Source organism: Schistocerca americana, chromosome 1 (assembly GCF_021461395.2).
Source record: "Schistocerca americana isolate TAMUIC-IGC-003095 chromosome 1, iqSchAmer2.1, whole genome shotgun sequence".
NCBI lineage: Eukaryota > Metazoa > Arthropoda > Insecta > Orthoptera > Acrididae > Schistocerca > Schistocerca americana.
The window spans coordinates 229,981,449-230,125,627 of NC_060119.1; the positions used below are offsets into that span (position 1 = coordinate 229,981,449).

The 144,179-nt window shown below is 42.4% G+C and overlaps 1 protein-coding gene across 1 annotated transcript; it reads right to left on the bottom strand.

Moving 5' to 3' along the window:
• Nucleotides 1–12,164: 12,164 nt before the first annotated feature.
• LOC124621943 (formin-like protein 7) lies at nt 12,165–66,972 on the bottom strand. Its single transcript, XM_047147498.1, has 3 exons — nt 66,884–66,972; nt 66,629–66,829; nt 12,165–12,678 (listed from the first exon to the last, which is right to left on the bottom strand). Exons 1-3 carry the CDS (start codon nt 66,970–66,972, stop codon nt 12,165–12,167), a joined length of 804 nt encoding a protein of 267 aa, XP_047003454.1.
• Between the last annotated feature and the right edge of the window lie 77,207 nt (nt 66,973–144,179).

Sequence of the window (144,179 nt, forward strand, 5' to 3'; positions counted from 1 at the left end):
TTGCCTCCGGGTTATTGTCTCCTCGTGTAATTGTGTATACATACAGAGTGGAGACGCAACTGATGAGAAGCTTTCACATCATAAGACGTCCCACTTCCAGCAAGTAACGCGGGGAAACACTGCAGCCATGCTTGCACACCCGCTATTTCCGAACAAAACTTTCCGGCGCGTAATAACAATAAGTGAATTACTTCGCCAAGGTCGCAAAGCACTATTTACCCCACTCTCTGCGGAACCGGAGCGCATGAATGCAGATGTAAGATCGAGTTCGAGAAAAATCCGAACAAAAATTCCACGCTGGAGCAGCATCCCTAGACCTCCCCGCTTCCCGGAATAGTTTGCCCAGCGAGCGCTTCGCGGAAATAAAACGTAGGAACCTGCGGGTGTTTTATGAGTTGCCGATAACGCCAAGTTATGCATAACTTGCATTCCGCGCCACGAGCCCGCGCGGCTACTTCTTATGCATGGGAGCTTAGCGCACAGCATAAACAAACCCTGCCCTCGGCCGGCCCCGAGTTTACGGCGCAGATAAAGCCGGCCTACCGCCTCCCCGGCAGCCGCGCTAGGACCCCAAGTGAAACTTGACAACAAAACCTGGAACAAAGCCTGAAAAGTGCCTCGTTGTGCAGCCTCCTGAAGTGCTGAGCACTGCTGAAGAGGAGGATCTTTCAAGTCTGCGTCTCTCTTGCCCATCATCTTAAGTGGTTTGACCAGGCAAGCACACCGTGTGGTTTAATTAAGTCTGAGTCTTATTCAGAATTCTTCGATACCTTCGGGTATCGGTAATTTGATTTTACACATTTATATGTAGTATTGTCTGATGTGATAGAATACAGACACTGTAGTTAGAATTTATAGCTCATGGAAGTGGATAAATGTTGCATTTTGTTATTCCGATGTTTGAAGAGACAAAATGCAACTAATCAAATTCAAAATAATTTTTATTTCGTATACAGTGATTCAGCAGACTTTCAGAATCGTAGCATCAAAGGATGTTCTTCGCACAAAGCAGACCTGCAGCACTACCACACCTTTATAAGAAGCCAATAAAGACACCTTCAAGACTATAAGCTAAGTAAAAATTACATTTCAGGAAAGTGAAAGTACCCTTCAATGCAACTCCGTTCCATAGACAAGTCATTGTGTAACAAGCACTTAAATCGGTATATTACAACGGAACAGAAAAACAGCCACACATTGTAGATTTCACACAGGCGCAATGCAACATTGCCTCGATAATACTATAAGTTTTATGAGGAAGAAAATACACAAGATTCTTCAGGAATGCCGCATAGAGCTGAAGCCACTGCTTCATCCTCGCAATACCAAGGGAGGGGTTGGTCGTTGTACTTTACAACCAACTTTTGAAAATATTTTAAGCTTATCATGTCCCTCATATTTTAAGATGGTGAAAAATTTTTTATTATGCCAGATTCCGTAACTGTGTTCAATTTTTCAATAATACTTGACTCAAAACTTAGCACTGAATGTGACGTTTCGCAACGTATATCGTATTCGTATTTTTAGGTTCAGGACTCTTCTTACATATGTACGTAGTGCATAACAGTCAATGGCCGTTAACATAATATGTATTTTTTAAAACTTTTTGTAGTGATCTTAAATTAAACTTCCCTCCGTGTATACATTACGGAAAATACGTTCGCATTTCTCAGACTTTGCTAAAAGGTATTTTCAGTTTCTGGACCTCAATTATGCATCGGAACCTTTTTAATAAGTATGTATGTATGTAGTAAAGGTTCACAACAATTGACTATTTTTTTGTATTTTATATTTTTGTGATTGGCATAAAGTACCCCCATCCCCCGCCCATTGGCAGTCCATATTATGGAAAATGCGTTGGTATTGCTAGGGTTAATGATTAGATCGGGTATTGCGTCGAAGTATCGAACTTAGAGCTTAGTGACTGTCATGTTTCACCTGCTATCGCAAACAGACTCCGACACTTACGACAGAAATGGAACCCTGTTATTTAGTACGATAGTAGAGATGAAACGGGACGACTCACTTTTTGCCAAATCTAGAACGTACGTGTGGATCCCTGTGATCAAGGCTACTGTTATTTTGCGAGACGCAAATGTCCATAGCATGCTCGTTACGAAGAAGTTAAAGAGAAGGCAAATGTAGGTTACTGAGAAAGTTGAATCAAACATCCCATTTCAAGTTTACAAGTACCTGAAATTGGGTCCAAAATATCGTACTAATAACACTCCAAAAAGATCACAGAGCGACCTCCAATCATTGCCGGTTAAACGTCTGTTGGGTCGTCGGTACACTCGACACCTTGCACCATTTGCAATATGGCAAACCCGGACCAGAGTTTGTGCGGTTCTGGTCAGCGAAGACGTACATGTTTGAGTGCTGCCGTAAGCAATGGCCTTTTGCTATGTACCCGACTACAACTGTCCATTTCATGCTGAACCCTTTTCAATAACTGCTCGGTTGCTGAGATGGATCTGCGTTTATTTACAACAGTAAAACAATCAGATTTCAAACGGATTTTCGTTGAGAAGCGTAGCATCCGCCTCTGGTCCCTGTCGCTTAGGATCTTTCAACAATCACTGCTCCTACGTCATACTGCATGCGTGCGAGTGGTACACCATTCCTTTTACATACATTGGCCTTTCCTCACTGACACAGTAATTTCATTTACGGGCTGCTCATGTACACCTACAAACACTACAGCTCCTATCGTTCTTTAACGAGGCACTGTCGATCTAGAAGATTCCACATAACCAATTGGCACTAACACACCAATCACTCTTACTGTCGTGGAGGGTCATGTGATCCCCTGGGTACTAGTTGCACACCACCTACAGCTCTGCGAAGCCACCAGTGTGTTCTTTTACAGAGGTGTCTAATATCTAGTTCGTTCAGTTTATATTGGAAGTGTGTAAATTACTGGGAAGTCCACATCCTGACGTAGTTCATGATGGACGTTGTGCATTGGTGATGATAGTGGCTTTCCTTTTTCTCCCTTCCGGAATCCATAGTCATAGAAGAAACTATAAAACATATAACGACTCTACAGTTTGCAAAGTTCCTGATCCTCCAAAGCCTGACTTAAGTTGTAGAGTCATGAGAGGTTGTTCACGCACGAGGAGCTGAGCTCCTAGCCAAGAAGTCACGATTTATCTCCCATATGGCAATCCATGTAGAGTGAAGTGCAAAGTCAGGAGGTAGAACTCTTGTGGTTGAGGTCTCACTGTAGAAGTACTGAAATTAAGAAGCTGATCTCGTTGCAGACCCCTCATCGTGATACTTCTCATGTTCAGTTGCATCATTTGAACGTTGTCCAAAGATGGGAAGAATACCAAAATATGTCAAATTAAATTAGGAGCAGGCGGAACATCCCAATTCAACCTGTTATCTTATGTAACATGTCAGTCAATTTAGGAAAGGACATAGCATAAAGACAAAAGCAAGACGGCAAAAAATGCGGAATGACAAAAAGGGAGAACTAAACAGGGAACAAGAAAATTGAAAAGAAAAATGGAAGACTGAAACTGAAAACGGAAAGGAAGTAAGGGAAAATGGAAAATTTAAATAGAGAAGAGGGAAATGCGAAAGAGGTGCAGGAAAGAGAAATGGAAATGGGAAACTGAAGGAAAAGGGACACAAAAGAAAGTAAACGAAAGAAAATTTAAAAAATGGCTCTGAGCACTATGGGACTTAACATCTACGGTCATCAGTCCCCTAGAACTTAGAACTACTTAAACCTAACTAAGCTAAGGACAGCACACAACACCCAGCCATCACGAGGCAGAGAAAATCCCTGACCCCGCCGGGAATCGAACCCGGGAAAGAAAATAACTTCCACTTCGGCACACGTGGAGGCCAGGCTGAAATTTGACACTGAGACGGGAAGATGTCGGCTGTGTCCTCTTGAAAGGTACCGCTCCGACATTTGCCTTAAGTTGCTTCGGGAAACCAAGAATATCTAAATATGTATGAGAGGATCTGAAACTATGCTGCTCTACAATTCGCCTTAAGAACTGCGTCGTCTCACTCGATCAACGAACTTGTACTTTCACTGAATGTGTGTCAATATATTTACCTTCAATTGGCTAGAAGAGCCTTTGGTAGAAACTTCATTTTTATACTTTCCTTAGTTTTTCCTTCTTTTGCTGGGACAGTGATCTCTTGTCAAACTTCTATTATCTCCTCAGCTGAACGTTTCTTGTTGTAATACTGGGGTAGTTTGACGAACGAGGCAATATGAGTAATCAACTAAAGAGAAGTAGCGCTACAATATGGAGACTCCTCACGTATCATACAGAGAGACACTAAAAATTCTCACAGTGAAGCACCTACTGCCAGTTCAGTGAACGTTAATTAATTGGCGAATACATCGATTGACGCGTTATGATTTTCAAGACATTTACCGTAAGCTCTAGTGGAATATTAGTTAAAATATTTCGTTATTTTATTTATTTATCTCTAATTCTTGATAATCTCACTAATAGGCCATGGATTCTTAACATAGCCAACCTCTTGTGGAATATCGGGTAAACTATTTGGTTATTCTATGTATTTATCTCTAATTCTTATTAATCCCACTAAAAAGTCATTGACTCTTGACATAGCTAACTGGCACAAGTTGACCCGGCTCGCCGTACATTAAACACTACTTACTCCAAAGTAGGTACTTCATTTTTCTGCGGCGATAGCCATTGAATATATCCTTGTCAACGACACTGCCGGGACTGAAAATTCTTCTGTTGCAGCACCTAACGCTCAGCCGATGAGAACTTCTAATGAATCTCCTCATGACAATCGCATAGAGCAAAATGAAGAACCAGAACCTTCAAAAAATGCTATCCCATTAATCCAAACGCCGTCTAGGAAGTTTTGGTTCAGTGGTCCGTATGATTTACGCATTACTGCTCAGCGTGGAGGTTTGAGCTTCTATTATGACGAGCACACCGCAGATTCTCTAACACTGTAATATAAAACTCGGTAGTGTGTGTTCATCTCCGGATGAAACTTAAGCAGAGAAAATGAAAAATCGGGACCATCAACAAATGGTTTCCATTAGCCATAACAGTGCCGTGATATTTTTGGTTCAACTGTCGGTGTCACAAATGCAGTTCTCTGCAGGCTGAACACTTCGAGCTTCGCCACGGATACGTTCGCAGCAGGTTCTCTAATGCTATTACATCAAGTTCAGTGACATGATTATAGGCGCATTTTGTCGGATACGGAATCATTCCCAATTCATTCTTTATACAAATATTTAAATACACCCAACATTACTCGGCAATAAAAATAATTCCAGGGTTGTAGGGGCTACCTCGCTGGAAGGATGGATGGGATGCCTCATGACTCATCAGTTTCATCGTCTGCAAAAAAAACTTGCTGAAATGTTGCCGAGGAATGACACATTGACTCTGCTGTCAAACCGATATTTTAGCACAGAGATTCACTGAGAAAGGCTGCATTCTCATATAATATTAAGAGCAGTTTACAACTCTCAAAAGAGAGAAAAAGCAGACAGAAACAAACAGAAAACATGATAAATGTGATGTTTTGGAATTTTCAAGACAGTTATTCCAGTAGAAGGAAAGACAAATAAGAAATAACTAGCAAAGAAAAGAATACACCATAGACAAAGTGGCTATGGAAGCATTCTAAAATAATCGACGTTTCGACTCCTCTGCTCTAAGGATGTTTCGGTGTCCACTATTTACAGAACACTGTCAGAAATTAGTTTGGCGTTCTCTTATAAAGGAGAGTTAAGCGTTTGTGATGGAGCAGTGGGAACATCGGTTAAAATTCTGGCGGCTATCATTGGTGGGCCATCGTCATAGGCCAATATTCCCACTCTGATGCAGAAGCAGGGGCGTTATTTGCTAAACTCTTATGGATACTATTGGTGACCCATCGTCATTGGATGGGAAGGTAATTTAGAACTCATTTTATTGTGCAGAAGGAGACGTGAACATTTCTCCTGTCATAATCAGGGCCTAGCTGATTTCTAACTTCCACTGACAACAGAATATATCTCATCTTTACTTGGCAGTGAAATCTTGTTAAAATTACTGCAATGATACTTTCATTTAAACCGTTTCACATTATTGATTGACATAAATAGGAACCTTGCTGTTAGAGAGATATCGCGTTTCGTACACAATAATCTTATACAAAAATTTATTCACGTTTGCATGAATAATTTGTCTGGATCATAGCGGCATTTAATAATACGCTTCCTTTTACAAAAAACAATGTTGGTTCCAATGATTTTGAAGCGCATTTTGTCGGATACGAAATCATTCCCAATTCATTCTTTATACAAATATTAAAATACACCCAACATTACTCGGCAATAAAAATAGTTCCAGGGTTGTAGGGGCTACCTCGCTGGAAGGATGGTTGGGATGCCTCATGACTCATCAGTGTCATCGTCCTCAAAAAGAAAGAAAAAAAAAAAACAGTAATACAACGATGCGCTACGGAGGATCGCTAAACATCACCATCAGAACTCTTCTGGGACGTTGACATATGTGTGACTGATATTGCCCGGACACCCCAAGCCATAAGAAAATGCTTGGATCCAAGATTGGTGGGAACAAAGTAAAAAACTAGTTCTGTTTAGCGCACGCACTCTGAGGCTCCCTCTGTATAAATGACTCTTTCTTTCTGTAGACTCTCTTTACTTCTTTTCTCTTCTTATTCTAATTAATAATAAATAAGCAGCATTTCAAATCCTATATTCTACTTTAGAATTTCCTGCCTACAGTTTCCATTGTTATCATCCCATATGCTTCAAAATGTCGTTTTAAGAATTTGGGGGCAGGTTCCTTACACCAAAACAAGAAAAAGTGTCTTGTAAAAATGGACTCCAAACTGCGTACCTGAAGAGGTATGAGCACCTGTCACCCACGATACTGTGAACCACATCTCTTCTACTGAAAGCTCTGACTTCGATGTGTTGGGAGGAGGTAGCACGGAGCAAAACAAAGGCTCTAAAATGCATACCTTCAGAGCTAGGAAGTTTTTTCCAGTAGAAGAAATGTGTTTCAATGTAATGAACAAGCAACTTAAGGTATGCGTTTTAGAGCCCATATCGATTGCACTTTCTTCTTTGTTTCGGTGAAAGGAACTTGTCCCCAAATTTTTAAAATATCGTTCTGAAAAACTTTGAAGCCGAAGACTGATTTTATCCACCTTTCCACTCCAGTCTATTCTATGCAAGCCCCATCCTTGCATAACTACTGTAACTTATAGCCAATAGCACCTGCTTTCTGTAGTCAAGTTGTAGTATCTGTCCACAATTTTTCCCGCCCTGACAAATTTACGATTAATTAATACCTCCTTATTTTAGATAAGTTGTGTCATATATCTTTTAGCTCCTAAATCCGATTCAGCATTATCCTGTAACACTATATTTCAAAAGCCTGCGTTATCTTCTTATTTGAACTGTATATCACCTACATTTCGTTTCTGTAAGGCTAAAATCAAGGCAAATACTTTATGAAACGTATTCCTAACACTTTAATTTATCTGGAAGCTTTATCAATAAAGCTTTTCTTGACATTATCAGTTTGAAATTACATTCTCCATAAGTCCGACACTCTTTGGTGCCCATAACCATTCTTCCACCACATTTGAGGTTTCTTTTCCTAATCTAATTCCGTGAATACTACCTGATTCATTGTTACTTAATTTCACTCTTTCCTCATTTTAAACAACATTTAAGTAATTTGTAGTCTGACATAAAATTTTGTGACATTGAAAATACAACAAATATTGAATTCTTGGCGATGAATCTAAATAGATACAGCAATATACATGTCAGTGAATGTTTTGGAACACGGCATTAGTAACCACTTTGGTTCAGATCACGATTCCGATCTGGCCTTATAGAAGCTTGTACGATTTTTATCTCGAAGTCGCACATTCTCCACGTGTTCTGCTAGTACAACCAACGCAATGATGAAATTTTACTTATGAAACCAACTCCTCTCTCTCTCTCTCTCTCTCTCTCTCTCTCTCTTCTCTCTCTCTCTCTCTATTTCTCTCTCTCCCCCACACCCTCTTTAATGCATCGGTGATTTTACTGGTTTGATGATGTTCTCCATTTTTTCTGTCTTGTGTGCCAGCCATGTCATTTCTACATAGCTATTACATCTAACACGCTCTATAATCTGTTCTGGAAACAATACTTGATGAAAAACATTCGGATATGCCTATGTGATGCGGGCTTGACCACAGGATGTCACTAGGGGCGTATCCGCCAGTATAAAAGGAGGAGGGCGGGGGGGGGGGGGGGTATTGAGCTGTCTGTAAAGAAAATAGTCATTGGATGTCACATGAATGACAGATCCACCAGGGACATTTCAATCCTCCTAAAACTGCCAAAGCCCACTGTTGGTTGTTTAATTGTGAAGCAGACAGGGCAAGAAACAAGCACATTTGAACCAAGACCAAGTAGACGTCATCTACTGACAGATAGAGACAATCGAGCACTGCGGAGAGTGGTTGTAAAAATAAGCTGAAGGATCTACTCTTGAGTTACAGTCCTGCCATCAGTCCGGCTAGCATAATCACTGTGCAATAGAATTAAAAAGAATAGTCTACCTGTTATGCCGCAGCCAAGAAGCCCCTGAGGGCCGGCAACCCATATTACACCCCAGAGGTTCAAATGGTTCAAATGGCTCTGAGCACTATGGGACTTAACTGCTGCGGTCATCAGTCCATCAGTCCCCTAGAACTTAGAACCACTTAAACCTAACTAACCTAAGGACATCACATACATCCATGCCCGAGGGAGGATTCGAACCTGCGACTGTAGCGGTCACGCGGTTTCAGACTGTAGCGCCTAGAACCTCACGGCCACTCCGGCCGGCTACACCCCAGAGTATGGGGTTGTATAGGTCCAAGGTGTACCAAAAGAACCATGGTAAACACCAGCTATTTACCTACAAGATAATGCAAACAGACATCCCGATCACTACATCCCGAGTACTACGCAAGGGGAGCTCGAGCCATGGCCTGCAGGAAGTATCACTACGCCAAAACCTGATTGGCTGGAGACAGCTATTTAGCGGCTAGAACCAGCCACGAAGTTCAGTTCAGATGCCGACCTTGTGTACTTCGACCGCTGAAGATTACGTCGTTTCTGAATTGGACTTTTACTAGTGTGTGTGTGGGTTACCACGAACCTTTGTGGAAAATTAGAAGTGAACTTTTTGTTTGCCTCAATTAGGAGACTTTTACTGGCATGTTATTGTTACCTTTCTTGTGTTGTTCAGTCAACAACCCTGTAACGTACATAAATAAAAGTGGTGTTTGTTAAAAATTGCGAATTATCAATCACTACACTGCTCATAAACCACACATTTCTGTAGCCAGTGAAAAGCGGCGCTGTAGGTCGTCTGTATGAGCAACGCCACTGGATAGTTTACGACTAGAAACGAGTGATTAGGAAAGATGTATCAAGCTATGCCCTCTGGTAATCCGATAGAAGGGTTTTGGGTTTGGCAAACGCCTGTAGAACTTTACCTGCAGTAATGTGTGGTGCCACTAGTGAAGCACGGAAGAGATGGTGTAACAGTTTTGGAGTGTTTTTCGAGGTCAGAGCTTAAGAAAACGCTAAATGCGACAGGATATGATCGCGATTTACAGCAATTAGTTCTGCATATAGGAGCGGAGCAGTTTTCTGACGATATGAATTTTGTCACAAGGCAGCATCTGTGAGGCAATGATACATTGAAAATAACATTTCTGAAATATGGCCAGATCCCCAATCTGAGTCCAAAAGAATACACGTGGGATAGTCAAGAAGTCAACTACGTACCATACCCCAGCATCATTACCTCTTCTGGTTTGGTTGCCATTCCTCCAAATTCATTGAAGCACATCATTGAAAGTATCCACAGCGGTGTTCAAGCCGTCATAAAGACGGAGGGTAGGCACACCTTATATTTCCGTCCAGTAGTACGAGGGCTAGTCGTAAAGTAAAAAATGATTGGTAGCGGAATGGAGACCACAGTGAAAATCCGATGACGCTTTTCACAGACGTGTCGGGAATTGTCTCTAGTGCGCCCGTCGAATGGGACACGTCGCTTTTACTAGTTCTGAGCGCAGGGTGTGCATGTACAGATGTCAAGTATGAATGCCTGTGAGAGATTTCGCCTGGTTTCATGCAACACAGCATAACGTAACTGTCACGCATTTCCTTCATCATGACTATTCTCAGCCGCACGCTAGAGAGGCAGTGAGGACGCCCTTGCAGCGTTTTAGATGAGAAGAATTTATCACCCACCATACAGCCCGGACTTAGCTCGCTCGATTTTCATGTCTGGCAAGACAAAATTTTGGCGCAGACAACAAGCTGCAGAACAGCCTAGAGAATTGGGAGACGCACAGGTGGCTGCTTCCTATGAAGAGACTATTAGAAAGTTGGTAGAAGGCTACAACGAATGTCCCAGCCCGAAATTTGGTAATGTTCAAATGGTCAAATTTGTGTGAATTCGTAAGGGACCAAACTGCATAGCTCATCGGTCCCTAAACTTACACACTACTTAAACTAAGTTAAACTAATTTTTGCTAAGAACAACACACACAACTATGCTCGTGAGAGGACTCGAACCTCCAACGGGTGAGCCGCGCGAACCATGGCAAGGCTCCGAAGAGCACGCGGCTACCCCGCGCGCCAACTGCTGCAAGTGAAACATTTTTGATTTTCACAGTGGTTTCTGTTCCGCGACTGATCGGAACTTACTTTCCGAATAGCCTTTGTAGATATCCGGGTACTATTCCTGGTTAACGCAGTAGATGTCTCACTAACCTTTACATTCTTCTGGTATCTTCCATAGACTTCTTTCCTCACTTAGTCTTTCTAGCACTATTCCTTTTCGCGCTGCATCTTACCAATTAATTTTTAACATTCTTAGAGACCAGCATGTGTGAAGTACTTCCCATTTCCGGCGGTAGACCTTTCTTCGTTCGAAACGGAAACTTCCAGGAATTCCTAGCTCACTCCCAGATCAACATCATGAATTTGTAGAGTTCTTTCGTTGAATTAACGTTTCTTCGTCAAATAGTTCAAATGGCTCTGAGCACTATGGGACTTAACATCTGAGGTCGTCAGTACCTAGCCGGCCGGTGTGGCCGTGCGGTTCTAGGCGCTTCAGTCTGGAACCGCGTGACCGCTACAGTCGCAGGTTCGAATCCTGCCTCGGGCATGGATGTGTGTGATGTCCTTAGGTTAGTTAGGTTTAAGTAGTTCTAAGTTCTAGGGGACTGATGACCACAGATGTTAAGTCCCATAGTGCTCAGAGCCATTTCAACCATTTTTCATCAGTAGCCTAGAATTTAGGACTAATTAAACCTAACTAACCTAAGGACATCACACACATCCCTGCCAGAGGCAGGATTCAAACCTGCGACCGTAACAGTAACGCGGTTCCGGACTGAATCGCCTAGAACCACTCGGCCACAACTACCGGCGTTTCTTCGTCCCTGCTGGTCTATTTCTGTTATCATCTTTGCTTCGACAGTCGTTCAGGTTGGAGAAGTCTATCATACACTCCACAACTGTCAGTTCCCATTTTTGGATAATTAATGCTTTATTTGGCTTTCCACTGTACTTCGTCGCTTTCATCTTTGTTTTGGTCATCCTGAAGACAGATTTTGAAAGAAGGAGGTGCACAAACTCTTAAACAGGTAACGTAAGTCTTGCTGCCTCGCAGAATTTTAGAACGAGTGCTGAAGAGCCTGTTGTCGTGCCGTCGGACCAATACATTACCGTGATCGTCATCTTCACCACATTCTTCATGAGAAACAACCTCTGTTCTCCGCGAACGACAGAGTTCGCCTGTAGCCATCACACAAGGCAGATAGGGCTCCCCCAAAAAAAGGCAAAAGGAAGCAATCGGCCCGTTCGTAGGGCGGACGCGTCCAGCGCTACTGCCGGATAAATTCGACAGCGGCCTCTGCGAGATTTATTTCGCCCTCCTGAGCGAGCGCCCTCGCCGCTTATCTGAACGGCGGGCGCGTTCGGACGAGATAAAGCCGGCAGCGGCGGTAGAAGCAGCAGCAGCGGCTGAGGGGCGGGAAGGAGCGAGCGGGGCAAAGCCGAGCCGAGGAGCGCCCCGCATCACGTTTGGTTAGAGCCCGGAGAATAATTGCAGCAATTATAGTTACCGCCGAGTTGGATTGGAAGGCAGCGGCGGCGCCGCTCCAGGGCCGAAGGCGCATCCGGTTCCAGGGCTGAGGGGGAGAGCGCTGTAGAACGGAGGGGTCGCTCCGCCCCGGCAGGGCGTGGGTGGCGGGGGAGGAAGCTGTATCGGGCGCGAGGCGCGCTCTTCATCACCGAGGGACGAGTAATTATTTGCGGGCGCGAGCGGCGGCGCCGGCTGCGACAAAGGAACAGCCGGCCAGGCCTTTGTCCGGCCTCTCCGCCGCACCGCACGGTCACCTTTACGCCGGAGTAATTGTGGGCGCGCCGCGCCGGGCGCTATCTCGGTCTGGCGCCCCGGCACAAAGACGCCGGTGCGATTCCATTCCCGCGGCTCGATCGCTGTTTTCCGGCGCAGCTGTCGGGGTGGGGCTCGTCTCTCGTGCCCAGTACCTGCCACGCTGAATTGTCGCCGAGCAGAATTGCCTCCTCGTGGCGCCCTAACGATTGCTCGTATTGTACTAGCCGAGCTTTCCCTACACAGTGTTAGATAAGACAACACGTAAGTCTGCGTGGACCAATGTCAAAATCACTGCGAAATATGGAGAAGTGAGTGCGTGTTATTGCACCTCAGTGTCCAAGTAGTCACGCCGTCTGACGTCATCTCTCCAAAAAACTAAAGAACGTCCCACCCCGTGCTCCACTTCTACATCTACATCTACCATAGATACTCAGAAAGCCACCTAACGGTGCATGGCGGAGGGTACCCTGAGCCACTACTTGTCATTTTATTTCCTGTTCCACTCGCAAATACATCGAGGGAGAAACGAGTATCTATAAGCCTCCATATGAGCCCTAATTTCTCGTATCTTATGTTCGAGATCCTTTCGCGCAATGTGTGTTGGTGGCAGTAGAATCGTTAGCGATTCAGGTTCAAATCCTGGTTCTCTAAATTTTCTCAACAGCGTTTCTCGAAAAGAACGTCACCAACTCTCCAGGGATTCCCATTTATGTTCCCGAAGCATTTCCGTAACACTTACGTATTGTTAGAACCTACCGATAACAAATCTAGGAGCCCGCCTCTGAATTTCTTCGATATCTTTCTTCAGTCCGACCTGGTACGGATCCCAAACGCTCGAGCAGTACTCACGAATAGATCGCACCAGCGTCCTATATGCGATCTCCTTTACAGGTGAACCACTCTTTCCTAAAATTCTCCCAAGATACCACACTTCCCACATACTCATTCCATCTCATATCATTTTGCAGCGCTACGCCCACGTATTTAAACTGTGTACAGCAGGACACTACTAATACTGTATTCCGAACAAAACAGGTTTGGTCTTCCTTCTCATACGCATCAACTTACATTTCTCCACATTTAGGGCTAGCTGCTATTCGTCACACCAACTGGAATTTTTTTCAAACTCGTCTTGTATCTTCCCACAGTCACTCAACTTCGACAACTTACCGTGCACCATGGCAAACAACCACAGATTGCTGCCCACCCTGTCTACCAAATCATTTATCTGTATACAGAACAACAGAGGTTCTATCATACGTCCCTGGGGCACACCTGCCGATATCCTTGTCACTGCTAAATACTTGCCGCCGAGAACAACATATTGGCTTCTATCATTTAAGAAGTCTTCAAGCCACTCACATATCTGTGAACTTATTCAATATGCTCGTACCTTTTTAACAGCCTGCAATGGGGCAACGTGTCTCATGCTATCCGCAAACCTAGAAATATGGAAATATGGAATCTGCCTGTTGCCATTCATCCATTTTTCGCCGTCTGTAGAGTGCACATGTGCCAGAAACAAAATCAGCGAAATTTGGTTACACCGATGAATGGTTGCTTACAATGAGGCGAAGGTCAATGAAACAGCCAGAAGAAATTCTAACTGAGGTCTAGGGGCAGTGTGAAAGTACTCTTGCGTATGGAGGCTACAACCAAAACACTCCAAAAATGGGGTCTCTGGTTTCCACCTACACAAAAAGTCCACCAGAATAAAATTCAACATAAAGTTTGCAAACACTACACTCACAATAACATACCAAAGTATCTGACGGTCACCTCGATAGAATTCTATCTTTCATAGAGAATCCTACAAAAACAGCCAAGAACTGGAAAACAACGAGTTATGAGGTACAACAGTTGGGAGCATCAGCACCCAGTCGCCGCTCTTCTGCTCTTAGATCTTATCTTCTCAACCGATAAATAGCGTTCCCCAGTCTAATTAAAAACCCAGGTGTACAAAAAAGTTTCCGAGCTATTTAGCATTGAACGTAGCCAATCAGGTCACCATCCGCGCAAATTCAAGCTCTTGCACTCGCTGAAATGCGGTAATGAAATGGCGTCTGTGGGTCCGTAAGTTACCACTTATTGAAATTCTCATTACGAGATAAAATGTGACATTTTCGGACATGTTAAATTTAAGCTAGGTGAGCAATAGCTACGTTCGTTCGGTTTGAGGAAACCAAATGAAGAACACATTTGGCAACACTGCCTCTGGTAAGTTGCTTGAATTTGCGCGCACGTCGACCTGATCGGTCACCTTAAATGTTAAATAACTTGCAAACGGTGGAATGTATCGATTTTTCTTAACAGTTATCTTTCAGCACAATCTCGTCTGCAACAACTTTACAAGTTTCAGACTGTATTTGACCACTCTGAATAGCCACTGTTCTCTTTACACTCTTGCCCTCCGCTTGCTGCTGTGATGTAGATGTGCCGATTCTGCATATAGGCATTTTTCTTACGGTACTGAATTTGGCATATTCGACACAACAAGTTCCGTATTATGGTGAGATGGTTGAAGGCTTGCATGCTTGTGCTGCATCTGTGTTATCGTACTTTACATGGGTTTCGCATTATACAGTAATGGATTTCTATCCCCGACATTTTGCAGCGGAGTTTAATACTGTAAATATAAGGTCTTTTATCATCTTTTCTGCTTTACAGAACATGTGGAATCAATATCTAAGTCTATGTCACTCATCAAATATTACAAGTTGCTCAGCTCATTGCTCCTTCTCTCATAAAATAATATTCGGCAGTTAACGCAAACATACGGTGACTTTTTGTCTGTGGTACATGGGCGGTTGTGTAGAGAGGCATGGTCCCTTAAATTTTGTTAATGTGGTTGAAATATCTAATATTGTAATCAACTGTCGAACATTGTGCTAAGTGCGAACATAATTTGGGAATCTTATGAGCGTATGTTCATTTCCCTCAGTCCGTGTTCATGTTAACCATCCACGTGTTCCGTAACTCCGCATGTGACCACTTAGAATTACGTTCTAGAACGTATTCTATTCACAATGGCGAGAGGGAATAAGCTGCTTAAGCAGTGACGATAATTTTATTAAATAGGAGTTCCAACCATGCAGTTAAATTTGCGAATCAGCTGAACTTGGTGACACGAGCAACTGAAGACGGATATTTCGAGACAAATTCTACAACCACACTAGCTCAGACATTTTCAGTTTCAATATTAAGCTTTCTCAGGACACGGAACGAAAGACATTTGCAACGCACGAACTGCATTGGGAAGACGCAGATGACACACACATAAAGCTAGTATCTGCATGACGTCTATTAAGGATTATAGCTTCACAACGATTAAAATTCTTCTGGGTGTTGTACAGCGTCATTGTATAAGATACTTTAAATATAAATCTCCAGAAGAATTTTAATCTTAATGACATTGTCTACGGAAGTATACGTAGTTATTGCAGTTTCGGTTTTTTCTTTGGTAAATTCTTGTTAAAATCTACCTTCAGCTATTCCGTTCTGCTTTCCTAAATTTTTTCCACTGTGAAACTTAGTCAGATTGTGTTTGTTGAAGGTCATTATTCCCTAAGCTTACACACTGCTTAACCTAAATTATCCTAAGGGCAAACACACAAACCCATGCCCGAGGGAGGACTCGAACCTCCGCCGGGACCAGCCACACAGTCCACGACTGCAGCGCCCAAGACCGCTCGGCTAATCCCGCGTGGCAAAAATGCAGTGGAAGGCTTTCAATGGGTCTGTCTTTCTGCGGCCCTTCTGAATGTTTGTGGTTGTTACCAACTATACAGGCTTAAAGGATAGAGATTTTCCTTTGATGGTATATGTTTTCCAGAACATGTTGACAATAAACGTTTGAAAAGCTACAGCAGGATCAGCGCTTTGCAAACGAGTATTGTTATTATAGGCCGTAATAAAATTACGTTCGTTCTGCTCCTAAGTTTCGTAGCATGTCACGTCTAAATGCAAAACATTTGCATCGATTGTGTAGCCATTAGCTAACTCTGGATGATTGATTTGGCGATGCCTAATTGGAGGCATGAACGTCATTTATTCCCGTGGAAACGTCAAAAGCTGTGTTTCCGTGAGCCCCTGTCTTCTTTACTTGAATGTCGTAAGTTTGGCTCTGGCTCTGAGCACTATGGGACTCAACTCCTGAGGTCATAAGTCCCCTAGAACTTAGAACTATTTAAACCTAACTAACCTAAGGACAACACGCACATCCACGCCCGAGGCAGGACTCGAACCTGCAACCGTGTCAGCGCCAGAACCGCTCGGTCACCAGCGGCCGGCCAGTAAGTTTGGTATAGAGCTTTTCGGTACATGAGTATATAAGGGAAAAATGGGAATGACAATTAAACTCCGATGAAGCTTTGCACAGATGTGTTGGACAGTGTCTCCCGTATGCCTGTTGATCGCGTCACGTCGCTCTTTTCAGTTCTGAGGACACAGTGAGAATGTAAAGATGCCTAGATAAAGAGTGTCTCCCACAAAGTGTGGGATCTGAAGAGAGGTTTCGCCTGACTTCATTCAAACCCACACAACGTAACTCTCATGACAATTGTCGCTCTCCCCTGCAAGGACAATGACGACGACCCTGCAGCGTTTTCGGTGGGAAGTGTTTAATCACCCATCATACAGCTCGGAATTGGCTCTATCTGATGTTCGTCTCTGCTTACATGAACTACTGGCTACGAAGACAACATTTTGGGACAGACATCGAACTGCAAACCATCGTAGCCAAGTGGCGGAAACCACAGGGAGCTGCCTTCTATTGGAAAGTTTACACAACGTTACGACCTAAGTCTAAGACGGAACGATGACTATGTAGAGAAGAAGCTGGAAGGTGTCGCTAACAGTTGCAAATGAAACTTTTTCTATTTTCAGTGTGGTTTCCATTTCGCAATCCATGGGATCATAGCCCCCCGTAACTTGGACTGTTGTGTTTTGTTTGCCGGTAAGTAACAACGCATAGTATTGCATCTTCATGTACAGCTGACAACATTCTCTACATTGTAGGCTGAGACGACATGTAGATCAAGTAATAACAATGGGAATGTTCACTACCACAGTTGTACATTTGGGTTGTACTGGACAAAGCAACTGAGGGATGCACCGCACAAAGCAGATAGCATAAAAAGTTTTCACCGGTTTTGTTTCTGTGACGAGTATATATGTAGAAGTAATGACATAAATTGGATGAAAATTCCACGAAGAAAACCGTGGAAAAATTCTGACTTCTTGAAACGACAATCAGCGAAGTGAGTGAAAAGTATGCGATTACAAGGAATACATTGTGTGATAGATCTTTACGAGACAACGAAGAGGTGTCAATGAAATTACTTCCAGAAAATAGCAACGTGTTTTTTTTTTCTCGAAAACACACACTGAGGAGTAGGAAACAACTACATACAATGTACAAAATTTTCGAAGAAGACCGTGTGCAATGCCAGACTTTTAAGCTTGGGTGCGTGAGAATTGTGTCCGTATATAGTTGAACAGTCTTTGTTACAAATATGATAAATTTTTCAGTAAAAGTTATCCGAATGTGTTGATTTAGTCTCGTTCTGTTCAAAGCTTTAGCTTAATGACTTTATTACAAAGTTTTGTTTACTTCAGTCAAGTTTCTAGTGATATCGAAACTTAGTGCCAATAAAAAATAAAAGTTAACACTTGCTATACTTTAACGTTTATAACCATTTACCGACCAACCGAAATTTTTCTGTAGCAGGAATGATGTTTTACACTTTACAGTTTAATGTTCGATCACCCTCAAAAAATTTAAGCGATTACAATGTAAATGGTGGAAAAATTATGTACAAAAAACTACGAACGTATATTCTCATATCACTGAATCTTGTAATTTTAATGACAAACGTACTATAGCGCAAGTTGAACATATCGACTTTCCATTATTAGAAAAATTTCTTCCTAACTAACTGTGCTGGACAACTATGCGGTTTACTGCAAACTATGCTTTAACTCGAAGTTTTTTGTGAATGCGTTTTCCCACGTCTGTTCGATTTTTGCAAATGGGAGCTTAACTCGTGAAGTTTTTATGGCTACACTTCAGTTTTACAACTGCACCTCAGTAATAGTAATTCCAACTGTGGGTAGCGTTTCAATAAGACGTTGCACCACGACAATGGAGATCATTTATTCACCACCTCTTGGATAATATGTTACCGGAGAGATAGATCGGGAGAGGTAGTCCAATGTCACAACCACCACGTTCTCCAGATACAACACCTCTTGACATTCTTCAGTGGTATAACGTTCCGAATGAAGTGTACAGTTCATCATTTCCTCGTGTGCAAACAGAGTAGGAATACGAACTGTTGAGGAGTTGACGGAAGAGACGTTGGCAAAGAGATAGTGAATAGGCAACCTATGCTCTACAAACGGAGAACATGCGGATGGGTATCCATAAAAAACCATGAATTAAGCCACTCTATGTAACGTACGGCATAGCAGTGTCTAGCGTATTTCCTTATAATTAAATATTTGTAATCGTAGAAAAGAGTTTATGCTCCCCTTGTATTTTAGTGTGAAGTATGTTACAATGAAATTACACTGAAATGAATACCCCCTAGCTGCATACAGAGGTTGCTATGAGTCAACGGAGACCGTTGAAACTGTGTGCCCCGCCCGGGACTCAAGCCCGGGATCTCCTGCTTATATGACAGACGCTCTATCCATCTTTTTTTTTTTTTTTTTTTGCATTTTGTTCGGTATTGTATAGTTCGTTGCGTTTGGTCTGGGCGGACGTCACAAGACATCCGATCAAGTTGATGGTTGATTCCTTTACACAGTTTTTTATTTTTTATTACCGAACACGCAGAGCTACCGTGCCGGCTTTCTTTATTTTTAGATATCAGCCTATTACACATTACGACACTCCTCAACTTTTAATGGTTCAAATAGTTCGAAGCACCACGGTACTTAAGATCTGAGGTCATCAGTACCCTAGACTACGTAAACCTAACTAACCTAAGAACATCACACACATCCATGCCCGAGGCAGGATTCGAACCTGCGACCGTAGCAGCTGCGTGGTTCCGGACTGAAGCGCCTAGAACCGCTTGGCATATATATATATATATATATATATTGGGTGATCAAAAAGTCAGTATAAATTTGAAAACTGAATAAATCACGGAATAATGTAGATAGAGAGGTACAAATTGAATCACATGCTTGGAATGACATGGGGTTTTATTAGAACAAAAAACAAAAAAAAAAGATATAAAAGTTCAAAAAATGTCCGACAGATGGCGCTTCATCTGATCAGAATAGCAATAATTAGCATAACAAAGTAAGACAAAGCTAATATGATGTTCTTTACAGGAAATGCTTAATATGTCCACTATCATTCCTCAACAACAGCTGTAGTCGAGGAATAATGTTGTGAACAGCACTGTAAATCAGGTCCGGAGTTATGGTGAGACATTGGCGTCGGATGTTGTCTTTCAGCATCCCTAGAGATGTCGATCGATCACGATACACTTGCGACTTCAGGTAACCCCAAAGCCAATAATCACACGGACTGAGGTCTGGGGACCTGGGAGGCCAAGCATGACCAAAGTGGCGGGCGAGCACACGATGATCACCAAATGACGCGCGCAAGAGATCTTTCACGCGTCTAGCAATATGGGGTGGAGCGCCATCCTGCATAAACATCGTACGTTCCAGCAGGTGTTTAGCAGCCAGGCTGGGAATGATGGTATTCTGTAAAATATCGGCGTACCTCTCACCCGTCACGGTAGCAGTTTTGCTGTGTGTGTCGATTTTTACCTCTCTATCTACATTTATATGAATTTTTTCCTACCGGGTCTAGCTCGTTGATGATTCTGATAGAGGTACAAGGCACCAAGCAGCGGTTTGAACCGTGTACGCCTGTACACCAAGCTTCTAGGACATACACGTCGTGTCGCTATTTGCGGAGTAGCGGGACGGGGAAGCAGCGCGCGTGCGAATCTGGCCTGGAGGCTCGAGACAGGAAGGCCGACATCCGCTCATCCGTTACGGCTCTCTCGTCGCCACAGCTGCGGCACGCAGGTCGACGGCGCTGCCATCCTGGAAACGGTACACAAGCCCCTCTCTCTCTCTCTCTCTCTCTCTCTCTCTCTCTCTCTCTCTCTCTCTCCTCTGTGACCCACAAGATGTTGCCGAACCTCCACACGAGACACTTTAAGTATTCTGCGTACGAAACTGTCATGGGAACTACCAAATACACCAGTTTTTACCGGCCATTTAATACAGAGCAGCGTGCAATGACACAATCTTTAATGCTCGGTTATGTGATGGCACTATGCTCAATAGCAGACAGATCGAATGCTAATGTAGAATACATTTACGTCGCCAGTATCTGGTCAGCAGTGGGTGGAGACGCGGTGACGAGACTGGATTAAATTCCAAGCCTTTTAGCTGTGTCTCTCATATCGCTGCCTCCATGGTGTTATTCGAGAATAGTAACCTATGTGTTGGCAACGGATATCACCATCAACATCTATATCCATATTTCACAAGCCCCCTCACATTTGTGGTGGAGGATACCTTTCATACAAGGAGATATCAAATAGTATGTTACACACTGTTTATGGAGAGTGGGCCATTGTCAGAATAGAGTGCGAGATGGTGCCGGAAAGTAATGGCTCTGAATCTTTTTATGTGAAAACTCTTTAAACTTTTTCATTAAAACAAACCTTATTAACATCATATATCTCTATTCTTGTCTGCATATTATTTCTCAACACAGTCATCCTGATGATGACATTTGTCGGTTTGTTGATACCGTCACTGTTGTATGTTTTACTTTGTTGGTGGAGCCCAAACCTCACCTCTGAATGCACCGCTTAGTCACTATCAAAGTGAAGTATCCGAAGGTGTTCTGTAAGTTTTAGAAACAGTTGAAAATCGAATGGGGCAAGCTGGGACAGTATGGAAGATGATTGATGACAATGACTCCTAGGCGCTAGGTCGTTGCAGATGTCTTAGCGCTCGTTTGTGGTCTGGAATTGTCATACTGAATGCCTCCATGCGGTGACGAACTCTTAAGACTTTCAGTTTCCTGAGCGTCTCGCAGTACATTTACGAGCTTATGGTGGTGATTCTAAGCATGAATTTCAAATTTACCACACGTTAAACATTACAAAACCCTTGTATCATGACTTTTCCTGCTGATGGAGTGGTCTTTAACATTTTTGGCGTCGGTGATCCTTTGTAGCGGAAATCTTTTCATGCTTTCTTGTTTTCGTTGTCAGAGTGGTGAAACTAGCTTCCATCACCCGTCAGAATGTTGTTACAGGACCCATCACCTTCACGTTCATAACGCAAAAGAATTTGTTCATAGATGCTCCGCTCTGTTTCTTGTCAGGAGTGAGCATTCGAAGTCCCACTGGGCATGTATAGTTGTGCAATGATGGCCTGTACATGCTGTCGTGATATGACAAATCTGCCTGAAAGCTGTGTCTGTGTTATTCGACGATTTTCTGTGATGAGTTCATGAAACTGATTCCAATGAGTATCGTCGGTTTTCCTACACGGCCGTACACTCCAACTACGTCACATACAGGGTGTTTCAAAAATGACCGGTATATTTGAAACGGCAATAAAAACTAAACGAGCAGCGATAGAAATACACCGTTTGTTGCAATATGCTTAGGACAACAGTACATTTTCAGGCGGACGAACTTTCGAAATTACAGTAGTTACAATTTTCAACAACAGATGGCGCTGCAAGTGGTGTGAAAGATATAGAAGACAACGCAGTCTGTGGGTGCGCCATTCTGTACGTCGTCTTTCTGCTGTAAGCGTGTGCTGTTCACAACGTGCAAGTGTGCTGTAGACAACATGGTTTATTCCTTAGAACAGAGGATTTTTCTGGTGTTGGAATTCCACCGCCTAGAACACAGTGTTGTTGCAACAAGACGAAGTTTTCAACGGAGGTTTAATGTAACCAAAGGACCGAAAAGCGATACAATAAAGGATCTGTTTGAAAAATTTCAACGGACTGGGAACGTGACGGATGAACGTGCTGGAAAGGTAGGGCGAACGCGTACGGCAACCACAGAGGGCAACGAGCAGCTAGTGCAGCAGGTGATCCAACAGCGGCCTCGGGTTTCCGTTCGCCGTGTTGCAGCTGCGGTCCAAATGACGCCAACGGCCACGTATCGTCTCATGAGCCAGAGTTTACACCTCTATCCATACAAAATTCAAACGCGGCAACCCCTCAGCGCCGCTACCATTGCTGCACGAGAGACATTCGCTAACGATATAGTGCACAGGATTGATGACGGCGATATGGATGTGGGCAGCATTTGGTTTACTGACGAAGCTTATTTTTACCTGGACAGCTTCGTCAATAAACAGAACTGGCGCATATGGGGAACCGAAAAGCCCCATGCTGCAGTCCCATCGTCCCTGCATCCTCAAAAAGTACTGGTCCGGGCCGCCATTTCTTCCAAAGGAATCATTGGCCCATTTTTCAGATCCGAAACGATTACTGCATCACGCTATCTGGACATTCTTCGTGAATTTGTGGCGGTACAAACTGCCTTAGACGACACTGCGAACACCTCGTGGTTTATGCAAGATGGTGCCCGGCCACATCGCACGGCCGACGTCTTTAATTTCCTGCATGAATATTTCGATTATCGTGTTATTGCTTTGGGCTATCCGAAACATACAGGAGGCGGCGTGGATTGGCCTCCCTATTCGCCAGACATGAACCCCTGTGACTTCTTTCTGTGGGGACACTTGAAAGGCCAGGTGTACCGCCAGAATCCAGAAACAATTGAACAGCTGAAGCAGTACATCTCATCTGCATGTGAAGCCATTCCGCCAGACACGTTGTCGAAGGTTTCGGGTAATTTCATTCAGAGACTACGCCATATTATTGCTACGCATGGTGGATATGTGGAAAATATCGTACTATAGAGTTTCCCAGACCGCAGCGCCATCTGTTGTTGAAAATTGTAACTACTGTAATTTCGAAAGTTTGTCTGCCTGAAAATGTACTGTTGTCCCAAGCATATTGCAACAAACGGTGTCTTTCTATCGCTGCTCGTTTAGTTTTTATTGCCGTTTCAAATATACCGGTCATTTTTGAAACACCCTGTACGTTGGGCATAGCACAACCGTGTGCTTCATTACGAACACGAGCACCCAACGTGGGACATTACTAATGTTGATACAATCATCACTGTCCACAGGTTTCATTGTTTTAAGCGGTTAGAAACTCGATTACAGCAAGCTGTTTCTCACGCACCGACATAGTTACGTTACATACCGGCATTTTACACGCTACAATTCGGAACCCGCTAGCGGCGGGTCGGAGTCGACCGAGTAATATACACGCCACGTAATACCGCAATGGATATTGAGAACAGCAGCTCTCGTATATTCCACAAGCCACCTTAGGCTGTTTGTTGAATGGTACCCCTCTTACAACAAGAATTCCGAAAATAATTAACACCTGTCGTTCCAGACCGGGAACAACCAAACAACAAAAAAGTGATGCATTGTCAAAAGAGTGTGTAAGTTTTTGTTGTCCCGAAGTCGTACTTCTGCTGAGGTGCGATTAACACGTGTCACAAACTGTGGGACTGGATTGGCGTACTGCTCGGAACTTCAAATTTGATATACGCAGGACACTGCGGTTCTTGTGGTCAAAACGTCTAAATTGCACATAGATTAACTGTGAAATTCTAGTGGTATATGGACGAAGAAGGACTTCGACATCAACCACAGCAGACTGCAATGTCCAGGCAATCGAAGATCTGATTCGCAGTAATTGCAGGTTTTCCGATGAAGAGGACGTCCACACATTTGTTCCCGATTAGTTGGGTGACTAAGGAGCAGATTTCTGTTCTGGAGGAATTAAACGTCTGGTAGAAAGTTCCGACCTTCGTTTATAGTGACTTGGTGAGAATTTTGAAAAACATTGTCAAGTATTACTGTTACTTAGAAGTGTAGTGCAGAGCCAGCATGCTGGCTGAGTTACAGGACACCAACTTGGGTTAACCTGTTCGATACAGAAACAGTTTAAGTTCAAAAATACACTTTTTATCTAATTGGTGACTAGTTTCTGGTTAACTGAATCTATTTTGAGGTCATCCTACGGGACAGGAAGTGAAGTTGTAATTTATTCAATAACCTGTTACAAAAATTTTTTCACTGTATAACAAGATGCAGAACATATCGTACCAGGATATACGTACATTAAAGACAAAACAATATTTTCAGAAACAGCGTACAAGCCATCACATTGTTTAGATACGTACAAGAAAGTCAGGTTTAGTAGTGAACAATGGCAGTATAAATGTTTCTATTGCAGCTTCCAGTCATCAAGGGCAAAAAAATTAATACAATAAACGCAGAAGTCAGTTACCACACTTAAGCTCTTCAAAATTTATCCAGAAACACCAGGCCATTTGAAAAGCAATTGTATTAATTGTCTTATCCTTGATCATTGGAAATTTTAATGGAGACTTTCCCCACATCCTGATAGGGCACCCACTACCTGCGTTTCCTCGTGGCAGCAGAAGAAGTAGACTATCAGCTATTCTGTCACTGTACATGATTAAACTTAAATTCTTTATACGCATACGCTTAATTTTCACATGACTTATGTGCTATTTCGGAGAATTCTGTTTCGTCTGTCTGGTACGTATGTCCCACTGCGGTACGTTCTCTACCTTGTTCTCGCATGCACTAAACAAATTTTGCAAAATTTTATTGGATAAATTGAAAGCCATAGATCTAATGTTCGCTTATGAAACGTCTTTATGCATAGTATGCATAGTGGTGGCTAGGGCCAATATCCGACCAGCGGGTGGAATGGAGATGGTGGTGGGACGCGAGACACTACCCTCATCTAAAATTACATTTTGAAACATACGCACTCAACCTGCTTTAAGTGACTTATATCTCTGATGGCATCCATGGCCTCCATGGAGGAACACGCGTACCCTGCGCATCATAGAGGAACTGTAGGACCCCTATTTTGATGTCCTGCAATACGACGCTGCACATAGCTTAGTAGTTACTAAACTATGCACAGCATCGTATTGCAGGACATCAAAATAGGGGTCCTACAGTTCCTCTATGATGCGCATATGTTTTCGAAACAATTCTTATTATTAAATGTAAAAACTCAGCCGGTGTGTGTTTGTACTCGGGAAACTCATAAAGTTGCCGGTCGATTGACTTGATACTTCGACACAGTGTTGCATTCGAATGCGCACGTGTTTGTATAAGTCTATTTTTGATATATATATATATATATATATAACACATAAAGTGGAAAAGTTGTTACGAAAGACTTTCAAAAAATTTCTTGACCGATTTACTTAAAATTTTTACTTGATACTCTAATGGACATTCACACAGACACAGGCTATATTTTTTAACATATATCATATAGAAACATATATGTAATATACCATCTGGTGAGCAAGATGTATGAAACAGGTGAAATACCCTCAGACTTCAAGAAGAATATAATAATTCCAATCCCAAAGAAAGCAGGTGTTGACAGATGTGAAAATTACCGAACTATCAGCTTAATAAGTCACAGCTGCAAAATACTAACACGAATTCTTTACAGACGAATGGAAAAACTAGTAGAAGCCAACCTCGGGGAAGATCAGTTTGGATTCCGTAGAAACACTGGAACACGTGAGGCAATACTGACCTTACGACTTACCTTAGAAGAAAGATTAAGGAATGGCAAACCTACGTTTCTAGCATTTGTAGACTTAGAGAAAGCTTTTGACAATGTTGACTGGAATACTCTCTTTCAAATTCTAAAGGTGGCAGGGGTAAAATACAGGGAGCGAAAGGCTATTTACAATTTGTACAGAAACCAGATGGCAGTTATAAGAGTCGAGGGACATGAAAGGGAAGCAGTGGTTGGGAAGGGAGTAAGACAGGGTTGTAGCCTCTCCCCGATGTTATTCAATCTGTATATTGAGCAAGCAGTAAAGGAAACAAAAGAAAAATTCGGAGTAGGTATTAAAATTCATGGAGAAGAAATAAAAACTTTGAGGTTCGCCGATGACATTGTAATTCTGTCAGAGACAGCAAAGGACTTGGAAGAGCAGTTGAATGGAATGGACAGTGTCTTGAAAGGAGGATATAAGATGAACATCAACAAAAGCAAAACAAGGATAATGGAATGTAGTCTAATTAAGTCGGGTGATGCTGGGGGAATTAGATTAGGAAATGAGGCACTTAAAGTAGTAAAGGAGTTTTGCTATTTGGGAAGCAAAATAACTGATGATGGTCGAAGTAGAGAGGATATAAAATGTAGGCTGGCAATGGCAAGGAAAGCGTTTCTGAAGAAGAGAAATTTGTTAACATCCAGTATAGATTTAAGTGTCAGGAAGTCATTTCTGAAAGTATTCGTATGGAGTGTAGCCATGTATGGAAGTGAAACATGGACGATAAATAGTTTGGACAAGAAGAGAATAGAAGCTTTCGAAATGTGGTGCTACAGAAGAATGCTGAAGATTAGATGGGTAAATCACATAACTAATGAGGAAGTATTGATTAGGATTGGGGAGAAGAGAAGTTTGTGGCACAACTTGACTAGAAGAAGGGATCGGTTGGTAGGACATGTTCTGAGGCATCAAGGGATCACCAATTTAGTATTGGAGGGCAGCGTGGAGGGTAAAAATCGTAGAGGGAGACCAAGAGATGAATACACTAAGCAGATTCAGAAGGATGTAGGTTGCAGTAGGTATTGGGAGATGAAAAAGCTTGCACAGGATAGAGTAGCATGGAGAGCTGCATCAAACCAGTCTCAGGACTGAAGACCACAACAACAACAACATGTAAGGGAAACGTTGTTAACAAAAATCTCAAAGTAATTGACCGATACAAATGAAATTTTCACAACGCGGTCTTGCAAACGTTTGGATGGATGTAGAATGTATACTTTGTGATAGTATTCCGACACCTCCAAAAACTTACGTTTCTCATATTAGGTGCACTGTGGTGCCACCTACTGCCAGGTACTCCATCTCAGCTACCTCTGTATTCATTAGACAGCGTGAGAAAGCAGAATGAGGTGCTCCGCGGAACTCACAGACTCCGAACGTGGCCAGGTGATTGTGTGTCACTTGCGTCATACGTCTGCACACGAGATTTCCTAAACATCCATAGGGCCACTGTTTCTGATGTCACAGTGCAGTGAAACGTGAAGGGACAAGTACAGAACAAAAGAGTACAGGCTGTCGTCGTCTGTTGACTAACAGAAACTGGCGACAGTTGAAGAGGGTCGTAACGTGTAATAAGCAGAAATCTATCCAGACCAAACTACATCAGTATCCACTGTTAGTACTATACATTTAGCCGGGAGGTGAGAAAACTTGGATTTCACGGTCGAACAGCTGCTCATAAGTCACAAACACATCGGTAAATGCGAAACGACGCCTCGCTTGGTGTAAGGAGCGTAAACATTGGACGATTGAACAATGTAAAAGCATTTTGTGGAGTGACGAATCACGGTACACAATGTGGCCATCCGATGGCAGAGTGTGGGTATGGCGAATGACCGGTGAACGTCATCTGCCAGCGTGTGTAGTGGCAACAGTAAAATTCGGAAGTTGTGGTGTTATGGTGTGGTCGTATTTTTCATGGAAGGGGCTTGCACCCCTTGTTGTTTAGCGTGGCACTATCACAGCACAGGCCTACATTAGTGTTTTAAGCGCCTTCTTGCTTCCCACTGTTGAAGAGCAATTCGGGGATGGCGATTGCATCTTTTAACACGATCGAACACCTGTTCGTGATGCACGGCCTGTGGCGGAGTGGTTACAAGACAATAACATCCCTGTAATGGACTGGACTGCACAGAGTCGTGATCTGAATCCTATAGAATACCTTTCGGATGTTTTGGAACGCCGACTTCGTGAAATGCCTCACCGACCAACATCGATACCTCTCCCCAGTGCAGCGTTCCGTGAAGAATGGGATGCCGTTCCCCAAGAAACCTTCCAGCACTCGACTGATCGTATGCCTGCGAGAGTGGAAGCCGTCATCAAGGCTAAGGGTGGACCAACACCATACTGAATTCCAGCATTACCGATGGAGGGCGCACAGATCTTATTTTCAGCCAGGTTTCCGGATACTTTTGATCACATAGTGTATATTTTTTTCAATACGCACAGTACAGAAATATACCTTACAGCGAAACGTTCTTTTTAAAAATCTAGAAAATTCTTAAACGATTTTCTTCAATTTTCAACTACACTGTATTAAACGTTCAGACAGACCTACACTATATTTTTGGAACGACAATGCATGTGTTCTCTGTTGAATCTGACAGCGAGAAAGAACATGCTGTGCTGTAAAAATGTGCGGTCATTTTTTCCTTTGTCACAGACAGTTTTAACTGCGTTAGCTGGGCGTTTAAACCAGCGAATAAACTGTTTCTCCCATGTATGTTCTTTCTCATTATGTAGATACGTGAACTCAATACAGAACGATGTGCTACTTTGTTTTCACAGAAAACAGGAATTTGTATTTCTGGCTTATGGGGTTATGATTGGAATCCATTGCAGAACCTGAGTTTGGAACAACTATAAATAAGGCACAAGGTCATGGGTGGGGGCGTAGGAGATGCACCGAGAGCTGGGAGGCAATGGAGAGAGACCGAGGGGGCAGCAGGAGATGGAGGGAGGGGGGGAGAGAGAGAGAGAGAGAGAGAGAGAGAGAGAGAGAGAGAGAGAGAGAGAGAGGATAGAAGCTTGCAGAAAGAGTGGAGTGGAGATGATAGAGAAGGGGGAGGAGGGAGGCAAAGCGAAGGGAAGGAGGAGATGGATGGGCACGGGGATGTGGAGGAGATTAGGACGTTTATCAGATTCCTAAACACACATTTTCTCTCCCGTTTAATAGGTCTGAACCACAGCAGCCTGTAGCCAGGTACAGCAAGTCTCATTTCGAAATGAAGAAGAAAGAAACTACAGTCTGAAATCTGATGTAAGACTACCATCAGTCAAAAGTAAGGAAAAAACGACTCAAAGAAACTCATCTCAAAGTACCGAGATTTTTCCACAACACGGTTTCTTTTTACAATATTTTTCGTACTTTTGCTGGAACGGGCTGTTCGAGCGTATTATAGGATGAGAGACTTTTCAGCCAAATATCAGGCGAGCTGATATTGCGGCGTAGGGACCACATTACGGTTTATTTTGGAAGTGATTTCCGGTTACAGTTACTATTTTTCTTATAATCAAGGGAAATCTGATGAATCCGAACCGGGGGACGGAAACTATCTTTAATTCGAATCTATATAAAGAGTGACTTGCACCATATGTGCGATGCATCTATGCCGGTGTCGAAGCGACATTTTAGTATCGACAGTTGTATTAATGGTTGCGAGAAATTCATAGAAAATAACGTTGATCAGTTGTTCCGTGAAGCTAACATCTGGTTATTGTGATCTTCAGTGCGAAGACTGGATGATATAGCTCTCCACGATTGGTTTCCCTCTACAACTCTTAACCTGCACAGGTCTCTCCATCACAAAATAGTCGATAGCTTGGTGCTCCAGGAAGTGTCCAATCGATCTCTCTCTTCTTTTAGTCAACTTATAATTTTATTTTCTGCCCAATTCGATACAACCCATCTTCGTCAGTTATCTGATCCAACCACGTAATCTTCGACATACTTCTGCGACATCTCATTTTACGAGCTTCTATTCTCTTCGTGTCTACACCTCTCCATATATCAACGAACCACATAAATACTATCAGAAACATTTTTAAAATATAATTTTTAATTCGATATTAACGTACACTGAAGCGCCGAAGAAATGGTTCAAATGGCTCTCAGCACTATGGGACTTAACATCTGTGGTCGTCAGTCCCCTAGAACTTAGAACTACTTAAACCTAACTAACCTTAGGACATCACACACATCCATGCCCGAGGCAGGATTCGAACCTGCGACCGTAGCAGTCGCGCGGTTCCGGACTGAGCGCCTAGAACCGCTAGACCACCGCGGCCGGCTGAAGCGCCAAAGAAATTGGTATAAGCATGCGTATCCAAATACAGAGATATGTATACAGGCAGAATACGGCGCTGTGATCGGCAACGCCCATATAAAACAAGTCTTTGACGCAGCTGTTAGATCATTTACTGCCACTACAATGGCAGGTCATTAAGATTTCAGTGAGTTATAGTAGTGTTACAATCGCTGCACGAGCGATGGAACACAGCATCTTGAAAAACATCAAATCTCCGACATCGATGCGGCCGGAAAAAGACCATGCAAGAATGGGACCAACGACGAATGAAGAGAATCGTTCAACGTGGCAGAAGTCCAACGTTTTGAAAATTACTGCAGATTCCAGTGCTGGGCCATCAACAAGTGTCTGCGTGAGAACCATTCAACGAAACATCATCGCCGGCCGCGGTGGCGAAGCGGTTCTAGGCGCTTTAGTCCGGAACCGCGCGACTGCTACGGTCGCAGGTTCGAATCCTGCCTCGGGCATGGATGTGTGTGATGTTCTTAGGTTATTTAGGTTTAAGTAGTTCTAAGTTCTAGGGGACTGATGACCTAAGATGTTAAGTCCCATAGTGCTCAGAGGCATTTGACCCATTTGAAACATCATCGATATGGGCTTTCGGATCCCAATCATGTACCCTTGATGACTGCACTACGCAAAGCTTCACGCCTCACCTAGGCGCATAAACACCGACATTGGACTGTTGATGACTGGAAACATGTCGCCTGGTCGGACGAGTCCCGTTTCAAATTGTATCGAGCGGATGGACGTGTACGGGCATGGTGACACCCTCATGAATCCATGGATCCTGCATGCCAGCTGTTCAAGCTTGTGGAGGCTCTGTGATTGTGTGGGGCGTGTACATTTGGAGTGATATGAGACCCCTGGTACGCCTAGATACGTGACACGTGCATAAGCATCCTGTCTGTTCACCTGCATCCATTCATGTCTATTGTGCATTCCGACGAACATAGGCAATTCCAGCAGAACAATGGGACAGCACACACGTACATAATTGCTGCAGCGTGGCTTCAGAAACACTTTTCTTACTTTAGAAGCTTCCGATGGCCAGCAAACTCCCCAGAAATAAACATTATCGAGCGCACCTAGGATGTCTTGCAACGTGCTGTTCAGAAGAGATCTCCACCCCTTCGTACTCTTACGAGTTTGTGGACAGCCCTGCAGGATTCATGGTGTCAGTTCCCTTCAGCACTACTTCAGACATTATTCGAGTCCATGACACGTCGTGTTGCGGCTTTTCTGCGTGCTCGTGGGAGCCCAACACGATATTAGGCAGTTGTATCAGTTTCTTTGGCTCTTCAGTGTATTTCTCTTCTTCATAGAAGCCTGCCTTTCTGTTCCCAGTTTGCTTTTTACACTTTCTCCGTCTTCACTTATTTTGATGCCCAGACAGCAAATTAGTCTATGGCTTCTATTTTCCATTTTACAGTAAAGTCATCGAAGCATCTCCTGATTTGATGCCACTGAACTCCATTACTCTCCCTTTATATTTATTAATCTGCCTATTAGAACCACTTTTCAAGATGTTATCTGTTCCATTAAACTCCTCTCCCAATTCCTCTGCGATCTCTGTCAGAACTCCCATTTCATCATATAACTTTTTAATTCTTCTTCTTTTTACAAATATTTTCATTGTTTCCTTAATTTGCTAGAAATTCTGCGAGCTTCCTGTTCAAATAATAGAGAACAGAAACGTTAAGACGAAAGAAAGATGTTTTTGCTGCCGCCATATGCAAGTTTCTTATTTTTGAAATACTACGAGCAAGAATTTTATATGATTTTCTTCGTAACATGTAAAGCAATCTGATGGCATGAATGGGAAATTACTTGTCTTTTATTTCTGTAATGCTTTTCTTTTTACTGTCGTTCAGCATCTTACGTCCTCTTGACTTCGGCCATTATTAGGTATTTCACTGCCCAAACAGCAGCATTCATAAACTACGTCATGTTTCTCATTTTCTGCTCTAATTTCGCGGCATCACATGCCTTCATTCGACTACGTTTCTTTGTCTCTGCTTTTCTCTTTGTTGACATTCACCTTGTAACGTTCGGGAGGACGACGGTTCAATCCCGCGTCCGGCCATCCTGATTTAGGTTTTCCGTGATTTCCCTAAATCGCTCCAGGCAAATGCCGGGATGGTTCCTTTCAAAGGGCACGGCCGATTTCCTTCCCCGTCCTTCCTTAATCCGATGAGACCGATGACCTCGCTGTCTGGTCTCCTTCCTCGAAACAACCAACCAACCAACCAACCTTGTAACGTGTCTTTAAGACACTATCCATCCCGTCGTTATTTCAAGAATTCTGACACCTTCGATGGAATTACGATGTCATAGAATAACCTTAAAACTTTTATTTTGAAAATATATATGAAATCACATGAAAGGAGTCTACAAAATCTGCTTAAGATGAAGAGAATACTCCGAAAGTCGTAGACACCAATAAAAGTATCAAATATACTGATATCCTGCGCATTTTACTTCATACAAGGGGCAGCCAAATTGAAACCTGTCACCCGCCACAACGTGACAATGGGATGGTTCCATCCAAACGTAATCACCACACGCTTTAGGACATTTACCTCACTCGGAGACGAGACGATCAATCCCTGCTTCGCACAACGCAGTCAGCCTCTGACGGATTCACAACCGCTCTCACTCTTGCTCTTTCTCGTCCAACTTAAACCGACATCCATGCATGTCTTCCTACAGATCGCCGAAGATCTACAGATCAAAGGGTGAAAGGTCTGGGCTGTACGGAGGATGTTGTAATGTTTCCCAACCAAGTCGCTGAACCACAATTTCGTCCGACTGGAGGTGCAGGGGCAGCCGTTATTGTGCAACACAATGATTGCAACCGACAGCATTCCTGGACGTTTTGACTTTACGGTGCGTCGCAGTTTCTGCGAAGGTTTTCATAGCGTTGCGCATTGATCGTGGATACACGCTCGAGGAACTCGACAATTAGAAGGCCCTTGCAATCGAAGTAGAAGGTCGTCTTGACCTTACCGGAACTGGTGTGAACAGCTTTAGATTTCTTTGGTGTGGGAGATGTGGGATGTTTCCAAGGATGGCTTGGCGTATGCCCTCGGGCTGTCAGAATGCTGTCACATGGAATAATCCCGCTACACGATAACCCCCGTCCTCACAGTGTCAATCGCACAACGACTACGCTTCAGCGATTTGGTTAGGAAACACTGAAACATCCTCCGTACAGCTCAGTTCTTACCCCGTGCGATTTTCACATCACTGACCACCTGAAGGTCGGACGAAGATAGGCAAGAGTGGGTGCGGTTGTGGATCCGTCAGTGGCCGACCGCTATCTACGAAGCAGAATTGTTCGTCGTGTCTCTCAGTGGGATAACTATCTTAACGCGTGTGGCAACTACGAGTACTTTTGAATGGCTCGATCCAAAGGTTCCGTTGTGGAATGTGTTCGGTTTTTGTTTACCTTCCCATCATTTATTTTAATTGATTGAAGTGCTAGTTCTTGATTAAACATTGTATACGAGGTGTGGCTAGAAAAAAACCGGACTAGTACTGGTGAAACAATAAAACGAATGCAATAAGGCTGAAAGTCGCGTGGCCTGTCACGTGACTCTCGCCCCGCCTACTGCTCGAGTTTCATCTGCCTCCTGCATTCAGTCTGCCCGTGGCGTCTGTTTTAAGTAGTTGACGTTTTGTCTGTGCGTCGGAAAATGTTGAGTGTACAGAAAGAACAGCGTGTTAATATCAAATTTTGTTTCAAACTAGGAAAATCTGCAAGTGAAACGTTTGTAATGTTACAACAAGTGTACGGCGATGATTGTTTATCGCGAACACAAGTGTATGAGTGGTTTAAACGATTTAAAGATGGCCGCGAAGACACCAGTGATGACATTCGCACTGGCAGACCATTGTCAGCAAAAACTGATGCAAACATTGAAAAAATCGGTAAACTTGTTCGACAAGATCGCCGTTTAACAATCAGAGCAGTGTCTGAGTTAACAGGAGTTGACAAGGAAAGTGTTAGGCAGATTCTTCATGAAAGTTTCAACATGAACAAAGTGTGTTCAAAAATGGTTCCAAAGTGTCTCACAATTAAACAGAAGGAACGCCGAAGAATGATTTGTTCTGACATCCTGGAAAACATTGAAAGTGATCCCACCTTCTTACAAAATGTTATTACTTGCGATGAATCGTGGTTTTTTACTTACGATCCCGAAACTAAACGCCAATCGATGCATTGGAAAACTCCTGATTCAACACGACAAAAAAAAGCACGAATGGCAAAATCGAAATTCAAGGCAATGGTGATTGTTTTTTTTTTTTTTTTTTTTTTTTTTTTGACATCAATGGGATTGTGCACATTGATTGGATACCAGAGGGACAAACAGTGAATCAGCATTACTAAATTAGCGTCCTGGCTACCCTACGTGAGCGACTACGGAGAAAACGGAACGATTTGTGGAGAAAAAAGTCATGGATCCTTCACCAAGACAATGCCCCAGCTCACAGTGCGTTGTCAGTGAAGACGTTTTTGGCAAAACACAACATTCCCATCTTAGATCATCCACCCTACTCACCTGATTTGGCCCCCTGTGACTTTTTCTTTTCCCTAAAGTCAAGTCAGCTTTGAAAGGAACTAGATTTGAGACTGTTGAAGCAGTAAAAGAAAAAGCGACGGAAGTAATGTATGGACTTACCGAAAATGATCTGCAGCATTGCTATGAACAGTGGAAAATTCTTATGGAGCGGTGTAGAGACCGAGGAGGAGAGTACATTGAAGGAGATAACATGAAATTGTAAATAATTGTAAATAAATGTTTTTTCCAGCATCAGTCCGGTTTTTTTCTATCCGCACCTCGTATTATATTAATTAAATGAAAGGTTTGTTTCTCAAACTTCTTTATTATTGTACTACCTAGGTTTCGGTCTATAAATCGATTTTGTGGCACACATGTGATTCTAAAAATGGAAATGAAGCAAAGAAAAATAATGTCAATGTCTTAATCTATTGATACTTGAGTTAAACTATGGAGTTATCTCAGTTGAAAATTTGACACAGTTGCGTTAGCTTTCCACAAGTTTGAGCAGGAGAGTATTTACAGAAACTATGAATAACGTCCACTGGAGTAGAGCTTTATGCCCAGCAATTTGTTTGATTACCTACACATGAATGAAGGCACCGGGTCCTCCCCCCCCCCCCCTCCCCCTTCAGTGTGCAGGACTTCCACATCTAGTACGTATTTGTGGTTTTGGCTTAAGCAATGTTCGGCAAAGGACGAATCTGGCTTCGTTAACCTCCAGTTCCTGTGGTGTTCTTTGAGCTAACTACAGATTGACCTACCAGGCTGACGATTATAGCAGGACTTACAATCTTTGCAGATGATCTTACATACCTAATTTTTCATGACGGTTAGCTGTTTATATTTGAACTAAAGCAACGTATACCTAATGTCTCTGGGACAGAGAAAGAAAGGAGTACCCTTTTGCATTTAAAATGTTGCTTATCCTATTAGGTATACTAAAATATTGCATGATATCCTTTTCGGTCTGTCTACGATTTTCACTGTGTACTGTACGGATCTGTCTCGATTTTTCAGTTTTTTTCTTCAGTATGTTTTAAGTAATTTTGATTTCATTATTTGTAGCAATTGTTTTTATTGTATTAAGTTCTGCGCCATTGTCTTCTTGGGACTAGGAGGCAGAAGGTGGATCTTGTGGTGCAACGCCGTACATTTGTAAACTGCTGAATCTTGAGAGGAAGTCAGGATAAACGTGTCAGTAAAGAATTGCTTCCGGTAGATCCTAAATTTGTGGTTGCAATTTTCTATCTGTAAGCTGTGACCTAGGAAGCAAATGGTGGAACCTCCTAACTCTGTATTGCCCATTACTGTATTATGTCACTGATTTATATTTCCAAAGAACTGGTTAGTGGAACATTTCCACATAAAAAGAATATCATCGACGTATCTCTATCAATACAGAACATCGTTAATTATTTTATTGAATGTTGAAAGTGATTGAAGTTTCTTGTTATGTATCACTTGAACCCTGAAAGCAGTGATATATAAAATGTAGAATGAAAAAGGGGGAGGTTGTGTTCTCTTTTTAGAAAAAAATCCCAAACTCTCATTTATATTAATTTCTGCATTTTTGTTACGCCACAGCAGAATTTCTGGTTCATTCTTAATAAAATTAGTCTTCCACTTGTACATGACCATCTGTGCTAGCCAAGGAGATAATGGTGAGCCCACTGAGAGAGCATCTCCTTGCTTGTAACTGCTCCTTTGAAAGCATTTGTACCCAAAGTGAATCACCTAATACTTGCACCACAAATATTGCGGCAATGGAAAGTGCTATCGATTAACGGTTTTAACAGAATGGATTGGTCGTCAGGGGATCGTATTTTTAGCCAATCAACAGATTAAAATAATATTTAGAAAATTTAATTTTTGTCCACACGTACACTTTTTTAAATTGAATAATGCCTGTTGACAGTAGCAAATTAAAAGTAGGGTAAATTAGAATGTCAGTGGTGTCTATTGCACGTTCCTAGTGCAAGTCGTTTACGAGATATCGTATTTTGAAAAAGTTCGCACACCCACACTTGCACAACACCTGAGGCAGCACACTCTAAAGAACAACACAAGTGCATATGCTAGTTACGTGGATTCTGACCAACACTTACTATTAGAGGAGTGTTCAAAATGACCACCGACAAAGTCAATGCACGCTTCCAGTACGGTATGGAAAGACTGCTGCTAGCGTTTCAGCAGAGATGTCCGCGCAGGCTGCAGTAATATAGTTCCATATCATCTGGCGTAATTAGTGTCCTTGTACACAGAATCTTTCAGCTTTCCCCACAGAAAAAATGTGCAGACGTCAAATCCAGGGAATGGGCCGGCGAAGATACAGGTCGTCTGCGTCAAATCCAACAATTTGGAAACAGTTCATGAAGGCATGCTGCAGTACTTCATGCATTGTGGGTGGACAGCCGTCATGTTGGTACTACAGGCTCCTCCTAGTCTGCAGCAGAACATCCTTTAGCACCCTTGGAATATTGTCTGTTGGGAGGCTGTGATACTTGTGCGCATTCAGTGTTCCATCTATGAGAACAGGGCCTATGGGCTGATAGTTTAGTATTCCACAACACACATTTAGACTCCATGGACAGCCGGCCGAAGTGGCCGTGCGGTTAAAGGCGCTGCAGTCTGGAACCGCGAGACCGCTACGGTCGCAGGTTCGAATCCTGCCTCGGGCATGGATGTTTGTGATGTCCTTAGGTTAGTTAGGTTTAACTAGTTCTAAGTTCTAGGGGACTAATGACCTCAGCAGTTGAGTCCCATAGTGCTCAGAGCCATTTGAACCATTTGAACTCCATGGACACTGACGGTACACCTTGTAATGAATCAGCAGTTTTTGGACCTCGCATTAGCTTCCTAGTTATGGTACAGAATAAAATCCCTAAAAAACAACTCTAAGTTGTTAACAGGAAGAAATTGTAATAATCTTATGTACCGAATAACAAACCAAAATGTACCCTTATAGCGTCATGGGCATGAGTAAACCATGCATAAATGAGATAAAGTGAATGAAGTTTGGAGGCAGGCTGTGCGTGTGGCTAATGGCATTGGGAAACCCCAAATAACATTAACAAAAGAAGGCCCAGCTGCAGCGCAGAAAGAAATAAGGTGAGAAAAACATAATACGTTTTAAATAAACACAGCCGAGACTGTGGGTAAGTGGCTAGACAGCATTAACAAAGCTAGCGGCGACCCGGCAAGGAAAATAAAAATTCACCTATAACGAGGAAGCCGTTGGCTGAAGCCATACTGCGTGATGTAGAAGAGACACGGTGGGGAGAGTCAAGTTATATAAAAGCATTTTTGAGAACTAAATTAACAGAGCTGTCTCGTCACGCAGCGGGCCACACCTATGTGTAGAAAAATAGCGAAGATGTTGAGACTTTTACGTCTGCGAAGTGAGGGTGGTACGCTTCACAGATCGTGGTTACAGACGGAAAGCAGTAGTTCATATTCCTGCAGGAATTTTTGTGGGCAGAGCATTGTGCACGCCACTCCATCCCTTGGCGAGTGTGCAATAGCCATTATTTCGACTAGAAAAAATTTAACATTCTACGGAACGCAGGAAAGTTGAGACTGAGTGATTCAGTAAAGGACAGAGTTGCGAATTAGCGTTTCAGATCCAGCATGGAGACAACGCCGCCGCAGTTCCCGATTGGTAATGTACCAATGCGCATTAGGCGACATTAAATGTTGAGTCGAGAATTTGCTCACTCCAACCTGCGTACACTTTGAATACAGAATTTCAAGAGTTGAATACTAACATACCCTCGACTGAGTACATGAGAGTTTGATTACTTTAAAAGAAAAAATTTCATTCTCCACCTACCTAGTCCATTGAACAGCTATGACAACGTAGATGTAAATTTCACTGATGAAGATTTAATTGTTTTGCTAGTTATAACATTCTCATATCTAGATATAAAGATTTAAGAAACACATATTCGATGTCTAAATGTTAATTATTTTGTTGAGTGTTGAAAGTGATTGATGTTTCTTGTTATGTATCACTTGAACCCTGAAAGCAGTGATATATAAAATGTATAATGAAAAAGGGAGAGGTTGTGTTCTCATTTCAGAAAAAAATCCCATACTCTCATTTATATCAATTTCTGCATTCTTGTTACGCCACAGCAGAATTTATGATTAATTTGAGATGATTTGCATCTAACATTAGCGGTATTACAGGGCCAAAATTAATAGCTATGTAAAATGTCCGTTTACCAACCTGGGCTCGAGAAGACAGTACGGTACGTAATCCACTTGCGCGCGATCACAAAACAGCTTTACTCACCAGCACTATACACAAAATGACACACGTTACAAACTGACAAAGCCAACGTGGATTGTCCATACGCCAATAAAGAATGTTCCGGCCATTTACCTGGCCATGATTGGTAAATGTTTCTTCATCAGTACATAGTGCATCTGGAGTATCGTGCCTTAATACGTCGATACAGAAGTTAATATGATTCTGATAAACGTTTCCATTCAGCTCTTACTGGAGAGAGATGGGGCAGGGATGAATCCAGCCACTTCCTCGTGCGATTGCACGGGAGCTTACGTGTGGATCAATTGCAACAACAGCAAGGACATTAATTTTCCCCTCTCCTGTCGTCACTTGTTTCTTCCTGCTCGTTGTCTAGGTGTTACACTACTAGTTTCACGCATCTGGTTGAAGAAGCTGATAAATAACTACCGAAATGGTTGACGTCTATTGGGCTATGTTGCCGCGTACACCATAGCAGAACGAATTGCATTCTCCCTACCGTCTCCATACAGCCATGGGCATGTCGGCTTTTTCTGCGTTAGTGAATCCCATCGTCCACTCAATACTTACTGCTTGGGCTGTCACACACAGACCAGCAAGTCGCAGTGCACTCAAGAAACACACGAGTACACTGTAAGCAAACACGACAACATCATAAATAGCAAATACGCAGGTTGAATGTAACCAAAGACTGTCGGTGTGGAAACTTTTCAGAAGACGATGTTCCATAAACGACTCGCACTAGAATCCTGCAAGAAACACCACTGACATTCTGATTTACCATACTTTTATTTGATTAATGTCAAGAGGCAGTGTTCTACTCAAAGGAGTTCACATTTTCAGAAAAAGTACGCTTTGTAAGTGTTGTTACCATCTGTTTATGGGTTAACAATAGGAGCCCCTGACTACCACTCCATTCAGTGAAAACCACACATCAATAGCACTTTACATTCCCGCAATATTTGCGATACAATTTTTAGGTGATTCACCCTGTATGGGAAACTATACGCTGTAAGTATTTAATAATTGTTTTCCTTGAGAGTTGTCCAACAAGCTCTCTGGAAACGGGACGTCGCTCTGGCGAGATGCTTCACGCTTTTTGTAGACAACTTTCTACGCTGTCCAAGTTTCCACGAAAAGCCAAGCTTTGCTTTTAGTGACAAAACTGCCGAAGCTTATTCTTTCCGCGTTCCGCGGCAACGGCTCTAGCTGGAATAATTACGACTAGTCTGCCCTCGGCGCTGCCTCGTAGCAAAACCCATGTATCCTCCGCGCAGAGCTGTAGCAAAAACTCACTCCTAGGGGCCTTCCGGCGCGGCCGTGGCAGCGGAACTCTATCACTGTCGTTGATGGATCATTCCGCATTTAGAGGCCCTCTCCTGGAAGCGGCCACAGCGCAAACACTCTAAGCATTTGTTGCCGTCGCCGCAAAAACCGGGAGCGACCATTAATCGACGGCAGGCTCCGGGCTGGCGTCAGTCCTGCTGACTGCCTTATTGCTGCGAGGTTGGTACCACTGAGTCCCTCGTGCACTGACACTCTCCAGAAGCACTGCTTTAGTTTTGTTGCAAAAACATTGAAATATCATACTAGATGTAAAACTGTCCTAATCCAGCCCATTGTTGCGACTGTTGTTATTGAACTATTTACGCGAAAAAGAAAAATAAAGCGTTCGGGGGGGGGGGGGGGGGGGGGGGGGGGAAGCGGTGGAGGAATCTTCGGATGAACTTAGTACAATCATGACGTTCTTGCAAAAATAAAAATTAATAATAAAATAGGTCTTGTGGTAACGCTATGAATGGAAAGGTAATAACAGCATAATGTAATTGCCGCCACATCGTGTCAACCAGATATATGCGAAAAAGCTGCATAGTAACTGATAGTACTCAGAGGAAACGTAATTCGACTGTACAAAGAGGACAGGGACAAAAAAGTAGACACCATCAAGTAAACTGCACAGGCTAATTGCTTCTTTAGTTCAATGGTAGACCAAATGCAGAAACAAATAGCGAAATAGAAAGAAATTCTTGGAAATTTAGAATGAACTAATGGTAGAAACAAATGTATGTGCAGCATACGTTATGTGGATAACATTTCTCAAAAAACAGCAAAACTACATACATCACATATAGTAGATTTCTCAATAAACAACAAACTGCAACGAAAACTAGTGCACAGGCTTAGCGAACAGAAAAAATGTTAATTATCAGACTCAGGATTACACAAAAACAAATTGAGCCATGATCATTCCAAACTAAGCGTTTCCGTGAACTTGGCTCTCTATCTGCGTTTGATTCCCACCGTTGTTGCGGTTATGCCGTGGTTCTGCCTCCTTATATGTGTGGCAGCAGCGATGTGTATCGATATTTGCATCGTGTACCATCTTCGGTCTTGTGTGTATAGTTTCTGGCTAGGGTGTGGGCGGGCAGTCACTCGGTTGGTGCGGACCAGGGAGAATATCTCCGTGCGGCGCGGTCGGCTGGGTCCGCTGGTGGTCCCTGCGCAGTGTCGGACCTTGTGTGGAGCTGTCCGATCGCTACGAGCTTTGTGGCTCTCCGACCCAGGACCTCAAAGTTGAGTGGTGTCTTAAGTACCCAAGCCACGTCCGTTCATGTTGTGTCGTTCGTTTCGGTGGTTCGCTGTTGAGGAGCTTTTCCTGTGAGCAACACCGAGCGTTTTTAGTGGTGAGATCGAGGACGCCGTGTAGTGTTCTGCCCAGCGAGTTTAGCGGGTGATTCACAAATGTAAAACTTCTTAAAGCTACTACATAGACTGACTGTTTTGTAAACATAACCAACTTAAAGAATCAGCAACAGAAACACATGTAAAAAACCTGTACCCCCATTTAAAAAGCAAAGAACACTATGTTAAATACGCCTCTGTGGTATCATACCCCACGGGCATTGTTACATTTGTACCGGAATTGCAAGTTCCGTCTGACGCCGATATCGGTCGCGCGGCACCCGGTGGGCCCAATGGATGACGTCAAATATGTCACGCCTCCAGAAGCTCTGTACTTGGAGCACCCTCTACCGCTGCGATATAGGACGGCTGGCAGCAGCCATACAGCCCAATCGCACTTGGAACCGCTTCACTACGAAACGCCACCTTGTCGCGGCTCCAACACCATAGTTGTTTCTATTGTATGAGCTGGACTCTGTTCCCTGTTGCATAATTTGTAATGAGTTTTCAAAAATTCGGAGAAATACAAGCTAAGTAGTAAATCTTTTGTTTGCTGTGTTATTGTTGTCTAATCATTTCTGCTCCTATCCAGCTTTCCTACGACGATAGTTCACATCACACTGTAGCCCAGATCCCCCTACCACTGTGTACGAAGTCGTACACAACATCCACCACTTCCAGTAACCACATACAATGGATTTGTTTCCTGTACACCTCAAAAGCAAGGGTAAAAATTCTCTATGACAAATTTAATACTGATTTCAGTTAATTTTTTTCAAGTACTTCTCCTGTATATAACTGCAGTCTTCCATAAATATGCTCTTTTTTCATAGCTTCTATCAACTTCCACAACGAAATGGAATATATAGCGTAATCGATAAGTTTAAAATTCAGTAACAGTAATAGTAAAAAGAATATATTTTATAATTGGGAGCAGTACGTAAATAATGTAATCCACAGAAAATGTAACATCTCTGATTGTGTACAAGCCATACCATCAATATATATATATATATATATATATATATATATATATATATATATATATATATATCTGAAAAACATGTTTTCATTACAGGAACAAACAGTGATAGTCTGCATGTGCACGATATCCGGCGTAGTAGAGTACGCACAGTATCTGTAAGTAGACAGAAAAAAAACTCTATCTGTAACATTAGCATATAAAAAAATTCTCAAGATTTATTTTGTCGTTTTTCGGATTGCTGTGTAAACCCGCTCCCTCCCCACCAAGAAATAAAAAATAAATAATAAATAAAAAAAACTGCAGTACAAGAGAGGCGTCTTGTTAAACAAGGAAATACGTAACTTGTGCAATTTTCATTATTTAAATCCCCTTCCTCTGTCTACCTCCCCTAGTATGTCGACGACACTGGCCTCGTACCCCTACACCCCACACTTCAGAAATCCCAGTGATCACTACAAGCCCTTTTCAACCCTGTTACCACCTGCCAGAATGAGTGGATATTCAAGACAAACCATTCCAAGAAAAAGGTGATAATTTCAGAGCTAATGACACGACGCTCCCACCCCCAACACTTCATACTCACCTTTACAAACAAACCACACATCTCACTAACATACGAAAGGACCTTGGACTACTTCTCGACTTCAAACTGACATGGAAACCACTTTCATCAGCCATACCAAAGACAACACACAACAGATGTAAACTAATAATCAGACAAATACGCAAACTGCATTTTCGCGTCACTATAAAGTCTGCTGACTTTTATGACTAGGCCATCTGAATTATCGATTCAACAAACTTTATCACGCCCTTCTAACACTCGAGGGCCTTCCACTCCGTCTCGCTTTGCACATCATGGTACAATACTTCACTGGAATTCTGCATCAGTTTTTTAAATACTTTCCTCTCCTCTCTCTTCGCACCTTCGGAAATCTCAAATTTAACGCATACCAATCAATGAATTCGTCCCTGATTGGCGTGCACTATAGTAACTCGTACTTGCACCTATGCATCTTTACGCTCTTACCCTCTAATCATAATACCTAAAGAAACCTTTGTTCACATCTTCCTACCTCATAATTCAGCTGCCCCCACAATTTATATGGTTCAAAGTCTCTGAACACTATGGGACTTAACATCTGAGGTCATCAGACCCCTAGAACTTAGAACTACTTAAACCTAACTAACCTAAGGACATCACACATATACATGCCCGAGGCAGGATTCGAACCTACGACCGTCGCGGTCGCGTGGTTCGAGACTACAATTTATAAGCTACTTTTCCTCTTCACAACAGGGCTCCTCTCCTTTTCTTACTTACAGATGGATGTTTGGTGTTCCTCCTCATCATTTTATTCCACATCAGTCGAAACTTCTCTCCCCAAAAACCGACATCATCTACTGCTCGTTCCATTCTGGAAAGCAAAAGGTCTTTACTCCATGTTCTCCAGAATTTCGTTGATCACTAAAAAAAAGGCAGTCCTTCATGAAAGCCATCAGTTGGTATCACCGTAATCATAAAGAATACCGGACCTCATCTTAAAGCAAGCATTAAGCTATTGTTGCATTTTTTGTGATCAGATAAAAGTACTACAGATTTCTGCCACAGGACTGCGTGATAATTTACAGCTGTTACTGGCTTTGAAAGCATCACTTGATGCTCAGATTATCAATCTGTTCTCTTTCAGCACAAAATACAACTTTTACACAAATATATTTCAATCGAAACTCTAACGGTCACTGTCCTACACTATGATGCTGACTGCTCCAGCTGAGGTTTCGAAGCGGACAGAGCCCATTCGCGCTCTGCTCTACACTTTCCTCAGTGCGAGGGCGCTGCAGTGCTGGAGAGGGATGTGGTCCTCTGGAGCGCCTACCATTCATCGTTGGGGATTGCCGCGAGTCTTAGTTTACATCTATGACATCGATAAACGTTGCCGATTTCTGTGTGGCACTGCGATTGCTAGATGGTACTCCAGCTTGTACTTATAAGCCAAATGAAATCCGACGCTGTTTTAACATTGTTAAGTCACTTTCATATTTTTAAGTATCTCTGGCTCAAGGATAGTTGTGAAGCTGACAGCTCTCTCCATGCTTTTTTTGGACAAGGAGAATGAAATAACAACAGAGGGCGAAATAATTATAAGAAGTGATACATCACAGCGCACGTCGCAATATTCTGATGCCCGAACATTCAGAAGAAGGTATGTGGGCAATGCGTGGGCCTGGTGTAACTATTCACTTGTATTATTTTACTTGATTTGTGCTCCAGTAATCTGATTTCGTCGGTCGCCAAATGATCGTAGATGTTGATGATAATATTTTAGTTGGCAACATATTCTCAACAGAACGGAACAAGTTCTTACAATGAACTTTTCTGCACTATTATTGTGTACATTTTGCTTCAACGACAACAATGACAAAGCTGTTGCACGTGGTTTACGAGGTAAACAAACCGGCGAAATACTCTTTGATGCCAGCCGGGGTGGCCGAGCGGTTCTAGGCGCTACACTCTGGAACCACGAGACCACTATGGTCGCAGGTTCGAATCCTGCCTCGAGCATGGATGTGTGTGATGTCCTTAGGTTAGTTAGGTTTAAGTAGTTCTAAGTTATAGGGGACTGATGACCTCAGAAGTTAAGTCCCATAGGGCTCAGAGCCATTTGAACTATTTACTCTCAGACGTTTAGCAGAGCCTCAGGGTTCTAATTCGAAAGAAGGCAATTACTGAGAGGCCTCTGTATAATCGAACTATGATTTTACTGAGTCATGATTTCAAAATAGTGATATGAATTTTTTTTTACAGAAGAATGGAAAAACTGGTAGATGTTTAACTCAGGGACAATCACCTTGTGTTCCGGAGAAATATACAGTTGCAACACTGAGGCTACGAGTTAGAATATTCTTCTATGTTGAAGACAGGTAAACATACGCTGACCATATTTTCAGATTTGGGGAAAGATTATGACAATGTTAACTTCAATACAGTCTTTTGAATTCTGAGGGCAGAAAGGACAAACTACTGGAAACGAAAGATCATCTATAACTTGTGCAGAAACCAGACTGCCATTATAAGAGTCGAAGAAAATGAAGGGGAAGAACGAATTTTGGAAAGGTAATTAAATAATAGGGAGAAGAAATAAAAGCTTTGAAGTTTGTCAGCAACAACTTAATTCTGTCAGAGATGGCAAAGGACTTCGAAAACTATATGAACTACGTGGATACTGCTTTGAAAAAAGGTTATAAGGTACAACACAGGTAAAACAACGGTAAAGGAATGTAGTCGAATTAAATTCACATGGAAACAGATTAGGAAATCATACACTCAAAGTAGTGGATTAGTACTGTTATTCTGACATTAAAACAATTGTTGGCGACAGATGTTCAAAATGGTTCAAATGGCTTTGAGCACTATGGGGTTTAATATCTGAGGTCATCAGCTCCCTAGAAATTAGCACTACTTAAGCCTAACTAACCTAAGGACATCACACATATCCATGCCCGAGGCAGGATTCACACCTGCGACCGTAGCGGTCCCGCGGTTCCAGACTGAAGCGCCTAGAACCGCTCGGCCACATCGGCCGGCGCGACAGAAGTAAAAGGGATATAAAAGGAGAAGCTAGAAACTGCACACTGTAGTAGAATGAAATGTGTTTACGAAAAGAGAAATCTGTTAACATCACATACAAAATTAAATATTAGGAAGTTTTTAATAATGGTATTTGTCTAACTATAACCCTGTACAGACGTGGGACGTTAAGGACAAACAGTTGAGAGAAAGGAACAGATGATTTTGAAGTGTTGTACTCCAGAAAAGGGCTGAAGGTTAGATGGGTAGATCTAGTAACTAATGGGTAGGTACTGAATGGAATTTGAGAAAAATGAAATTAATGGCACAACTTGAACAAAAGGAACGCCCAGTTCATGGGAGATTTGAATTTGGTAATGGAGGGAGGAGTAGTGGGTAACAATTCTAGATGAAGACTAAGATTTGGGTATAGTGGGCAGGTTCAAAAGGATATGGGTTCCAGTAATTCTTCGGAGATGAAGAGGATGGCACTGGATAACCTAGCATGAAGAGCTGAGGAACGCAACAATAACGTTCGTGAACGTTACTCACCTTGAAGACTAGACGTGATGAGGTGATGTCAGTCAAGAACGCCTTCAAGGCGATAATGAAACCATTAGCAGCACCTAACTATGTTTAAATGAGGTCGTGTAATAGGAGTATGAGAAATTGGATGTTTCTTCTGCGATACGGCGGAAATATCTGGCAGGAATGTGGCCACTGTACATGATTTACAGCAGCTGTGGTCACGAGATTAAACACTTGTAAGAAGACCAGCCCACGGACGGTCACTTGGTACTACCGAGCGAGAAGGCCATCGTGTTCGGCGTATGGCTCTGTCGCATCGTACTGCCTCCGCAGCAGCAATTAAAACAGCGGTTGGCACCACAATGACACAACGAACTGTTAGACATCGGTTACGTGAAAGACAGCTCCGAGCCAGATGCCTTGTAGTGTGCATTCCACTGACCCCAAACAACCCCCCCCCCCCCCCCCGCCCACCCCCACCCCACCCCCACCGACCATTTGCGACTTCAATGGTGTCAAGCGAGAGCTTATTGGAGAGCAGGGTTGAGGTCTAAAGTGTTTTCTGATGAAAGCTGATTCAGTCTAGGTGCCTTTGATGGCCGTGTATTGGTTAGAAGGAGGCCAGTTAAGGGCCTGCATCCAACAGGTCTGCATGCTAGACACAATGGACCTGCACCTAGAGTTATGGTTTGGGGTGCGATTTCGTACGGCAGCTGGAGCACTCTCGTTGTTATCCCACACACCTTGGCTGCAAATTTCTAAGTCAGTCTGGTTATTCGCCCTGTTCATGAACAGTATTCCAGGAGTGTTTCCCAAAAGGTAACGCTCGCACACATACAGCTGCTGTAACGTAACATGCTCTAAAGAGTTTCAACGTGTTGCCTTAGCCCGCTAGACCACCGGATCTGTGTCCAGTCCAACATATATGCGTCATCACCAGACGGCAACAGCAAAAAAATGGTTCAAATGGCTATGAGCACTATGGGACTTAACACCTATGGTCATCAGTCCCCTAGAACTTAGAACTACTTAAACCTAACTAACCTAAGGACATCACACAACACCCCGTAATCACGAGGCAGAGAAAATCCCTGACCCCGCCGGGAATCGAACCCGGGAAACCGTGCGCGGGAAGCGAGAACGCTAGCGCACGACCACGAGCTGCGGACGCGGCAACAGCAGCATATCCACAAACTGCATTAACGGACCCTCCATTGACCGACCAAGTGCAACAGCCATGGAACTCTATGCCCCAAGCTGACATCCGGCACCTGTAAAACACATTGCATGTACGTTTCTATGCTTGTATTCAGCAATCTGGTGATTACATCGGTTATTAATTTACCAGCTTTGTACATTTCCAAGGGCTATCTCACGCTTACATTAACAGGTACTCTTTCAATGCTAATTACTTATATAATGTACCTTAACAAATGCATGCCCGAAATGTCGTTACTATATGTTAATTACTTTTGGTGTTGCGATTTTTTCTCCGTCAGCGAATGTTTTCCTTCGTTTTTGCATTTTCTGGAAAAACTTACTCCCAAAGCTATGCAATGTGTAATACCAGCATTATATTCTCGTTCTGAGCTAAACATATCACTCATTCTAGAGAGATGCTGACTTAGTTTCTCAGACTAGGAACTGGGTTTGGCGATACACAAAATGATCCTGGGATCAGCAATTCTGTGTGTAGTGTAATGAAAAAAGCGAACGCAGTGTGTGTTAATTCTTAGTGATTGGCAGTGAGAAATGAATAAAAAGTGTAACATTAGTCTTTTATCATAATTAAATAACTTTTTTTTAATACAGAATTATACACTAGAGGTAATCCGACTGTTTTGTGCAGAATGGTCTTATATTCTGGAGGATGGAGGCTCCAGCCTTCATCCAGCTTTAGGTTTTCCGTTATTTCCCTAAATTATGTCAGGCAAATGCCGAGATGATTCCTACTACAACTTTACAGCTGACTACCTGTCCCATCCTTGTCATCCTGCACCTACCAGTGCGTGAATGTTCTATATGCGAATTACTTTCTTTCGGTTGTTTTTAATGTTCAGTGTCCTTGTAAAAGAGAAAAAAAAAATTGCAACTTTGTGGTAAGATCTTATGGGACCAAACTGCTTAGCTCACCGGTCCCTAAGCTTACACGCTACTTAATCTAACCTAACCTAATTTACGCTATGGACAACAGACACACCCATGCCCGAGGGAGGACTCGAACCTCCGATGGGGGGAGCCGCGCGGACCGTAACAAGACGCCCTTGACCACGCGGCTACCCCGCGCGGTCGCGAAAGAGATCTACAAATGGTTCAAATGGCTCTGATCACTGTGGGACTTAACTTCTGAGGTCTTTAGTCCCCTAGAACTTAGAACTACTTAAACCTAACTAACCTAAGGACATCACACACATCCATGCCTGAGGCAGGATTCGAAACTGCGACAGTAGCGGTCACGCGGTTCCAGACTGTAGCGCCTAGAACCGCTCGGCCACCCCGGCGGGCAAAGAGATATACAGATAAATAAAACTACTATTTCTACCACAACTACAGCACTGCGTTGAAGTGAGTACAAACAGACAGAGGGAATGAACAAGTTGACAGGTATCCAGTTACACTGAGAAACAAATTAGAAGAGACGGTGAGTATGACGTAATACAGAATTCCTAAGAGTTAACAAATCCCCAAAGGCGTGAGACCTAGGGAACAGTATACAGGATGGTTCGAAAGGGATTCATCAGATTTCACGAGACTGCACATTTTACGAGAATGAAGATAGACACTTAGGGTAAATTTGTACTTAAGCTGCTAACTGAAAATTCACTTTGGCGCCTGTTGTAAGTTTTCAGCTCATATGGTTTCTGTAAGGGGCTCTATGGAACAGCTCTATTTCATTACCCAATTTATGGCGAGACGTGACTGCGATAATATAATTATAAACATAAACGAGTGACGTTTTGGGTTCTCTGTTTCAACAAGTGCAATTCGTCTGCAATTTAGTGGTGTGATTTCGTCGAAGGTGCGACGATGGGACGCTGTGTATATCACAAATGGCCCCCAAGGGCTCCTTATATTTTTCGATGCCTCCCCATCAAAATGGGCGAACTGCTACATTACACAAACACAGCAAGGATTGTAGTAACTCTAGACATGCTCGCAAAACTGTGAGTCAAGTTTGACTGTCGCGTAGATGAGAGCCAGCTATGTCGTGTCGAAATCTCCGCCTCTCTCAGCTATCCTCGGTCTTTCTCGGAAGTCTTCGGTTCGGCCCAGCATTTCATTTAGTATTGCGATATGGCAATTTTTAGTCGGCATAACCCTCTTCAGTTGGGCAGAACTGTGTTGTCAGCGCCGTTTACCCTTAGCAATTTGTCCGTGATAGGAAGGTCAGTTTATAGGTGTAGTGGTTGTTTGCACAAAAAGGGGCAGCCTAGTGATCTATCGTCACAATCTTTTAAAATGAGTGGGGATCACTGAAGAGAAGGATGATAGCTATCGAAATCTATCATACAGTCGCATATGCGACGGGTACTACAAATTTAGTAAGAAATGATATTACAGTGCCACACAGAAATAATTTAAACATGTACTTGAAACCAAAGAGCAAAAAATTACAACGAGCGACAGAAGGATTCATCGTTCAGTACATCAGGAAATTATTAGTTCTAATTTTTTGGCATGCAGCATGTGAAGAAATCAGTGGTATGAAATACTAGTGCAAAGTACGTTGGTTAAGTCAAGATGTATGCTAAAAACGATTTTTCGAGTTAGAACTCGCTATGGTTCAAATAGCTCTGAGCACTATGGGACTTAAATTCTGAGGTCATCAGTCCCCTAGAACTTTGAACTACTTAAACCTAACTAACCTAAGGACATCACACACATTCATGCCCGACGCAGGATTCGAACCTGTGACCGTAGCGGCTGCGAGGTTCCAGACTGTAGCGCCTAGAACCACTCGGCCACTTAGCCGGCCGGTGTGGCCTTGCGGTTAAAGGCGCTTCAGTCTGGAACCGCGTGACCGCTACGGTCGCAGGTTCGAATCCTGCCTCGGGCATGGATGTGTGTGATGTCTTTAGGTTAGTTAGGTTTAATTAGTTCTAAGTTCTAGGCGACTAATGACCTCAGAAGTTAAGTCGCATAGTGCTCAGAGCCATTTGAACCATTTTGAACTCGGCCACTTCGGCCGGCGACCTCGCTATTTTCTAATTTATGTTGAAGGGAAAAGGAGTGCAGGAACGAAAATCACGACATCCGAAATGGACTGCAGACCTCACATTTCAAAGGGACTTGACTGCGTACTGCCCACAGTAAGACATTGAAAGGTGAGAAACAACTTTATTATAGAATGGACTGACTCTGATACACAAATTGCAGTTCCCTAAGCTCACTGCCGTTAAAGAGAAGCGAAATTTGAAGAAATAACTGTCACAATGACAATTTTCTAAAGGTTTTGAGGACACTGTGAAACACACATCTGTTTTCCAGATTTTTGCCTTTTTAGTTGAAAGCGCCCCTGTGGTTGTGCAGATGTACCTGACTGAACTGGAAGGTAATTGCAGTTTTAATCACAAATCATTTTACCTTAAAACCGTCCAGGGCGTCTGCATTGTATTCCTCGGATAGAATCTCTACGCCTGTGTAACGAAGATGCAAAAGTGCTACATTATTTTGATCGACATATTTACGTGAAAGATATTTTTTTCAATTATGAAACTAAATAAGTCATAATTAACCAGCAACTTAGATGTGTAAATACGTGAAACTGTCTGCATATGTCAGTATGCTGATAGTTTGTACCATCTAGAAACTGCATTATAGCTTTACTATGTCAAAAATAATTCAGTAATACTGAAAATTTGGTTTGTGTTTGAACTATATTGTTGATGAAGATAAAATATAGATCGCCGGGTCAGCAGGGCGGTCTAACGCGCGGCTTTCCGCAGTGGGAAGGAGCTCCTGGTCCCTGGCACGAATCCAACAGGCGGACTTGTGACGAGGTCCGGTGAGTCGGCTAGTCTGTGGATGCTGTGGATGGTTTTTAGGCGGATTTCCACCTGCCTCGGTGAATGCGGACTGATTCCCCTTATTACGCCTCAGCTAAACTATGTCGGCGATTGCTGCGCAAACAAGTTCTCCACATACACGTACACCACCATTACTCTACAACGCAAACATAGGGTTACACTCGTCTGGTGTGCGACGTTCCCTGGGGGTGGGGGAGATGGGGGGTCTACCGAGGGCTGAACCGCACAATAACCCTGGGTTCGGTGTGGGGCGGCGAAGAGGTGAAGTGGACTGCGGTAGCCGTCATGGGGTTGTGGACCACTTCGGCTGCGGCAGGGATGGACCCTAGGTCCCCGGTTAACATAATACAGTACAAAGATAAAATATAAAACCAAGTTTTATTCAGTGCGACCCCGCTTCCATTTAACCCTAGGACGCCTAAGGGAGGGATTCGTTGAACCCACAATTTTTTTATGTCCCTTGCTTTTGCCCAAGTAACTTTCATACTACATATTCCCTTTGAGTTATTGTTTGCCGGCTATTTTATGACACATTGGAGTCAATATATTTTATAGAAAATTCCTGCTTTGAAAGAAAAAATAAATAAACTTACTACGGGTCCAACAAACCGCCCCCCCCCCCCCCTTATGCTTCCATGCTACAGAAAATTTCCCTTAGTAAGATTTCGTATTTATCATCTCTACAACAATGCAAGTTAGTTTCTTGTTGGTTGGTATTTTTGATATTCACAACAATCGGTTTACTTTCAGAGGAAGTGATTGTTGATGTCACTCAGCTGTTATTTATCTCGTACACTTGCAGTGAGTTAGTGCACTTCCCAACACGTAGGCCTCCATTAACTTTGGTGTCCTACACAGCAAAAACGAAACCAAGTAAAAACTTATTGATGTTGTCAACAATGCATCAAGATAACGGCACTGTTGGAGGTGAGAAGAATAAAACCGAGATAAATGCATATTATAGCTCCAATAAGGGGGAATTGATACCATTGATCAAATGGCGCGTATGCACACCTGCAAGAGGGGAACAAAGAGATATCCTCTATCTGTATTTTACTCTCTCATCGACATTTGTGCTATCAATACAACCACCACAGTCGTCCAGCAACATCCAAGACGGAATGAAAAGAAACACAACAAACGGAAACTTTACCTTCTGCAAACTGAGATGGGACTAATGAAATTGCATGTAGAAGAAAGAAGTGCCAATGCAAGAGTGTTATCTAACCAAATTGTTCAATCAATGGAGACTATTCTACAAAAGAAAATCAAAGAAGTGACAACAGAAGCACGTCAGCGTCCTGCAGAGAAAGGTCGGTGCCATATTTGTGTAAGAAAAGCAAAACAAAGTAGCAGAAGTACAACAGTCTACGTAAACCAAAACAGTATTGTGGACAGTGCCATAAACATGTGTGTAACACACATTCAGAAAAAACTGTGAAGTGTGTCTCTTGCCTTGAAGTTGAGGACTCAGAGTAGTCTACTGTATATGAACACATATGTATTTTGTATTGTAATATGTCAATTTTTCATTCACTCAATCCAATATTTATAACAATTAACAACATTTATAAACCGATGCCTTATTTAAAATACATAAACCATTTTGAAAGTTGTAATTTTTCGTCAGTAAACTTGTTTAATACCTGTGGGCTCTCCGGACCCCCCCCCCCCCCTCAAGCAACCAAGTTAGAAAAAAATGCTTGGGCGTCCTAGGGTCAAAAGAGGAAAATTCGGCGTTTTTCTCTCTTCCCCCGCCTAGTGCCAGACAGCGTGGCGAAGCGGTGGGAGAAATGTGCAGCGAGGTTGAGCACTTTGGCACTCGGGTTGGGGGACAGGCCGTGAATCGAAATCTTGATCATCCCTGGCCTAGATATTTGTTGGCTATCCAATGGAGAGTTCACTGAAGAAATGTGAAACGTTGTCTAAATATAAACATTGATCCTAATAATAATGGCAAAATGTACACCAAAGTTGTATGGCCGTATAATCGGATAGTTAATTTGAAAATAAAAACGTGTTTAGTCATATACATTAGATAAAATTTGCCAAAACGTTCATCTGAAACACTCTATACAAGCACACAAACAAACATGGCATCAGTTAACGACGCGAGGTTCGAACGCGAACAAGATAATTTCCATGCTGCGCTTCACCTTTTAAAAGCTTGCTTCGGTCGTGTAGACACCCACGCCTGGAAACTGCATTATCGCAGCTCTAATTCATGGTATGGTAACACCTTTTACCACCACATTCTTTGTTTCAGCACGATAATATTTTTGCACACAAAGAAAGGGGTATCGCATTGACATTCAAAGAATATCAAATGACTTGCCACATAGTGCTGGTAAAAGGTCAAACGAATTCCACGGAACTTGTGAAATAATAAATGATTTGCATACAACTTGTGAAATAATAAATTTTCAAACGTCCCTGACAAATTCAATAGGCTTCGGCGTGGTATGAAAGAAATTCTGCCACCAGTGTTTCAAAACGTAGCAGTAATTTTAACATTCTGACAGTTGCAATTAGGCCCTACACTCTATGCATTACATGACTGGCGCTTTTGGAACGAGCGGCAGCTAGAGTTCTGATATATTTAGCCAGATTTTTTCATGCAAGAACACCCACTTGTGGAGTTTTGAGAATTAGAACCAACTAGTAACGCCCACCTCTGGTTTTTTAAACAACCGAACTCCCATTCATAAAACAGCCTAAAATGACTGATTACGTTACAAATAAGTTAATGCCTTAAATATTTGAGGCTAACCCTGTAAAACCTTTATGACTGAACACGCAAATCGATACAGAGAACCACATTTTCCTGAAAAGCTTATTTTTCACCCACACTACCCTTCGTAAAACGATATAATTTTGTCGGTATCTTCAGTCTTTTACGTCGATACTGTCTGCAAAATGAATGGCGAACAGTTACTAGTAGAGAAATAATAAATTCAAACAATGCTGAAATTTTACCTCACGAACAGTGTGCATTATCAGTAAGCGGTAAACTGTTGTTCCTTTCATTATGAGCCGGCCCCGGTCCGAGCGGTTCCAGGCGCTTCAGTCTGGAACCGCGCGACTGCTACGGTCGCAGGTTCGAATCCTGCCTCGGGCATGGATCTGTGTGATGCCCTTAGGTTGGTCAGGTTTAAGTAGTTCTAAGTTCTAGGGGACTGATGACCTCAGAAGTTAAGTCCCATGGTGCTCAGAGCCATTTGAACCATTTTTGAACGACCCTTAATGAGTAGATTGTGGGAGAATTTTAAATTTTTAAATTCGGTTAATAATTATATTGTGAAAATCACATTATTGTTGCCCCTAGAAGCCGATAGATGGGCAGTTAGCAAATGAAATGTTGCTACGTTTTGTAAAATACGTAAGGAAAATAGACGTGTACTGTCTGGCTTCAGAAACTTTGGTACTTGCATTTGAGCACTGCCTGTCGTAAACTGAATACAACAGGCGATTTGAAATTATTCCTCTGGGCAGCAAACGCTCACTTTTCCAAAGACACGAGATCTCCTGAGAGCAATGGAAATACTATCGACGACAGTGCTGCCAAAGCAGATTTAGTAAACACAGCCTTCCGAAATTCCTTCACTAAAGAAGACGAAATAAATGTTCCAGAATTCGAAACAAGAACAACTACCAACACGAGTAACGTAGAAGTGGGTATCCTCGAAGTAGCGAAGCAACTTAAATCACTTAACAAAAGCGAGATTTTCTGTTCACATTGTATACCAGTTAGTATCCTTTCGGAGTATGCTGATACAACAGCTGCACACCGAACAATCATTTACAACCGCTCACTCGACGAAAGATCCGTACTCAAAGATTGGAAAGTTGCACAGGTCACACGAATATTCGAGAAAGGCAGTAAGAGTAATCCACTAAATTATAGGCCCATATCATCAAAGTCAATATGTAGCAAGATTCTGGAACACATATTGTGTTCGAATATGATGAATTACTTCGAAGTAAACGGTCTATTGACACACACACAGTCAACACGGGTTTCGAAAGCATCGTTTGTGTGAAACACAACTAGCTCTTTATTCAAACGAAGTGCTGACTGCAATTGACGGGGGTGTCAAATTGATTCTCTATTTCTAGAAGGCTTTTGACACTGTACGACACAAACGGCTTGCAGTGAAATTGCGTGCTTATTGAATATGGTCTGAGTTACGTAACTATATTCGTGATTTCCCGTCAGAGAGGTCACAGTCCTTAGTCATTGGCGGAAAGTCATAGAGTAAAACAGAAGTGACCTCTGGTGTTCCTCATGGTTGTGTTATAGGCCCTTTGCTGTTGTACTTCTACATAAACGATTTAGGAGACAATCTGAGCAACCGCCTTAGGTTTTTTGCAGATGACGCTGTCGTTTATCGACTAGTAAAGTCATCATAAGATCAAAATAAATTGCAAAGCGATTTAGATGAGACATCTGTATGGCAGGAAAACTATCCGTTGACCCAAAATAACGGAGAGTGTGAGTTAATCCATGTGAATGCTAAGAGAAATCCGTTAAATTTCGGTTACACGATAAATGAAACAAATCTAAGGGCAGTACATTTAACTAAGTACCAAGGAATTAAATTCACGAACAACTTAAATTGGAAGGAATTCACAGAAAATGTTATGAGGAACGCTAACCAAAGACTGCGTTTTATTGGTAGGACACTTGGAGAATGTAGCCGATCTACTAAAGAGACCGCCCACACTACGCTTGTCTGTCCTCTTTTAGAATACTGCTGCGTGGTGTCGGAGCCCTACCAGATAAGATTGACGGAGTACACGGGAAAAGCCCAAAGAAGGGCAGTACATTTTGTATTATCGCGAAACAGAGGGAGAGTGTCACTGAAATGATACAGGATTTGGGGTGGACATCTGCAAAACATAGGCGATTTTCGTTGCTGCAGAGTCTTCTCACGCAATTTCAATCACCAACTTTCTCCTCCAAATGCGAAAATATTTTCTCGACGCCTACCTACGTAGGGAGAATGGATCATCGCAGTAAGATAACGGAAATCAGAGCTCGCACGGAAAGATATAGGTGTTCGTTTATTCCGCGCGCTGAACTAAATGGTTCAAATGGCTCTGAGCACTGTGCGACTGAACTTCTGAGGTCATCAGTCCCCTAGAACTTAGAACTAATTAAACCTAACTAACCTAAGGACATCACATACATCCATGGCCGAGGCAGGATTCGAACCTGCGACCGTAGCGGTCGCTCGGTTCCACACTGTAGCGCCTAGAACCGCACGGCCACTCGGACCGGCGCGCGCTGAACTAGATTGGAGGGGGGATGAGGAGAAGGAGGAGCAGGAGATTAGCGTTTAACGTCCCGTCGACAATGACCTCACTAGAGACGGAGCTAAAGTCGGATTAAGGAAGCAAGGGGAAGGAAATCGACCGTGCCCTTTCGAAGGAACCCTACCGGCATTTGCCTGAAGCGATTTATGGAAATCACGGAAAACCTAAATCAGGATGGCCTGAGGCGGGTTTGAACCGTCGTCCTTCCGAATGCGAGTCCAGTGTGCTAACCACTGCGCCACCTCGCTCGGTAACAAGACTGGAATAATAGAGACTCATTGTGAAGGTGGTTCGATGAATTCCCTGCCAGGCACCTAAATGTGATTTGCAGAGTATCGATGAAGATGTAGATGTAGAGCAGCGGCAGCCGAAATTTGGAATTCCAGCGTGGCTTGCGCGCGGGTTGGGCCCGCGTGTTTACTCGCTCCGACACGGCTTCCGTCCAGCGGCCGCGTTCCGGCGCGCCGGCACGGAAAAAGACACAGCTGTTTGAGGGAATTACGAGCCAAATATTTACGGGTGGCAGTAAAAGCTTTGATTCGGGAACTTCTCGGCCATTCGTCTGCCAACACAGAGCGCAGACTTAACATCCGACTGGAATATCTGCTTTCACTTGCATCTCCCTTCCGTCTGTCCGTTGTTAAAGCAGCCGTAAGCTCGCTACGAGCAAAATGACGTCGTATTTACAATCTAAAAATCCGCACTAGAAATCCACACACGTCAGTGTCAATGAATCAAACTGTAACACGATAGCCCAAGATAAAACGTACGGCATGAGCCACATTGTGTTATTCTATTAACGGAGCGGAATGCCGCACGGAACTCGTATTCGGTTACCGTAGAGAACAAATCTTGGGCCAAGATTCAAGGTTTCGGGATTCTGGAGTCTTCCTAAATTACTTCAGACGAATCTCAGGATTTTTTTTCTTTGAACAGGCTATGATCGATTTTCTCCCTCCTGATTATTTCATCCGAGTTTCAAATGGTTCAAATGGCTCTGAGCACTATGGGACTTAACATCTATGGTCATCAGTCCCCTAGAACGTAGAACTACTTAAACCTAACTAACCTAAGGACATCACACACATGCGTGCCCGAGGCAGGATTCGAAACTGCGACCGTAGCGGTCGCGCGGTTCCATAGTGAAGGGCCTAGAACCGCTCGGCCACAGCGGCCGGCTCATCCGAATTTGCGCTCCAGCTCCAACGGCTATGATGAAGACCAAACTTCCGGGAAGTAACAACGACCAAATGATTTGCGCTGTTACTAATGTCACAAGAAAGCGTGCAGTTAGTTACACGGAGGCTTTCTTTTGTCCAAAGTTTGCATTTTACAGCTGCGTATAAACGGTGTCACTCAACACCACTGTAAGTTATTCTATACTGTATATTAAACAACCAGCTGTTTTGCGGTCGACTTCTCATGCGAGTGATGTTGTGAACAACGACTGCAGAAGCAGTCAGTCGTAGCATCTGTGCAAGATCTGTGCAAACTTGTGCAATGTTTCTGTTTGATATCGTGGTTAACACTTATTATTTTTCTACAATATCAAGTTAAAGGATATCCCGCTAAGTTTTCCATCAAATCATGTTGAGGGCACAAGCATTCGCTGCCTCTTCGTGAGTTTCACCACGATTTTCCATCTTTGGTTGGACGAAGCCCTCTCTGACTTCTCCATGCATTAAGATTTTCAGCCATACGCACGTGTGTAGCTTATACACGTTCCGTCTGTCCGTTGTTAAAGCAGCCGTAAGCTCCCTACGAGAAGAATGATGTGGTATTTACGATCTAGAAACCCGCACTAGAAATCCACACACGTCAGCGTCAACGTATGGCTGAAAGCTGAGAAACTGTAACACGATAGCCCAAGATAAAACGTTCCGCATGAGTCATACTGTGTCATTCTATTAAGGCAGTGGAATGCCTATTCACCTTCAAGTAGGCCGTCGTCTCGTTATCATCGGAATTCAGGGACGAGGAGTATATGAACGTACTTGACATAAATCGATGTTATTTTGCACATTAACATACAATTTTGTTTAAATATTTATGTTTTACTTATTTGTGGCTTTGTTACCAAAGCCGTTTGTCAAAAGTCGTCTCATGTTTCATATTCGTACACATTCCTTACACATGACACTTTAGTCATAGCAATAATGATCGGTCTAGATCGTTTGGTATCAAAATTCGCGGAATGATACCAGTCTGCTATCTAGTTCGGCAGAAGTCACAAACGAAAAAGTTCTGCTATGACCCACACTTCATATCTCCTTGACATGTAAGAGACATATTTAGATAACCAAAGCAAAAAATGAACATGGAAAGGCATGCTAAAGAAACTAACATCTGGGAAGTCGTCGCCGAGAATGGTTTTCCAGTATATGATACTGACACGGTCATTAATGACACCAGTCCAAAGGTAACGGGCTGCCTGGAACCAATTGCAGTGTATCAGTAGTATTCATTATCCGGTACCGCTCCAACACTTATTAGTAGAACGTTCCTGAGTCCAAAATAACGGAAAAAGTTAAAGAACAAGCATCACCCAGCACACAACCATCAACTAGTGCCTAGATGAGTTAAATATAGGGGAAGATTTATAAATTCAGTGCTCCCAACTGACTTATTCATATTATCACTCGAGCAGTAAGAATGTCCAAATGTCGTTAACAAAGTGGAAGTTTTACTCTCGGATTCTCATCTGGACTGATGGCACTGGAGACGATATACGAGTTATGAGCAAATAGGACAAACTTAGACACTGACAAGCGTGAGTGTGACGAAATTCTGATAGTGGAACAACTTCTGAAATGCCCATCTGTGTATTCAGAGGTGCAGTCAGGAAGACCTCATGGAATACTGAGACACAGCTGCAATATGCACTGCAAGTGAAGTGTGATATCTTTTTAGTGTTTTATGTATCTTATGTGTACTGCCAGAAGTAAAGTTAGTGCACCTGGAAAGACGACATCGATTTTGATTCGGAGACGATGACAGAATATGCCACTTAGTGGATACTAGATGTACTGATAATCGCACCAACGTCGTGAGCGAACAGAGAGCGTAGTGGTATAGCGGCCAGACCGCCATCTGTATTAATAGTGAATGCTTACAGCCAGAAGGCTCAGTGCGGTGAAAACGTGTGAAGTAAGCAGGCAAAAATGCCACGGCAACGCACTCGTGTTCCTAAAGCCAACTGAGCGAGTCTGAAAGGGATCAAATTGTGGTCTTCCTAGTGGCGTACGTCCTTTCGGAGAACTGCCACACAAGATGGCCGTGCTGCGTCAGTTGTGCAACGATATCAGTGGCCACGTGAACATTCCCACACCCATAGTCAAGGTTCTGGACATCCATGCCGGCCGGAGTGGCAGTGCGGTTCTAGGCGCTACAGTGTGAAACCGAGCGACCGCTACGGTCGCAGGTTCGAATCCTGTCTCGGGCATGGATGTGTGTGATGTCCTTAGCTTAGTTAGGTTTAGGTAGTTCTAAGGCGACTGATACGCTCAGAAGTCAAATCGCATAGTGCTCAGAGCCATTTGAACCAGTTTTGGACATCCATGCATCACGGACGCTCAACAGGATCGTCGTATTGTAAGGACAGCAGTGGCAGATCGTACAGGTACCACATCACAGATAATAAGCCCAGATGTGTCAACACGAACGGTTGCGAACCCGTTAATAGCAGGCAGTGCACGGCTCAACTGGTGTCGTCAGAGGATCACTTGGAGGATTAAATGGCACGCCCTGGTCTTCAGCAACGAAAGCAGATTCTCTCTGCACGCAAGATATGGCCTCTGCGCATACGACGTAGACCTAGTGAGCGCTCTCTTGTGGAGCGCATTCGTGCAAGACACACTAACCCCGCCCCTGGCCTTATGGTCTGGGGTGCGATCAGCTGCAACTCTCGTTCACCTTTGGTGTTCTGGATGGGACGATAACCAGTGCCACGTACGTGCATAATGGTGTTGGACCCGTTCTTTCGCCGTTTTTGCAACAGGAAGGTGATATGTTGTTCCAGCAGGATAATGTTCGTTCGCACACTGCCTATGAAACTCAGCGTGCGCTGCAGGACGTGCTGCAACTTTCCTGGCCAGCACGATGTCCAAAATGGTCTCCATTCGAGCACGCGTGGGAAATGATGCGACGAGAAGTGACTCCTGCGACTCGTCAACTAACAACCCTACAGAACTACGTGAACAGGTCCAGCAGTCGTGGCATAACGTATCCGAGGACAGGATTTTGCCATTTATACGGTTGAATGGATCCCAGAGTCAGCACCTGAATTCCCATCCATGGAAGCTACTAATATGGGTGTGTCACCATAGGTATATATCTGGTACTTCAGAATCGCTTGTGCTATTGATCTGTAAATGCAATCATTTCATGTACTCCATATGCACTGGCGCAGCAATAAATCTTGAGTGAACTGGAAACCACCGAAAGGATGTACCATTTTTTTGCGGTACAAGATTTTACATCCGATTATTTTTCCTACATCACGCGTAATTTTTACATACACATACAAACATTTCCTTTACATAACACGTAAGTAAATTATAGTGCATTTCCAAATACTGTGAGTTTCCTGGTTCATACAGACCAATCGGAACCGACCGACCGTCGTGTCGTCCTCCTGACAATGGCGTCATTCGGTTGCGGCGAGGATGAACATGGGATCAGCACACCGCTCTCCCGGCCGTTATTGGCTTTCTGGACCTTAAAGCCGCTACTTCTCATTCGAGTAGCTCGTCAGTAAGCATCACGAAGCTGACTGCACCCCGTTCAATTCATCCATGGTAAAATCCCTGGCAGCACCGAGAATCGAACCAGAGTCTCCCACATAGCTGCCGGGCACGTTGACCACTGAGAAAAGGAGGCTGATTTAGCCCTGTATGACAAGCACGCTACCCTCAGGTTCTCATCTGGAATGGTAGCAGTTTCATGTTTTGTAGTACACGTTTCTTTGGTTCTGTTGATGTGTTTTAGGAGGCAGTTCGTACACAACCAGGAGAAAACGCTCCTATTGGAACGGAAAAAAGGCCAATATGCTCCTGTGTATTGAAAGGCTCTGACCAGAAATTGGTTTACCAGCTGACGAGTTCTGCCTTTCTCAGCACTTCTAAATATTTTCCCAAAAAGTTAGGCATGTAAACAATTTCGCGCTCTTACTACTACGTAACGAGCCTCTCACTTCCACAAGCTCCCCTAACTCTAACTCGATTACATCTACTACTCCACAGTTTAAGTCGCTTACGTCAACCTACTCCCAGTTGCTCATTTTCACTCACTCATTCAGCCCAACTCATTATTATCTATTGTGTCTTTCTAACAGGCACTGTCTCCTGAGTCATAGCCACAGTCTCCTTCCTTCTGACCTACTACTACTACAATTGTATCCTCTCACTATCTCTATCTTGCTCTTGCTCTCTCTCTCTCTCTCTCTCTCTCTCTCTCTCTCTCTATGCTACTTTCTCATTCATTCCTTCCTACTGCTGCTGTCTTTTCTCACTGTCACTACCTCTCTCTTCATCGTTGTCATTGTCAAAGACTCGTTCTCACATTGTCACTAACTCTCAATCACTTCCACATTCTAATTCTGTTTATTCCTATTATACTGGCACTGACCCCTCCATTCTTTTCCTAGCACCGTTGTGTCACTGTCACCTATGTACAACTGCCACTGCGTCCTTCTTCTCTCACACTGCAATTTTCTCGTTTGTTCTTTCTATACCCCAACCAATGTCTACTATCTTCCAGTATTTATTACTTTTCCGTCACTTTGCAACTGCCACTGACTTCTTCTCTCCTATCGGTAAAGAGGGCGAGTATATTCGCATGCAAAAAATTTTAAAGATGCTGAGGAAGGTAAAATAAGGCAGCTGATACACACTTTTCAGTCACTGTCTTTCAATAAACGGGAGAATATTCGCCTTGTTAGTGCTCCAGTCGGAGCATTTATAAAGCTGATTTCTTCCTTTTCCCTCCAAGAACAGGGTATGTCAGTCATATGAAGAGAACTTTATGGGTCAGTGAAATTTAGTTTAGTTGTAAGAAATTGAAATAACGTAAAACCACATAACTTTGCAATATTCCGGATTTTATGTGCAGAAATTATTTTACATGTACATCAGTACTACAAAAGTTCGTGTCTCATGGAGCCCCCCCCCCCCCCTGATGATAACGGAGACGCTTTACAGCATATTTCTCCGTGCTGAGTCCGCCTCTCCCCGGAGTTCACATGCGTAAGTTACGTGCACAAGTAGAGTAACTTTTAACCGCTATACCTCGGAAACAGGTAAAGATATCAAGAAAATTTTCAAGACTGTTTGAGATCGGTATCTTAGGAAAGTAATTGTTGTGGTCTTCAGTCCAGAGACTGGTTTGATGCAGCTCTCCATGCTACCCTATCCTCTAGCAGCTTCTTCATCTCGAAATACCTACTGCAACCTACATCTTTCTATATGTGCTTAGTATTTTCATTCCTTGGTTTCCCTCTAAGATTTTTACCCTCCGCGCTGCCCAACAGTACTAAATTGGTGATATCTTGATGCCTCGGAACTTGTCCTACCTACCGATCCCTTCTTCCAGTCAAGTTGAGCCACAAATTCCTTTTCTCCCCAACTTCATTCAGTACCTCCCCATTAGTTTCGTGACCTATCCATCTAATCTTCAGCATTCTTCTGTAGCACCACATGTCAAAAGCCTCTATTCTCTTCAGATTTAAATTATTTATCGTCCATGTTTCACCTCCATACATGCCACACACCATACAAATTTCTCTAAGTCTACACACGCTAGACACGTAGGTTTGCCTCTCCTCAATCTATCTTCTAAGGTAAGTCGTAGGGTCAATATTGCCTCACGTTTTCCAACATTTCTACGGAACCCAAACTGATCTCCCCCAAGGTCGGCTTCTTCCAGTTTTTCCGTTCGTCTGTAAAGAATTCGTGTTAGTATTTTGCAGCCGTTACTTATTAAATTGATAGTTCGGTAATTTTCACACCTGTCAACAACTGCTTTCTTTGGGATTGCAATTATTATTCTTGAAGTCTGAGGGTATTTCGCCTGTCTGATACATTTTGCTCACCAGACAGTAGAATTTTGTCAGGGCTGGCTCTCCCAAGGCTATCAGTAGTTCTAATGGAATGTTGTCTACTCCCGGGGTCTTGTTTCGACTCAGGTCTTTCAGTGCTCGGTGAAACTCTTCACGCAGTATCATTTCTTCCATTTCATCTTCATCTACATCCTGTTCCATTTCCATAATATTGTGCTCTAGTACATTGCCTTTGTATAGACCCTCTATGTACTCCTTCCACCATTCTGCTTTAGCTTCTTGGCTTAGAACTGATTTTCCATCTGAGCTCTTGATATTCACACAAGTGGTTCTCTTTTCTCCAACAGTCTCTTTAATTTTCCTGTAGGCAGTATCTATATTATCCCTAGATGATATATCCCTCTACATCCTTGCGTTTGTACTCTAGCCATCCCTGCTTAGCCATTTTGCACTTCCTGTGTATCTCATTTTTGAGACGTTTGTATTTTTTTGACTGCTTCATTTACTGCCTTTTTATGTTTTCTCCTTTCATCAATTAAATATCTCTTCTTTTACGCAACGTTTTCTACTGGTTCTCGTCTTTTTACCTATCTGATTCACTGCTGCCTTCACTATTTAATCCCTCAAAGCTACCCGTTTTTCTTCTATTGTATTTCTTAACCCGTCCTTGCCAGTCGTTCCCCAATGCTCTCTCTGAAACTCTCTACAGTCTCTGGTTCTTTCAGTTTATCCAGATCCCTTAGGAATATACGCAAGAAATTCTGCCATTTCCTCAGTAAACGTCCATAAAGTACGAGGGCTATTCGCAAAGTAAGGTCCTATCGGTTGCGAAATGAAAAAAACTGTGAAAATCGAAAAGTTAACTACATCTTCCATACTTCTCTACACCGTCCACCGCCCCGACTTAGACATTTCTCGTAGCATTGCGCCAACTTCCCACATCCACGTCATAGAAGGCATCAGCCTGTGCTTACTGCCAGTTCTTTACGCTTGTCTACAGCTCGTAGTTGATGGCAAAATGTTGTCTTCATAGTCAGCGGTTCATGCGAGCGAAGGTGGGACTCAGGATGAGCCAATTATGTGCTGTGTTGTGAGCGATTAGACACTTCCCATCGACAACGCTGCAGGACCGTGTTCATTGCCCCTGCAGAGTGCAACTGAGATTTTTCGTGAACAACAAAACGCATGAGTTACGTGGCATGCACGACATCAGGCGAAATCTCTCACCAGGCACCTATACTTGGCGGGAGACATTATTTTTTAAGCATCTTGACGTGTGCACTGTGCACTAAGAATTGAAAGGAGCAACGTGCTTCTATCGACAGGCATCCTGGAGACACTACTCCACACGTCTTTGCAAAATTTCATCGGATTTTTAAGCAGTTTCCGTTACGTGACCGAGCGGAGCTTTCTATCCGAATAGCACTAGTACGAGAGTGTAGTACCCCATAAGCTCCTAGAGGCGTAACGCAGACCACATCTAGCGCAAAATGAACCAACCGATTTGCTCTATTTGCATAAGGTGAAAGAAGTTTGTAATATTCAAATTTCGACTCTTTGCTGTAGGATAGACTACGACCATCATTCTGTTTGATTTATGATGATGATGATGTTGTTTGATTTGTGGGGCTCTCAACTGCGCTGTTATGAGCGCCCGTACAAATTCCCAACCTCTGCTCAGCCCAGTCTCGCCACTTTCATGAATGATGTTGAAATGATGAGGACAACACAAACACCGAGTCATCCCGAGGCAGGTGAAAATCCCTGACCCCGCCGGGAATCGAACCGGGGACCCCGTGCTCGGGAAGCGAGAACGTGACCGCGAGACCACGAGCTGCTGACTGTTTGATTTACAAATGGTTCCAAGACTAAGGATTATCCAAAACACTTGACCTTACTTTTCTATCAGGTAAAGAGCGTGAGTTATGATCCTCGGAAAAGTCCTATTTTTATGTTCGGCACTTACGAGTTTATTAGGTAGCACATACTGTCGTATGCGATTAATACAGGATAAACGTTGTAATAGTCACGATTTGAGGAGACAAACTTACAGCAGAACGCATTCTATGGCAACTGCAAAGTAACCAGTGGCCTGGCTTTAAGTCGAACCGAGGCATCACACGCGTCTTCCGGAAGAAGAAGAGAAGGAAGTTTACAGTGTGAAAGAAAGCCGGGTCGATTCTGAGTATCCCAGCACGGAGGGCCCGTCGAGGTGGTGCGCCTGCTGGGAACGGAGTGCGGCCGGCAGGTGCGTGACGCGCCACGCAGCACGCAGGTAATTGCGTCCGCCGCTGCCGCCGCCGCCGCCGCCGCCGCCGCCGCCGCCGCCCTCGCACTCGCGCTCCCATCGGCTGCTTCTACAGAGAAATGCTCTCAGGAGCGGAGCGTGCGCTCGCCCGGGATCCGATTACCGGCGCGGGCATGCGGCCTGGCGTGCCGAGCCGCGCGGGCGCCGGTGCAGACGGCCGCTCCCAGGGCGCCGACATGAATAGCCTTCCATCCCCGCCCACATCCACCTCCTCTAGACAATCGAGCCTCCAAACTGTGTGACGTCACGCGCGAGCTACGAGTGTCTCCGTGCTGGCAGCAATGACTTTCGGAACGTCACTTCAACAGAAATTTCCGCTGTAATGCCATAGTAATAGAACCCAGAACTTTTAGGTTCGCCGATGACATCGTAATTCTGTCAGAGACAGCAAAGGACTTGGCAGAGCAGTTTAACGGAATGGACAGTGTCTCGAAAGGAGGATATAACATCGAGGGATCACCAATTTAGTATTGGAGAGCAGCGTGGAGGGTAAAAATCGTAGAGGGAGACCGAGAGATGAATACACTAAGCAGATTCAGAAGGATGCAGGCTGCATTAGGTACTGGGAGATGAAGAAGCTTGCACAGGATAGGCTAGCATGGAGAGCTGCATCAAACCAGTCTCAGGACTGAAGACCACAACAACAACAACAACACGTTGTCCTCGATGGTGAGTGTTCATCGGAGATGAGGGTATCATCTGGAGTGCCCCAGGGAAGTGTGGTAGGTCCGCTGTGGTTTTCTATCTACCGGGTGATCAAAAAGTCAGTATAAATTTGAAAACTTAATAAACCACGGAATAATGTAGATAGAGAGGTAAAAATTGACACACATGCCTGGAATGACATGGGGTTTTATTGGAACCAGAAAAAAAACAAAGTTCACTAAATGTCTGACAGATGGCGCATAGAAGATCTCCTGCGCGCGTCGTTTGGTGATGATCGTGTGCTCAGCCGCCACTTTCGTCGTGCTTGGCCTCCCAGGTCCCCAGATCTCAGTCCGTGCAGTTATTGGCTTTGGGGTTGCCTGAAGTCGCAAGGGTATCGTGACCGACCGACATCTCTAGGGATGCTGAAAGACAACATCCGACGCCAATACCTCACCATAACTCCGGACATGCTTTACAGTCCTGTTCACAACATTATTCCTCGACTACAGCTATTGTTGAGGAATGATGGTGGGCATATTGAGCATTTCCTGTAAAAAAACATCATCTTTGCTTTGTCTTACTTTGTTATGCTAATTATTGCTATTCTGATCAGATGAAGCGCCATCTGTCGGACATTTTTGAACTTTTCTATTTTTTTGCTTCTAATAAAACCCCATGTCATTCCAAGCATGTGTGTCAATTTGTACCTCTCTATCTACACCATTCCGTGATTTATACAGTTTCCAAATTTATACCGACTTTGTGATCACACGGTAGATAAATGATCTTTTGGATAGGGTGGATAGCAATGTGCGGCTGTTTGCTGATGATGCTGTGGTGTACGGGAAGGTGTCGTCGTTGAGTGACTGTAGGAGCATACACGATGACTTGGACAGGATTTGTCATTGGTGTAAAGAATGCCAGCTAACTCTAAATATAGATACATGTAAATTAATGCAGATGAATAGGAAAAAGAATCCTGTAAAGTTTGAATACTCCTTTAGTAGTGTAGCGCTTGACACAGTCACGTCGATTAAATATTTGGGCGTAGCATTGCAGAGCGATATGAAGTGGTACAAACATGGAATGGCAGTTGTGGGGAAGGCAGATAGTCGTCTTCGGTTCATTGGTAGAATTTTGGTAAGATGTGGTTCATCTGTAAAAGAGACCGCTTATAAAACACTAATACGACCTATTCCTGAGTACTGCTCGAGCGTTTGGGATTCCTATCAGGTCGGATTGAGGGAGGACATAGAAGCAATTCAGAGGCGGGCTGCTAGATTTGTTACTGGTATGTTTGATCATCACGCGAGTGTTACGGAAATGCTTCAGGAACACGGGTGGGAGTCTCTGGAGGGAATGAGGCGTTCTTTTCGTGAATCGCTACTGAGGAAATTAAGGCTGACTGAAGTACAATTTTACCGCCGCCAACTTATATTTCGCGGAAAGACCACAAAGCTAAGATAAGAGAGATTAGGGCTCGTACAGAGGCATATAAGCAGTCATTTTTCCCTCGTTCTGTTTGAGAATGGAACAGGGAGAAAAGATGCTAGTTGTGGTACGAGGTACCCTCCGCCACGCACCGTATGGTGGATTGCGCATTATGTATGTAGACGGAACGGGAGATGTCATCATGTTTACATTTAAGAACGGCGCACAACCAGGTAGAATACGTGAATTGAATAAAAATATTTTACCAGATATAACAGTTATTAAGATAGTTGTAAAACTACTGCAGACCGCCATTAGAAACTTTTGACTACAATAGTTTTCCTAGTAGCCTTGGTCAGCTACCATCGTAATCGCGTTACCTGATTGTAGGGTGTGTTGCATATCTATCGGGCGTTACCTAATTCCGATCGCTTCGTTTGCGTACGTGATCAGCGTGTTACTAGCTTCCCATACGAACCGGACGCGGCAAGCCTTCTAGAAACTGACTAAGGATGTATAAAGGGCCTGTAATCGACAGAATATCTCTGTCTGTTACTTAAGAGTTTTTCCACTTTACACCAATGACTTGTGAAACATCGTTTCATCAGTAACTTCTACTGTAATACCAAAGCCATAACGGGAGGTGCCACCATGTTTGGATTTAGGAATAACATAAAATCAGGTAGCAAACGTGAATTGAATTAAAATGTGATACCAAAAATTTATTACTTATTAACAAAGTTGTCAACCGAAGTCTACCACAGACTACTGTAAGTACACATACACTTCATCAGTTTTCCTAGTAGCCTTGGTCAGTTAAGACCATAACCACGTTACTTCTACATTATGTACGTAGAATACCTATTGGGAGTAACCTCATTTTAATCTATTTGTTGGCGTATGATATCAGTGGGTTACTACACTCCCATGCATATCGGAAGTCACGAGTCGTGTGGAAACTAAGGATGTATAAAGGGGAATGTAACCTATGGAACATTTTTTCCTCCTCTCTTTTACTTACGAGTGTCTCCATGGTGGCAATAACGACTTCCCTTACATCGCTTCATCAGGAATTTCTGTTGTAATACCACAGTCGTAACGGGATGTACCATCCTGTTTACATTGACGACTGACATAATAGAATGTAGATGAGGTGAAGTGAAGTGAATTGAATTGAAATGTGATACCAAAATGTTGTTAGTTACTAATAGAATTTAAAACTACCATAGGCTACTGTAGAAAACCGTATAAATGTAGCCTACTGTAGTTTTCGTAATACCCTTTGTCAGTTAAGTTGGTAACCATGTCACCTGTCCTTTAGTTAAGTTGCATTACCTCATTTCGATCGCTTTGTCTGCGTATGCGATCGGTTGTTAATAGTTTCCCCAATAAACTAGAAGTGTTGAGCCGTCCCGAAACTGACTAAGCTTGTATAAAGTTCACATAACACACAGAATACTTCTGTCCTACATAGTTATCCTCCTGTTATTGACGAGTGTCTCCACGTTGGCAGCAATGACTTCCGGAACATCGCTTCATCAGGAAATTGCGTTGTAACACCATGGCCGTAATGGGAGGTACCAACATGTTTACGTTTATGAATGACTTGAAATTAGGCAGAAGAGGCGAACTGAATTAAAACGTGATATCAGGAAGTTATTAGTTACTAACAGAGTTGTAAAACCATTGTAGGCTACCTGAAGAAAACGTACACTACGTCAGTTTTCCTAGTGCCTTTGGTCACTTAAGATGGTAAGCGCATTATTTGTACGCTAAGTACGCAACGTTGCGTCATTTCGTTCGCTTTCATTGCGTATGCGATCGTGTGTTAGCAGATTTCCTTATAAATCGGAAGCGATGACCGTCTAGAAACTGACTAAGGAAGTATGAAAGGGCGCGCAAGCTATCGAACATTTTTGTTCTGAATAGTTTTGCTCCTCTCATTTAGGAGTGCCTCCAGGTTGTCAGCAATTACTTCCAGGATATCGCTTAGTCAGAAATGCCCGTCGCAATACTCCAGACACATGGGAGGTGCCATTATGTTTACATTTGGGAATGGCATGAAACCAGACAGGGGAGGTGAACTGAATTAAAACGTGATATTAAAAATGTTATTAATTGTTTACATTTTCGCTTCTATGGGCCAGTATGCACGTACTGATACGTCGTTCCCCAGTTGTTGAGAGCGTGTATAAGCGCACCACTTGAGTTTTCCTATAGTGCTATGGACGCCTTAATGCATACCGAACCGCCGACCTCACGGTTGCGCACTGGTTACTTCCACATCTCGGTCAATAAAAAGGTTTCGTGTATTTATCATGCAACGTACGTGGCTCATTACGTGCTATCATTTGCAAAAACAACCGTTTCGCTATCTTGAATCGTTTATGAGATGATGATTTTTATGGCCAGATGATTAACGACCCACGACGATTTGAATGGGTGCGTCACGCGACCGCCTTTAGGATACAAAACCCAATAACCCGAGAACGAAATCAGTATCCTGATGTTCTCTTATCCATATTTCACTCACTGCAACGAAGGAGCTAAAATCAACCGCACGCGAAGTTTGTGCAGTACGATTTTTACTTCTGCAAAATCTTTAATATTTGGCGCAATGTTTTACTTAATTTGATGCCGCACAGTAACCAAGGCATATAACAAAAAGAAGTACAGTCCTTTATCAAGCAATGATATCACACTATAGGGCATGAAAAAAATTAATTTTTTCACCTAATCATTTTCTCAAAAACGGATGACAACTCTTTCATAGAAGCAGGCCAGTCCGAATGGACGTAACAAGACGCCTCGCAACTGCCCGGTGTCGGATTTAAAACCAACTAACTAGAGAACGAAACGAGAAATCGTTGTACCCTCAATTTTAAATAAAATTTCGATATCTTATCTACATTTAATTTACTGCAATCTATGAGCTAAAATCGACAATACACAAAATATATGTGTTTTTACCTCTGCCAACTCTTTAAAATTGTGTGTGCTGTTTTATTTAATTTGATGCACCGCAGTAAGTATGACGAATAAATAAAAGAAATTCAGGTCCTATCGGCCGCAAAGCGATGTCTCAGCACAGGCAATAGCATTAGGCAAGCAGTACGGCCACAACAAAAGCGGCCTCAGAACAGAACGCAAAGGGCACGTTAGTTGCAGAAAAATGGTTAATTGCGTTGTTAAATAAGCGTTGTTAAATAAGCGTATGCTGCCGAAGGCCACCGTAAGTATGCGTAGACTACAGTAGCTTACCTTAGTTAGCTAAGAGCGTAACCACATTTTGTGTACATTACGTCTGTTGCACACATATCGGGCGTTACCTCGTTCCTATCACCTTTCCTGCGTATAAAATCAGTATATTACTAGTTTCCCTTAGTATGTCGTTTTGGAACTCCGAAAGCCAACACCCATTGAAGATTTTGAGTTATTTTGTTGTTGTTACGACAGCTTTTCCTGACTACTAGTGAGATGATGATGATCCTCCATCCGCTCCCGGAAGTTCTATTTGTCCTCTAGTCTTCGAGGGTCGTTTCAGACCTTTCTTTGACGTCCTCAAGCTCGGATGTTTTCCGTTTCCCTCCACATAGCTGATCTTCTCTGCTTCTGAGAATTACAGCTTTTTCTGATGAGTCTTCTGCTCTCATGATATGCCCAAAATACCTTAATTTAGTATTTGTTTCAGCCTCCAGAGATAGTTCAAGTTTCATTTTTTCGAGTAACATACAATTTTTTTTACTTTTTCAGAGATAAAATCCTCAGGATACTTCTCCAAACTCACAATCCAAAAGAATCGATTTTCGTTGCGATCCACTTTCTTTTTCAGTTTCCACGACTCAGACGCATACAAAAATAAGGGAAAGATGAAAGTTTCAGTCATTTTTATTTTGGCCAGCAGTGACAGCTTTAATCATCTTGTGCTATCGCAGTTGTTCTTATGTCCGTGCCTGCTATGAGGACGAGGAATTTCGCCTTATGGAACACACCTTTTCAGTTTCGTTTTACCCAGACATGTTTCAGTACTTTTTGTGCTGTCTTCAGTGGGTTATTTTATTTTCTTACTGTAAAACTGTTGTTACATATTAAAGAGAAACTTTGTGGATGAATAATTGTTGTAACGTATGTAAACTAATGCGTACATCGACACTTTTGCCAATTAAATTATAACTTTAGACATAATGTAACAAACAACATACAGTGCATCAGGTAGTTACTACATGTCTGAAGTGTGAACTGTAAACAAATTATTTATAATACTTAACAACAATTATTCATTCACTATTGTAAATATTTTGCACCAAAAGTGTCTCCAAAAGTTAATATGTAACAACAATTTTATAGTAATAAAAAATAATAACCCGCTAAAGATAGCACAAAAAGTGCTGAAACATGTCTGGGTAAAACGAAACTGAGAAGGTGTCTTGCATAAGGCGGGATTCCTCGTTCTAGTGACAGTTTTGTTTCCTTTAGCTACTTCCTTAAATTAATTTCCAAGCTGTAAACATCATCTTATTTCCTCAGCGCAGGAGCTGATTTATACTATGGTAGATCCCGAAAATACAATGAACCGCAAAACGTAGCGACGAAAATAGCTTTCGTATGACGTTTCACTGCCTAGAAACGATCCTCTCTGAAACTGCACTTATAAAGACCTGGTAAAGTACAGAGAGTAAGCGAAATCAATACGCAATAGGACGAAAAGAAACGACGCTTTTTTTTTTTTTTCAAAGACAATAATTACCTGGAAGCAACCGTGAGTTTTGAAGGTTCCCTTGACAGGACGTGGTTGTTAAGAAGGTGCTTGATCACCACGGACACAAGGCATGCATACACTGCAAGGTGGTCCCATGCTGGCCACAAGGTTGGTAAGGAGTTGTTATGGTAGCGTATTCTGTTCCGCCAGTAGGACAGTTGACAACAGCTGGATGGTTCCTTGGTGGACGTGGTCGTGCTGAAATACTTCCGCCCAGCGCATCCCGCACGTGCTCGACTGATTTAAGTCGGGGGAACGGGAAGACTAGTCCATTCGCCGATTATTATCTTGTTATAAGTGCTCCACTACCTGCGCTATTTGATGCGGTCGCGCATATTCATCAATAAATACGAAGTCAGGGCCGAAAGGATACGCATGGGGAAGGTGTGGAGTACCACAATAACCTTGATCTGTAAGAGCACCATGTTCAAATATTTGGAGATCAGTACACCCAAACAACATTTTTATGCTGAGCCCTCGCAGCGCAGATTGCTAGGTGGTAGGGTCTCTAACACGAATATATCTTTTATTTCTAATTCTGGATAGAAAAAATCTTGTTAGTTTAGAAAATTATTTCGGATTTATAATATGTCACGAAGTTATAATATATCACAACATATTTTCTACTATCCTTAATTCTTCTCTTGTATAGGTAAATGGTAAATTTTTAGATTTTCCGTTTCTTAATTACTTTTCAGTCTGTGTGTTTAAAGTTTGCCGGCCGTTATGGCCGAGCGGTTCTAGGCGCTTCACTCTGGAACTGCGTGATCGCTACGGTCGCAAGTTCGAATCCTGCCTCGGGCATGGATGTGTGTAATATCCTTAGGTTAGTTAGGTTTAAGTAGTTCTAAGTTCTAGGGGATTGATGAAATCCGATGTTAAGTCCCGTAGTGTTCAGAGCCATTTTGTTTGAAGTTTCAGCATTGTTAAACCTTATTAAAGTATGAAAAATCTAATAAATTTCACATTATATACATGTACAATATCATATTGTGTACACGCAGCCGCCTGTAGCAGTAACTAGAGAGCAGATCATTTGTAAATGGCAGCAAATAAAATAAATTGGACTATGCACCATTACAGGTCTCTTAACTGTAGCACACATACCGCCAAGACAGTCATGTTCTACAACGTTCCTGGGTGCATTACGTGTTTCAACCCCTCGTGGTATGATAGTACGTCCAGAATCAGTAATCATGTTGAGTCTGCTCTGAGCAAAGAAGACCATGCGGCTCCACTGCTTATTGGTCCAGTCCCTATACAACGGAGCGAGGAGGCGCAGTGGTTAGCACACTGGTTCGCATTCGGGAGGACGACGGTTCAATCCCGCGACCAGTCATCCTAGATTTCGGTTTTCCATGACTTCCCTAAATCACTCCATGGAAATGCCGGGATGGTTCCCTTGAAAGGGCATGGCCGACTTCCTTTACCATCCTTTCCTAATCCGATGAGACTGATGACCTCGCTGTCTGGTCTCCTCCCCAAACAACCCAACCCCAACCCAGTCCCTATACTCATAGCATCAATGCAAACGGTGTTGGTTATATGCAGATGTCAGCGTAACGTTTATGGGTTGTCGGGCATAAAGAACACTATTATGAAGTACCCGTGCCTTTGTGGAGGGTAAGACTACGTGCCCTGAAGCCGCAATTGCACCCGCTTTTTGACCTCTGTCCCATCTTGCCTGTGGCACTATGTAGCTGTCATCTGGTGCAATAGTTGAACGTGGTCGACTAGCTGCACTCCTTCGGGCAGTGCCTGTGGTTTCAAAACCCCCCCACCCTCTCAAATGCACGTGAAGTAATGCTGTGCGCTATATCAAACTCCTGGGGTACTCTCCGCACACTTCGTCTTTGTTCCAGTTTCCCAATTATTCTGTGAACTAATCCAAATGTTGTCTAAGGGCCATGTTGTAATGAAAACCATTACGACCTGGCGCCGTAACTGCTCGTTGATTGACACAGACTGTCTTTTCCTGTTCCTTCAACTGCCTTGCATTGCGGGGTCAGCCATATCTGCCGCTATGGTCAGACGTCCAGCATTTTGAACACGGCTGGGAGACTTCAGCCGACGTGCTCCAGCACTTTTATTCATTTTTAGTGAGTACTCAATGAGCTGCAAATGCTACTCTGAGACGAAGATGATCGCAGCAGAGAGGACTTCATGGTGGGCCGCATAAAATATGACTAAAAAAAGAAAAAGAAACTTTCGCAGACAAGTGTATGTATAAGAGACAGTCAAATGAAAACAAGACTGATGGAAAAAATTAAATAGAGGGTAAACCGCTTATTATTTCAAAACCAGTCGCCATAACTGTTAATACATTTTACTGTGGGACATGACAGTTACTGGCTTTTTCGAAAAATGTTTGCGGTTGCCTATGGAATCGTGATTGTACCCAGGCGTGCACCTCTTCGTACGAAGAAAATCGAATTCCACGAATCTCTTTCTTCAGGGCTCCAAAAATATGGAAATCACATAGGTAGATATCAGGACTATATGAAAAATGTGCACAGGCTTCCTAGCGAAACGTCTTCAGCGCATTCGTAACAATCGTGGCAACACGTGGTCGTCACCACATCAGTCTTTATTCCTGTTGTCAAAGTATTTCTTATTTCAAAATCTAGTCTTGTTGTGGTCTTCAGTCGAGAGACTGATTCTATGCAGCTTTCCATGCTACTCTATCCTGTGCAAGCATCTTCATCTCCAAGTACCTACTGCAACCGACATTCTTCTGAATCTGTTTAGTGTATTCATCTCTTTGTCTCCCTCTACGATTCTTACCCTCTACACTGCCCTTTAATACTAAATTGGTGATCCCTTGATGCCTCAGAAGATGTCCTACCAACCGATCCCTTCTTCTAGCCAAGTTGTGCCACAAATTGCTCTCCTCTACAATCCTATTCAGTATCTCCTCATTCGTTACGTGATCTACCCATCTAATCTTCAGCATTCTTCTGTAGTACCTCATTTCGAACGCTTATATTCTCTTTTTGTCTAAACTATTTATCGTCCATGTTTCACTTCCATACATGGCTACACCCCATATAAATACTTTCAGAAAAGACTTCCTGCCACGTAAGTCTATACTCGATGTTAAAAAATTTCTCGTCTTCAGAAACGCTTTCCTTGCCATTGCCAGTCTACATTTTATATCCGCTCATTGTCTTAAAGTTATAAACTTGGCTATCTTTTCTGGAAATTAGCACGTTTATTACCTCCCTTTTGTTTACGTTTATTGCATGAGTTCCTTGTCTGGAAAGGGGCTACATTTGAATGCCGTGCATACGGAGTACAGGTATGCTGGCTGCTATCCGACTGCATTTTATAAATAGATAACTGGGGAAAGAACATATTGGTTGGTGATTTGATCTTTATTTAAGCACGCAAAGATACGAGTGTGGTATAGTCTTTGAGGTTTTGTGAAACATTTGATCTGTTTCTTAGGTTACCAGAGAAAACTACTTAATGCGTTTTTAGAGTGTATGGTTCATCTCTTTCCTTTGTAAGTCGTAAACGAGTCATTATTTCCTTAGTACATATTTTCTTCTTGACTTAGTTAAATTATGTAATTTTTAGCGGTTGCTATTGGATGCCATGTTTTCAGAATCATATTATGATTAGCTGAGTAAGACTGGCCATCTGTGCGTCAGTGAGAACTGAAATGTTTGTGGGCGGGGGGTTAATATGGTTAGTGACTTAAGTCTTTTATATTTTACCTACTTTTAATCACACTCGCCTCTGAAAGTACTAGAAAGAAAGCTGATAACCACATTGTTAATTACCCCACGATCACAAGCAAGCCTGCCAATCAACTAACTTAGTTCTATCTATAGTATAAAGTAATTCTGAGGTAGCATGAGTATGTGATTCCTTCTATTAATTTCTTGAAAAGTAATAAAATACGGGTACTCAATATCTCTTTGTCACGTTAACATAAAATGTAACGTAACTATAGCTATAGGTAGTCAAAATGTCAGTTATTAATGTTCTTCAGTATAAAATGGTGTTATCGCGCACTACTGTGATCATACTAACTCTCCCTCAGATGCGTCTAACAATCAAGATAGGATCACTTAGGATGATTCTTAAAACATCTATTTCTTCACACAATGCATTATGGATTGCCACTACCTATAATCAGATATTATAAAGAAGAGTTTGGCTGGATTACATTGATGAACACGCAACGGGCAATATACTGCTCCTGAATGTTTTATCTGATTAATCTGATTACAACTCTACTGAAATACTAAATTTAAAGATTGATGTCGTAGCGCTTGTGATGAATTTTCTGACAGTAAAGTAAAAGGAAAATAGTGGAGAAGTTTCGGCGTCCCAGTCTTTAATGTGAAAGAGAGAACCTCTGGAAAGATTTTCCTTTATGGACGACAAAAACTGGAACTTCCACTGCACCCTGATTCGCTGACTAATTTCGAAACTTTTTATTTCAGACGAAATTAGAGCCCATTTTTTTCTCATTCTGGCGGTTTTATGTTTGGAGCGTTTGTACCGCAGTCTGGACGACTAAATGAGATATAGCGAATCAGAAACTGAAGTACCGCAGCTCCGGACGATACTGGCTTTGATGTGAGGGTTGCATGTATAGAACTGTTAACAGAAGAAACGAGATTATTTCACAGCAGTTGGGAGTTTATTAAAAGCGAACGTCACGGGAAGCTAATTTTCCAGTAAAATGCATATATTAGCCGCAAAGCTCCGAATTTGTGCGACGGAGCAGTATTGCCAAGTATAACAGCACTAAAGACTGTTCTAGCGAAACGAGCCGGGGGAATTAAGGCAATTAAATTAAGAAGCTTAGAAGGTATATATAGTGAACGTAATAATGGAATATCCTTGTTAGCAAACATCCAAATCCGATTTGCCGCCGTGGGATGCGTGTTCCTCCGCTAAACCATTCAATTGAATTACCATTTAAGATTTTCCGCCAAGTATAATTAAGCCCTCGTGGAGCTCCCATTCAGTGCGCAAGATATCTTTACGCCTGGCAAGTCTGCCGTCTTTAACAGGGGGTACCGCTGAGGGAAGCTGTATGACATCCGTTCTGTTACGCTTCTTTCGCTGCCGTTTGCGAGCCACAAACTTTAACGCCCCTGTTTCAGCCTGGTACTTCACTGCCGTAAAGTCCCGAGAGTACAGTTAACTCCTTTAGAGCGAGCTACACTGTATCGGAACACTATTATTCCTCTTTCACTGCAGGGTGGAAATATATTTTGAGTGATATAGCTGCACAATCGAAGCGTGAGTCACGAAATGTGTGTAGCGTTCATATTTCACAAACGGCTGAAGGTACCAAAACAGAACTTCATTCAAACAGTAGTACGCAAAGAGTGATGTTTTGTACTGTGTGACTGGCACATGTAATCATCTTATCAAACGAGATCTTTAAGTAAGATTTACTTATCCCCTTAAAAAGAGCAGCATATTCATCTGCATCTACATCTGCACGGATACTTTGCAAATCACACTTAAGTGCTTGGCAGAGGGTTCATCAAACCATCTTCACAATAGTTCTCTTTTACTCCATTTTCGAACACCACGCGGAGAAAACGAACACCTTTATCTTTCCGTTCGAGCTCTGATTTCCCTTATTTTATTATGGTGATCGCTTCTCCCTATGTAGGCCGGCATCAAACAAATATTTGTGCATTCGGAGGAGAAAGTTGGTGATTGAAATTTCGTGAGAAGATTCCGCCGCAACGAGAACCGCCTTTGTTTTATTGTTGTCCACCCCAAATCCTGTATCATGTCTGTGACATTATCTCTCCTATTTCTGGATAATACGTGCTGCTCTTCTTTGAAGTTTCTCGACGTAGTCTGTCAATTATATCTGGTAGGCATGCCAGACTGCATAAGAGGACAAACAAGCGAGATATAGACAGTCTCTTTAGTAGAGTTGTTACATTTTCTGTGTTTTCTGTCAATAAAACGTTGGTTTTTCTTCCCCTCATCATTTCCTATATGTTCTTTCCAATTTAAATCATTCGTAATTGTAATTCCTAGGTACTTCGTTGAATTTACGGCCTTTAGATTTCACTGATTTATCGTGTAACAAAAGTTTAACGGATTCCTTTCAGCACTCATGTGGATGACTTCACGCTTTTCATTATTTAAGGTCAATTGCTAATTCACGCACCATTCAGGTATCTTTTCTATATCGTTTTGCCACTTTTTTGATCTTCTGACGAGTTTACAAGACAATAAACGACAGCATCATCTGCAAACAACGTAAGGTGGCTGCTCAGATTTTTCCTAAATTTTTTTATAGGTAAGAAAGAGCAGAGGGCGATAACGTTACCTGGAGGAGCGCCAGAAACCCTTCTGCTTTACTCGATGGCTTACTGCGAACTCTTACCTCTATGACAGGAATATCATCTCACTCACGTAACTAAGATGATATTCCATAAGCACGCAATTTCACTACAAGCTGCTTGTGTGGTACAGTGTCAAAAGGCTTTTGGAAATTTCGATCTGTAATCCCTCGTCAACAGTACTCAACAGTGTGTGGAAAGAGCTAGTTATGTTTAACAAGAACGATGTTTTCTAAATACATATTGACAGTGTGTCAATAAACCGTTCTCCTCGAGGTACTTCATAATGTTAGAACACAATAGAAATTCCAGAATCGTGTTGCACATCGACATTTCTAAACTTGACCACGCATTCACATTCCATTCACAGTCCTACCTCTCTTCACCTCCCCTCTTCCATTCTCATATCTTTCGTCCTCCCGCCCCCTCACACTTGCCCCGACAACAGGCACAGACTAGAAATACGAGGGATACTACTGTTAGTTCAACACAACTCCACTGTGCCGGTATCCCTGAGCGACACTTTTGCTCTGAGCGACACATTTGCCCATTGAACGCGTTTTTCTAGGAAAATGAAAAGTTTAACACCACTTTTACAACCATACTCTCACTGTCAAAACCCTGTGGAATGCTGTAATATTTTGGCACGCAAGAATATAAGAGCAATAATCGAGAACAGTGACATGGAAGTTTCCATTAAACTTTAAAGCGATCAGTTTGGCGAGAAGTACACTGTTTACGATGTAACGCGGAAACGTTAATTTTCAAAGAAACATAGCAGAATTTGGCATTTTTCGCGTTCCACAATTAAAACACCGTTATTCTGAGTATTGGCGAAGCGTTTTGCGAGAATCACTTCTTCTCGTATTTGTTGAGACTGTGTAAAATGTGAGTTCAGGATAGCCAAAAACTATACCCAATATGAAACATCACTCTTAGCAGCGTTTGCTAAGAACAAATTCATAATATTTTGTTGTGTGTGTGTGTGTGTGTGTGTGTGTGTGTGTGTGTGTGTGTGTGTGTGTGTGTGTGAGTACGCACGTGCGATTTCCAAAGTTCATGGAAACGTTGACTCGTGATCACTGTTCTACGAGATATTAACTTCTTCCGAAGCCATCAACAGTGCTATAAAAAGGCACTGCAATTTCCGCTGCTCTACTTCGGTTCGTATCTTAGTTCTATTTATTATTACGTCGAAACACGGTACGTAGCCATTTTTTCTTGGATAGAATTTGGGTGTAGGGACTAGCGTCACAACGAAAAACAGCCAACATCGCATGTACAAAAAAACGCTATATGTAATTTTAAAAGTGAACTGCAGTCTGACGACGAACTAATAAGTAGCATGGTTGTTGTTTTTACTTCTTTATAAGATAGATTGATTGGTGTATGGATTGATTGTCTGGAGAACTTCGAGTGCCAGGCTCTGCCCCCTAATAGGAAAACTTTACCTTTCCTTCCCTCAGAGTGAGGGTTGTGTTTGGGTTAAGTGCAATGTTTGTGCTGTATGGTGATTAAAGCAGGAGGAGGGTGAAAGTTGGTCGCAGCACAGAGTCTACTCCTCTCAAATACCACCAAAGAGGCCACCAGGCTTGACCACATCAACAGCGTCACATGCTATCTTTATATGAGACAACTACAATGGTTTGGAAGTGAATTCCGGACAGTGACGCAAAGTCTACCGACCAGAGATGTTATTCCACCACTTATCGTTTCCCTCCCGGTAGAATACTATTGGTGAAAATTTCTACCACCACCACGACTCCAACCACCTAACGCCTGAACCGAACACAACTGTACAGGATTGCCTTAGTGGCCTCGACTACGGTGTGGGTTTTAACAAAAATCAACCTCAATTAAAGGAAATGTTCAAAATACGCTTCGTCAGCAGTAATGCGTGCAAAAACCTGTAGTGCCAATAGACCGTAGACGCGCTGTGAGTCTCCATAGTATTGCTTCTGGTTCTGAACTCTACCACTATATGAGTACGAATACGCTCTACCTCGTGAAAAAGTGTTTTGGCCGGCCGAAGTGGCCGCGTGGTTCTGGCGCTGCAGTCTGGAACCGCGAGACCGCTACGGTCGCAGGTTCGAATCCTGCCTCGGGCATGGATGTGTGTGATGTCCGTAGGTTAGTTAGGTCTAACTAGTTCTACGTTCTAGGGGACTAATGACCTCAGCAGTTGAGTCCCATAATGCTCAGAGCCATTTGAAAAAGTGTTTTCCAATTCCAAACAAAGAAAAGTCTAGCAGATGCAGGAGTGGAGAACAATCTGTCGTGTTATCTGCTGTCTAGAAGATGTCGAACCTCAGAAATATGGAGTTTCATCGTGCACGATTTACGGGAAAATGAGAGACTAATTTTCAGTTAAACAAAAATTATTATTTTGACACATTCAAAATAAGTAATTTAAGTCCAAGTGTATGTATCGTTTCACTACGTTTACTGTACTAAGCCTGTTTGTTTGTAGAAAAAGAAATAAAACAATACAATGAAGTTTAATAAAAACAGATATTGGCTTGATAAAGAGAGTAAATAAATTTAAATATTTGGGAGAAATTATCCTAGAAAATGGCTTGGAAACATTCGTTATAGAAGAAAGAGTACATAAAATGGAGAGAGCTTATGGAATAACTAGGAATGTCAACAACAAAAGGTGTCTGTCTAAAAATTTGAAGATACAGCACTACAACACAGCAGTAAAACCAGAATGTCTTTCTGCAAATGAATGTTTAGTAGTGAACAACAAATTACACGAACCTGAAGTCCTAGAAAGAGCAATCATTTGAAAAATACTTGGACCAACAAAAAATACAGAGGTATGGAAATTAAGAAGCAATGAAGAAGTTTATCGCAACATAGAAAACAAATGAAACACTGCGAAAGAGGCGACTGCTATTTTTTGGACATTTATACAGAATGAACAGCAGCAGATTAACCAAACAGGTTTTTAAATATCTTTGGGGCAAGAAGTCAACAATAGCCTGAATTCAAGAAGTTTGGGAAGATTTGGAAAGAAACAACGTACGTAAAAAGATGCAACAGAAAGAGTTTCAAGAAGAAAGTGTTAAAAATGGGTCAAAATGGTCTGAGGAGAGAAAAAGGATACATAGTGAAAAGATGAGAGAATACTGGAGGAAAAGAATGAACAACAAAGAGGGAAGCATTGAAATTGGTGTGTGGTCCTTAAATGACCCAAACGAGGAAAGAAAGAAGAAGAAGAAGAAATTTAACCGCAAATAGTTCTAGGATTCGACTGCGCATGATTCCCCACCCCATGGCGTAACTATCAAGAGCGTCGGCGAACCGTGAGCTTGAGAATAGACGCCTGTATTAAGTATACGAAACTGAATAAGTCGCAACCTAAGTTACCGCCAATTTCTTATAAGAAATTAGAGTAATAAAATATATATTAACAGTTACATGGAACGTATAATCAAGTTGGTTGTCATAATTTAACCTTTTTTATCATATTCATTTCTTGAATATGCAAATATAGTCTTTGGATGTTTTCTCTAGTACATGCATGAATGATTCCAAGCAGAGCGCTCAACACATTCATATCACAATTATTCGTCTGTACCTGCTTCTTCTCGCACGCTCCACAAAACCTTAGGTTCTTTACTGTGTGTGCTCATAGGTACCGATTTCAATACTCCAGTAAATTGGGTATCGTGTTTCTCGTGGTCATCACAAATTTTGGGAACACCCTATACCTCCGCGGGCTCTGGCGTTTCCTCCTTGCTTTCAGTTCTCTTTTTCTTCTTTTTTGGCTCCTCAGTAAAGCATCAACGAACAGAACTCCAATTCTTGTTCTTCAGCCCCATCTGTTGCTTCTATTCACTCCTTACTATTCTTCTTCATTTAAACTCCTTGCAGCTTCTTTCTCAAGGGTGAGCATACCTGATGCCGTTCATCGCAGAATAACGTCATTCAACCTTACCTACTGAAACGATCAGTTTCGGTATTTTAAACTGTTACATTTAGAAATCAAATCCATGAAGCGATACAAAGAATTACAGGTTTTATTAGGACACTCAGATAAAAGTAAATCAATAATAACTGTATGCTTACCTTCTTACGATACGAATATCTCCTTGCTCCTAATTGTTATTCACAGAAATCTGAAAATACCTACAGCAGTCGGAAATGGTCACGTTTACCACAAGGTTCAAATATTGAATGCGTTCGATTACTTACTGTCCGCAGCTCGCGCTCTAGTGGCTGGGCTTTCTGCTTCTGAAGCACGGGGTCCTGGGTTCGATTGCCGGCCGGGTCTGGGTTTTTCTCCGCCAAGGGACTGGATGTTTGTGCCCTTATCATTCGGAAATTGGAAATATGTGTTAAGGCCTTCGGGACCGAACTGCTAAGGTCATCGGTCCCTAGGCTTACGCACTACTTAACCTAACTTATTAACTTATGCTAAGGACAGCACACACCCCCATGCCCTAGGGAGGACTCGGACCTACGACGGGGGGGTGGGGGTAGGGGGGGGGGGGGGAGGTAGCCGCGCGACCTTATCATTTCATTTCATCATCATTCTGGAAATTGGCGAGAGTGTAAAGTGTCAAGATTGGGAATTTGTACAGGCGGTGATAATTATACTGATGAGCGCCCACAGACCAAAATCATCATCATCATCATCATCATCATCATCATTATTTCCTATAAGTCATTACCCAACTCATACTCAATTGTCTCTTGACAGTGATAAGGACATAGTTCCTATCAGATCGAGTGCCTTCTGAGAGTTCGCTATAAATAGCTGCAGTCAAAAAATAATTACAGCTTCAAAAATAAGGTCTTTCGGGAATGATTTCTGTATAACACAATTTCTTCTTTGACGTGCGAACATTGTTTTCTAAAGATTTGGCTGTACCTTTTTCTTACACCTTGTAGAGGTATACTTACTATCGTTGTCCCTTGAATGCAGTGGAAACATTGGGAAATAATTCTCGTATACTTAGGATCATTCGCCACATACTGTACTTCGGCTCGTGGAGTTCAAAAATAGGTACAAATTAATCATCATCATCACCGCTGTCGAGCTACAGATCGGGTAATTAGGGCAGACAGACGATCCGTTATGCAGCAGCCAATGGCGTCATATGGATGCGGTATGGAGTTAGTGTGGGTGAGCAAACAGCGCTTACGGTCGCTGTAGGCTTAGCAGACCTGGTAACCAGAGGATCGAGCAGCTCCTCAGTTGGCATCAAAACGCTGACAGCACTCCGTTCCAGTACTCCCACTAAGGAGAAGTTCCTGCTAGTACTGGGAATCGAACCCAGATCATCCGCAAGCTAGTCAGCCACGATAACCATTCAGCTTGAGAGATGGGGATTATCAACCTAGTGAGGAGTGATTTAATTTTGTTCTGAAAAATCTAGCAACGCGTTTACAAAGGCAACCACATGAAATGTCTCCATTCACCAGCTGAGATTTCTCATTAAGACATTATCTCTACACTGTTGTATCAAAATTCCGTTAATATATAACGAGGATCTGAAGGGCATGTTCACCTGATTATCTAAATACCTCTCCATCTGTTTGTCCAAAGTAACAGCGGATATAAGATGTGTTCCCATATGGAGATCAGGTATGTCGAAAATGTGGTGCCGTCGAGTATCGAAAGCGGCGCAAGAAGTAGCTACCACCGCATAGATACTGCACGGCAAAGCAGTAATCCGAGGTGCCAATGATATGCTAAGAAGAAGCCGTCCCTCCTATAGTTCCAAGGCGCCACCGCCGCCCCTCTGACGTGAAGCAGTCGCTGAAGGCAAGAAGGTCACTTTTGGTCGAGGTCGGATCCAGCCCACGTCCAGGAAGTTCCAGCCGGAGTAACGTCTGCCTACTTGCCATGACACAGCCAGTGTCAACTATCTGGGAGTGAAGAGACTTCCGTCCCTTGAAAACTGTGTCTATGCGGCAACGCAATCAGAACCGTGTCGACAAGTGTTTACAAACTTACATTTTTTACTGACTGCGGTGAAGCCACAGTACGGCCATTCTGAACTATCAATTTGCACTCAGTAATCGTGGCTCATTTAGTGTGTTCTAACCACAGGTGCATGTGTTGCTCGCCACCCGAGCCTGGCGAGCAAAGATATGTTTCGTTGTAATTAATAAAGTACCATTTATTCAGACTGTTCTAATTAACTACATTAATACTAGCCACCTCAATGTCCAAGAAGTCGGAGGCAACAGAAATACCCTTGTCCGCCATCGCTCTTCACTATAATTCTCTGCCTCATGACATTCGTCTTTTAATCCTGCAAAACGCACGTAAATCACACGCTTAAACGGTTTCAGCATTCTCATGACTTATTTTAATATGCTGTGTCGGTACGCAGATCAACAAATGTAAACGACATTAGTCATTCGTTATTTAGAAAGCATTTCCCACTTACGCTGGCTATTTAAATTTTCAAAACACCATCTGTAAGCGCTCTTGAAACATTTATTCGCTCATGATTTATCGGGTTCTGTTAATCTCTCTCTCTCTCTCTCTCTCTCTCTCTCTCTCTCTCTCTCTCTCTCTCTCTCTCTCTATTTCTCTCTCTTCAGAAGATTTTTTTGTTTTAACTGCTCAGTAATTTCGTGTGAAAAAACGAGAGCTCAGATATTTAACAGAAAGACAAAGAAAAAAATTGGTAAAAACTCGTACTGCAGTAGACAAACCTGATATCTACCACACGCAGAGTGTTTTAGTGATGAGGATATTGTGGGAGGGTGGAAACAGATAATCAGTTCTATCATTTCTGAGATAGAACGATCAGTTTGGCGTTAGGAAAGATCAGATGCAGCGTCTGATGACAGTGTTCATAAAATAGTGGAGATAAGAAAATCAATAATGCTTTATAATATTATTCTACCTCGAAAAAATGTTCGACGACGTGTAACAGTGGTAAACACATGAAAACCTAATAAAAATAGGTAGAAACCGTATGATGATCCTATTAAATATATGTACAAAAAAAGAAAAAGTGGGAAAATCAGAAAGGAAGGCAAAAGAGAAGTGCTCGGTTTATGGCAACGATGCAGTCTTTGTCCACTACTGTTCAACCTGCACATCGAAGAAGGAATGACTGAAACTAAAGAAAAGTTCAGGCAAGGGGTTAAAATCCTGGGTGAAAGGATGATGAGATTCGCTGATAACATTCCTATTCTTAGCGAAAGACAGGAGGGATTGCGGAGCCTGTGCTGAGTGGTATGAACAGTGCATACCTGCCAACCTTCAAAAACCAAAAATCAGGAGATTCAGTTTGAAAAATGAAGAGAAATCAGGAGATGTGAAAGATCAAAAAGCTGTGGCTCATTTTTGTATACACCTAAGACAACTGAAAAGTTTTCCTTTAAGGCGCCACAAAGCTATATAATGGCTAAAAAAACATATAGAAACATTGGGAATACCCAAAATTTTGATTCCGTAACACTTATTTGTAGTTTCGCCCAGCTAGTTGCTGTTAGGTAGGGATGTTTTTTGGCATTAGGAAAAAAAGTATGATTGTCATAAAACAGTATCCACCATACTGTTTTGTGACACATGAAAACTTAACACAACCACTTCTTTTTTATTTTTCAGGGGCAGCATCTACTTTCTCCTCGTAAGATTTCACATGTTATATCTCTGCATGTTCAAAGTTAGCTAGTACATTTTCAGGGAAACTATGGCATTATAGAAATTCGTAAAATTCTCATATTTACCTCTAGCTATGTAGCCTATTAGTATTCAGTATTAGCGAGAAACATTGGAACAATCATGAGAACATGTACAATACCTTTCTTCTCACAGGTGACGTAGAAGCTGCTTCTGCAGTAGGAAACATTGCAGAATCTGAATAATGATGACGTACTAACAAACTAAAACAGTTACCAAATAAAATAGTAGTTCACTCTTGAAATGTTTCGAGATAATACACATTAGTGTTCTCACTTATTTAACAATGTTGTTATCCGTTCACATCAAGGTCTATCATTTCCTCCTTAATTAAATTTCCAACACATGATGAGGACGGAGAAAATATGGTAACACACAGGTATAATTATCTTTTCATGAAACACTTCACATTTCTATAGATTTAAGGAATTGAATGTTGAAGACTTAGCCTTTCTGAGAAATTCTTTGTTGAAGGTTTGCTGAAAGCAGTCACCCTGTAGTCTTGATTTTACTGTCAACAATCTCTCCAAATTTTCATCACCGGTAGATGATCTAAACTGTGTCCTTGTTTTAGTTACTTGACTAAATATCCTCTCACATTCTGAATTACTATGAGGGACCGTTAGAATACCTAATATAACACGAATTAATTTGTCAAATTTTAGGCTTCCATCACTATTTCTTAGTTTTCCTATCAGAGACCACTGCACATCAATTCTTTCTTCGCTTAAGATTTCATCCGGTATATCATATATCTGAAATGCACAAAACTGGGATTGTGATTCATCTATGGCATCATGCTGTTTACCTGCATCTGCATTCAATAATACTGGAAACTTTGAAACTTTTCCACAAAATACTTTAGGGTAGAAAAGAATGTATTGGAAACAGATCTGATTTGTACAACTGTTGCATTCCTTAGCATTTCACTCTTCAATGGGAATTTGTGAACCATGTAGCACAGGCGGCAGTCAAGTATTTCCGAACAGATGAGAAGAATTCCACCTTCTCATCATGCTTGAGGCAATCCACAAGTTGAGAAGTACAACTGTCAATGACCAAATCACAATCATCCTTCTGGTTTCTTCTGGTGTGGTAATCAACCTCAAAAGAAGAACAGGATTTTATCACTGTAGGTAGTACAAATTTAGATATCAAATTCTGTAACATGTCCAGTAGTAGATCTTGCAATAAATGGATGTGAGATACACTTGACTGCAAAATTACATTTGTTTTGTCAAATGTAGGTATAATATTTGACAAAAACAGACACAAAGCCATATTTAAATCTGATGACAGAAACATAAAAATCCTTTCTTCACGAGACAGGTTGTACTGAATTGGTAATCCTATTTACTTATTTTTGATGTAGATGAACATGGAATTGGCAATTCACTAACTCTTTTTCTTGAAGAGGCACTACTCTCAATTGGTAACTGTTTCACCTTCGGTATATGATAAGTTTGGAGACACCCAAGCTGATCATTCTTACCAGACTTCACTTCATAAGTGAGCAGGTTCGTCAAAGGCTTCCACTGTTACAGTAACCGAAGTAAACATTTGCTCACAGAAAGCCAACGGGTCCACACATGCTTCAATATTTTCTTCATCTCGACATCATATAATTTCTGAAATTCTTTCAGTTTCTCCTTTCTCTTTGTACTCTTTTGCAGAAAATAATATATGTCCAGTAAATAGTCATCAATCCGGAATGGCAGACATGCAGTTCCCTTTTTTGCTGACAAATTTAACAAATGGCAGGGACAACCTACAACAAAGAGGTTAGGCATATGATTTTTCAAGAGACCTGCAACTCCGTTTTTCATTCCAACCATTGCAGGGGCATTGTCACAACCTATTGACAAACAGTTACTGAGTGGGATATTACATTCCTTCAGTGAGTTGAGAAGAAGTGTTCCTATGTTGACACCAGTGGAATCTCCTTTTAAGTTGGGGAGAGATAATAAGGTACTTTCAATTTTTTGGGTCGTCTCATTATAAACGGTAACATCTATGGGATATAAATTAGCATCCCCTTTGTTGCAATAGAAAACGGCAATATTTTCAAAATGTCTACGATTTCTTCCTTCTCCTTTTTTGCCATTTCTCCGACAATTGCGACAGTTTTTGTCCTTCCGCAGCTGTATTTCTTCGCTATACTGCTATCTGGGAACATTTTCCGGAAAAGGTGACTCGCATGGTCAGCGCAATTAATCGGCAAATTATGTTCTAAAATAACAGATGTAAGTAAACTCCATCACTTTGACTTTTGTCGCTGAGTTCCATTTTTTTATTGTTATTGACGCACTTCAAATTCTCTTGGTGCTTTTTTGCTCCCACATGTTTGGAAACATCACTTTTTCCACGATGTGATACACAAATATCACATCGGCAAACGGTACAAAAAGCGAACAACGGGCCTTTCCTCGACACGATAATGCACGGAAACTGTTCCGAAAATTGTTTTAAGAAGACGGAGTTATATTTTTTGGCCATGTTTAAAAACAAAGCCCCGAATCAAAACACTACGACAATATCCATCAACACACGTCCAAGCAGAACACTGTGCACTATCGAGGTTACTACATATGCACTGCGGGACACAAGTTACATCTTCGACAAAATGCGCGGGAAAGAGGAAAAATTACTATCGATATATAGATCGTGCGCGGCTTCCTGATTTCTATAAACTTCGATACGTATCGATTAAGGTCGGCTAATACGCAACGAATTCCGGCAAATGGCGAAAAAAAAACTGAAATGCGGCTTTTCAAAACAAATATCTTAAGTTTAACGATAAATAGTAAAAAGCGGGAGAAATACTCGAATAATCGGGAGGCGGGAGAAAAAGTAGAAAATCGGGAGTCTCCCGCCTAAATCGGGAGAGTTGGTAGGTATGACAGTGTAACGAAAACAGAATACGTATTGAGAGTAAATCAAAGAAAGACGAAACTAATGTGAAGCAGCTGAAAAGAGATTACAGAAAAATTAACATCAGCTTTCATGACTACGTCTTACATGAAGACAAGGACAATATCACTTGTCACACTAGGCAAGAAGTATGTAAGAAGGAGAACAGCACAGGCAAAAGGACGTTCGTAGCTAAAATAAGTGTAGTTGTATCAAAGTTTCCACTAATTTGAGGATTTCTCTGAATGTACTTCTGGCACACCAAGGTGCTGAAGTCAATCATGGACAATTAGAAAACGGAAAACAAAGAAAATCAAGAATGAGAAGGGAGGAGATCCTCCACAGAATCATGGAGCTAAGGAATATATGCATAATAGGTTGCCTGACAAAGAAAATGAAGAGCCCAGAAGACATGGCCGGATGCCAATGTAGATTCGTACACGTAAACACCATCTGTGGGTATGTAAATGATTAGAGTTTCAATTTTCTGTGCTTAATGATGTTACCAGACCTGGTAGGCTATACAGGGTGGTACATTGATAGTGACCGGGCCAAATATCTCACGAAATAAGCGTCAAATGAAAAAAACTGCAAAGAACGAAACTCGTCTAGCTGGAAGGGGGAAACCAGATTCGCCATGGTTGGCCCGCTAGATGGCGCTGCCATAGGTCAAACGAATATCAACTGCGTTTTTTTTAATAGGAACCCCCACTTTTATTACATATTCGTGTAGTACGTAAAGAAATATGAAAGTTTAGTTGGATCACTTTTTTCGCTTTGTGATAGATGTCGCTGTAATAGTCACAAACGTAGAAGTACGTGGTATCACGTAACATTCCGACAGTGCGGACGTTATTTGCTTCATGATACATTAGCCGGGCTAAAATGGGCCGTTTACCAATTGCGGAAAAGGTCAATATCGTGTTCATGTATGGCTGTTGTGATCAAAATGCCCAACGGGCGCGTGCTGTGTATGCTGCTCGGTACAAGATGTTTCACTGCATGACAGAATGGCGACGTCCTTCCATGATTGATGTCCGGCACATAGCTCGCATGCGGTTGAAGCGGTATTGAATAGCATATTTCATGACAGGTGTATTGGTCGTCGAAGCACCATACCATGGCCAGCACATTCACCGGATCTGACGTCCCCGGGTTTCTTTCTGTGGGGAAAGTTGAAGGATATTTGCTATCGTGATCCACCGACAACGCCTGACAACATGCGTCAGCGCATTATCATTGCACCACGGAAGGAGAACTACTCGCTGTTGAGGCGAATGTCGTTACACGTATTGCCAAATGCATTCAGGTTGATGGACATCGTTTTGAGTATTTATTGCATTAATGTGGTATTTACAGGTAATCACGCTGTAACAGCATGCGTTCTCAGAAATGATAAGATCACAAAGGTACATGTATCACATTGTAACAACCGAAATAAAATGTTCAAACGTACCTATGTTCTGTATTTTAATTTAAAAAACCTACCTGTTACCAACTGTTCGTCTAAAATTGTGAGCCATATGTTTGTGACTATTACAGCAAAATCTATCACAAAGCGGAATATTTCTTTACGTACTACACGAATATGTAATAAAAATGTAGGTTCCTATTTAAAAAAAACGCAGTTGATATCCGTTTGACCTACGGCTGCGACATCTAGCGGGCCAACCATAGCGCCATCTGGTTTCTCCCTTCCAGCTAGACAAGTTTCGTTCTTTGTAGTTTTTTCGTTTGGCGCTTATTTCGTGAGATATTTGGCCCGGTCAATGGACAATCGCGCATAAGGCGCGGGAACAGTATCAGATGTTGAGTAATCACTTCGATGGATATGGAGATGTCACGTAGAGGACAGCATTATCAGCAGCTGAGAGAGTTTTAAGAGGGGCCTCACCTTGTGGGTCTCTTTTTGGCCAGCTAGTCGAATCGTGAAATGTACAAATGTGTCGGTCATTTGGATGTGACATTGGCCTGATGAGGGACTGCATGGGAACGCGAAAGAGCATGCATTATCGTCGTCAAGGTTGTAGTCTATCACGTCCGGCCCCACAAAGGAGGATAGCCCTATGGTGTACCAAGTACATCGTATCTCCGCCTACCATCCGAGGGCAAGTAATGGGCTCGTTACAACGTTGTGTGTCATCACGCACAATTCGTCGGAGACGAGCAGCAACCGGAGTAGGGCATTACCGTTGCATGTGTTGGCTATCTTTAACGCCAAATTACAAACGGCTTCTGTTTGGGTGGTACCGTGACAGGGAAGCGTGGACTGTTGATGAAAGTCGTCGCATTGCTTTCAGCGAAGAATCGTGCCTCTGCACTATTCCGGATTACCTTTGTCGCCGGGTATATTAGTGATCTGGGAAGAGGTCCATTCTTCCAATGTTTTGTAGAGGCACAGAGGCTTTACTTCTGGCGTTATGGACTTGGTAGCCATCAGGTATAACTTCATCTCATGAGTGACAGTGTTTGAGGCAGTTTTCGGCGGTACGCCACGGAAATTCTTCCTCTTGATGTTTTATCTGTTGTGCAACGATATATTGGTGCCCTTTTTCAGCACAACAATGCCCGTCCACACATAGCAAGTGTCCCCAGGAATTGTCTCTATGATTCTGAGTATCCCCGTAACCAGCAACATCCCCTGATGTGTGTCACACACAACACGCATGGGCCCGACCAGGACGTCAACTCCGCCGCAGTACAAGAATCCAGGATGTCGAGGACTGGTTACACCAAGTGTGGGTCGTCTTGTGTCAGGAAAACATCTTTTCCAACGGAATCAGTGCGTGCATCCAGGCCAGATGGTGTGCACCGCCGAACTGGTAAGTAGACTCATACTGACAAATACTTTACAAATTTGACTCGATTTCTTGATCGCTGAAATGACATCAAATACCGTCACAACCATGAAGTTTCAAATGGTTTCCTTCTGTCCATATGCGTGCTTCACATTGTTTGTCAGGCAGCGTACTAAGGAGAAAAGAGTGATCAAGACTGATGAAATCGAAGAGAAATGGCGTTCTAAAACCTCTTTGCGTAATTGTCTTTCCTGACAGATGTTTAGATACCTCTCTAATTTTGCCTGGAGTATCAGTAGGTGTTAATGAAGAACTTGCTGATTTCTTATAAAAGTACAGTTTATACACGAACTACCTCACTAACGTTTGTAAAATAGATTAATGATTAGGTGTTTAGTCAGAAATTAAATTATCTTTTTCATCAGAAATTAAATTCGGTGTTTGACTAGACATTAAATTTTATGACTGTTGATGCAACCTCTGAATCTAGAATTTTAAATTATTTGCTTTATTATTTTTTCTATTGATCTATTGCATTGTGTCGCAAGTGGGGTAAAATTAATTCACACGGTTGAAATATTCACAAGTAGTTGCCAATACGTCTGTTTTCTCAGAAAATACACCCACAATTCAATTTGGCATGATTAGAAACGAAGTAAGACTACCAGATCCTACACAGGAATGGCTGAGAAAATTTTTGTTATTTACATTGCTGCGTAAGTACATCACACACATCCAAGCCTGAGGCAGGATTCGAACCTGCGACCATAGCAGCAGCGCGGTTCCCGACTGAAGCGCCTAGAACTACTCTGCCACAGGGGCCGACCAGAAGCGACATAGAAGAGATTTAGAACACAAATCTTTGCTCCTTCCCCTCTCCTTCCGCCTTGTGGGGCATAATTTTGTAGTCCTCATCTTTCCAAATCACAATTGAAATTTAGGATTTCCTCCTTCGTAAATGGTCCTTTATGCCTCTCTTTGTACTTTTCATTTGCTGTTATTTGTTTCTTTCACAATGCTCCATTTTTGTAAGTAGTTTTTTAACGATATTATTTACTACCTCTTGTTACTTTTATTGCTTGATATTGTTGCAAAATAATAATAATTAAATGAAAATGATTTGCCTTCATTAGTGCGCCCTAATTAACTACTCCGAAGCCCAGTTCAAGTGCTTGTGTCTCCATTTAAAACTCTCGATAGATGCGACATCACATAAAAAAATGAATTATTAGAAATTGATGTAATTTTAATACAATTACTGCAGTCTGGATTACGCATATCTCGATTTGCTGTACAATCAATGTTATTGGATGAATTTAGTAATCATCCTACTTCACGGTGAATGTAAAGTAAGTAACTATGTTTGTGCGCTAGCCTATGCGTATCAACATCTATCATTTACTTAGCTTCGAATCCTTTAATTACTCGGTGCTGATATGAATGACGACGCAGTAACGTTGTGTGGGTGCCAGTAATTACCTATAGCCGTTAAACCTATCACGTGGATCGCACCTGTAATCATTCCTAACTGAGATTCATGACACGTGATAAAACATGACCAGAGCGTGAACAACTACAGTTCGGTTATCACAATTGTACTGCATTTCGTTGCTACCCTTGCTGGAGTCTGCTAATCGAGGGCGCCTGTCCTACCGTAACAGATGATATACCACTGCTGTCCTATACCATCACACACCATACATACATTTTCGTTCCAATTCTTTGAACTACTTTCGATATTGTAAAGAACTAAATCACATAGGAAATGGTGAAGTATCACATCAGTGGATGTTTCTCCTTATTTCGTTGTTATACGGAGAAATTATAAGCAAAACTAATTTACACATTTGTGTTTCCAAATTTTCATGTGTTTCATATTAGACGGAAAAGGACAACACTGTTCTTGTAGCCTAACATTTGGACATAGGTGTTATCTTCCCCAGTGTTCGTCATGTCTATTTCTTATAGGAACTTCAAAACTTTTTACTTGGCTGGACTTCTGTGGGTAAGAACGGGAGACACTTTGTAACTTCGTGTCAATAAGTTATTCGCGGTTGCATTTACAAAAAGTTATGGACTTTGAGGATTAATTTCGTTGTTACTATAGTGAGTTTTGGCGACGTGAACTTTTTGTTGTTCTGTACTCTGGAGAGAAAAACGGCGGCAAATTACCAGCTTCTCTCCATGATGTCGTTAGAGATAGTGTCCAAATGAATGTTTGGGATTAACGAGAAGCTCTGAATAGGCAACCGCGCTTACTCGTCACCACCTGTTTCCTCCAAATTTACGCTATATGCAGAAATGAAAGTGACAAAAGTGGGAATTCCAGATGGACAAGGGCCTAGGAAGAATAGCAATTTTGGTACGGAATGGGAGAAGCATTAGACATTCAAGTTAGAGAAACGTAAAAAATACATAACGGTAGTCGAAGAGTTGTGGGGTCTAGTTCGTAGGTGGAAACATTCTTTTCTTTCTTTATTTCCAGTTTTCACGTTACTTGTGTTATACATAAACCGAAATAATGCTCTCAACATAATGTGCTTATTAATATTTCCAAAAAGATATGAAAGAGAAGGACAAAGGAAAAATTTACATTTTTTTTTGTCAACAGTCCACTGACTGGTTTGATGCGGCCTGCCACAAATTCCTTTCCTGTGGTAACCTCTTCATCTCAGAGTAGCACTTTCAACCTACGTCCTCAATTATTTGCTTGACATATTCCAATCTCTGTCTTCCTCCACAGTTTTTGCCCTCTACAGCTCCCTCTAGTACCATGGAAGACATTCCCTCATGTCTTAGCAGATGTCCTATCATCCTGTCCCTTCTTATCAGTGTTTTCCACATATTAGTTTCCTCTCCGATTCTGCGTAGAACCTCCTCATTCCTTACCTTATCAGTCCACCTAATTCTCAACATTCGTCTATAGCACCACATCTCAAATGCTTCGATTCTCTTCTGTTCCGGTTTTCCCACAGTCCATGTTTCACTACCATACAATGCTGTACTCCAGACGTACATCCTCAGAAATTTCTTCCTCAAATTAAGGCCGGTATTTGATATTAGTAGACTTCTCTTGGCCATAAATGCCTTTTTTGCCATAGCTAGTCTGCTTTTGATATCCTCCTTGCTCCTTCCGTCATTGGTTATTTTACTGCCTAGGTAGCAGAATTCCTTAACTTCATTGCCTTCGTGACCATCAATCCTGATGTTAAGTTTCTCGCTGTTCTCATTTCTACTACTTCTCATTATCTTCGTCTTTCTCCAATTTACTCTCAAACCATACTGTGTACTCATTAGACTGTTCATTCCGTTCAGCAGATCATTTAATTCTTCTTCACTTTCACTCAGGATAGCAATGTCATCAGCGAATCGTATCATTGATATCCTTTCACCTTGTATTTTAATTCTACTCCTGAACCTTCCTTTTATTTCCATCATTGCTTCCTCGATGTACAGATTGAAGAGTAGGGGCGAAAGGCTACAGCCTTGTCTTACACCCTTCTTAATACGAGCACTTCGTTCTTGATCGTCCACTCTTATTATTCCCTCTTGGTTGTTGTACATATTGTATATGACCCGTCTCTCCCTATAGCTTACGCCTACTTTTTTCAGAATCTCGAACAGCTTGCACCATTTTATATTGTCGAACGCTTTTTCCAGGTTGACAAATCCTATGAAAGTGTCTTGATTTTTCTTTTGCCTTACTTCCATTATCAGCCGTAACGTCAGAATTGCCTCTCTCGTCCCTTTACTTTTCCTAAAGCCAAACTGATCGTCACCTAGCGCATTCTCAATTTTCTTTTTCATTCTTCTGTATATTATTGTTGTAAGCAACTTCGATGCATGAGCTGTTAAGCTGATTGTGCGATAATTCTCGCACTTGTCAGCTCTTGCCGTCTCCGGAATTGTATGGATGATGCTTTTCCGAAAGACAGATGGTATATCGCCAGACTCATATATTCTACACACCAACGTGAATAGTCGTTTTGTTGCCTCTTCCCCCAATGATTTTAGATATTCTGATGGAATGTTATCTATCCCTTCTGCTTTATTTGACCGTAAGTCCTCCAAAGCTCTTTTAAATTCCGATTCTAATACTGGATCCCCTATCTCTTCTAAATCGACTCCTGTTTCTTCTTCTATCACAGCAGACAAATCTTCACCCTCATAGAGGCTTTCAATGTATTCTTTACACCTATCTGCTCTCTCCTCTGCATTTAACAGTGGAATTCCCGTTGCACTCTTAATGTTACCACCGTTGCTTTTAATGTCACCAAAGGTTGTTTTGACTTTCCCGTATGCTGAGTCTGTTCTTCCGACAATCATATCTTTTTCGATGTCTTCACATTTTTCCTGCAGTCATGTCGTCTTAGCTTCCCTGCACTTCCTATTTATTTCATTCCTCAGCGACTTGTATTTCTGTATTCCTGATTTTCCCGGAACATGTTTGTACTTCCTCCTTTCATCAATCAACTGAAGTATTTCTTCTGTTACACATGATTTCTTCGCAGCTACCTTCTTTGTACCTATGCTTTCTTTCCCAACTTCTGTGATGGCCCTATTTAGAGATGTCCATTCCTCTTCAACTGTACTGCCTACTGCGCTATTCCTTATTGCTGTATCTATAGCGCTAGAGAACTTCAAACGTATCTCGTCATTCCTTAGTACTTCCGTATCCCACTTCTTTGCGTATTGATTCTTCCTGACTAATGTCTTGAACTTCAGCCTACTCTTCATCACTACTATATTGTGATCTGAGTCTATATCTGCTCCTGGGTATGCCTTACAATCCAGTATCTGTTTTCGGAATCTCTGTCTGACCATGATGTAATCTAATTGAAATCATAATTTACATATACTAATAAAATCCCGGAAAGAGGATGTGGAGCGTACAGGAGAACTTCGTAAATAAAATTAGATACTTTTTATTATTTTACATTTTATTTGAATGTGCTAGTGTGATATTAAGAGAAAAAAACAGGAGAAGCACTAATTTTCTCGGCATCTTGCACACGTAATAACCGCCGCATTTTTACAATTACGTGGTTTTTTAACAGAATTCTTATTGAAAAACAAACATGGTTCAGACTCAAACTATTCTCTCTCACTAGATAGTGTGAAAACAAACCACGTGTAGGGTGGTCCTTGACGCTTGCATTACCGTTCCTTCTTGGAAAGTTATCAGCAATCACAAATTTTTCTTTGCCTTTTTTCTTCTTCCATTTTATGAAACTATTCATAAATACAATATACTGAGCATTATTTTGATTTATATGCAATGTAAGAAGCGTAAAATCTGAAAATGTTACAACGAAGGGACTCGACCCTGCAACCTTCGGATTGTCTTTCTGTACCCTTTCCGCTGCCCCAGCCGCTACCTGGAAATTACAGTAACCAATACCGAATGCCTCGCCCGGTCTGAAAAAAAAAGCTTTTTCCTAAGCCCTCGGCCACCTGGAGCTCAACTTCTATCACTTTCGTTTGTGCATATATGACAAATTTGGACGATGGTTGGTTGATTGGTTGATTCGTAGGAGGGAACGAATCAGCGAGGTCATCGGTCCCATCGACTTACTGAAGGATATGGAAGTAAGTAGGCCGTGACCTTACAAAGGAAATTAGGACGAAATCGACGATGACGAACAGACGTGATACCCTTGTAAGACTCGTTTTATGACTAGATCTCACAATGATATTGGGAAAAATTTCTGCAAGGCAAGGGACATAAAGGGGGCAGGTTCGAATCCTGCCTCGGGCATGGATGTGTGTGATGTTCTTAGGTTAGTTAGGTTTAAATTAAATAGTTCTAAGTTCTAGGGGACTGATGACCTCAGCTGTTAAGTCCCATTGTGCTCAGAGCCATTTTTGTCCTCAGCAACGTTGTTGTGTAGATGATTAAATACTAAGGCGATGACTTGCTCAAAGTCAAGGACATACCAAAGGCGGAGCAGGGAAGGACATCTGCCACAAGGCGACGCCTAAGACTTCAGTGTCAGCGTCAGTAGAAAGTCAGAATACGCAGTGGATATTAATTAGTAGGAGGTGTCGCCAAAGTCATTTGCCGTAAAACCTCAAAATTATTTCGTAGTACAACTGAAACTCACAAAAGGCTTTGGATCCTAAAAGGTTACAGTAGCGGTGCACTTGTACTAAGATGTCAATAACGATACAATTCGCATGTTTCTAAACGTTACGAGCCGGATAGCAAAAAACATGTTTATAAATTATAGAATCGTAGAAGTGGAATGTAGGTACCTAAACTGGTAGGATTAGAATGTTTGATGAATAATGAAAACAATTTTATCAGTTTTTTAGTGGTGGTGATGGTGGTTGTGGTGGTGGTGGTGGTGGTGGTCATCAGACTGGAGACTGGTTTGATGCTAATCTCCCCCCCCTATTCCACCCTGCCCAAGTCTTTTCATAACCGAATGATTACTATAGCCTGCATTCATTTGAACCTGCTTGCCGCATTTGCTTCCGTCGTTCTCCTCAATTTTGACCACCCCCCACAGTTGCCTCCAGTACGAAACTGATGATTCTGATGGTTCCTTGATGTCTCAGAATATGTCCAGTCAACTACTCTGTTCTTCTAGTTAAGTTATGGCACAAATTTCTTTCCTCCCCACTTCTCTTCAGTACTTCCTAACGAGCTACGCACCAATATTCAGCATTTTTCTGTAAATACACGCTTCAAAGATTTCCCGTATAAGGCATTATTCCAGACAAATACCATCACAAAGGACTTCCTGGCACGTAAACTTACATTCGACTTCAACAAATTTCTCTTCTTCGGAAACGCTTCACTCTTCATTGCCGGTCTATATTTTATATCCTGTCTACTTCGGTAATTAACACTTAGTTTACTACTCAAATAGTAAAACTCATCTACTAGTGTTTCGATACCTAATCTCATTATCACAGCATCATATAATTTACTCGTAATTCTACCTCATTCCATTATCGTTCAGGTGCTCTTCCAAGTCCTTTGCTTTCTCCGAAAGAATTACGTTATTATATGCAAACCTCAAAAAAAAAAAAAAAAAAAAGGCTCTGAGCACTATGGGACTTAACATCTGAGGTCATCAGTCCCCTAGAATTTAGAACTACTTCGACCTAACTAACCTAAGGACATCACACACATCCATGCCCGGGGCAGGATTCGAACCTGCGACCGTAGTGGTCGCGCGGTTCCAGACTGTAGCGCCTAGAAGCCTAGAACCCCTCGGCCACCCCGGCCGGCTGCAAACCTCACAATTTTGATTTCTTCTCCCTGAAGTTTAATTCTGTCCCCAGATGTATCTTTTATCTTCCTTTACTGTTTGCTCACTGTACAGATTGAACAATATTGGGGGTAGGCTACAGCCGTGTATCACTGCCTTCTCAACAACTGCTCCCTTTTCCCGCCCTTTGACTATTCTAACTGCCGTTTGGTTTCTGCGCAAGTTGTATATAATCTTCCGCGCCATGAGTTTTACCCCCGACAGCTTCAGAACATCTAAGAGTGTATCCCAGACAACACTGTTAAAAGCTTTTTCTAAGTATACAAGCGCTATAAACACACATTTTCCCTTGATGGACCCTACAGCTTATAAGTTAGGTTAGTTTCGCCTCGAGTGTTCCAAAATTTCTCTGAAACCCAAACAGATATGCCCGAAGTTGGTTTCTACCAGTTTTTTCATTCTTCTGTAAATAATTCGTTTCAGTATCTGCGACAATGAATTATTAAACTGATAGTTCAGTAATATTCACACCCGTCAGCACATGCCTTCTTTGGAATTGCCATTATTACACTGATCTTGAGGTCTGACAGTATTTCCTCTGTCTCACAGATCTTTCACACCAGATGGAAGAGTTCTGTCATGTCAGGCTCTCCCAAGAGTATCAGTAATTTTGAGGAAATGTCGGCCACTCTAGGGGCTTTGTTTCGACATAGCCCTTTCAGGGCACTGTCAAATTCTTTTCGCATAATTATATCCCAAATTGCGTGTTCATCTACTTATATTCCCTTTCTACAACACTGCCTTCAAGCTTCTTTACCTTGTATAGCACTTCTATATATTCCTTCAACCTTTCAGATTTCCCTAATTTGATCAGTACTGGTTTCCCATATGAGCTCTATTTTCATGTAGCTGGTTCTGTTTCTTCCAAACGCATCTTTAATTTTCCTATAGGCGGTTCCTATCTTTTCTCTAATTATACGGTAATTGTTTCTATAGACGTACATTTTTCCTCCAGTCATTTCTGCTCAGGCGTTTTGCACTTTCCGACAGTCTCACTTTTTAGACGTCTATATTCACTTCATTTACTGCATTTCTGTATTTTTTCCTTTCATCAATTAACTTAAATGTCTTCTGTGATATTCTTGTCTTTTTACCTACTTGGTTCTCTGCTGCAATCATTCACTACTTTTTCTCTCAAAGCTATTCTGTCGTATTCTGCCTTCGTAATCTGCTGTGTTCCTTTCCCCCGTTCTAATCAATTTTTTTAAATTCTCAACGACCTCTCCCTAATTTCCTATCTTTTCGCAAATTCTTCAGTTTTAATCTACAGTTCATAGCCAATTAATTATGTGTAGGGTCCATATTTCCCCTAGAGATTTCTTACAGTTTAAAACCAGTTCCAGATTCTCTGTCTTACCGTCATATAATCAATTTGAAACCTTCCAGTGTCTCCAGGTCTCATTCACATAGTCTTCTTTCATGATTCTTAAACCATGCGTTAGCGATGATTAAATCATGGTTTTTAGGTAAACTGGACCAGGCGATTACCTCTTTCATTTCTTTCCACCGGTCTTATGCTTTTGTTATTTTTCACTCTCCTTCTTTCCGACTGTCGAATCCTAGTTGCCCATCACAATTAACTTTTGGTCTACCATATTGGCATAATTCCTTTATCTCATCGTAAGTTATTTCTGTCTTTTCATCATCGCCATAGCTAGTTGCAATATAAACTTCCACTACTGTGGTGGTTTTGGCTTCATTTATGTCTTTGGCTAAGCTAGTGCGTCCACTATGCTGTTCATAGTACCTTACTCGCCTTCCTATTTTATTATTCATTATTAGACCAACTCCTGCAATATCTGTATTTGATTTTGTATTTAGAATCTGTGCTTGCGTGAACATAAGATCTATTCATCCTGCAACCAAACGTTACTAAATCCCACTACATTTAATTTCATCCTGCTAATTTCCCTTTTTAAATTTTCGTCCTTACCTACGCCATTAGTGTATATAACATTCCATGCTCCCACCGGTAGAATTCCAGTTTTTTTTCCTGATGACAACATCCTCCAGAATTGTCTCCTCCTCCCCCCCCCCCCCCCTCCTCCCAGAAATTCGAATAGGGACCTGTTTTTATCTACAGAATATTTTACTCAAGAGGATTCCATCAGGAACATGCTCTCGGGAACAGTAATGGCTATAATTCCCCCTCTCCCCCCCCTCGCTTTCAGCCCTTCGCAGTATAGCGAGCCCTTCGCAGTATCAGCGCAACAAGGTCGTGTTGACTGATATTACAAGGCCAGGTCAGTCAATAATCTTAGCTGTTGCAAGCAATGAAACGGCTCTTGCCACTCCCTACCCCAACATTGCGGTTGCACAACGTTATCTTATGTTATTTGTATCGATGACGCACGCAAGGTACCCCACCTTGGCAAGACCTGTGGTCCATGGGTGTTTCTGACAGTTATGAGTTTTTATTTCTAAGAACTAGTACTATATTTCCTCCATGGCTTCCGTCTCCACCAAACCTCAGTGAGATCACTCCTCAGCTCAAATCCTGTATTTAGTGTCTCTTCTGAGGTGTACCGTGTCGAGGAGTGTTTTGAGTGCTGGTGTAGTGTAATCCTGTGTTCACATTTTTATAGGGCAGTAAGAACGACTGCAAACTATACGCTAAAATATGGTGCTCGTGCACTGGGTACTCGACCAATTACCATCAAGGGGATGGAAAAGCTTAATGTCACCATCCCAGAAACGTATCAACATTTGCTGTGTCACTTGCGCACACAGATCTCGCGGAAAGTTCGAGGCTCAACGCGGCAAACAAACATAGTTAGCTGTTGACAAATTTTACGTTACCACGTTTCGCCGTTGGTAGACAATTTTTCACGATGAAGTATATACATCTTTTCTTTTGGCGTAACTGAAAGAGCAGCCAGTGGTGGAATAGGTCGACAATGCACGTTCCACAAAACAATCATTCATACGTCATTCCCAGTGCGCACACGGCACACAGTTCACGCTGTATGTTATTCCTTTCATTTAGTAACAAGCTTCCAGAGAAAAGATATTTGGGAATAGATGAACTTATTGTGTTTATATACACCTCATTGGTTTCCTATTGATTTCTATGAGCGTTTTTTGATGGCTAAATGCGTGAGTGAGTTGTTTGAAAATTTTGGTTGGGACAAGAGGCAACTGAATTCTTTGTTCGGTTTTCCAACTTAACCTTGTTACCTTGTAGGCGACGAATTATGATGCTCTGATACACTTGAACCTAATCTTGAGCTTTAGATCTCACTGTTTTATACTAAGCAATTAATACTGGAGTGAATCTTGTAATAACCTAAATTACGTATTGAACAAATACCTATATGTGCAGTGAATTTATTTTCGTTTCCTATTTAGAGAATTTAACGTGTTTTGCCAGAACTTAACTATGTAGGAAACCTACCCTGTTTCCCTCCGCTAAATCTTTGAGGGACTTTTTTTTAGTGATTTTTGGGAGAAATATCACACACAGCATCCTTGCGTGCTGGTTTTAGTGAATGTGTGCATGGAACCACTTTATGTTTATCCTACCTTGTCCATCCATCTGGGTCTCGAAAACAAAACTAGCTCTGTTTATAAAAGTGCCATAGATTTAATTTTTTCTTGTCTTTTCCATGTATAATGAGCCCTCTGTGTAGTTAATTTTATGTGAAGTGATTTTAAATTGAATTGATTCGTATCAGTGAGCCATAACCTTAATGTCCTGTATCCACCGGTGCCAATCTATTCATTTCTTTAGTAATTTTTTCTGAGTGATTCACTTGTTTTCTTCAAATCCCAATCCAGTTTCAAATGTCTATGCGAAGTTATCAATAAAAAGTTCAATTCGTGCATTCTGAAAGAAGAAATGAATCTATCTGATTAAAACGAACCCCAAATCTAAATATACCATGTCACCTTTCACTATGTGATTGTTTTATTCATTAACGTTACGTGTTGAACATGTATTCAATTTTGGGAGTTGTGGGTATTGATACAGGTATGATAACTGATTAACGTCACTGAGTAGAGCATTATTGTTATGTGAAAGAAAGAGTTATTTAATTTAGTCCTATAAAATTAATATAGGTTTTTCAATACACCCTTTCACCTGGCGTCCTACAATATCTCTTTGTTCACTGTTGCCAAGTAATGTCATATAAAACACCTTTCACAATGGAAATGCGTGTTATGGACCAATGTGCATATTTTATATTACTCTCTACTATCATGTTCTACTGCTTGGTGAACACTAAGATGCAAATGTAGTAGTTGTTATGGTTTACAGTGGGAAGACTGTTTTGGTTTGTGCAAGACTCCTCACCTCTGCGTAACAGCTGCAACCTACTTCCTTTTCAACCTACTTCCTTTTCAACCTACTTACTTTGGCCTTGTTTCACACTCCCTACACCCACAGTTCTCTCCATTATCACGTTAAATTTCGTTTGATGTCATAAAATTTGTCCTATCTAATTATCCTTTCTTTTACACAAGCTGTACCAGAAATCTGTTTTCTCTTCACTTAGATTCAGTAACTGTTCACTAGTTACTCAGTCTATCCCCCTAATCTTCAACATTTTTCCCTCACATTGCATTTCAAGAGCTGCTTTTCTCATATTGTGCTTCAGCAATATACTTAAATATTGGGCTTCCTAACATCGAAACTTACATCAGGATCTTGTTCAGTCTATTAAGGCATTACTAATTTTCAGAATTTATTTCTTCCTATTGAAAGTCTGCACCGTGTGTCCTTCCTATGTCGACCAGCATCACTTATTTTGCTGTTCCAATGGCTAATTTCATCTGATGTTTGTAGAATTTCATTTCTTAATGCCATTTCCACAGTATTACCTAATTTAACTCGACTTCACTCTGTTACTCGTGTTTTACTTCTGTTGATTTTCATCTTACGACCTCTTTTCAAGACACTATCCACGAGCCGTGTCGGCTCGTATAGACTGCGTTCTGTATATCGTATCACTCTGAAGTCTGTTCAAAAAATGGTTCAAATGGCTCTGAGCACTATGGGACTCAACATCTTGGGTCATAAGTCCCCTAGAATTTAGAACTACTTAAACCTAACTAACCTAAGGACATCACACACACCCATGCCCGAGGCAGGATTCGAACCTGCGACCGTAGCAGTCCCGCGGTTCCGGACTGCAGCGCCAGAACCGCTAGACCACCGCGGCCGGCTCTGAAGTCTGTTGAAGGAAACCTGTGTCGTCATGCGTCGCTGGTCGCTGTCTTGACCTAATCTCTCTGAGGGAACAGTTGCAGGGGTAACGACTTTGATTAACATCAAGTGATTCCGTTGCGTTGAAAGGCAATCTCCTCCCCGTTGTCAGGACATCTTGTGTGATACAGTTTGGTGGCCTTGTGGGCTCTGTTGTTACTGCCCTGCCATACGTGATTCTTCCCTTCGTTGAGAATTTCTTCTTTCCGGAAAGTTTGGATCCGCCATAGTGTGGGCTGTATCGCTTGTAGAAACTGTTCGAACCTACCCACATCTGTGTTCGCTTAGCGCACTGTTGCTTTCCTGAAAAGTAACTTCCGCAAGTGTGACGATTGAGATGAAAAACTTTTATTGCTTAATTTTAATAGTGTTTCTCCTTGCCAGATAATTCCTAACATTATTGCTGTCACCGCCTGTACAAGCGGTGGTGATATAACGACGGTCGGTGGTGCTACTGTTGCTGTCATGAACGTTTTCAGATTAAAGTGCTCCTTTAATTTTATTTATGTTCTAGATTCTGATCTGGCCAGGTCTATTAGTACAATGGGTGCACTCTTGGGTGTTCTAAGGTGAGACTCCTTGCCTGATTCTTGGAGCATGATTGGATTCGCGCGCTATCTTATACTGGTTATCTTATCATTATATTATTAATAGAACCAGGATATCAATCCGGAACGGAAGTTCAAAATTGTTATTCAAAATCTACTTAAACTTTGTTTGTACGCTTCTGGCCATTAATATTGGTACACCAAGAAGAAATGCAGATGATAAACGGGTATATATTGGACAAATATATTATACTAGTACTGACATCTGATTACATTTTCACGCAATGTGGGTGCATAGATCCTGAGAAATCAGTACCCAGAAAGCGACCTCTGGCCGTAATAACGGCCTTGATACGCCTGGGCATTGAGTCAAACAGAGCTTGGATGGCGTGTACAGGTACAGCTGCCCATGCAGCTGCAACACGATACCACAGTTCATCAAGAGTAGTGCCTGGCGTCCTGTGACGTGTCAGTTGCTCGCCAACCATTGACCAGACGTTTTCAGTTGGTGAGAGATCTGGAGGATGTGCCGGCCAGGGCAGCAGTCGAACATTTTCTGTATCCAGAAAGGCCGTACAGGACCTGCAACATGCGGTCGTCCATTATCCTGCTGAAATGTTGGGTTTCGCATGGTTCGAATGAAAGGTAGAGCCACGGGTCGTAACACATCTGAAATGTAACGTCCACTGTTCAAAGTGCCGTCAATGCGAACAAGAGGTGACCGAAGCGTGTAACCAATGGGACCCTATACCACCACCCCGGGTGATACGCCAGGATGGCGATGACGAACACACATTTCCAATGTGCGTTCACCGTGATGTCGCCAAACATGGATGCGACCATCATGATGCTGGAAACAGAACCCTGATTCATCCCAAAAACATTTTGTCATTCGTGCACCCAGGTTCGTCGTTGAGTACACCATCGCAGGCGCTCCTGTCTGTGATACAGCGTCAAGGGTAACCACAGCCATGCTCTCCGAGCTGATAGTCCATGGCTGCTGCAAACGTCGTCGAACTGTTCGTGCAGATGCTTGTTGTCTTGCAAACGTCCCCATCTGTTGACTCAGGGATCGAGACGTGGCTGCACGATCCGTTACAGCCATGCGGATAAGATGCCTGTCAACTCGACTGCTAGTGATACGAGGCCGTTGGGATCCAGCACGGCGTTTCGTATTACCCTCCTGATCCCACAGATTCCATATTCTGCTAACAGTCATTGGATCTCGACCAACGCGAGCAGCAATGACGCGATACGATAAACCGCAATCGCGATAGGCTAAAATCCGACCTTTATCATAGTCGGTGACGTGACAGTACGCATTCCTGCTCCTTACACAAGGCATCACAACAACGTTTCACCAGGCAACGCCGGTCAACTGCTGTTTGTATATGAGAAATCGGTTGGAAACTTTCCTCATGTCAGCACGTTGTAGGTGTCGCCACCGGCACCAACCTTGTGTGAATGCTCTGAAAACCTAATCATTTGCATATCACAGCATCTTCTTCCCGCCGGTTAAATTTCGCGTCTGTAGCACGTCATCATCGTGGTGTAGCAGTTTTAATGGCCAGTAGCGTATATATATATATTCGCCTCCTTTAGTATTTCGCTAACAAATTGTCTGATTTACCCTTGACGCTGTATCACACGCTCGTAGGACGGAGAAGACAGTACTACTTCTGCTTGCTTGTATTTTTGGCATGCCAATATTATATGATTTATATCGGCCACGTCGGTTTGATGTTGATCACAACTTCCATAGAGTAGAATTTTTACTCAGTGTAAATTTGCGGGATAACACCAGTTTCCAGCGTAGTAAGAATGATAGGTGTTACTTAGCTTCACGTAGTGGAACCACGGTCGAGGAGAGGTGTCTGGTTATATGGGCGCTAGGTGTCTGCTCTGACGTTGCTGGCAAACATGCCATTCACTGTTCCAGTCATGATAACCTTCCTGATGGTAGTTTGAAATCTGTATGAGGGATGAACATTAGAAGGAATTTCCTTCCGAAATGTTCCTCTTTTCTGGGAGTTGGACCACTTCTTTATGAAAAATTCCATGATGTCCTTTTGCTCACAGCAAGTGGATGATTATGTACCTTTATCTTGCTTCTAAGACGGTGTTCAGTATATCATAATAATAATAAAACTGTAAAACCCTCGTGTCTCTCTGAACATGCTGATCTCCAAACCTAAGAGAGGCGTTCAATAAGTAACGCAACACATTTTTTCTAAAGGCATGTTGCTTTTATTCAGGATACCAATACACCATATTATTCTCCACTCTTGTGGCTACAAAACTATATTTTTCAATTTAATCTCCGTTCTGAGCGACGGCCTTGCCCCGCCTTATTCGGAGGGCCTGTAGCTCGCATGTTACCACTCCACTGTCAGAGCCTTACTGCTTCCCGCGGATTGCATCGCCGCGCGCGGAATGGCCGAGCGGTTTTACGCTCCATGTCAGTAATTGCGCGGCGCCTCTCGCCGGAGGTTCGAGTCCTCCCTTGGGCATGTGCGTGTGTGTTGTTTTTAGCATAAGTTAATTTAAGTAGTGTGTAAGTCTAGCGACCGATGACCTGAGCAGTTTGGTCCTTTAGGAATATAAACACATTTGAACATTTTGAGCGGATTGCATGTTTATTTGGGCTAAACAAATGGAAGTCGAGGGTGCGAGATTCGAGGTCTATGGTGGACTAACAGTCAAATGAATTTTCGTGATCTCCTCTCGGCTGCGTATACTCGAATAAGACGAGTGGTGCAGCGAAATGTTTGACTGTGATCCATCGATCACCTCGAATGAGTGTGTCCCCACTTTCCAACACTGAAGGAGTCATAGGCGTGGGCTGCCGGGCGTCATCTGGGATATCCAGCGGGTCTGCCCGACCTTCTTCCGATGATAACAGATGCCTCACTCAACGACTCACTGTGCTTTTGTTCACTTCCAGGACTCCATAAACATTCATCAAGCGCCTATGAATACCTGCGACGCTATAGTTTTCCACCAAAAGAAACTCAATGACAGCTCTCTGCTTGAAACGCATCTCCATTACAGACGCCATTTTGAATGTTACGATAGCACCGGCATCCATTGCAATTTCATGAAATTCTAGGGGATAAAGCGGGAATATTCCACGATTTCCCACAACAAATTCCTCATTTTTGAACCGAAACTGGCCGAGAAAAAAATGTGTTGCATTACTTATTGGACGCCCTTTGCAGATTATTTTTTATGCAGTTTTCGCAGGTAACTTCAACATAGCTTGGGCCAATGAGCAGGCTTTGTTCCATCAAAACTGGGACAACAAAAAATAAATTTTATTCATATTAATATTATAAATGGGAAAATAATTTTGTCTGTTACGTTTTCACTAAAAAATACCGGTTAATCCATTTCGATGAAGTTTGGTTTGAAGATAGCTTGAGCACTATGGAAAAACACAGGCTACTTAAGAAAATATGTAGTGCAAGATACTTGCTGGTTTGAAGAATAATGCACGAATTAGGGGACAATATCTACCCTTAGGGGAAGCCATTTACTCTTTGACATTTGATTTTATCTTATTTGTAAAATGCTACGCAATACTATTCCATGGGAATATTTATGCCCCACGTCCGTGATGTAATCCAGGACAGAGAGAAGGTCAACATCGGTCGTAATGTCGACTGTGCTTTATTGCAGATCTAGATTTCAGCTTACAGCGCAGTTAACAGTTTGACTGATGCCTGTACATGCCAAAGCTATGCTGTAACACGTGTCATAACTATATTGAATCCACGTGAGTATCTGTAAAACAGCGACGATAGCTGTGCTGTTAGCTGGAATCTAGATCTGCTATAAAATACACATGACTGGTGCTTAACCTCTTTCACTGCTTAATAATTACAGTGAGTACACAGTCTTCATTGTGTTTAATCCATGCTGTCACGTTAGTAAAGTGAAAGTAACTGTCTTACGTTCTCAGAACTAAACTTGTGAACGATTTCGATAAAATTTGGTGTGGGTATAGCTTGAACCATGATGAGCAACATAAGGTGCCTGAAAAAGAAAGACCGCTAAGAGGGCGAAGTGGAAGATGGAACAGCTTTTCTTTACATCAGTGAACATAAACTATCTGAAAAGAAACTATTAAATTTGTTGCATAGTGTGTATGTTCCACAACATGTAGTGAGTTAGCAAGAGATATAGGATACCTCCTAATATGTCGCATCTCCTTCTGTCTGGCGCAGTACAGCAGCGCAACATGCTATGCACCGAACAAGGCATCGGAACTACCCTGCAGAAATATTGAGGCATGATGCCTCCATAGCTGTCCATAATTGCAATGGTGATGCTGGTGCAGGATTTTGTGCAGAACTGACCTCTCAGTTATGTCCCATAAGTGTGCAATGGGATTCATTTCAGACTACTTTGGTGGCCAAATCATTCACTCGAATTGTCCAGAACCTTCTTCCAACCACTTGTGAACAACTGTGGCCCAGTGACACAGTGCATTGTCATCCATAAGCATTCCGTCGTCGTTTTGGAACATGAACGCCATGAATGGCTGCAAATAGCCGCCAAGTGGCCGAACTAAACCACTTCCAGTGAATGATCGGTCCAGTTGGTCCAGATGATCCAGTCGTATGTAAACACAACTCACACTATTATGGAGCAACCACCACCTTGCACAGTGCCTTGTTGACTTCCTGCCTCCATGGCGTCGTGATGTCTGTGCCACACTCGAAACCTACCACGAGGTCTTACCAACTAAAATCGGGATTCATCTGACCAGGCCAAAATTTTCCAGCCGTCTAGGGTCCCATCGATCTGGTCACAAGCCCAGAAGAAGCACTTCAGACGATGCCATGCTGTTGGCGAGGACTTCCCGTTGGTGGTCCGCTGCCATAGCCCATTAACGCCACATTTCGCCACACTGTCGTGAAGGACACGTTAACCGTACGCCCCACACAGATTTCTGCAGTTGTTACAAGCAGTACTGTTTGTCTCTTAGCCCCAACAACTCTACACAAACGCCGCCGGCTTCTACGTTATCCGTGGTGAAAGGTAATGGCTGAAATTTGGTGTTCTCAGCACGCACTTGACAGTGTGGATTTCGTAATATTGAATTTTTGAAATGGGATGTCCCATGCGACTAGCTCCAACTACCATTCCTGCGTTCAGTGTCTGTTAATTCTAGTCGTACGGCCATAATCACGTCGGACACCTTTTCACACGTATCACCTGAATGCAAATGACAGCTTCGGTAAAGTACTGCCCTCTTATACCTTGTGAATAGGACATTACTGCCATCTTCATATGTGCATGTCGCTATGACTTGTCACATCAGTGTATAGCTACTTCAATGCGTATATGCACGCTCTTGCCTATGTCACACTGTACTCCCTGCGTCGCAGTGACGCTGCACATGTTGTCTCACGCGTTGGGATGGTGGGGCGTACATCGCGAGCTTTCCTTATCCTAACAGGCAGGTACATGGGGGCAGCTGACGTTATTGAATGTACGATAGCCTACTTACTCAGCATCACTCATTATAACAGAACTACTGGTATGTTTCACCAACTGCGACATAATCGCGGGTACAAACAGTGATCCAATACTGTAAAATGCTTTTTTATTCCAGTCTCTGATCACAAATGAATTCCTTAGACGATGACCGGTTTCAGTCTGTTATGACCATCCTCAGATCTGAAATATGTAAATATATACATCTAGTGAACAGTGTGTCTTAACATAAAACAGCAATATGTATCACAATATACTGTCACACACCAGGGAAATGTATAGCTAAAATATGGTATAATGTACCTTTTTTACACCATGTCCTAAAGTGATACAGCCATAATGGAATCGTCAAAATATACAAATATAATCACCATAGCATCGTCACATAGATTTAAAATATGGTGTAGAATAGGCCACATCGTCCACATAGTTACTATTGCCAACTAGCTACTGCTGTACAGTAGCATCCAGGAACCTGTTTGCCTACACCATCCCTAGATGTCGCTACTGTGAGCTTGCTTATATGTAGTCATCATTTACGCAAAAACATAATCAGATAAAAGCACATTAGATAAAATGCATGTAGCAGACTTATTAAAATTGATGACTATCATAGAAACCAATTGTGATACATTAAAAGATGAATGCAATTACCTATGTAAAATCAGTAAAAGAAAATATATGAAGACTATAGGTCCGACCCTTTTTTTATGGGCAATTTATGGTCAACAATTAATATAGCGTAATACATTCCCTGTGGCAACCTATAAATTACTTATGAAAGATAAAATGTCTATATTACAGCTGTCATTTTAATAAGTCTGCTACATGGATTTTATCTAATGTGCTTTCATCAGATTGTGTTTTTGCGTAAATGATGACTACATATAAGCAAGCCCACAGTAGCGGCATCTAGGGAGGGTGTAGGCAAACAGGTTTCTCGATGCTACTGTACCTCAGTAGCTAGTTGGCAATAATCACTATGTGGACGATGTGGCCTATTCTACACCATTTTTTAAATCCATGTGACGATGCTATGCTGATGATATGTTTTGACGATGCCATTATTGCCATATCACTTTAGGACATGGTGTAAGAAAGGTACGTTATACCATATTTTAACTGCACATTTCCCTGCTGTATGACAGTATATTGTGATACATATTGCTGTTTTATGTTAAAACACACACTGCTCACTAGATGTATATATTTATATATTTTAGATCTGAGGATGGTCATAACAGATTGAAACCGGTCATCGTCTAAAGAATTCATTTGTGATCAGAAACTGGAATAAAAAAGAATTGTACTGGTATGTGAGCGCTACTGTGGGTAACAGCTAGTCGAAAATATACTTGTTAGTCTACTTGTCCAATTTTGGAATCCATAATTCTGCTGAACACTTTGAGAGTCTGTATCAATTACAAGTTTTTGTATTTCATAATTCGAAAGTGAAGGACGCTATGGTCTGTTGCGGCCTCGGGAAAGGCTACAGCCGCCATCATGGAGCCATATTGTTCCGATACTCAGTATGCATCCAGTGATTCTAGCATATGGCCTGTGTCTGCTACTTTGCCTTCTGTGACGTGTTAAAAATATGCGCTGCAGCAGAAAATTCCGCCTCTTGCGAAGTGCCTCCTGTGATTAGGTCTTTGTTGGCAAGAAACTGCACACCAATTGAAATCTATCGCGTCCTTTGTGATGTGTTCGGAAAATCTTAAACATGGCTGAAGAGGTTGAAAAAAATGAGCCAACCACTTGCAAAACAAAGGTTTATTAGCCCTTGACCTAGGTTTCGATATTTCTAAAAATATCTTCTTCAGGAGTGAGCCTTGTTACATCACATGATGTACGGAAAAGGAATAATGAATGTTTTCACGATGAGGGCCGCAGTGCTAGCCTAGCCTTGTGAATGACGAGCTGGTAATGAAAAACGACAAAATTTGTAAAAATCATCGTTTCACGATTAAGCAACTTCCGCAACATTCTTCACAAATTTCATGGAGTTTGATGTGTGAAATTGTGGCGTAGAAGATTGCTTACCACAAATTTTGTCCTAGGTGGTTACGCAAAATCCAACCGCAGAAAAACAAAAGACACTGTCTGCAGCACTGACCTTACGAGAAAATTGGTAACAAAGTTATGGATTGCATCATAACTGCAGACGAGATTTGGGTGAAGAATGTCAGTAGTGAAACAAAGAGACAGTCAGAGGAACGGCGGGGGTCTGGGGCCGAGCGACTACAACCTCTTCCCAACGATGAAAACTTGGTTCGCTACGCAACGCTTCGATACTGACTCCGATCTATATACCGGTATAACCGATTTGTTGCAATGGCGTATAGTAGATTTCTACGGAGACGGTATTGAAAAACTTATGCCATGGTACGGTAAGTACCTCAGTCCGAATGGCGATCATGTAGAAAGATACGAGGGTTGGAACTTCAATAGTGGCAACTATTTACCTACAGCTCATACAAATAGATACGTGTTTCAATGTTTTACTGACCTTCAAAGTAGTCACCAGCATTGGTATGACCCGTTGCCAGCGATGTGGAAGTCGCAGGATACTCTTAGCAGTGCCAGTTGTGTTGACAGTTCGAGCGGCGCGGTCTATTGCCCGACGAATTTGTAGCAGTTCTGATGCGAATGCCGTGAAGAGTTTCCTTTAGTTTAGAAATCGAGTTGAACTTACGAGGGCTTAAGTCAGGGGAGTGCAGTATGTGGTATAGCACTTAGCAGCCCCATCAGTCAAACAAATCAAATATGGTTCAAATGGCACTATAGGACTTAACATTTGAGGTCATCAGTCCCCTAGTCTCAAACCTAACTAACCTAAGGACAAGACACATATCCATGCCAGAGGCAAGATTCGAACCTGCAGCCTGAACAGCAGCGCGGGTCCGGATTGAAGCGCCTAGAACAGCTCCGCCACAGCGGCCGGCTCAAACAAATCAGTAACAAATGGTTCAAATGGCTCTGAGCACTATGGGACTTAACTTCTGAGGTCATCAGTCCCCTAGAACTTAGAACTAATTAAACCTAACTAACCTAAGGACATCACAAACATCCATACCCGAGGCAGGATTCGAACCCGTGACCGTAGCGGTCGCGCGGCTCCAGACTGTAGCGCCTAGAACCGCTCGGCCACTCTGGCCGGTAAATCAGTAACACCTTGTACTGTAAGTGCTTGACCATTGTCCTGCAAAATGATGGTCAGGTCCTGCAGAAAGTGTCATCACTTCTGTCTCTATGCTGTTCATTTTTGAAACAAACCCTACCACCAGCTTGCAGACAGAAATAATGACACTTTCTGCAGGACCTGACCATCATTTTGCAGGACAATGCTCAAGCACGTACAGTGCAAGCTGTTACTGATTTGTTTGACCGATGGCGCTGCTAAGTGCTACACCACATACTGCACTCCCCTGGCTTAAGCCCGTGTATGTCCAACTTCAATTCTAAACAGAAGGATACACTTCACGGCATTCGCTTCGGAACTGCTACAAATTCGTCGGGCAATTTACCGTGCCGCTCGAACTGTCATCCCAACTGGCACTGCTAAGAGTATCCTACGACTTCTATACTACTGGCAAAGGGTTGTACACAATGCTGGTGAATACTTTGAAGGCCAGTAAAACTTTGAAAAACGTATCTATTTTGTACGAGCTGTAAATAAATACACTCCTGGAAATGGAAAAAAGAACACATTGACACCGGTGTGTCAGACCCACCATACATGCTCCGGACACTGCGAGAGGGCTGTACAAGCAATGATCACACGCACGGCACAGCGGACACACCAGGAACCGCGGTGTTGGCCGTCGAATGGCGCTAGCTGCGCAGCATTTGTGCACCGCCGCCGTCAGTGTCAGCCATTTTGCCGTGGCATACGGAGCTCCATCGCAGTCTTTAACACTGGTAGCATGCCGCGACAGCGTGGACGTGAACCGTATGTGCAGCTGACGGACTTTGAGCGAGGGCGTATAGTGGGCATGCGGGAGGCCGGGTGGACGTACCGCCGAATTGCTCAACACGTGGGGCGTGAGGTCTCCACAGTACATCGATGTTGTCGCCAGTGGTCGGCGGAAGGTGCACGCGCCCGTCGACCTGGGACCGGACCGCAGCGATGCACGGATGCACGCTAAGACCGTAGGATCCTACGCAGTGCCGTAGGGGACCGCACCGCCACCTCCCAGCAAATTAGGGACACTGTTGCTCCTGGGGTATCGGCGAGGACCATTCGCAACCGTCTCCATGAAGCTGGGCTACGGTCCCGCACACCGTTAGGCCGTCTTCCGCTCACGCCCCAACTTCGTGCAGCCCGCCTCCAGTGGTGTCGCGACAGGCGTGAATGGAGGGACGAATGGAGACGTGTCATCTTCGGCGATGAGAGTCGCTTCTGCCTTGTTGCCAATGATGGTCGTATGCGTGTTTGGCGCCGTGCAGGTGAGCGCCACAATCAGGACTGCATACGACCGAGGCACACAGGGCCAACACCCGGCATCATGGTGTGGGGAGCGATCTCCTACACTGGCCGTACACCACTGGTGATCGTCGAGGGGACACTGAATAGTGCACGGTACATCCAAACCGTCATCGAACCCATCGTTCTACCATTCCTAGACCGGCAAGGGAACTTGCTGTTCCAACAGGACAATGCACGGCCGCATGTATCCCGTGCCACCCAACGTGCTCTAGAAGGTGTAAGTCAACTACCCTGGCCAGCAAGATCTCCGGATCTGTCCCCCATTGAGCATGTTTGGGACTGGATGAAGCGTCGTCTCACGCAGTCTGCACGTCCAGCACGAACGCTGGTCCAACTGAGAGGCCAGGTGGAAATGGCATGGCAAGCCGTTCCACAGGACTACATCCAGCATCTCTACGATCGTCTCCATGGGAGAATAGCAGCCTGCATTGCTGCAAAAGGTGGATATACACTGTACTAGTGCCGACATTGTGCATGCTCTGTTGCCTGTGTCTATGTGCCTGTGGTTCTGTCAGTGTGATCATGTGATGTATCTGACCCCAGGAATGTGTCAATAAAGTTTCCCCTTCCTGGGACAATGAATTCACGGTGTTCTTATTTCAATTTCCAGGAGTGTAGTTGCCACTATTAAAGTTCCTACCCTCGTAGATTAAAGAGGTAATTTTAAAATTTATAACAAAATTTCGTTTTTTCATGTCGTTAATATTTTTTTTAGAAACGTCCATCACTTTGTGGATAGCACTCGTAAGTGGTCCCACTGATGTCGTGGATACGTAGAGGTTTAAGATGGAAGGGTAGTAATTCTATAGGTGTCTTTCAGGGCCAATAAGGTAGAGACAGTAGCTGTCTCTAATTCAGTCCCTCACGAAGATGTATTTGCAATATTTTCATGCAGTCGCTGCAGCAGGGACGTTTACGGGGAGTGGCGCTGCCGGAGCTAGGTTCGCGGAGGCCGTGGCAGCGGTGCCCTGCCCACGTGCCCCCAATTAAGGCAGCGGCGCGGGCACACGTCGTCGCCCTAACTCGCTAGAACAATGGCGTGCTCCCTGCCGCTCATTACCCACTAATCTGCACCGCCTGGCAGCCGCATTCAAATTACGTTTCAAATTTACCTCGTTTGCATGTATTTGACGTGCCTCCTGCTGAATGGCGAGCAAATTGCCGCGCGCCCGTACAATTACGTTATCTTGGTGACAGTTGCGTTCCTTTGGATTGCCGCGTTCGAGTGTCGCCGGCCAGAAACCTTTCCGAGGGACGGGGGGCTTCTGCTACCGGCCGCTAGCATTACCTTCACCCAATTGCACATTAATGCCTCGCGCCCCCGAGAGGAAGCCGATGCCTTCTGCACCGCCTCCGAGACATCCCGTCCAATTTCCGCATTTATTGGAAACCAACCGGCCCGAATGACGAGGTAATGGATAATTATTTAACGGAAATTACGAGACGTGTCCGAATAACGAAAGAAAGGGAGGCCGCGTCTGAGAATAAATTACACGCCTAATACGGCAGCGCTAAGGGTTTTCAAGTGCCGCAGTGAAATAATTCCTGTAAAAGTACGTCGTATTAAACTTGAGTCTCGGATCCTTTAGGATTTCATTACGAGGGTTTCTTAAGGTCCTTCACTTGCCTGGGCATCGCGGTAATACCGTCTGTGGGACTGCGCAGTACATTTTTAATCTAATGTCTCTAAATTCCTTCTCCTGGATAGAAATACTTGTGAAGTTGGCTAATGGAAGTGATGTCTCTTTTGGAATAAAGGTCTGCTGAATATTCGTAGCTAAGGGCTGTAAACATAGTTGGGAGAGCCTGCTATGATGCAGTATGTTCTAATGGTGTAACATGCTTGTTTTCTCGTGCGAGAAACTTCCGTCGAGTTTCACTCTAGACAGATTAATCGAGAGTTGATTTCCCAGCAAAGCATTTAAAAATGTCTTACGTGAAGCATAAGAGATCTACTGTATCCTGCGAAGACCGAAAAAGCAATCGGATATCGGGCAGATAGAAGTCGATGATTATTTATGTAATTTCTACTGCTTCAGTCACTTTTTATTAATATTTAATGACGACAGGTTTCGGCAGCACGCTGTCAACATTACGCCCATTCCGGTTACACTTACATTATATCAATCTGAAGTATGAATGATTCAATTGCTGCGAGCACATTGAGGTAATGTATCGAAATTGAAACACTTTTCTTGGAAATTTAGTTGTCTGGCACACAGAACATAGTGACAATCACAACGCAGCGTAGCATCTCCACATACAGATGTATGTATCACTCCAGAGAGTCTTAACTTACTGTCGAAGCTGGAATCTGTGGTAAATGTTCCGTAGGTACATGGATTACTCACAACTAAGAATTTATTGATTTTACTAACCTTACGGTAATTAGGACCAACAAAAAACAAAGAGCAATTTTTTCAGACTTTTTTATTTTTATTTATTTATTGTTTGGATGGCCATCTCTGTACTTCTGATATGAAACTCTAGAAAGTGCCTCACATGGTGTATACAATATGTTTGTTGACATGACTGCCTTCTGCAGCTGTCACTGTATAACGATTATTGTTTCCTTCAGTGCATTCTGATTGAAAAGTGTCTTTTTCCACACTTCCCGTTTCATTGATACTGCATCATCAGTGATGATTTTGTAACTGTTTTGCATCCATAATAGGTTTATACAATCGAATGTTTATACATGTTTTTAATTTTGCCTTCGAATGTGCTCCTGTACGAGTATTTGAAGCTGCTCAGATTGTATCTCAGTCTCCATAAAACCATCCAGCATACAAGGAGCAATAAACGCCGTGAATAAAGTTTACATCGCTTTTGTGAGGAAAACTCTATTCGAATCAAAATATGAAAAAAAAATTATTTAGAATATATGGAGAATCACCAATGATGACTCTTCTTCAAGAAAGGCGGAACTTGTTCGAAGAAAGTTCTCTTTAATTGATGACGTTTATGGCATAGAATACAATAAGTGTTATCTTTTCATTTAAATACACTTTCTACAACTTTCGACCAGTCTGAGATGGTTAAGAATCTATCTTTATCATGAATTAGTCTTTTTATCTCCGCTTATGAATATGCTTTACAATCTGCTATATTTTAATCACGGCCTGCTACTACAATATATCTGCTCTGTTGCTCCTGTCAGTGGCACGATACCGATTTTTGGACGACTTAACACATTGACCTGCCATTCTTTATCTTCTGGTAAGGCTTTTCCAGAGTTTTCATTCTTCATCTGATATATATAGCACAACATAATTTCTACATTACTCGGAATTACCTTTTCAGAAATGATTCCTAAAATATTTTGCACTAGTTTTTCCCACTGTGTCGACCTATTATCGTAACATTCCATGCCGCAAATGTGCATTTGTAGTAACTTTCTTCTGCGTACCAAGACACCTACCTAACTTATGCCGTGACTAAGCCTTGCGAGCTGTAAATCCCTGTCCAGAAATCTAGAGGGTTTTACGTCTTTTCCTTAATTACATTACTGCAAATATGAGGATATCTACTCCCCAGGAAATGTTAAAGCAACTGATAAATGGCAGTAAATTTCGCTACAAGAGATTAGTGAGGAATGTTAAAAAACATGAAGGCCAACACTAAATAACGATTCTTTAGTGGGATACACTTGATGTGATTGCAGAACTTTAAGAGGCCATACATTAGCAGTATTTGTTAAGAAGAAATTTGTATGTTCTCACCACTGTTTTCCGAATAAATTGGACAGAAAATGAGGTTGGTGAAGACTAAACGATTTTAAAATTTAAATTTATCATATATTATGATACAATCCAGACACTGTACAGGAATTGAAGGTTATACTTGCCTTCATAATATCAGGAGATCTTAGACTAAAAAACCGTAGAGTACATACAGATTCCAAAGAGATGTGCTCAGCTCTTCGTGGTCTCCCAGGCGACAATGCCATACAACAGAATTATTTCGTACAGAACTCGGTCCAGTCCCAGCTACGAGACAGTCACTGACGAATAGATAAACCAATGTTACAACCTATATTCAGCTTCATCAGTATGCTGAGAAATTCAAAATTGAAAGAGGAGTCCGGCAAAGAGGGCCAGTATCATCAAAACTATTAAAAACTGCCCTCGACGAAGCCAAACTGGGAAAAAAATAAGGAATACATCTTATCGGAACAAACTTTTCCCGCCTTCGTTTAACGAGACCGTACTGTCCACGTCTAGCGCAGATAAAATTAAACTAATTGGAGAATGCTATACAGAGAGCAGGCATAAAAAGTCAATTGCAATATAACTAAAATAATATAGATTTACCTATTAAAAGTAAAAATACTACATATTAAGAATAAAGACAAAACAGTTCGAGGAGTTTTATAACTACTGCAGATGAAGGTAACCGGATGAAGATCAGAAGAAAGAAAGAAAACATAACAACAAAAACGGCGTGTTGTGAGCTTGTAAAGTTTCTATTAGGTTTTGAAAACAGATTACCGATGGAACAAAGTCCAGAGGAGACTGCATTGAAAAAAGATACGCTCTGATATACAATGTTTAGATTGATGGATAAAATTAGGAACGCGATCTGTCTGAAAAAATTTGTAGCCTATTACCCAGAGAGTGAAAGTTTAGCTTAAGCAGCGATTTACCAAGGGCATAGCAAAACGAGGCTAATTTTACGTGAAACTGAGTAATCGTGTAAAATATCCCTCCATCTCACCATAGATGAGTATTTGTAAAGCAACGTGACTTATAACTCCACGCTGTGCGTTAGGCACGAGGATCCAGTATTTTATGACAGGCCACATATGCAAGACAACAAATAATCACCCTTTTTATAGAATGAAGTACTGCGTCAACTGCAGTACCTACTATGTCTGCTGAAAAATGTAGCATAGAACCACGAAATACCCGATGCTTCGAAACTACTCGTTCAAGTTAACACAGGAGATAGAGAAAATCAAAACAAATATATTTCTGTTTTTTTCTTTGTCATCAGTCTGCTGACTTGTTTGATGCGGCCCGCCACAAATTCCTTTCCTGTGCTAACCTCTTCATCTCAGAGTAGCACTTGCAACCTACGTCCTCAATTATTTGCTTGACGTATTCCAATCTCTGTCTTCCTCTACAGTTTTTGCCCTCTACAGCTCCCTCTAGTACCATGGAAGTCATTCCCTCATGTCTTAGCAGATGTCCTATCATCCTGTCCCTTCTCCTTTTCAGTGTTTTCCACATATTCCTTTCCTCTCCGATTCTGCGTAGAACCTCCTCATTCCTTACCTTATCAGTCCGCCTAATTTTCAACATTCGTCTATAGCACTACATCTCAAATGCTTCGATTCTCTTCTGTTCCGGTTTTCCCACAGTCCATGTTTCACTACCATACAATGCTGTACTCAAGACGTGCATCCTCAGAAATTTCTTCCTCAAATTAAGGCCGGTATTTGATATTAGTAGACTTCTCTTGGCCAGTAATGCCTTTTTTGCCATAGCGAGTCTGCTTTTGATGTCCTTCTTGCTCCGTCCGTCATTGGTTATTTTACTGCCTACGTAGCAGACTTCCTTAACTTCATTGCCTTCGTGGCCATCAATCCTGATGTTTAGTTTCTCGCTGTTCTCATTTCTACTACTTCTCATTACCTTCGTCTTTCTCCGATTTACTCTCAAACCATACTGTGTACTCATTAAACTGTTCATTCCGTTCAGCAGATCATTTAATTCTTCTTCACTTTCACTCAGGATAGCAATGTCATCAGCGAATCGTATCATTGATATCCTTTCACCTTGTATGTTAATTCCACTCCTGAACCTTCCTTTTGTTTCCATCATTGCTTCCTCGATGTACAGATTGAAGAGTAGGAGCGAAAGGCTACAGCCTTGTCTTACACCCTTCTTAATACGAGCACTTCGTTCTTGGTCGTCCACTCTTATTATTCCCTCTTGGTTGTTGTACATATTATATATTACCCGTCTCTCCCTATAGCCTACCCCTACTTTTTTTCAGAATCTCGAACAGCTTGCACCATTTTATATTGTCGAACGCTTTTTCCAGGTCGACAAATCCTATGAAAGTGTCTTGATTTTTCTTTAGCCTTGCTTCCATTATTAGCCGTAACGTCAGAATTGCCTCTCTCGTCCCTTTACTTTTCATAAAGCCAAACTGATCGTCACCTAGCGCATTCTCAATTTTCTTTTCCATTCTTCTGTATATTATTCTTGTAATCAGCTTCGATGCATGAGCTGTTAAGCTGATTGTGCGATAATTCTCGAACTTGTCAGCTCTTGCCGTCTTCGGAATTGTGTGGATGATGCTTTTCCGAAAGTCAGATGGTATGTCGCCAGACTCATATATTCTACACACCAACGTGAATAGTCGTTTTGTTGCCACTTCCCCCAATGATTTAAGAAATTCTGATGGAATGTTGTCTATCCCTTCTGCCTTATTTGACCGTAAGTCCTCCAAAGCTCTTTTAAATTCCGATTCTAATACTGGATCCCCTATCTCCTCTAAATCGACTCCTGTTTCTTCTTCTATCACATCAGACAAATCTTGACCCTCATAGAGGCTTTCAATGTATTCTTTCCACCTATCTGCTCTCTCCTCTGCATTTAACGGTGGAATTCCCGTTGCACTCTTAATGTTACCACCGTTGCTTTTAATGTCACCAAAGGTTGTTTTGACTTTCCTGTATGCTGAGTCTGTCCTTCTGACAATCATATCTTTTTCGATGTCTTCACACTTTTCCTGCAGCCATTTCGTCTTAGCTTCCCTGCACTTCCTATTTATTTCATTCCTCAGCGACTTGTATTTCTGTATTCCTGATTTTCCCGGAACATGTTTGTACTTCCTCCTTTCATCAATCAACTGAAGTATTTCTTCTGTTACCCATGGTTTCTTGGCAGCTACCTTCTTTGTACCTATGTTTTCCTTCCCAACTTCTGTGATGGCCCTTTTTAGAGATGTCCATTCCTCTTCAACTGTACTGCCTACTGCGCTATTCCTTATTGCTGTATCTATAGCGTTAGAGAACATCAAACGTATCTCGTCATTCCTTAGTAGTTCCGTATCCCACTTCTTTGCGTATTGATTCATCCTGACTAATGTCTTGAACTTCAGCCTACTCTTCATCACTACTATATTGTGATCTGAGTCTATATCTGCTCCTGAGTACGCCTTACAATCCAGTATCTGATTTCGGGATCTCTGTCTGACAATGATGTAATCTAATCGAAATCTTCCCGTATCTCCCGGCCTTTTCCAAGTATACCTCCTCCTCTTATGATTCTTGAACAGGGTATTCGCTATTACTAGCTGGAACTTGTTACAGAACTCAATTAGTCTTTCTCCTCTTTCATTCCTCGTCCCAAGCCCATATTCTCCTGTAACTTTTTCTTCTACTCCTTCCCCTACAACTGCATTCCAGTCGCCCATGACTATTAGATTTTCGTCCGCCTTTACATACTGCATTACCCTTTCAATATCCTCATACACTTTCTCTATCTGTTCATCTTCAGCTTGCGACGTCGGCATGTATACCTGAACTATCGTTGCCGGTGTTGTTCTGCTGTCGATTCTGATTAGAACAACCCGGTCACTGAACTGTTCACAGTAACACACCCTCTGCCCTACCTTCCTATTCATAACGAATCCTACACCTGTTATACCATTTTCTGCTGCTGTTGACATTATCCGAAACTCATCTGACCAGAAATCCTTGTCTTCCTTCCACTTCACTTCACTGACCCCTACTGTATCTAGATTGAGCCTTTGAATTTCCCTTTTCAGATTTTCTAGTCTCCCTACCACGTTCAAGCTTCTGACATTCCACGCCCCGACTCGTAGAACGTTATCCTTTCGTTGATTATTCAATCTTTTTCTCATGGTAACCTCCCCCTTGGCAGTTCCCTCCCGGAGACCCGAATGGGGGACTACTCCGGAATCTTTTGCCAATGGAGAGATCATCATGACACTTCTTCAATTACAGGCCACATGTCCTGTGGATACACGTTACGTGTCTTTAATGCAGTGGTTTCCATTGCCTTCTGCATCCTCATGTCGTTGATCATTGCTGATTCTTCCGCCTTTAGGGGCAAATTTCCCACCCCTAGGACAAGAGGGTGCCCTGAATCTCTATCCGCTTCTCCGCCCTCTTTGACAAGGCCGTTGGCAGAATGAGGCTGACTTCTTATGCCGGAAGTCTTCGGCCGCCGATGCTGATTATTTATCAAAATATAGGCAGTGGCGGGGATCGAACCCGGGACCGATGACGTTTTGATTATGAATCAAAGACACTACCCCTTTTTTTTGCATTTTGTTCGTTATTGATCGTTGTGTTTGGTCGTTGCGGACGTCGCAAGACATCCTGTTAGAGTTCGGTGGTTGATCCTTCCATTCAGTTTTTTATTACAGAGGCCAACCGGCTCTCTGGCCGAACACGTTGAGCTACCGTGCCGGCTCCCCTAGACCACAGGTAAGGAACATAGTATGGTCTCTGAATTCAACTTGTGATGTTAGGGAAAATTTGATTAGTGGTGAGCCGGCCAGAGTGCCCGAGCGGTTCTAGGCGCTACAGTCTGGAGCTGCGCGACCGCTACGGTCGCAGGTTCAAATCCGCCTCGGGCATGGATGTGTTTGATGCCCTTAGGTTAGTTAGGTTTAAGTAGATCTAAGTTCTAGGGGACTGATGACCTCAGATGTTAAGTACCATAGTGCTCCGAGCCCTTAGTGGTGATTACGTAAGCCGTTATGTCGGGCTCGGTGACTGGGAATGTGTACTGACATTCAAACATGTTTAGGCACACGTGATTCCGTGAGTTACTCTACTTCGTGCTCATCAACAGCGATACAACCTTAATGTATGGACCAGCACTCTCGGTGATAGGTTGTTTACATCTACACATACATCTACATGGATACCCTGCAAATCACATTTAAGTGCGTGGCAGAGGGTTCATCGAACCACCTTCATAATTCTCTATTATTCCAATCCCGTATAGAGCGCGGAAAGAATGAGCACCTATATCTTTCCGTAAGGGCTCTGATTTCCCTTATTTTATAGTGGTGATCGTTCCTCCATATGTAGGTCGGCGTCTACAAAATATTTTAGCATTCGGATGAGAAAGTCGGTGATTGGAATTTCGTGAGAAGATTCTGTCGCAAAGAAAAACGCCTTTCTTTTAATGATGTCCCGCCCAAGTCCTGTATCATATCTATGACACTCTCTCCCATATTTCGCGATAATACAAAACGTGCTGCCTTTCTTTGAACTTTTTCGATGTACTCCGTCAGTCCTATCTGGTAAGGATCCCACACCGCGCAGCAGTATTCTAAAAGAGGACGGACAAGCGTAGTGTAGGCAGTCTCCTTAGTACGTCTGTTACATTTTCTAAGTGTCCTGCCAATAAAACGCAGTCTTTGTTTAGCCTTCCCCACAACATTTTCTATGTGTTCCATCCAATTTAAGTTGTTCGTAATTGTAATACCTAGATATTCAGTTAAATTTACGACTTTTTGATTAGAGTGATTTATTGTGTAACCGAAATTTAACGAGTTCCTTTTAGCACTCATGTGGATGACCCACACTTTACGTTACTTAGGGTCAACTTCCACTTTTCGCACCATTCAGATATCTTTTCTAAATAGTTTTGCAGTTTGTTTAGATCTTCTGATGACATTATTAGTCGATAAACGACAGCGTCATCCTCAAACAACCGAATACGGCTGCTCAGATTGTCTCGCAAATCGTTTATATAGATAAGGAACAGCAAAGGGCCTGTAACACTACCTTGGCGAACGCCAGAAACCACTTCTGTTTTACTCGATGACTTTCCGTCAATGACTACTGTGACACCTCTGACAGGAAACCGCAAATCCAGTCACATAACTAAGAGATATTCCATTAGCACGCAATTTCACTACGAGCCGCTTGTGTGGTACACTGTCAAATGCCTTCCGGAAATCCACAAATACGGAAACGATCTGAAATCCCTTGTCAATAGCACTCAACACTTCATGTGAATAAAGAGCTAGTTGTGTTTCACAGGAACAATATTTTTTAAACCCATGTTTTTGTGTGTCAATAGACCGTTTTCTTCGAGGTAATTCACTACGTTCAAACACAATATATGTTCTAAAATGCTACTGCATATCGACATTAACGATATGGGCCTGTAATTTAGCGCATTACTCCTACCACCTTTCTCGAATATTCGCGTGACCTGTTCAGCTTTCCTGTCTTTGGGTACGGATCTTTCGTCGAGCGAACGGTTGTATATGATTGTTAAGTATGGAGCTAATGCATCAACATACTCGGAAAGTAACCTAATTGGTATGCAGTCTGGAGCAGAAGACTTGCTTTTATTAAGTGATTTGAGTTGCTTCACTACTCCGAGGATATTTACTTCTACTTTACCCATGTTGGCAGCTGTTCTCGATTCGAATTCTGAAATATTTACTTCGTCTTCTTTTCTGAAGGCATTTCGGAAGGCTGTGTTTAGTAACTCTACTTTGGCAGCACTGTCTTCGATAGTATCTCCATTGTTATCACGCCGAGAAGGCACTGATTGTCTCTTGTCGCTAACGTACTTCACATACGAACAGAATCTCATTGGATTTTCTGCCAGGTTTCGAGACAAAGTTTCTTTGTGGAAACTGTCATAAGCTCCTCGCATTGAAGTCCTCGCTAAATTTCGAGCTTCTGTGAAGGATCTCCAATCCTGGGGATTTTGCGTCTGTTTAAATTTGTCATGTTTGTTTCGTTGTTTCTGCAGCGTGTTCTAACCGTTTTGTGTACCAAGGAGGATCAGCTCCTTCGTTTGTTAATTTATTTGGTATAAATCTCTCAATTGCTGCCGATACTATTTCTTTGAATTTAAGCCACATTTGATCTACACTTATTAATTTGGAATGAGTGGAGATTGTCTCTCAGGAGAGCAAGTGAATTTTTATCGCTTTCTTCAATAGGTATATTTTTCGCTTATTTTTCGAGGATTATAATATTCATTCTCGCTACGACAACCCTGTGTTCTCTAATCCCTGAATCGGTTTTGATGCTCGTTATTAACTCAGGATTATTTGTTGCTAAGTGATCAAGTGTATTTTCACAACCGTTTGTTATTCACGTGGGCTCATGAACTAACCGCTCGAAATCATTTTCGGAGAATGCGTTTAGCACAATTTCGGATTATATTTTACGCAGTTTAGACCACACGTTCTCTCATTCCAACCCAAAGGAAGGATATATCGCATCTTCGTGGAACATGTATTGCCAGAACTGTTGGAGGATGTACTTCTGAATGTTAGACAAAAGATATACTTCCATCACGATGGTACACCTGCCCATTTCGGCATTGCAGTGAGGAATCATCTGACAGCCACCTTCGGGAATCAATGGATCGACCGAGGTGGCCCTAAAACCTGCCTCCCAGGTCACCTGACCTCACATAACAGGATCTCTTCCTCTAGGGTATATGAAGGAGCTAGTCCAGGGAACTGGTTTGGAAACAGAAGATCTCGTCGCTAGAACTCCCGTCGCTACTGGTACCATTGCGGACGTGTCAGGAATCTTCGAATGGACACAACAATCCGTGGTATGTCAATGTACTGCGTGCATGCAGGCCAATGGCAGCGCTTTCGGGCGGTTCCTGTGAATGCCACTGGCCACTGCTGTAATTAGCATGCTGAACTACATTCTCTGTGAATCTTCCCTAACATCAAAAAATACCGTCGAGGACGATATGTACCATAAGTAAAGATATTTCTTTTGATGTTCTCTACATCATGTATTAATCTAAACGAATAGTTTCGGAACAGCGTGTTACCTGACATGGTCAGTCAGTGCACGAGACGATCTGTAGCTCTGTAATCTAGTCTTCTTATAAAAAATTTTATTTAATTGTCAAGATCGCTATGTTAACCTATTGGTAGATTACTAGTTTATGCTACATAAATTAACGTCGTAAGATCCATAAAACGAGGCTGTGTTACTGACTTCATACAATGATTTCAAACACTCTACGCAGAAACTAGTTATCCACTAACATGGTTAACAGAAAGATCTTGGAAAATTAATGAAATTTTCATAAGAATATAATGTTCACAGCATTGAGTCTAGTTTTGATATTAACTGCAGTAAGGATTCCGTAAAAATTCTATCAGTTGCTGAAGGCAGATAGAACATTTTGCACGACGTGAACTTGTGCCAACTGTTGCGCAAGTCGGTGTAAACGCGTCTAAACCGGAAATTAATGGCTAGGAAAGGATGATTGAAAAGAATTTTTGAATATGAATCCATATCACTGTCTCCGAAGATAGATAACCCAGGCTGAGACAACGCGTGGCACACACAGTTCCAACATGAGAGACAGTCGAACGACGCAAAATGTATGCAAGTGGCGCAACATATACAAAAGCTCGCTGATAGGAAATGGGACGAAATTAAATGCCACACCATTCGGGGGGATTAGTGACACATTGATTCCGTTCCGAGTATCGAAACCTGCTCTCTTTACAAACGTACGAAGACCATATCTCCACATGAGGCACACGCAACCAAGCCATCAGAGTTTCAGTCATATCCACTTCCTTTAACTGCGTGATGCTGATCACTAAATTATTGACGTCAGAACTTCACACTTGGTGTGAATTTTGAACAGAAGAGTACTGCAAGTGTGCTCTCCCCGCACATAGCCGACTGCGTCATATGATCATGTGGTGCTGCTAACAGCTAACCTGGCCATCAGATTCAAAATAAGACCTTCCGCTAATAAAGGGACTGCACTATTCATCATCACAAATTTCGCCCCTTGGTCAAAAATGAAAGTACCAGAATTGGGAGCTCCAGATAGACAAACGTCAGAAAAGAAATATCACTTTTGGCACGGGTCGTACGGTGCATCAACCATTTATGTTGGCTTGGCTTCCATGCAACGGTTGGTGCAGCGAAAATCGTACAGAACAGTAAATCAACGGTCTTGGGATCAACCCTTTAGGGGAACAATATTTTTAAAATTTTTACTTTACATACACTGCATACAAACCGAGATGTTCAATAGTATGTATTTTTTAACATTCTCATAGAAAGTCTGAAAAGGAAAAGCAAAAGAAAATTTGGGATAGCAAACAAGTTTTCAAGAAGGAATTTTACTTACAGCGTCTACGAGGACTCTGCAAATAATTTTCCAAGAGTGGATTGTAATTAAAGCGTATAACACGTCACATATCATTTTAACCTTCTAGCAGTCTTATGCATGGTGTGCTACAAACCGTATGATGAGCTACAACCTTTGCTGGATATAAAACAAGTTCGTTTTTCAATAGGAACTTTGAAATAACCATCTAATTATAAAATCGCATCTTTTATAACGTGTAAAAGATGATGAGAAAATTACTGCTTCCCCTGCGCTACGATGAATATAGCCCTAGGACGGGTAAATTTCCAACTACATAATAAGAAAAGAAGCCTTGTACTATACACGAACGTGACGTGCGTAGTTTTCAATCCTTCCCTGGAAATTTATTTGCGGGGTCTTCGTGGATGCTGTAACTACAATCATATACTGGAAATTTATTTGCCACACCAAATGTTCGTCTGCATACTCTTTGTATGTCTTTTACGAAAATATCTAGAAGTATGGACAGTATTGAACATTACTTCAGTTTACTTGCAGTATAGGTAACGTAAAAATCAAAATTACCGTTCTGATTCTCTCCGCTACGCCAACTTCTACCTGAAACTACGCTAAGATAAATGGCTGACGCCTCGTATGACCCGCGTCGGAACTGCTATTTTTTTTATAAAGCTTCTAAACGCGTGGTCACTTTTAGCTGCCACTTCTGTCGACTTCATTTCTGAGCAAGCTCTACCAATGCCATAAATGTGGACGATATGGAGAAAAGAGTAGACGCAGTCCCGTTGCAAGCTTGCCAGAAACCAATGCTTGCGGTCTAGGGTGCGTTGTCACGGTCCGTGCGGCTTCCCCCGTCGGAGGTTCGAGTCCTCCCTCGGGCATGGGTGTATGTGTGAGATCCACAGCGTAAGTTAGTTTGAATTACGTAATGGACAGTGGAAATGGGAAATAGAAAAATACGCAGGAGCATCATAGTTCTAAAGGTCGTAGCGCGTAGAGATGACCGGTGGAGGTCAACATCTTTTAGTAAACGTCAAATAGTAATGATGGCTTCATGAGGTTAAGGGAAGACGAAGTTAAAAAGAAACCCACGAAGCGTACTGCTTGCAGGAAGATAACATGTACTATACCCTGCTAGAAGATTTTTTAAATGTTTGGTACTTTTGTGCTGTACGGTGTCAAGGGGAAGAAAACAGACGCCTTATTAACACAGCACCGTGAACCAAGACTTGGAGGATAGAGCGATCCTGGCAACAGGCACAAAACCTGTCACTTGTGGAGCGGTAGCGACAGAAATTCAAACAGCATTTTTGTAGCAAATAATGACTGCTTATAATATTATACCTAAGATCGAGAAAGAGTATAATTATGATATTGATCAAAGATTTTAGTTATCAAGTATACATAACTCTGTGATCGAGGTGAGTGCTAAAAATATTAAAATAACAAGTAAGCCTAAAACCAGTCCATGGGTCGCAAGTGTGTGAGAAAATATTTTTCCAGTGTCATTAGCGTAAGAGTGTAGGAACCGACAATGAGTGTGGAAGTATACACCTACAGTGATACATAGTTACAACACTAATGTGTAACAGGATGACATCCTGAAGTTACTGAAATCTGATGAGCCCAAAGCCTTGTATAACAATCACAGTGTCAATCGTTCCAAACTAAGAGGGAGTTTTTGCATTTCCTATGTTTAAGAATTTTTGGGTATAATTAATACCTGATCAGACACTTAAGCGAGCTTCCATAAATCACTTCAGCATCTGACTGTGTGGTCCAGCATGCCGTAAGCTGCCATCATATGCGAGACTTCAGCTGCTAGGTTGGGGGACTCTGGCCACAAACACAAGAAGATTTATAGGGAAGAGACCCGTCCGTAGTCTACATTTTAATGAAGCATCGCCCTCAGAATGGGGAAAGACAGTAACTGCCAGATTTTCTGAGACATCATTTAACAGATCCATTGGCCGGCTGAAGTGGCCGAGCGGTTCTAGACGCCACAGTCTGGAGCCGCGAGACCGTTACGGTCGCAGGTTCGAATCCTGCCTCGGGCATGGATGTGTGTGATGTCCTTAGGTTAGTTAGGTTTAAGTAGTTCTAAGTTCTAGGCGACTGATGACCTCAGAAGTTAAGTCACATAGAACTCAGAGCTATTTTTGAATAGAGCCATTAAACGGTCTGACGCTATGGTTCAGAACTATTTCTGTCGTATTTTGGAAATATAGTGGTCAGAATTGATTCCTTGAATTACTGACTTTTCTTTCATCACAGCCTTACACGTTCTAAGCGCCAAGCTGTATGGCGGTCTTCCAGGAGGAGGTAGGGCAGTGCATGATGTCTTTCCATCTACAGCTGCATCACCAAGATACCGAATAAGTAGGGCACAATAACAATACCGGTAAACATAACTTCAAGCACAGTCGTTCACTTAAGCAGTTATGTTTCCGATGTGGTCTGTCGTTGTAGCCACTGCTACTGTCATTAATCCTGTTATCAAGGAAGTCGCGATCCCACCAGTCTTTTGTTATTCTTGCATATCCAGATTTCAGACATAAATAGCTATCTTCAGAACTAAAATACAAGCAAACTACTGAATCACAATTGATTTATATACAACAATAACTAAAACACTACGTTATCCATTACCAGTTATCCATTCTAGACAACACGCCTTTTTAGTGAATTAATATCCAACAAATTTGCAACAGTAGATGTCACCATATGACATTACTGGCGTATAGGCGAACGGAAACTCAGGTGGTTATTTACAACACGGACAGCACCCTACGTCTGAGAAGAAACGCCCTGTATGCTACAAAAATAATTAATCTAGTTTCATTCAATACAAGAGTGTAAAACCATTTTTAATAAATAAAATCAGCAAGTATATTTGCATATCTCCTTTAAAATAAATCAAAAAATTACGAGTTACAATGTCTTTGTTCATATATTAGTGATGAAGTGATCCACCAAATCTAATGTACAAGATCGTTAGATCATTAAAAGGTCCACACAAATGTCCTATACAGAACTATTACATCAAATTAGAAATAAAAATTTTACAAAATTTTGAAGAGTACCCTGATGAAATACAGCTCAATACCAACTTGAAATTCGTGATAAGTTAAAATCTAGAGTAGTCGCTCGTATCATACGGGTGAAGTGATCCACTAAATAATTAACATAAAAGAAAAATACAAAACTTCATACAATCCGTTTTTATGATTTGTTAACATCTTCAGTATTTCACTATGATATTAACAGATCCTCCATTACATTCTTCTTAACAAGCACATATCATTCTCCACAATCCACTTTTATTACAGCAACTTGATTCTGTAAATTTTTTCTGACTTTTCTCCAGTCTACGTAGTTCACACTTCACTCCCTTGCTCATTGTTTCGAATAACACTTTTCCTACTGCATTCTGAAAGGCCCCTGTATGAAAGAGAAGACTAGAATGGCCTCATAATTTAATAGAAGCATATTTGTTCTTTCTAACAACTGTGGTAATTCTTTGAATAAGGCTCCTGCGTTACTGACCAGCGTAGCTTAAAAATGGAGCACCCGATTACCTCAAGTTGCCGAAACCACTAAATTTTTATCGTAATATAGGCTCAGTTAGCACGGTTTCATGTTTGATCACAATGATGGTGGTAGTAGTCAATCGTGATTAAAATTAAGGCTAGTAAAACTCCAGGTAACGTGAATCCGCTATAGACTCAAACATTCACTATGTCATCAGAAGTATCCGAACATCCCTAAAAAGATACGTTTCTCATATCAGGTGCACTGTGCAGCCACCTGCTGCCAGGTATTCCATATCAGCGACCTCGGTAGTAATTAGATATCGTGAGAGAGCAGAATGGTGTGCTAGGTGATTGAATGTCGCTTGTGTCATACATTTGTACGCGAGATTTCCACACTCGTAAACATCCCTAGGTCGACTGTTTCCGATGAGATAGTGAACTGGAAGCGTAAAGGCACACGTACAGCACAAAAGCAAACAGGCCGACCTCGTTTGTTGACTGACAGAGACTGTCGTCAGTTGAAGAAGGTCGTAATGTATAGTACATCTACATCTACATCCATACTCCGCAAGCCACCTGACGGCAGACATCTACACAGTCTATCACACAGGAATTTCAAAATGCATCTGGATCCACTGCAAGTACTATAACAGTTAGGCGAGAGGTGAGAAAACTTGGATTTCATGGTCGACCGGCTGCTCATAAGCCACACATCACGACGATAAATGGGAAACGACGCCTCGCTTAGTGTAAGGGGCGTAAACATTCGACGATTGAACAGTGGAGTGACGAATCACGGTACACAATGTGGTGATCGGATGGCATGGTGTCGGTATGGCGAATGCCCAGTGAACGTCATCTGACGGCGTGTGTAGTGCCAACAGTAAAATTCGGAGGCGGTGGTGTTATGGTGTTGTCGTGTTTTTCATGGAAGGGGCTTGCACCCCTTGTTGTTTTGCTTAGCACTACCACAGCACAAGCGTACGTTGATATTTTAAGCACCTTCTTGCTTCGCGCTGTTTAACATTAATTCGGAGATGGCGACTGCATCTCTCAACACGATCGAGCACCTGCTCGTAATGCACGGTCTGTGTCGAAGATGCTACACGACAATAACATCCCTGTAATGGACTGTTCTGCTCAGAGTTCTGACCTGAATCCTTTAGAATACCTTTAGGATGGTTTGGAGCGCCGAGTTCTTGCCAGGCCTCACCGACCGACATCGATACTTCTCCTCAGTGCACCACTCCGTGAAGAATGGGCTGCCATTCCCCAAGAAACCTTCCAGCACCTGACTGAACGTAAGCCAGTGAGAGTGGAAGCTATCATCAAGGTTAAGAGTGGGCAGACACCATATTGACTTCCAGCATCACCGATGGAGGGCGCAACGAACCTGTGCCATTTTCAGCCAGGAGTCAGGATACTTTGATCACATAGTGTATATATTTTTTTCTTAGCCACGATTATATTTCCACGAAGACTCACACATTTAATTAGAAAGCACTCAAATGAGTATAAAACCTTCTGTCATTGTAGATAATAATTGGTTAAGGGCCCAGCAGACTGCATTCCGTCAGCAAGACGAAGACCACACACATCATGAAGCAAAGCGAAGTAGAAGTTGACTAAAGAAATTGAGAGCGACCGAGGGAGACTGATTGTAGTGTTGATACGCGGCAGTGAAAAATTGAAGACTACCTTAGCAGTATAAGCATTAGTGGTACGGATGATGCTGAAATTTGCGAGTTGCTTTCCTAGTTTGAATGTATCAACTATCGTGGCTTAGAAGTAATGATACTGTATACTGTTAGCTCGGCAAAACTGGCACTTCTATCAAAATTTCTGAGGCTTTAGGTACTCAAGTAAAGCACGGATATAACTTCCTGTGGCTTGTAAGCCGGCTGTACTAATAGAGGAAGAGGCATCCACAAAACTAGAGAGTAACCTGGTGTTGGGTGCTGCTTAAAGCCTCACCACTCAAAAAAGTCTCGGTTTTCCAGAAAGGGAACTCTTTTGTACAGGAAGTACAATCGAGTTCATTTTCACAGCTTTTCGAAAGGCCGCGCAAAAACGTTAGGTTGCAGGTCACAGCGATCTTCTTACTGCTGAAGCTGCCTCTATGGGTTATTCACGTGGGACGCATCAATGAAGTTCGCATAAAGGACTACTTTGAATGGATAAGTTCATCTCGACGAAAATTACTAACATCAAAGTCCAACATATACAGGGTGTTTAAAAACGAATATACGTGTTACAAAGTATAATGTCGTCAAAAACATCGATGGTGGTACCACGGCTCTTTTACTGGAGGAACAAAAATATTGCTTACTTTATATTCATTGCCCCTAGACGTCTGTTCTCTTTTGTTTCCGGCACATGTGCAAAGTGGCTAGTCCGCAGCAGAAATCATTTTGTGTTCTGGAGTTTGCGAAGTGTAATACGTGATTAAAGTGCAATGACGTTTCAGATGAGGTACCAAACTGGTCCCCCCAATGGATGCACCATTCGACAGTTTGTAGACACAGGATGTGTATGTAAAGGAAAGAGTCCTGGTCAGCCTCGTGTTTCCGACGAAAATTCCGTACGAATTCAACCGGTTTCTAACGTAGTCCTACAAAATCATCTGGCCGTGCCAGTTGTGAGCTGCAACTGACTACAAGAACAGTTTGGCATGTATGAGACCGTAGTTTCTCACGGTGTATACAATGTTCAAATAACTTAAGGAATGCAGTCGCTATACGTCGTCGGCAACTGCCGATATTTTGACAGGAACACAGGCTGTCATTTTCAAGCCAAAACTGCAGTAAGGATTCTGTTGAAGTTAAATTATAAACTAATCTTATGAGTAGAAATAGCGGTTTTTGTGTAAATTCTGTATGGAATCCTGCTCTGTCACTTGTCAATTCCTCTGAATTGGTTTCCTCTGAAAACCGAATTTTTGAATTCGCATTCACAGTGCTTACATACTGCAGTTTTGCCTTGAAAGTGGCAGGGTGTGCTCCTGTCGAAATATTGGTGGTTACTATCGACGTCACCTAGCTGAATTCCCGTAAGTTATTTCAATTTAGGGTGTGTTGACTGGTCTTTCGGTTATAAAGCAGTACAAGTTAAAGGTGAAACTGGCTCTACGTCATGACGACAAAAGCAAACGTGTGCGATTTCCTGAAGACCTTTGAAATTCAGTTGACAATGATAACAGTTTCGCCCAACTCATCGTGTTCAGTGATGAAGCGACTTTTCACGTTAGTGGTAAAGTAAACAAATACAATGTTCAAATTTGTGGCCTACACGTCCCACATGCATTCATTGAACATTTACAAGATTCACCCAAAGGAAATGTGTTTTGTGCGATACCCCAGTCTTCTTTGATGCGAACAAGATTAACGGTCAGCAGTATCTTGCTATGTTACCAAACTGATGGTTTCCAAGGCTGAAAGAGAACAACTTCACTTTTTAGTAACACGGGGAATGCCTCACTAGAGTCGTCAAGTGTGTGAATATCTGAATGAAATTCTAACGAGCCGTTGGACTGGTCATCAAACAGCCGGCAACTTGTCACTTCTCAGCTGGCCTCCACGGTCACCCGATTTGACGCTGACTTTTTGTTGTGGGGTCTCACTATCGTTTATGCGCCAACACTACCACCCGATGCTAGAAGATTTGAAGAACCGGATTCGGACTGTTGTAACATCAGTAACGGTAGACACCATTATTGTCTGTGTCGCTAGAGGACGACACATTGAAAGTCTGTAAACTAAACTTGAAAGATTCCTAGCTGTGTGTACCAAGTTTCATAGCTGCATGCCTTACAGTTAAAAAAATATTTTTAACGTTATTTGTGAAACAGCCTGTACAGTCCTTCTGGAGTAAGTTATTTCTGTTTCCAAGCATTAAACAGAAGTCTTCCAAAGTAAGAGTGATTTCACGTGTGCCGCAGGGGACTGTCATAGGACCGTTGCTATTCACAATGTATATAAATGACAGATTGCATAGCATCGAAAGTTCACTGAGGCTTTTTGCGGATGATGCTGTAGTATATCGAGAGGTTGTAACAATGGAGAATTGTACTGAAATGCAGGAGGATGTGCAACGAATTGACGCATAGTGCAGGGAATGGCGACTGAATCCAATGTAGAGAAGTGTAATGTGCTGCGAATACATAGAAAGAAAGACCCTTTATCATTTAGCTACAATATAGCAGGTCATCAACTGGAGCAGTTAATTCCATAAATTATCTGGGAGTAGGCATTAGGAGTGATTTAAAATGGAATGAACATATAAAATTATTCGTCGATAAAGCAGAGGCCAAACAGAGTCATTGGAAGAATCCTAAGGAACGCAGTGCGAAAAGAAAGGAAGTAGGTTACAATAGACTTGTTCGCCCAGTGCTTGAATACTGCTCACCGGTGTGGGATCCGTACCAGATAGGTTTTATAGAAGAGAGAGAGAAGATCCAACGGAGAGCAGCGCGCTTCGTTACAGGATCATTTAGCAATCGTGAAAGCGTTACGGAGGTGATAGATAAACTCCAGTGGAAGACTCTGCAAGAGAGACGCTGAGTAGCTCGGTACGGGCTTTTGTTGAAGTTTCGAGAACATACCTTCACCGAGGAGTCAAGCAGTATATTGCTCCCTCCTACGTATATGGTTCAAATGGCTCTGAGCACTATGGGACTTAACTGTTGTGGTCATCAGTCCCCTAGAACTTAGAACTACTTAAACCTAAGTAACCTAAGGACATCACACACATCCATGCCCGAGGCAGGATTCGAACCTGCGAGCGCAGCGGTCGCGTGGTTCCAGACTGTAGCGCCTAGAACCGCTCGGCCACTCGGGCAGGCCCTCCTACGTGTATCTCGCGAAGAGGCCATGAGGGTAAAATCAGAGAGATTAGAGTCCACACAGAGGCATACCGACAGTCATTCTTTCCACGAACAATACGAGACTGGAATAGAAGGGAAAACCGATAGAGGTACTCAAGGTACCCTGCGCCACATACCGCCAGGTGGCTTGAGGAGTATGGATGTAGATGTTGATGTAGACATCAAATAAAATAAATTAATTTTAAGACAATTTCTTGAGAGAATGAAGTGATGCCATGTCTAAAAGACCCCTATTATACATCCAATGGTTCATTGTAAAAATTAAACACGTATTAATAAAGACTAGTTTCTACTTTTATTTTTGGTCTCAAAGTCTTCTTACGGTTTAATTATCCTAATTACTAGTTATTTAAGAAATTTCACCTACGCTTATTAGAGTTAACGAGGTATTTCTACTTCGGAGAAGCTGTAGAGCTCGAAATAACACTCCATGCTGAAAGAAATATCTTCGGGGAGAGATGTATATTTTCGTCCGTCGTAGCTTACGTCAAAAATGACTTAAGGGGGGGGGGGGGGGGGGGTAGGACGTCAAATGGGCCGAATTGGAGCAGGAGAAGCAAGTCAGGAAATTTTAATTTCCAGTGTCTATATTTTTACAAATAAATTCATAAAACTTTGTCAGCATCACCCTGAAGGATTCAGGATTCACACCCATCGTAGTGGAAGTTCGAAAACATAACAAAATAAATTTTTTTACGTGCGAAATTTCATCATTTTTTCACTTACTAATGGCTGCATTTGTTGCTATATGTACACTTTTCTTCATAAGTTAGAGAGATTCTTCGATGAATTTTGCACAGCATACATACCCTACTCACAGGTGTATGAAACTCTAGAATTTGTTTAATTTATGAAAAAACCAATGAACTGTTATATTTTAAACTTCATGGTTTTTGGATTTTTGGAAAATTCTAGAGTTTCATACACCTTTAAGTATGGTTTGTATGCTGTGCAAAATTCATCGAAGAATCTCTCTTACTTATGAAGAAAAGTGTACCTATAGAAACAAATGCAGCCATTAGTAAGTGAAAAAAATGATGAAATTTCACACGTAAAAAAATTACTTCGTTATGCTTTTGCACTTCCACAGCTATGAGTGTGAATTCTGAATCCTTCGTGGTCATGCTGACAAAGTTTTAGGAATTTATTTGTAAAAGTATAGACAGTGGAAATTGAAATGTCCTGTGGTGCCTCTCCCGCTGCAAGTCGGCCCGTTTGACGTCCTACCCCCCTTAAGGACCGAAAAACACAGCAATATAAATGTTCTTCTGAGCACAGATTTCTTCGCTTCGATATGTGGTGAGGCCGCTGAAATAGTTAGCGCAAGTGAATAGACTATCGACCGTTTGCAGAAGTGCGACTAACGTGGCTCTGCTGCTCGCAGGGCGTAATCCTGATTAGCGGCAATGCCATCTACGTTCCAATCAATCACCATCAGCGCGCGCGTGCCAAGGACACGATCACATAGCTAAATTCCATCTCCCGCACGGCACCCTCTGCTGCGTGGCAGCGGCCCCTTCTCCATCGATCAGCCACTGGCTATTTCGGATCATGCATATACACTGAGCCTCATGAATTAACGTCCGAAATCCGTGTCACGGGAAATGGGAAAGGAAAATACACTCAAACAACGCATTTGTAACATGATCAATATCGGTTTCCCTCCAGAAATCGTTTTGATTGGCACGACATACGTACGCAAAGAGGGGAAAAAAATGTTTTGCTGAAGAATTTCACTATGCTGTCCCACCATCCCACGGCTGTGAAGGTCGAAATACGACATACAGCAACAATGTGTCAGCTCAAATCTCCCTATGGAGGATAGGTCATTAGATATGACGAGTTGCTCTTAACATAACAGAAACAGAAATGTAAGCAATATAACTGGTCAAACAGGGGTTTGTGCAAGAAATCAATGGAAATCTAGACTGTAAGGGTACAGATATTGATACTGCTACGATGCGTAATATGTTACCCTTACACAACTGCGCTGGACTAAAGACGAGGATACCCCATGCAGGAAGTTTGGTGAGTTTTTCGCGGCTGTAGAAGAGTCGAGTATTTAATTTATCTACGTGATAAGGTAGCGTAGTGGACAAGTATGAGTCGGGGCGCGATTCCGTTGATGCGAACGGGAGCTCGAAGTACACTGCTGGCCATTAAAATTGCTACACCACGATGATGACGTGCTACAGACGCGAAATTTAACCGACAGGAAGAAGATGCTGTGATATGCAAATGATTAGCTTATCAGAGCATTCACACAAGGCTGGCGCCGGTGGCGACACCTACAACATGCTGACATGAGGAAAGTTTCCAACCGATTTCTCATACACAAACAGCAGATGATGGGCGTTGCCTGGTGAAACGTTGTTGTGATGCCTCGTGTAAAGAGGAGAAATGCGTACCATCACGTTTCCGACTGTGATAAAGGTCGGATTGTAGCCTATGGCGATTGCGGTTTATCGTATCGCGACATTGCTGCTCGCGTTGGTCGAGATCCAATGAGTGTTAGCAGAATATGGAATCGGTTCAGGAGGGTAATACAGAACTCCGTGCTAGATCCCAACGGCCTCGTATCACTATCAGTCGAGATGACAGGCATCTTATCCGCATGGCTGTAACGGATCGTGCAGCCACGTCTCGATCCCTGAGTCAACAGATGGGGACGTTTGCAAGACAACAACCATCTGCACGAACAGTTCGACGACGTTTGCAGCAGCCATGGTCTATCAGCTCGGAGACCATGGCTGCGGTTACCCTTGACGCTGCATCACAGACACGAGCGCCTGCGATGGTGTACTCAACGACGAACCTGGGTGCACGAATGGCAAAACGTCATTTTTTCGGATGAATCCAGGTTCCGTTTACAGCATCATGATGGTCGTATCCATGTTTGGCGACATCGCGGTGATCGCAGATTGGAAGCGTGTACTCGTCATCGCCATCCTGGCGTATCACCCGGCGTGATGGTATGGGGTGCCATTGGTTACACGTCTCGGTCACCTCTTGTTCGCATTGGCGGCACTTGAACAGTGGACGTTACATTTCAGATGTGTTACGACCCGTGGCTCTATCCTTCATTCGATCCCTGCGTAACCCTACATTTCAGCAGGATAATGCACGACCACATGTTGCAGATCCTGTACGGGCATTTCTGGATACACAAAATGTTCGGCTGCTGCCCTGGCGAGCACATTCTCTAGATCTTTCACCAATTGAAAACGTCTGGTCAGTGGTGAGCGAGCAACTGGCTGGTCACAATACGCCAGTCACTACTCTTGATGAACTGTGGTATCGTGTTGAAGCTCCATGGGCAGCTGTACCTGTACACGCCATCCAAGCTCTGTTTGACGCAATGCCCAGGTGTATCAAGGCCGTTATTACGGCCAGAGGTGGTTGTTCTGGGTACTGATTTCTCAGGATCTATGCACCCAAATTGTGTGAAGATGTAATCACATGTCAATTCTAGTGTAATATATTTGTCCAATGAATACCCATTTATCATCTGCATTTCTTCTTGGTGTAGCAATTTTAATGCCCAGTAGTGTATGTTGTTAGTGAAAAACTGTAAACTCTGCATCCATCAAGTAATATTCATTTGGACAGAAAAAAAACTCAAATTCTACTAACACAAAATAAGAAACAATCTCTGTCACTTGACTGTGTAGTATAGTGCTCATCACAAAAAATGAAACCAACGGGTTGCCTCTGCCCTGACGTGATTCGAAGTAAGGGACTGGCTGTGACATTCTGTGTCACCCCAAGCAATTCTTGAGAGACTAGCAGCAGACGGACTAATGAATTGCCATCTTTGCGTAGGCTGCCATTAACATTACAACACAAGCGTTTGGGTATCGTGGCTATGTGGAGGAGGTCCCATTTTTACAAAGTTTCGGAGCAGCACAGTGCTGTTAGACGTGTCATCATGGTGTAGGGATATATTGTTGTTGTATTGTATTTTATGGTTTTACAGTCAAGATCAGCATGTGTTCTTGGTTTTCAAATGATGTATTGAAATTTCCATTGAATATAAACTCGCCTTGAGTGTGCTTTGTCGTGTAGTAATATGCTGGTAAAGAGCTGTGGAAGATTGCTTGCTGCGTTCTCTTGAGTCCGCTGAAAGTCGCCGTGTTTCTTTGGAGGTTCGTTCGCCAATCTCCCCAGCGCATTTTCAACTCCACGTCGACGTAATGTAACTGAAAATTTCTACAGTAATTAGAATGGAGGGAAAGAGTTATGTTTACGTTTCAGTCCCGCCTAATTGTGTATCACAGATGAGCGCCCTTTTATTTCTTCTTTGAAAACAACTTTTGCTCTTGACATTGAGTTGTGAAACGTAATATTCACAATTGTATGTTCCCTTTGCCTTTATCAGTGCTAGAACAAAATCGGAGTCATTGACAATCAGTGATATCTAAGCTACGTGGATGTAGATCTCTGCTCTTAGAGCACGGAACATCAGTGTGTCTGCTGATTGTTATCATTCCTGTAGTCGGCCATATTGTATATAGGCAAAAAAAAAAAAAAAAAAAGTTCCACCGGTCTGTACATCATCAAGGATTTTTTTCTTATTTTTGAATCTGAACTTTAGATATTTATACAACGTAATAGGCTGATGTCGAAACAGGCATTGCGTGGCCGCCATGTTGCAATTCGTCAAGAAATGAAGTACTAGCATCTTTTTCCGGCACGTTCAAACACCTGGAGTTCGATATCCAGTTAGTAAAGAGATCACTGTTGACGATACATTCAACAACAGAGATAACGAAAATCAGAGGTAATGCAATGATAATGTTAACTTTTCTTATGCAAGGAATAACGTCTTTCATTCCTACACACAGCACAGCATCTGACACGGTTATTTCCGTAATAAAATGTGGTGTTACAGGGAGCCAACGTGTGTGACATCCGGTTACGGCTGATAGTGACTGACGAACTCTGATGGCACAATGGCACTCACAGACATCCAGCCTGCTCATGTATTTCCTCTCATGAGACAATATCGCGGCGCCATTTTTCAATACGACAGTGCTCGTCCACATACGGAACGTGTCTCAAAGAGCTGTTTGTGGGGTGCTGAGATAGTCCCATGGCCTACAAGATCCCCAGAATTGTTCCCAACAGAACGTTGTTGGGATGAAAACTCTGTCCTAGCGCCATTATCAAGGGTATGAAGGGCCAGTTAGAACAGATGTGCCTCAGCAAAAGATAAACGGTTTTATGACACCTTTCCGAATCGAACCAGTTCCTTTATGCCCGCCAGAAGGCCTCAAAATTATACTGATAACAGGCCCCGTACTACCAAGTTACGAGGGGTGTCCAGAAAGTAGCTTCCGATCGGTCGCGAAATGGAAACGACTATGAAAATCCGATAAAGTTTTGCACAGATGTGTTGGGCTGTGTCTCTAGTATGACCCTAGATAGCATCACGTCGCTCTTCTCATTTATGAGCTCACAATGAGCGCGTAAAGATCTCTAGAAAATAGTGTCACCCGCCAAGTACGAGGGTCCGGTGAGTAATTTCGCCTGAAGCTATGCAGCCAACATTACTTAACTGTCATGCGGTTTCTTCTTCAAGACAATACTCAGCCGCATTCTGCAGGGCCAATGAAGATGCTCCTGCATCGTTTTCAATTGGAAATGTTTGATTACCGGCAATACAGCCCGTAATTGTCTCCCTCTGAGTTGCATCTCTGCTCACACGAACCGCTGGCTATGAAGACAACATTTTGGCACATAAAACGAGCTGTAGGCCAGCGTAGAGAATTGGCGGAAAGCAGTGGCGGCTGTCTTCTATGATGAGAGTATTGGAAAGTTGGTACAACGTTACGACAAATGTCTAAGTCAGAACGGCAACTACGTAGAGAAGTAGCTGGAAGGTGTAGCTAACTGTTACAAATAAAACATTTCTCATTTTCTCTGAGGTTTTCATTTCGCGATCAATCGGAACTGCCTTTCTGGACAGCCCTCGTATTTGTAAATTAGCTTCGATTTTGAAATCACTGAAATAGCATCAGATACCCCCCAACCCGTAAAGTTTCATTTCATGTTATCCTCCGCTTCTTGGTGCTTCACTTTTTTGTCAGGGAGTGCACTTTTAATAGTCGTAAATATCCTGTAATTTGGAAAATAGGTAGCAGAAAAATGGCAAATAGCACTAAAGAACGAACTTTCTACTCGAGGGAAATTGTAATACAGCCTCAAAAGCGGCTCCCGCCACGAGATCGAGAGCTGTGCTCAGCTTAGGCGCCAAGTGGTGTTGGGGAAACTGGAGAGGCAGGTCGGCCAATCCTTCTG

Coding starts and splice junctions, on each gene's coding strand:
- LOC124621943 (XM_047147498.1), bottom strand. CDS start 66,972: ATGGAAGGCTATTCATGTCGGCGCCCTGGGAGCGGCCGTCTGCACCGG. Junction 66,830..66,883: donor CAGGCCGCATGCCCGCGCCG/GTAATCGGATCC, acceptor ATTTCTCTGTAG/AAGCAGCCGATGGGAGCGCG. Junction 12,679..66,628: donor ACCCGGCTTTCTTTCACACT/GTAAACTTCCTT, acceptor AACACTGTGTAG/GGAAAGCTCGGCTAGTACAA.